This window comes from Ruditapes philippinarum, unplaced genomic scaffold (genome assembly GCF_026571515.1).
Source record: "Ruditapes philippinarum isolate M1 unplaced genomic scaffold, ASM2657151v2 ctg738_1_1_1_1, whole genome shotgun sequence".
Classification (NCBI taxonomy): domain Eukaryota; kingdom Metazoa; phylum Mollusca; class Bivalvia; order Venerida; family Veneridae; genus Ruditapes; species Ruditapes philippinarum.
Genome location: NW_026863645.1, coordinates 560,519 through 683,224, shown reverse-complemented (window position 1 = coordinate 683,224; position 122,706 = coordinate 560,519). Strand labels below are relative to the sequence as shown.

General features: G+C 32.8%; 8 protein-coding genes across 9 annotated transcripts; 6 read left to right on the top strand and 2 right to left on the bottom strand.

Annotated features, from left to right (window-relative positions):
• Positions 1 to 1,468: 1,468 nt before the first annotated feature.
• Positions 1,469 to 19,480, top strand: LOC132722798 (monocarboxylate transporter 12-like). Its single transcript, XM_060707361.1, has 6 exons — positions 1,469 to 1,557; positions 1,911 to 2,020; positions 13,807 to 13,950; positions 14,618 to 15,439; positions 16,895 to 16,945; positions 19,054 to 19,480. Exons 1-6 carry the CDS (start codon positions 1,469 to 1,471, stop codon positions 19,269 to 19,271), a joined length of 1,434 nt encoding a protein of 477 aa, XP_060563344.1. The 3' UTR covers positions 19,272 to 19,480.
• A 1,828-nt stretch (positions 19,481 to 21,308) lies between these two features.
• LOC132722791 (monocarboxylate transporter 12-like) lies at positions 21,309 to 29,127 on the top strand. The gene is made up of 5 exons (XM_060707354.1): positions 21,309 to 22,035; positions 25,824 to 25,967; positions 26,566 to 27,384; positions 27,971 to 28,021; positions 28,297 to 29,127. The coding sequence occupies exons 1-5, from the start codon at positions 21,828 to 21,830 to the stop codon at positions 28,530 to 28,532; spliced, it is 1,458 nt and encodes a 485-aa protein (XP_060563337.1). The 5' UTR covers positions 21,309 to 21,827; the 3' UTR covers positions 28,533 to 29,127.
• A 6,231-nt stretch (positions 29,128 to 35,358) lies between these two features.
• LOC132722797 (microfibril-associated glycoprotein 4-like) lies at positions 35,359 to 49,360 on the top strand. Its single transcript, XM_060707360.1, has 6 exons — positions 35,359 to 35,647; positions 36,231 to 36,449; positions 36,814 to 36,944; positions 37,338 to 37,434; positions 48,081 to 48,248; positions 48,704 to 49,360. The coding sequence occupies exons 1-6, from the start codon at positions 35,359 to 35,361 to the stop codon at positions 48,973 to 48,975; spliced, it is 1,176 nt and encodes a 391-aa protein (XP_060563343.1). The 3' UTR covers positions 48,976 to 49,360.
• On the top strand, positions 38,763 to 41,742 carry LOC132722816 (uncharacterized). The gene is made up of 2 exons (XM_060707387.1): positions 38,763 to 38,898; positions 39,656 to 41,742. Exon 2 carries the CDS (start codon positions 39,663 to 39,665, stop codon positions 41,424 to 41,426), a length of 1,764 nt encoding a protein of 587 aa, XP_060563370.1. The 5' UTR covers positions 38,763 to 38,898; positions 39,656 to 39,662; the 3' UTR covers positions 41,427 to 41,742.
• A 4,488-nt stretch (positions 49,361 to 53,848) lies between the features above and the next one.
• On the bottom strand, positions 53,849 to 66,452 carry LOC132722814 (emopamil-binding protein-like). Its single transcript, XM_060707386.1, has 6 exons — positions 66,328 to 66,452; positions 61,556 to 61,750; positions 60,483 to 60,552; positions 59,902 to 60,084; positions 58,222 to 58,373; positions 53,849 to 57,843 (listed from the first exon to the last, which is right to left on the bottom strand). Exons 2-6 carry the CDS (start codon positions 61,739 to 61,741, stop codon positions 57,733 to 57,735), a joined length of 702 nt encoding a protein of 233 aa, XP_060563369.1. The 5' UTR covers positions 61,742 to 61,750; positions 66,328 to 66,452; the 3' UTR covers positions 53,849 to 57,732.
• A 369-nt stretch (positions 66,453 to 66,821) lies between these two features.
• Positions 66,822 to 88,900, top strand: LOC132722813 (importin subunit alpha-4-like). 2 transcript variants are annotated; one of them, XM_060707385.1, is made up of 14 exons: positions 66,822 to 66,978; positions 67,591 to 67,635; positions 68,090 to 68,256; positions 74,930 to 75,025; positions 75,456 to 75,553; positions 76,130 to 76,216; positions 76,606 to 76,820; positions 80,896 to 81,027; positions 81,868 to 81,996; positions 83,127 to 83,231; positions 83,565 to 83,636; positions 86,253 to 86,415; positions 86,902 to 86,993; positions 87,519 to 88,900. In XM_060707385.1, exons 1-14 carry the CDS (start codon positions 66,913 to 66,915, stop codon positions 87,612 to 87,614), a joined length of 1,563 nt encoding a protein of 520 aa, XP_060563368.1. In that variant the 5' UTR covers positions 66,822 to 66,912; the 3' UTR covers positions 87,615 to 88,900. The 2 variants fall into 2 exon arrangements, with proteins under 2 accessions (XP_060563368.1, XP_060563367.1); XM_060707384.1 differs by having other exon boundaries at positions 83,565 to 83,645.
• Positions 88,901 to 96,938: 8,038 nt separating this feature from the next.
• Positions 96,939 to 100,029, bottom strand: LOC132722790 (uncharacterized). The gene is made up of 4 exons (XM_060707353.1): positions 99,890 to 100,029; positions 98,528 to 98,639; positions 97,667 to 97,771; positions 96,939 to 97,185 (listed from the first exon to the last, which is right to left on the bottom strand). The coding sequence occupies exons 1-4, from the start codon at positions 99,935 to 99,937 to the stop codon at positions 97,067 to 97,069; spliced, it is 384 nt and encodes a 127-aa protein (XP_060563336.1). The 5' UTR covers positions 99,938 to 100,029; the 3' UTR covers positions 96,939 to 97,066.
• A 6,341-nt stretch (positions 100,030 to 106,370) lies between these two features.
• Positions 106,371 to 122,241, top strand: LOC132722796 (degenerin-like protein asic-2). The gene is made up of 11 exons (XM_060707359.1): positions 106,371 to 106,555; positions 107,528 to 107,708; positions 111,219 to 111,276; positions 111,861 to 112,033; positions 112,651 to 112,792; positions 114,716 to 114,876; positions 117,911 to 117,988; positions 118,661 to 118,893; positions 119,994 to 120,128; positions 120,755 to 120,830; positions 121,148 to 122,241. The coding sequence occupies exons 1-11, from the start codon at positions 106,371 to 106,373 to the stop codon at positions 121,313 to 121,315; spliced, it is 1,590 nt and encodes a 529-aa protein (XP_060563342.1). The 3' UTR covers positions 121,316 to 122,241.
• The last annotated feature ends 465 nt before the right edge of the window (positions 122,242 to 122,706 follow it).

Below are 122,706 nucleotides of genomic sequence, written 5' to 3'. Positions count from 1 at the left end.
CAAAAAAAAGAAAAAATTTTCAGTTTATATCTGAGCATATTTCTTTTATTTTGTGTCCCGTTTTTTTTTTTGTTGTTTTTTATTTAAATGTGCATCACCTGATCTATGTTAGATATTCAAATTTTATTTTTATAAGTTTTTTGACCTCAGTGTAGTCTCTTCAAAGTGATAATGTTAGATATTGGGCGACTTAAATTGTTCTTTTCAAATAAAAAGACAATTTGGCGTCTTCCTTTAGGCTAAAGTTTAAAACGTATTTTGTAACTTTAATATCTTTTTAAACGTTGATTGATACATCTCCGATTATAATATACTATTTTTCATTCCTTTGGACATTAACAATGCTGACAACCCACTTTTCAATTTTATTTTTTTTTTTTCTAAATTTTTTTAAGGTTATGTTCTCTTAAATTTTTTAGTTTGACATAGCATCTGTATTAACTACATTCTTACCATGCTTTGTTCTTATTAATGACATTTTTTCAAGCATAAATCACATAAGCCATTGACTTTAATAATTATCCTACTTGTGTATAAGAATTTAAGAATACCTTTACAGTTTGCCTAATTATGGTTTGCATTTATATCCATGTTTACACTTATAAATGTCTATAGTAAACTTCAGTTTCTAAACTCCATAAACAATGTAAAATAAAAAAAAACATGCGTATGTTACTGTCCTAAGATGATAATTTGGTCTTAACGGTACATGGGAAAGTCGAAAAACGGGGTTATCTGGATTATTATCCGATATCGTAAAAGTAAACACTTACACATACTATATAGCATTATTCTTACAGAATTGTTTGTGTATTACCGTTATGGCTCTGTCGGTAGGTCGGAGTAATTGTAACTACGGTATTAGTGTTTTGTACTCATAGGTTCGAATCCCACTTAGAGTCATTTTATAACCACAGTTTTTTCTTCTTACTCTGTTTTTTCATCATTATTCTTTATTTATTTTTCGTTTTCCTTTTTGTTTTCTTCTTATAATATATATTTTATAGTATATATATATATTTTATAGTATATATATATATATATATATATTTTTTATTTCCATTCTATTTTCTTTTTGTATTTTTTTTTTTGATCGCAGTGTAATAAAATATTCGATATCAATGACATATTCATGTATGTATATGATAAAACCGGTCAAATTTGTTTTCTGAACAATTTGCTGTGCTGAAGTAAACAAAAAATATGTACCATGTTACCAGCAGTCGAACTTCTGTCTGTACGGGTAAAACACACTGCTGTCACGGTTGCTCTACCTACTGCGCTAACAAGTCATATGATAATATGTAGTTTTATTTTCATTTTTATAGGTTGTGGCATTGATCTGCCTAACCTATTTTTCGGATTGTTATTGGTCTTTGTTATGTAAACAAAGGCTCGAGTTATCATCCTAGGACAGTATATATATTTAGATATCTCGAATTAAGGTTGAGGCAGATCCTTAAGATAAATGTGTCAGTTCAAAGGTAAAATTTTACTAGATTCATTTCCAGATGAGGATGTTGATGTTGAAGCTGGGACACACACACTTGTGGCAAGGTATCAAAACCGTTGCAAAATACTTCTGAATAAAGCATCATTTTTAAGTTGTCGAGGAAATATACACTAAGCAATCACCAAAAATAAGACAAGCGGGATCTCATGGCGAAAAAACAGCATTCCGTTCGATAAATTGAATATCATGAAGTTTAATGATAATTCAATAAAATAAATGCCATATCTAGGTCGTTCCCTAATATTATGAGAAAATAAATGTCGTTTCTGTATTTATGTATATGACGGAAACTAAATGTTCCTCCTGTATTTGCAGAAATACGTGTTTTACCTATATTTGCTGAGAAAATCAAAGTGTTCACTGTAAATGATGAAAAAATATCTTTTCATATTTGCAGATATGACGTTTTACCTGTATTAGCGGAGGAAATCAAAGTGCCACTTGTTACTATATGCGGAAGCCGAATGATTGTAAACATTTTCATATGTGTTACTGAAGGCAGAATCCGTATATTCTCCAGGATTTGTTTTAATAGAAAAAATGGAAACACTAAAGAAAGCCCAAAACGACAAAATTGAAAATGTTACAGGCTCGGTTTGATTTAGCCTGTTCATGAACGGTACTGGAAAGTGAACGTTACGGTACTGTATGCGGATAACAATGATTAAATTATGTCACCATACCTAATTTTGTACAAATGTGTTTAGTTTAAACAATATTCATTCATCACTTATATTCATACATATATAAACAAAATACTCAAAACAGGATAGAGAAGGAGGTCAATGACTTTTGTAAATCTCTTTCCTGTACAAAAATGTAAAATGAATGATACCGCATGACAGTACCAACATAAAATCTAAGTGTATAACATGTAATTATATATTACATTTGTAATTTTATGTAAAAATGAATTAACATAAAGTATAAAAAAACAATAACAAAAAGAAAACAACAGAATATTAACATACATCAAATATAGAAAAAGAAACGATTTTTTTACTAACGTAATGATACTAGTTTTTCATTAATAAAAGAAAAAAAACAACAATTTGCTTTATACTTTCAACTTGGAAGCTATAAGCTTGTTGAAAAACTCTCGATTCTGTTCCTTGAACCAATCAATACGAAGCAAAGAGTGTAAAGTTTCTTGAATCTGAACCAACGCATTAACCCTGATAGGGTTTAGACCAACGCGGCCTGGAATCTACAAATTACACTTGAAGACAACATGGTTTTATGATGAAAAGTAAAATCAAGTCACCAATATACACACATATTCACATTTAATTTTTTGTTGTTTAGAAAATATACTCAATACCATTTACAATTTCTAATGATTATTTGTCAACATGTCCGTTATTGTTGGATCAAGGTTATCCCACGTTCGTGTGAATTCGTACGCCGTAATTTCACCATCCCATTAAATGCAATTCAAAAGTAAGTCAAATATGAAACATAAATTTACATGCTATCCCCAATCAATCAACATTGCATTAGCATTGTAAATAGTTTTAATTGAACACCGGACAATCTGTAACTTTCACATTTCGCTTTTTCACTTACATGCTTAAATCTTCGGACTTAACAAAATGTTTATTAATTCACAGCAATAGCAAATGCCTGTTTATAGCTACATGATATTTTTGCTCTTAAGGTCAAACTCGATGCACCTCCTTGACAATATCAATATTCTTCAGTCATTGTCAAAGTAATCAAAGGCCTTATTCCCTTCATCAAAATCTATTTTGCCGTCATTGTTTTCATCTCCTGCGTTAAAGAATGCCATGTGAGTTCAGGAGTGGTAGAAAGTCCATTATGTTGATAATTCGTCAGGTGTTAAAATACCATCAGCTTTAATATCAAAGATAACATTGAAATCACTTAGCTACATAATTATAATAATGTATAATGTGCATAATTTACAGATTGCATTAAGCAGACCAAAACGCTGCTATTGTTTACTTCTTTAAGTATAAGGTATAACAATTATCGGCCTATTGTTTGTGGAATGTATTATTGTTGCATGCGTTTATATAATAACAGTATTGCGCACAATAGTTGAAAAAAGAAACAAAAAAAGTTATTCATAAACAAATATTGCATTTATTAATACTTACAGTTTCGGTCTGTCATCTTGAACGCCATGTAACCTTCAACCCTAGATATTTTACATTTATGATTTGTGTCGTGTGTTGAATACCTAAGTGGATCTGTCCATGTTTGTTGGATGACACTTTGCGCTTTAAAATAAAAGAACAATGAAAAAAATGTCATTTGTTAGTCTTCGGCATCGGGAGTACATAGCTAAACTGTAATGATATCGAAACAATGTTTATGATAATAAATTACAATGTACAAAAAAACTCTCAATAATCTCAGTTGTACCTGTGTTTAGATATAACTTATATCAATCTGTACCTTTTTAAAAATAATTTCTACACCAATGTCTGTGTTTTGTGTTGAAATGTTTATAAATGGTAAATTATTCAGAATAAATAAATTTCCCAAAGACAATTGCGACCAAAGCATTAATCCTAAATTCGTAGAAGAGCATTTAAACTTACTCTTACTTTGCCATTCTATTTTATACTTGTAATAATGTAATCAAATTGTAATTGAAACATGAGATGTTATAATTATTAAAACCAATCCTTACCATATTTAAACAGTATCTTAGACGCAGTCCCTTAAACCTGTCACGACGTTTTACATTGGTATCAAGCTACAAATATTTCCCGTCAACATTTAGAAAAAAACTGTTGTCAAGTTAAAATATGCAAATAATAATGTTTTAGGTTTCATTTTATTATGAAGATGATTGATTAACAAAATGTCGGCTCTCAATGTATTGATAGGGTTGATATATATTTTTATGTTGCTATGAGACTTTCATGATATGATTTCATACATGTCAGTCTATTAAAAATGCACTACATTTGCTTTATTGTGAATTATTATTGCGGTATTTACCTGTACGTAAGATTTGTTTTGTGTACATATATTAAAACCGGCAGATATTGTTTTTATTTAATGAATCAATTATATTTTCCAATGCATATACTTTTTCTTTTACTATTTTAAATAACCTTAATTTTCCACCTTAATGATTAGTGTTCAATCACCTTCAGGATATTTGGCTTTATGACTGCAAAACTCTCTAATTTGTCTTATTTTTCTTTAATGTAGTTCCACATTTCTTCATCGAAAGTGACACATTCACTATTTTCTTTAAACTGGGTTCTATACGCCATTTGTCACCGAATGACAAAAAGGTGTCACATTAATTATTCTTTTACCACGCTTGTAACAACATGTCTTCGTATATTTCTCGTTTATATACTTACAACGATATTTCAACGTCGAATACTGTTCTCGTCGACATTTTGGTATGCACTTATTTCAATGTGGCCATACCACGTGACTTTTCGGGTACGGAACACGCCGATTTTTCATCCGATTCAAGTATGTTTTTTATTCACAACTTATTTATTACTCAACCGATTTTGATCAGATAAGGCGCAGAGTACCCGTAATTATATCAGTAATCCACGGTATATCAAAGTTCTGAAAACCCTTGAATGTTTTTTGATAACATTCGAGTACAGTTTTCTTTTCATAGCCTGGGCCGAGGGGAACGGTACTCACTCATTTGGCATAACAGGCGATTTCTATCAAGTCATATGTTTTTTGACACTATTTCATAGAAAAATACATGTTAAATCTGATATATTTACTATGTCCAATGTATCGAATGAATGCAGTGATGTTTTAGCATATTTTCATAAAGTGATTTTGAAATGATACGGAACACACTGTTATTTCAAAAGATACGGTACACACACAATTTCTGTCTTTGAAACAATTCAAAAATAAAATATTTAAAAAAATCAATTTAAATTATAATGTGAGTGATTTTTTTCATAGTTATACATTTTATCAATTTAAACGAGAACCCTGGGGCCTGTATTGCAAAGTATCATAATGCCTACAGTTTAATGTTAACAGGATTATTCAAAAAATATAAGAACATTTTGAGAGTACGTTGCGCAAAATTCGATTTTATATGTTGAGCAATTAATATTTGGCTATAAAATGTTAAAAGTTTCGGGAGGAATACGGAAGACATTCAAAATTTTGTTTTGTTTTGATTTTCATTTGAAACAATTAGGTATATTCTTTAGGATTATAAAACGAATTGTGAAATTCATGGACATCTGTTATGTGCGATTATTATTTCATTTAATTTGTTTGTTCGAATATATAAATTACTGTCTAAACGTAGAATGAATATATAAACAAACAAGAAGTTAGGAGTAAGTTGGAAATATATGTTCCTTGCAAAATGTTGTTTAAATAATCGAATTAGGAGAAAAAAACGCTGGTTTTGATGTAAGTGGATATTTTTTAAATCACGGAAAGTTTAAAGTTTTTTTCGGCCACATGATATTTGGTATGAATCAACTGCCAGGGTCCCAAACTAACTGCATGTATCTAGATTATCAAATTATCTACATATGGACAAATATATTTCACAGTTTTACGTGCAATCAAAATTAATAATTTGACAATTTGAAGAACGCATATAGGAACAAGGCCTGTTATATAACGTAACGTAGTTTAGACAATGTAACCTTGTTACATATACATGTAAGGATATACATGTTAGGAAATTTGGTAAAATTATGCCTATCTTGGACTTTCATTTCGAGATGCATTTAACACTTTAGTTCATGGATATGTGTGCTTGCGTGTTTGTGTTAAAAATTAAATGATATTTTAATAATACCCATTTTGTCAATCAAATGCTTTGGATTTTGGAGGCTGCGTTCTGTTTTATATACTTCATGAAGTAGGTACGAGACCACAAGTGACTTCGATGTTTCGATTTTTTATGTGAGAAAGTTTTCTTACTACCGGTCGTTTTACTCAGGTGCCCGTTCGTTCCTTTATTTATACCTAAAGGGGCACTTGTAAAACTCGAAAGTCGCCACATGATAATGTCAGTTTTATGAGCCGTGAAACCAAACCAAAAATGACCTAATTACATAAATTAAAAGTTACTTTTAAAGCTTCATGCCTTTAAACATTAAAAATTTATGCAATGGCGACTACATTTTTATTTGTTTGGGTCGTCATACCAAACAAATAGTGGTAGCGAAATTTCAGGCTCTGATATGCTTATTTTCAAAATAAGAAAGTAGTCCGAACTCCTGGAAGCGGTTACTTACCTTTATATGTACTCTTACGCTGAAATAATAAAGGGGAGGGTCACTGTGTTAAGATTGTCAAATGGCGGGCGCATTAATTTTTTTAAACCTTCTCGGGAGATAAAAGTAGTACCCGATTCGGATTGGTCAAAGATTTCAAATATTCTGTAATTCTTTACAGATATAATATAATATTAAGCCCCATGGTTATTTACATCAGTGTCAAACGAAATTAATAAGGGTTACAAACCCTAATTTAAAATGATATGGTTTTCTTCAGGCTGTTATCTTATAACTTCCCCATAGTCGAGGGGTTACACGCTCGTTTAGGAAGAGAGATGTCCTGAGTTCAAATCCAAGTTAAGGCAACTCATGTTTTTTTGTTTTTTTTAATTGTTTAAGCCAAATAAACAATGAATTACATATCAGTGTTGCAATAAGCCTTAATTATAGCCAATTTACTACAGTTATGACACTAGAAACAACACACAAAAACAAATTGGTTTACAATCTCACAGCCTGCACCTTTCTGACATTCTGAGACCCAAACATATTCAGCTCCTTCTGTGATTTGATTTAATTACACATGAGCATGATATTGCAAAATTGTACCTAATGACTTGCTTATTATTAACAAAATATAAATATATATAAATTGTTATCAAGCGATTTAGGTCATGACCTTGTTTTATTTTTTCAGGATGAAGCAAAAAGACATATCTTACTTCACTTAAACTGAAAGAAATAAAAAACAACAATAAACAACAATAAACACAGCATTATATAACAACATTTTCTTTCCATAGAGCGCAACTACCTGATTCTGTGAAGATCGAAGCGTTTAACATACCCTTATTGATTTTAAATAGGACAATTACATGGAGGTTGTAAATGTTAAGCGTGATCTCTTGAAGTATAGTGCACAAATACATAGAAACATTAAAAGTAAGCATTATGATACAGGTCCCTAGGTTCTCGTTTAAATTAATAAAATGTATAACTATGAAAAAATCACTCACATTATAATTGAAATTAAATTTTAATATATTTTATTTTAGAGTTATTACAAAGACAGACAGAAATTGTGTGTGTGTGTACCGTATCTTTTGAAATAACAGTGTGTTCCGTACCATTTCAACATAACTTTATGAAAATATGCTAAAACATCACTGCATTCACTCGATACATTGGACATAGTAAATATATCAGATTTAACATGTATTTTTCTATGAAATAGTGTCAAAAAACATATGACTTGCTAGAAATTGCTTGTTATGACAAATGAGTGAGTACCGTTCCCCTCGGCCCAGGCTATGAAAAGAAAACTGTACTCGAATGTTCTCAAAAACCATTCAAGGGTTTTCAGAATTTTGATATACCGTGGATAACTGATATAATTACGGGTACTCTGCGCCTTATCTGATCAAAATCGGTTGAGTAATAAATAAGTTGTGAATAAAAAACATACCTGAATCAGGTGAAAAATCGGCGTGTTCCGTACCCGAAAAGTCACGTGGTATGGCCAGATTGTATTTACTTTGTTTTCAGTGTTTCGGCTGTTTTGTCTTCATTTTACATCTTCAATAATCCTTCAAATTGAATAGATGGAGTAAAAGTGATAATTCGTCAGGCTAGATATTGAATAAAAATAGCATTATTTGGACAGCAACTTAGATATTGTAAAATATAAAAATAATGTTTAAATGTTAAATATTACCATGCTATTGTAAAAAGCGTGTACACGTTTTTCTTATTTTGGTTACGCTGCATGATCGAACACTAAGTCACGCATGTGTTATGCAATCATTGAAGAGTACAAATACCGACGCACCTTGCATACACAACAAAATTATGTTTAAGATACATTTGTATAACGAACTGATCAATTAACACTAAAACGTGAATTTGTGTTTTGTTTGAGACAAATATTAAAATTCAAATACAAAATACAAAACTTGGGTCAAACAATTATCGCCAGGTAAGCTTGCAATTATGGACCGGCTGGCACGGCTCTATACTTTTGGAAAAGGGTTATAACTATTGGTTCCAGAAGGCTTAGGATGAAATGACAATGAATAGAAACGTTCGCAGTAACATTATTTGAGCCGCGCCACTACAAAACCAACATAATGGGTTTGCGACCATCATGGATCCAGACCAGCCTGCGCATCCATGCAGTCTGATCAGGATCCATGCTGTTGGCTATCAGTTTCTCTACTTGTAATAGGGCTTGTAAGCGAACGGCATGGATCCTGATCACACTGCGCGGACGCGCAGGCTGGTCTGGATCCATGCTGGTCGCAAACGCATTACGTTGGTTTTGTCGTGACGCGGCTCATTTATTTATTATTGAAATAACCTGAAATATATAGCATGAACATGCCTCTTCTGGTGTGCCTCTTACTTCAAACCACGAAAGTAGAAATGTCCAATAGTAAGTGCAAATTTTTTCTCATATTTTCATTTAAAACTTATCTGTCTATAAACATAATTTATTATGACGCCCTAATCATAGAAATATTTGCTAATAGAATGGTTTCGGGAATTAATAGAAATTTACAATAAAATCGACATTGCAACCTGGATGCAAAAAAAATAAAAATAAAAGAAAGATGCAAATTTGTTTTTATCACAACATTTAATCACCGTTACTAACGTCAATTTTGACAAATATATTATTGGAAATTGATATGCTTATCAAATTCCTAAGGCTGTGTCAAAATACTTTGTAAATCCGTAAACCTGACAACATCTTTAATTATAAAGAGGGATGCTGCTTTATCCGGAACAGACTTGATTTAAATCGTTTCCTAAATATGCAAATTTATTAGTTTATCGTACGTATGAACGTTATATCGCCTTATATTTATTACTGTCAAGGCTTAAACTTACAGTTCACTTGATTTATCTATCAAGGACCGAGCATGAAGCTTATAAATTTGTTTCTATAAATATTTTAGACAAATGCATAAACAAAATGTTACATTTCCTGTCTGACACCGGCGGACAATGCATTCAATTTATCAAGTTTACATATGCATCTTAAAATATCCATTATTTATTTAAACATGTGTCGTTTATAACCAGCAAAGCCTGTGTAAAACTGGTTTTAGTAAACGCATTTCATAAGTAGTAAACATTTCAATATCTCGCTATCAACTTAACGTGTAATCAGGCAAGTCAAAGGGATGTGAATATCAAAATAATTCAGTATTTTTAGTGCATTTCAAAATATTTATTGTGAGGTTGTGAGGCACAATCGTTTTGCTTTTTTTTTAATTTAACAATACAAAGCTTTTGTATCCTGGTATAGCTGATAAGAATAAGCTAATTCTATTATAAAGAAGTCCTAAGAAGTGATTTTCATCTCTGATCTTTAACCAACCATTCACTTACGACGAACTTTTGAAAAAAATATTTATTTTGAACGAATGAAGCATAAGTTTTGCAACTCTCTAAATATCGGGCATATATATCTAAACATCGATGATGGTCAACCTCTGTTTCAGAAACAGTGTCGTCAGCATATAATAAACAGCTTGAAATATTCAAATTAATCAGAGTGTCATTAAGTTCATTATTATAACATCTAAAACCATTAACTAAATCACTGTTTAAGACAAAGTCCTTTAAATTGTTAAAGAAAATAATAAAGGTGAAAGATTTTCTCATTGACGCACTCTTTGTAGCAGTTGAAATAATCTGAATTTGGGCCAAATTTTGTTTTAAAAATGGTTCGTTTGCTTTGTTATTGACACTTAAAACCATTTTAAGAAATTTGCCATTTAAATAATATGTGACTAAACGTGATCATGGTCCTTTTCTCCAAGCAGTACCAAAGGCACGTTTAAGATCAATAGAAGCACACATTATTTCTTCAAACTTTTTCTAGTCAAATTTGTAAAGTATATAGGACACGCATATTATCTGCAGTAGAAAACAATTTTCAAACACAAGACATTTACATATGCGGCAATGTCAAATTAAAATAAAAACATTTTTTGCAAACGATTATTTGACATCATATTAAAACATTTATCCAGACAGATTGATAAATTGGTCAAGTAATGAAAACCACCAATATCCATAAAGAACGCCCAAAACGGCAAAATTTAAAATGTCGCAGGCTCGTGCATATTGTGAGATATTTGATTTAGAATATCTCTTTGTCTAATTATACATTGCACTAAAACATGCTTTAATGTCTTCACGATTTATAAACAACGTGAACAATTTTAAATCATGCGCATAATTTGTAAAGTTAGATAACTTAAATTACGGTTGAGGCAGATCTTTTGGGATATCGGGTTCAGTTCATAAGCAGATTGGCATATTAATATTTTAGAAGATTAATGTCAGTCAACGTGGATACTGTAGCTGTAGCAGCACAAACACTTTGTAAGGCATCAAATGAGTTTTGTTGTCATTTATAAGATCTTGGTATCGATAAAGCTTTGAAAACTTTGTCTATCTGTTTGGATTAACCAGTTTTTCAGCGTTTTTATCTATAAATGAATAAACGTTTTAAACCGTTTATTCTGGCTTGCATGCAATTGCCGACCGGATGTCTATCCTTTCAACATTTTCTATCTGTTTTGCTGAGTGTCGAGAACGTTTTCACTTTATTGACACGGATTCATTATTTGAACCGAGTTTATCCGGGCATTGTGTGACCACAGTTTTTTTTAGTGCAATTAAAGGAGTTCTATTCAGGTCCAAATGCTTAGAGCTTAAAATTCATACATTGATTAATTGGGACACTACAACTATAAATAAGAATAAAGAATAACAAGAAATATACTAAGAATAATTTTTAAAAAAGGATTTTTATTGCATCTCTTAGCTAGATTAAGTTAAAAACGTTTAAAAGTTTTTCATCTCAGGCCATTTAGGACAATGATAATTCTTGAACAACAGACTGAATAATTGATCTGAAATCTGGCACACAAGTTATTGCTACAGACTTACATCAAATACATCGCAACACGTGTCAATCCTTCCATGACAGTGAAGTCCTTATAACATGGCGTGTTGAATGTCTTGGTATTGTAAATTACTTTGGTTATAAATAAGGCCAAGCAAATACATGTTTTGTGCATGCCTTAAATTGCACGGCGTTATGTGAAGAACTCTTAAATTTATCAATAAGAATAAAAGAATTAAATAAGTACAACCACATGCTGCTGCGCTGCTGCTGCTGCTGTTGTTTTGTGTTGTTATCAAATAACATCATAAACACATTACTGTACCATCTACATGTTTTGACAGTGATGCTACAATACCGTCATATACTTATTATGTAAGCCTAAATAAATAGACATGTATATCCCATGCTCAAAATGAAATTATTATGAAAAATGACGTCTCTTCGGGTGACTTTCTTATGCTATGCACTGATGATGCCTTCTAGCCAAATCGACTGCAGTCAAAATTACCATAAGTTTCTTTTTGTGAGGTTTAAAAGTTTTTGTCACACTAATTATAAGGACTTAAGTAAAACCGACAAACATTTCCAAAGAGTGCTGGGTTTGTTTGTTGTTGCTTTTTTTATTTAAAAGGGGTATAAAATCTTGAAAAGGGGTGATCCCTCGGAATCATTAATCACAACAAAATTACGTTCATGTACATGAAAATTGCAGACTCGCGTTGATTGAGTTATAATGAAAAAGTGCAACATCCTCACACCCTCCCAGCACCGGATTGAGCTGTACTCAGTTTCCAATACTTAAAAGTGTGTGTTAGAATCAATTATCCCTAAGGACCACAATAATATAACAAGAGGTGAAGTAGGAATATTAATGTTGATGTGGCACTAGTGCTTTGAGGAGATTTAAGAAATATTTCGAGTTATGGAACCAGCTTGGGATAAAGACGTGGACTTTTAGAAGGTCTAGTTTTGGGACAAAGAGCTCGATGTTTCGAAAGATAATATTGCTCAAAAGGTTTAAAGACTCTTTGATATCTTATGTTCAAAACTGATAAAATATGTTTTTGAAAGCTTGCAATTTACTCTTGATAGCGAATATGAAAGCAATATGTAAAATGTTATTTTTCAATGACCAAAAACTGTTCAGCTTTGATAATATAATCTCGTTTAACTATCATGTTTTTTTTTTATTGATTGGCATGATGGATTTTTTTTTATTTGTCCTATCTAAAGTTCGGAACAATACCGGTATTACAACACAAAAATTGTATTATTTATTATTTCCGCATGTACATCGCCGAAATTTATAACTGCTATTATCATATTAATTGTTTATATTTCTGGCGCTTGTTAACTATCGCCTCAGGGTGTTTTCAATAACTTTGCTATAAGTATTATAAGGTGTACTTATACTGAATCTGGTTTAGGGTTACAATGCACTCGATTTTTATTGTTGACACTTTTTAATAGGTTTATAGGTCTAATGTACTTATGTACTTTTATCTATTTTACGATGAGCGTCTTACGTAAAATTATAACACATGAAATTTGTATGTCTGTACGCGTGGTTTATGTCTGTAATCGCTACTGAAAAGGTTTCTACTAGCAGATGGGCTTGGATTGTTTTAATAGCTGTGTGTTGTGGAAGGTTATTGGTTTCAACATCGATGTACATGTCAGGTGTTTTTTATGTTGCCCTGATTGGGCACTTCCGAGGGAGTGAGACAAAGACGTCTGTGATTGGATCCCTTCACAGTGGATTGTTGTGTCTTCTTGGTAAAAATTTCATCCGCTTGGCAACAACTGTAATCCTAGAAGTTTCTCATCATAAAAAAACACTTAATTTATGCTTTAGTAAAAATTTCACAAATAAGTCAAGAATTTGAGACAAAATAAAAAAAGTAGGGAAGCTACTGTTTGTATAAATGATTATTTTTTACGTTATGAATTTTGTCCGAGACCAAAAGTATTTGATGATAGAGTTTCTTATCTGTTTCTTCACAAATACTCGGCGATCTTGTGTTTTTACCTTACATTTTGTCGCGACTTTGTTGGCTTTAATTCTTAACGCATTGATAGTCTGCCAATTCCTGTTGATGTTAATTGACTGTGTGCAACAGTGTTGAAATATATATAATCTTTATCGTGTTTCTTAGGACCAATTGTTGCTATCCTGATCGACTTCACTAGTTGTCGAACGTCAATTGTATGTGGAAGCATTATATTGTCAGTGACCTTCCTTGTCAGTTCTTTCATTGATGATATTAACTATCTTATACTCACTCTGGGAATTTGTGGAGGTAAGTAGTGTTTGACTAATATTTTTTGCTTGTAAAGATTTGTTTGACTAGTATGTTTGCTTGTTGGGATCTGAAATGCATAAGGGTGTACATTTTTCTGCTGTGCATAAAGTCACACCAACACTGTCACCTTTACTGGCGTAGAAAGACCTTAGGTGTCCTTCGGTGCATTATTTTAGGAACGAGCGTGTCCATTTAAAAAAAACCCGACGTTCCGTTACCTAGTTGGATAGCCTTTTTATGCAATTACTCATTATCTATGTAGGCAAGTTGTTTGACGTCGGCAATCATACCAACTTTGTCTCATATTTGACATAACTACCTGCAAGATGCAAATAGGCTAATTTTGCACACAAGAAACTGCTGCAAATATGTTCAATTTAAACTTTAATCAAAAAGGTTTTGAAGCTAAAGTTTTGATTTAAATAACATAATTAAATGCCGATAGGCTTTATAAACAAAAAAGATGTAATTAAATTGAAATAACAACATATCTTTTGATTAACGTTTAAAATTCTGGAAACAAAGTGATCCATCGGAAGCATTAATCAAAACAAAATAACACTGTTTTTCTTGTGTGGTAATTGTTTAAAAGTCATTCTGTGTCAACCAGAATTAAAAACCTGATATCTATATATATTAATATAATTTTGCATGTCAATTATAGGTGCCGCAAACTCCATGATTTCAACTCCTTTCAGTATAGTTCTGGGTTACTATTTTGAAAAGCGCAGGAACCTTGTTATCGCCCTGTCAATTTCTGTTGTTGGCCTTGGAATGTTTATCGCTACCCCTTTGTCTGTATATCTGCTACAAAATGATGGCCTAAAGGGTACATTTATAATTGTTGGTGCATTTAATGCTCACATTTGTATTTGTGGTGTAATTTGTAGACCTTCAAATGAAGAAATTGCCATTCAGAAACAGAAGAAAAATATACCTGGAAGAGATTCAAATGGAGAAATCCAGCAACGAAGCGTCAAAGTTACCGATAAAATCAGCAATTGCTTTAAACGCATCAACACAAATCTCTTGAGAAATGTACCGTTCATGTTATTCTTGTTAAGTACGGCTACATGGAATTTCACGGAATCAGTATGTTTGCTGCATTTACCAAATTACATGTCTAGTAAAGGCCATTCGGAGGGCTCAATCAGTATCCTTATGATAATTTATGGAGTGAGTAATACAGTAGGACGATTCTTATCTGCATTAACTACTGAGACAGCAGCTGGTTTTGATACTTTGAAGGTTCATATAGTGACGTTAGCTTTAGCCGGTGTCGTGACCTTGACTTTTCGCCTATACAGTGACTTTGATAACGCCGTTTATGTTTATGCAGCATGTTCTGCTATATTTACTGGATTTCCAAATTCTGTTATGTCATCAATCACTATTCGTCTCGTCGGGTTGAAGGATTTTTCTACAGGGCATGGAATGGAGCTTTTCTTCTGTGGTATAGGCATCTTGACAGGACCACCTCTAGCAGGTAGACAGCTTCATTATATCTAATCATTTTTGCATACGAACCTATTTTTTTTATCTGCGATATGATATATTCTGAAAATGCTTAAAATCATGATACTTCTGAAAGCAAGAAGAAGGTTTAATAGGACATTCACGAATTACTAGTATTACAAATAAAAAGAAATATTGATGAAAATATCTTATAGACTGGTAAAGTATGGTTGACTTTGAAGTCATTTGAATTTAGAAAAATACATCAGGAATATTAAGCGATGGACAATGTCTTACCAGGAAAGTTTCAACATATTTAAGATTTTAAGCCATAATAATCAAATCAGAGTGATTGAAACAGAAAATGTGAAAAACTAGTCACCAACTTTGCGAGTTTGGAAATATTAATTTATATAATGCCGTTAATGCATTAAGTTGACGCAATAAGTAAATTAAACCGTACCGACACACACTTTGAAATTATAGGGACAACCAAAACAAGCTAGGGCGATAAACTTTTCAATTCAAATTCACACAAGGTTAATAAACATATAACTAAATGATGTATTTTCGTTGTCAATAAAAAACATTGTGCCTATACACCAAAACATTCTTTTAAATGTGTGGTCGTTTTTATTAATGCAAACTTGAGGGCATTTAATCTAAGTTAATATGACATTGATGACTAGACTAAGTATGCAAAACATGTCATTTATAGACAATTTAACACACATATATATCTATCTTTCTGATATTAATTATTATCTGAATGATATCAGTTCGTTTAACAGCAATTTGTAAGTTATAGTTACATATGATCAAACAAGTGTAGCATGCCCCGATGACCTTAAAGGGGGACACAGGCAAAATTTTCATTTCTTCGTTTTTGAATTTTTATTCATTCTTCTGTAAATGTCCTCAAAATAAATACACTAGGCAGTCCCAGGAACAAAACTTTTCTCCTCATGAAGAATAAAATTGATGTTTCCTAACTTGACCCACGTGAGCGTTAAGATTTCACAATAGTTGTCACAGAGAAATCTTAAAACGTTAAAAACGTGTCAAATGAATGACTTAGACTTGATTTAATAATACAATATCCACAGAATCTGTTATTGTAACTTCCAGGGTTTGTTTAAGTCACGTGACTTGTTTTAAAACTACTCGGTGATTCTGTCGGCGTCTAAATCGTTCAACATATATATATATATATTTACGCTTAAAACCAAAAATATATAGAATTTATACGAAAACAATCATGCTGGGACTTTAAAAAAATGTCATTTTATCGTGATTTAAGAACATATACAATTTGAATATATTTTGTCTTAATTTGCCTGAGTATCTCTTTAACTCAGGGTATCGTACACCACACCCATAGGATATCAGAATATCACAATTATTTGATAAATAAAGAGATCCAGCAAAAAGTTATAATTCAATATAATTCATCACGAAACATAATTTTATGAACAATGTTTTCCAGGTTATATATTTGAGATGACGAAATCATATGAGAACAGTTTTCTACTATCAGGTACGTCTCATTTCATATTTATGTAAGAATAGAAAAATATTTTATTACGCATAGAATCAAACTTCATTAGACAGAATAGACTTGCACCTTCAAGTACCATCATTGAAAAGGCTCAACAAATCGCTTGCCGCTTTGTGTAAGTGATTTGACATTCAAAAATTCACACCTATCACGATTAAAGTTGACCGTCAAGCAATCGACCTTTTCTCAGTACATGTATTGCCTTTTTGTTGTAATCATAAGGACTTGTTTTGTAATCGGATTTATTTTAGATGAAAAGGCTGAACTAAGTTAATGCTAAATTAAAGGATTTTTATATCGTAGATATAATTTACGAAATACATGTGGGCATTATACCTATGAATTAATAGTATTAATATACATAGATATAAAACGCTCGTCGTTAAGGTCGGTGAGCAATATATATATATATATATATATATATATATTATATATATATATATATATATATATATATATATATATATATATATATATATATATATATATATATATATATATATATATATATATATATATATATATATATACAATTTATATATATTTTATATATAGAGATATTTCGTTTGTTTTGCATGTAAGATTGAAATATAATTTCACTGAGTGAACACCAGATGCAATATTTTCACGAGTGGCGTAGCCACGAGTGAAAATATAATAGCTGGTGTTCACGAATGAAATATATTTCAATCTTATATGTAAAACAAATAAATTTTCTTTTTATTTCATGCTTTTTAAGTGATTTTAAGTATTTTATACTGATTTTGCCGCGTAACGTCGCGCATTCTCCTTTGTGACGTCATCACATCATGACGTCACATCATCAATTTTGAAATATAGTTCTGTTAAATTTCTCTAATTTTGTTACATTTATAACATGATGTATGGTGAAATCGACTTTCTTTTCCTAAAGAAGCAAAATTTACGTATGACGGCATTTATTTCTGCCTGTTATTCCATTTAGTTTAATTTTCTTTTCATCCGCATTCAGATATAGTCCGGCTACAGTGAAAATTATATTTTATAAATTTCACTAGTGGTTTATCAGAATATAATCATCTGATATAATACAATTAAACACTGGAAAGCATGCAATAAATATATATATATATATTAATATATATATTATATATATGTGTGTGTGTGTGTGTGTGCGTGCGTGCGTGCGTGCGTGCGTGCGTGCGTGCGTGCGTGCGTGCGTGCGTGCGTGCGTGTGTGTGTGTGTGTGTGTGTGTGTGTGTGTGTCATTTTTTCTTTTGAATTAACCGCCTCTGTGGTCGAGGGGTTAGAGTCGATGACTTCTAATCCAGTTACCTCTCTGGCGTGGGTTCGATCCCCGGGAGATGCTTTGGTAGTTTAGCGCGGAGGAAGGTAGTCTAGTACTGGTGTAACTCTCCAGGAACGATGGTTAGGAAACTACCCGCCTATATGACTGAAATACTGTTGGGAAAAGGCGTAAAATGAAACAAACAAACAAACAAACATTGAATTTTAATATGTAATTCAATGCACACTAAAGATCGGAAAATCATCATGATACTGCATAGAGTAAATTAAGCACAAGTTATTGGATTTTTGTAGCATTGTCCAGGAACATTCTTATAATACATAAAATTCATCTAATATGTAACAAATAAGACATTTTCTGTAATTATAAAGGATTGCTTCAGGTGTATACCATTTACCAATTTCTTAATATTTTGAAATGTGATAAAGATTCCCTAAACATTTCAGTATTTACCTTTGACAGACATGATTGCAAGTAAAAAAAGCTAGTTATTGTCGAGTTCCATTTTGAAACATAAAATATAAAGTGTATCACGTGAACAACAATCAACAGTTCTGTTGTCGTGCACATCATTTCTTTTTGTGTATGGATCATTTTTGTACTAATTCAATGCAACATAGCGATATTCTTCGTCATGTCATGTGAAAGAAGGAAACGGAAAAACGGCGACAATTCATGTCAATATTTTCGAAACTCTTTCAGATTTTAAAATGTTACAGAGCTTTCTATGAAATAGTTTCATAAATGTTTCAAGATATAAGAATGCCTGATCCTTCATATTATACTTTTTTAAACACAGGGTCGGTGATAATGGCTGGAAGCTTTCTAGCGATTCTATCATCTTTGTTGGCACCAGGAAAGGTTACTGGCGGTGTTGAGACAAACCTTGGTCCCGGCATGAAGATTGGTAGCTTAACCGATATTCGTAGTGTTGTAACTCCATCGGGCGAGGGATGCGCAGGTAGTCTGCCTGGGCAACAGGAACGTAAAAATGATATAATGGAGTCAGTGATGTAGATTTTATGACAGCCGCTACAAGTTTATTTACGTTTAAAGTGGTGATAATAGCGACTCTGTACAACTGTTTACAAAACGCCTTTTTATTTTCTTTGAAGTGATCATAATTTGGGGAGGGGATAAACAGATATGTCACCATGTCTGAAATATAAGTTTTTTACATTTTGTATTTTTTGTATTTTGTTTGTTTGTTTTTTTATTTTATTGCTTTTTTGGGGGGTAGGGGGTAAAATTACGTCTATCAATTCGAAGTGTTTATAAAAATAGATGAAAACTTTCACCTTGTTTCTGTTCCTTTTATAAACATTATAGTGGGAAAACCAATATCATTCTATTATAAAATGGCTGTACCGGATTTCAAATGACAAAAAATATCTATTGAAATGCAAAAAAATATAAATAAATTTATGTAGAAATAAAGTACCATTTTAAAGGTAAACGAAGTCCTTGCATGTTTATAATGCTTGGACTATTTTGCTTTTCAATTCACCTTTTACTAACAATCCGACGTGCACTTAATTCCTGCCTATAACACTCGCGGGAGGGGTTCGCAGTATCCACAGAGAGAGAGAGAGAGAGAGAGAGAGAGAGAGGGGGAGAGAGAGGGACAGAGAGAGAGGGACAGAGAGAGAGAGAGAGAGAGAGAGAGAGAGAGAGATCATGATTACAAAGAGGAGGAAATAAGGCCAGATTACAAAACCAAATAGCACGGTCAACGGCAATGTCAAACTAAAATGAATATGCTATAGAAAAGAAAAAGGTCATTGTCGAATTAACTCTTAATGTTATGGAATATATTAATCAACAAGAACATTGCATTGTAATTTACATAGTGAAAAAATAGTAAAACAAAGGCAATTAAGCATATGGAAAGAAAATATGACGCAACATGTTCTTCGATTTAACACAAGAATCTTTTGAATGTTTTAAAAACTAAACACAAGAATCTTTTGAAGCCTTAACACAAGACACAATAATCTTTTGAATTTTTGAAGATTTAATACAAGACTTTCGAATCTTTAGAAAATTTAACACAATAATCAAGAATCTTTTAAATCTACTTGCTTATCTTATCTATGCGGATTTCACCGTGTATTGATCTCTGTATTTGGTCGTCAAAGTCATGCTTCATGGCTCTTTGAATACTTCTTCCTGCCTTTGTTTTCTGATCTTTCTTATGAATTTGTCCACCTTTTATTTTGGAACGGTCCATGCAAGGTTTAAAGAATTTCAGTATTTCAATACCAACAGTATAGTGTCTGATAAGCCGTGACTTTTTTTCTTCTTCTTTTTTTTCAAAGTATAAATCTCTCCTTTCATTTTAATATTTTATATAGGATGGTAGGTTAACATTATGTATCCTATTTTACTTCTCAGCATGCCTTTTCATTTCTAATGCTCTTTCATAATGTATAACATTGATGACTGGTAAATTCTTTATGTACGTCCAAACGTATTGCAATTTTACACTTTGCTGGTTCTGTTTCAATTTCTCTGCTTTATTACTGAGGGTTATTCCGGATGTTCCGAAATACTATCAAACCATGACGGTTTGATCACGCAAACATTTAATTAATGAATACACATTTCAAAACTCCTTAAGGATAGTAAATACTGTTGATAAATAAAATACTATCTAAAATTGGATTTTTTTATTACGCCAAGCAATTCATTCAATTTTAATTCAGCATAGAGCAAAATTTATCAATAGCAATTGGAGTTTGTGTAGTAGGTAAACCTGTTTATATAGCTTGAATTGATTTTTTTGTAATGATGCAAATTGTCGTCTGCTTAACTGAAGTACATGTTATTCAATATGTATAGATATAAAGCCATACCCGTTCAATATTGTTTTTGTTTAGATGTTCAACTCAACAGTAATGCGAATATTAGATCTATCATAACAATAGCGTGGTTATGATTAGTGTAGAACAGCAATAAACTTTTATCATGTGAGTGACCTCTATTTTTTTTTAGTAATATGTTACTGATACGGCGTGTGAGTAGTGACCAGGTGACCCTATTTCAGTGAAAAGGTAATAATCTGAGGCTATAGACGGGTTATAAAGATCGTATTTCCATATGTGTACAGTATTACGGAAGGAGTATCTATTATCAACATTTATATTAAACTTTGTATTGAGTATATATGACATGTGTGTAACAGTAATTATGCGTCATGGTGTGTAATGTTACAAAGGAACGGCTCTGGACGGTGTTCATCCAAACAACAATATTAAGTTGGTTTACTCATTGAGTATACATATGTTTAACGTTGGATCAGTATTGGAATAGAAGAAGATAAATACATGTATAAACATTCGAACGTGTAAGTTTTATAATGTGAAAAAAATTCTATGTGTATCTTGGAAACAGTAAGCTTACCTTCATCAAAAGCCATAGTTATGTTAATTTAATTGAGAACATAAAGGGTTTTTATATAAGAGACGCCGGATTAATAAAAAAACTTTTACTAAAACAAAATAAAATAGCATCGCTGCATTGAGTAGATCTATATTTTTTCAACTAAAACGCGTAATTGTACATATTTGTCTTATGTCGTCTGCTGGAATGAAGAATAGGGACATAGATGGTGGATGGGCATGGTTAGTGCTGGTTGCTGTATATTGTGGTAAAATAGTTCTGTCTACTGCATTGTACATGTCAGGGGTGTTTTATGTGGCATTGGTTGACTTTTACCACGAAGATCCGGCAAAAACAGTGATCATAGGCTCCTTATATTCGGGATTGATGTGTCTATGTGGTAAGATTATAATTAAACTTATTTCCATTACCAATGCTGTTCAAGATTTGCACCACGTGATGTTTTTTATTAGAAATCGTTATGGATCCAATTTATCAATTTAGCCTCGTGTTTATTTACTACGGAAGAGCATTAGTACCAGGTGTATGTTTTTTATTAGCTCGAAATTTCGAGTTACTAACTCGAAATTTCGACTTACTTATCTCGAAATTTCGAGTTACTAACTCGAAATTTCGAGTAACTAACTCGAAATTTCGACTTACTTATCTCGAAATTTCGAGTTACTTACTCAAAATTTCGAATTACTAACTCGAAATTTCGACTTACTTACCCGAAATTTCGACTTATTAACTCGAAATTTCGACATACTAACTCGAAATATCGAGTTACTTATCTCGAAATTTCGACTTAGTAACTCGAAATTTCGACTTAGTAACACGAAATTTCGACTTAAAAAAACACAAGGCTTCCTTTAATTTGTACGTTCAGGCGTTCTTCAGACATTGTATTGTATCCCATCTGTTCGAACATATCTTTTCACTAATCATATTCTTCTCATCCATGTGAATAGAACGATCATATACTTCACGTGTGGGGCATCTGAGGAAAGTGTCGCGGCGAGGCCAAAATAAGGGCGTGATAAGGCCTTTGTCTGACTAAATTTCATGTCAAATCGGATGCTTTTATATTATTCCCAAAATACATAAAACAACAAGTTCCACTTTTATCAACTTTTATCAACACAATATGAATCAAAGTATTAGTAAATAATGAATAATGTTACTAAAACATTATTAGTATAGAGAAACGTGACAGACTAACTGGCGTACGTATACACGCCATTTAAAACTTATTTAACACATGATATTGCACAGTTTACAATAGGGTGGGTTTTGGACTTGTTGTTTCTCCACATGATGGTTGTGTGTGTGCTTAAGAAAAAGAAACATCCGATTAACACGGAAATGTGGAAAGTGTGATTTTACAACCCCCACCCCCTCCACAAAAAAGCGAAGGATATGTTTAGTATGTGTGGACAATTTGACTCTATTAAATTGTTCTCTTAAATAAATGTTAAAGGTGCTCTGTCAATGTGCAACAGCTACACACGAAAGAAAGTATCTTGAATTCAATCGTTGCTTTCACCGGCAACCAATGAAAGTGTGCAATGTAAGTCGAAATTTCGAGTTACTAAGTAAGTAAGTCGAAATTTCGAGTTAGTAACTTGAAATTTCGAGTTAGTAACTCGAAATTTCGAGTTAATAAAAAACATACACCTGGCACTCATGCTCTTCCGTAATTTACAGAGTGCAAAGAGTTCATATTTAATTCATGGTTGTATACAATTCTGATTCTACTGGACTCGTACACAGCTGCAAACCCTATATGAGATTCAACTAGCGTCTCGTCAAATATAGTTTTCACAGCTAAGGACTCTTCCAATTGAAATCAGTATTTTACTCAACACTTATTATGAATACTTCACGTTCGCAATGTCGCTGTGCATTGGATAACTGTGACGTAAATATTCTACTCAACGTTTGCTAAGCACCAAAAGCTTCCAGTAACGCAGTAATTAACCCAACATCACGGTATGTGCCCTGCAACCGACAGCTTTCTCTCCCCAATCACCCTGTTCCACCATCCCTACAGCTCTTCACATCTCTGCTTCTCTCAAACGCGTCTTACCATAGCTCTTGCCGGGTCAAAGTGTCCAGTGTAAGAAACTTCACCCTTTGAATGACCATAAATTGTAATATCAGTGTATGAGGACAATAACGTATCTCTGCCCCAACTAAAAACAAAACAATCTAAAAACGCAGGGTTCTTGCGTCCGGACCACGAGGCGACGCCTGCTCAATAAACATCTTGCATTTAGGTCGGGTGCCATATAAAAACATTGCTGACTCAAACTATGCAAACAATATAATTTAATTCTTTTTAATACGTAAGAAACTTTTGGTTGGTAGCAAAGTTGAGTTGTATATACATGTATGTAAATATATGTCCCGGTTTCGACCCTCATTAAGTATACAAAATATCATTCATCGATGTGGTCATTGACAGTATCTTCTAAACAACAGAGATATCCACCCTTTTCTTCTGATAATTTCAAAATATGTAACTGTTTATTTCAGTTTTACAACAGTGTAAGTTAAAGGCACATTATATGCCTCAGAAATGAATAAATAGAAAGGGCAAACATGAATTCTAAAACATTTTAAATAGTGGTTTTAGCGTTAGTTAGATACTGATTACCTAAATAACGTAGCAATAAATGTGAAAGAGTTTGCTATATAAGTTGCAAAATGTAAACAAAGTAGTGGTTTTGACTTTCATTCAAAACAATAATTCACCATAACTGTGCTAATTGCCAAACAGCAACAGATGAAAAAGATGGTTCATGGTTCAGGTATTTGGCCAATAAGTTACTTTTTAGAAACTATAGCAGAACAGCAAGCATTAAAAGATCTTCAGAAATAAAAATCAAATCATTTCTGAGGCAAACATTTCAGTTAATTTGTATCAGTATTTCACCTACACCTGCTAAATGGTTTTAGAAGGACTTGTCACAATCATTAAATTTTATGTAATAGTTAATAGAAAGAGCATCGAAACGAGTTGTGACATGCTATTATTGTATCATTCCTGTTGAAAATGTTTCCGAGTAAACGTATATACATTATACATGCACAGTGCGTTAACTAGAGTGGAGGTATTAGTTACCCGCACTCCAGGGTATGCCCGTTGATTAGCTCATTTTTGCTTGGGTTTACTTATTGTGAAGGAGAAAGGGAAAGCGATATATCATATTCAAATGCTCGTTCATTGGTTACTTTTTTTTCTGGGGTTTCATACTGTGACAACAGGGAACGTGTTTTTATGTTTGACTATGATTACAAAAGAGAAAGAGCATCAAAACACTCGGCAATCTGATTAATAGTCGGGGGCAGCAGCAGCAGCAGCAGCAGCAGCAGCAGTAGTAGTATATAACTGTTTGATCGCAATTTCATTTTTTGTAATAAAATCAGCAAAAACATGCGCACTTCAATTCTATCTAATGATGTCGTAAGCTACCTTTTTTTACAGCTATTTATAATAAGGCAGTTGTTTGAAGTAGTTTTCGCTGCCGCCAAAAAAAAAGAAGAAAAAGAAGAAGAAAACAAGATATGCAACCCTTGAAAATTTAAAGACGTTCAATGTCAAACTTTTGTCAGTGGAAATAATTCATTCAGAGGATTAACCTTTCGATTTTAGCAGTTGTACATATATAAATATCAATCTTATTTCATTGATTATCTTTGTTTATATAATTCGGAATGTTCGTTACCGCTGCCCCCCAAAAAAAATCTACACTGATATATACAAGGTGCGAAAAAAACTCAACTGCTATATATAATATTAGTTGAGTTTTTTCTTTACCTATATGAATCGATGAAAAAAAACTGCACTGTTATATATCAATGAGTATAATGGGTTAGTAAGAACAAAGAAAAGTTCGAAACCATGCGATAATAAAATATATCATAAACAATTTAAGCGCCTTGGTCAATAGCATATTTTGCCAGTGAATATCACTCATTATAATTGTATCGTTATCGCTATTATTAAGCATGTTTGTTTTACACACACAGCCATGTGAATTAAAGCGAATTGCTCTTTTCTATTTGTTAAATAAGCCATAGTTCTCTTTATCGTTTTCAATATAAATCGTTCAGCAATGAATCTTTGAAGTCATATTTACAAGGATTTCCTGCATGTATATGTCATATGTTTTATATTTTCAGGTCCGTTTGTTTCCATTTTGATCGAATCGTTCAGTTGTCGTACATCCATGGTGATAGGTGGTGTTCTTGTCTCGTTGTCATACTTCGTCAGTGCGTTCGTTGATGATATTAATTATCTTATAGTTACCATGGGGGTATGCGGAGGTAAGAATCAAATAAGTCATACATATTGGTTGTATCTCATAAATTGGCTAAAAAGAACAATTTGGAATTGATTTGTTCATCATCATCGTCATCATCATCTCTGCTACCATCATTACTAACATCATAATAATAATCATCATCGTCATCAATAACATCATCATCGTCATCAACAACAGTATCCCCACTACTACCATCATAATTATCATCATAATCATAATAATAATAATCTTCGTCATCATCATCGTCATCAATAACAGCATCATCATTATCATTATCTTTTTTGTTAATATCATCCTTATTGTTGCAGAATATTGTAATCAATCATGTATGAAAAAAATCAATAGTACGGATTAAATAAATATGCAATCTTTATGTCCGTAAACTTTATTTTGTGATTATGACTATTATTATTAAAATATTATTATGAACTTAAAACGTGACATGAAATATAAAAATATTTCACAGAAAAGTCATCAAAGCTAAAAAAAAAAGTCGAGTCTATTTCCCTATAATCATTGCATGAAAAAAAAGAGAAATGTATTGAAACATTTTTGCTAGACCTTTATAAATCTTAATAAGCTTTTCTCTCTTCTTTCAGGCATAGCAAACTCAATGGCGTCTGTTCCTTTGAGCGTTTCACTGGGGTACTACTTTAATGAGCGGAGGAATACAGTTATATCTCTATCTATGGCTGTTATTGGTCTCGGGATGTTTATCGCTTCGCCATTATCCTTGTATTTATTAAATAACTATGGGCTAAAAGGTACATTCATGATAATCGGTGCTTTTACATCTCATATTTGCATTTGCGGAATGATTTGTAAACCGTCATCTAGTGAATTAGCAATTCAAAAGGAAAGACAAATTGATCAGAATAAAAGAAAAATTCGAAGAGAAAGATCTAATTTACCTTTTCTTCTTAATAAATGTACAAGTATATTAAGCATATTTAATGTTAAGTTGTTCAAAAATGTATCATTTATGCTATTTTTATTAAGCACTGTTACGTGGAACATCATGCAATCTATTTGTTTAATGCATCTCCCGTATTACATTGTGACCAAAGGTTTTCCAGAAAGTTCGATAACTCTCATTATGACTGTTTTTGGTGTAAGTAACACTTCCGGTAGGTTCCTTTCCGCATTGACAGTCGGAGCAGGTGGTATCGATAGTCTTACTCTTCATGTAGGCATGCTTGGTGTAGCCGGTGTAGTGACCTTGACTTTTCCACTTTACAGCCATTTTGTTTCCGCCGGATATATTTACGCAGCAGTTGCTGGCTTCTACACCGGTGGCCCTAATTCCGTGATGACACCTATAACTTTGCGACTTGTAGGTGTGAAAGATATTTCATCGGCGCATGGTCTGGAAATTTGCTTCTGTGGTATAGGGATTTTGGTCGGACCTCCCATTGCAGGTGGGTACCAGTAATTGAAAGCATTTGGACTTAGATAACCTCTTGGCATGAGACAAGGCTTCCGTATCAAATTTGTCAACGATTTAAAATTACAAAATCGGAATGTTAGTTACCAAGAACATAAAATGATTTATGAAATAGTTTGAATTATTCAAATATGACTTGAAAATGACATTGGCTATCAAGATTTAACTGTAGTTATTTTGTTATTTATGTACAGATTTCATTCATACTTGGATCAAACACTACATATGACAAAAATGAAATTATAGTGATATGTTCCGTCCTTATCACGTTTTGTTTTCTTATGAGGCTAAAACGACATCTCACATACACTAACGTCACAGATTTTATTCGTATCTTCCGGCCTTGACGGTCAATTCCTACATCAAAACTCAAAAACCGGTGTTGAATATCCGCTTATCACCACTGAGACCGATATTATTACTTAAATATTAAACTTTGATTAAATACTGTACAAAATGCTTTCTTTCATCATCTTTCACTATACATGTATAGCTTGGGTGTGCCTTTTGGAATATAAAACGTGGAGCTGTGACTAGTGTCATATCATCTATATTTTCAGGTGTTTTGTATGAAGCCACTCATTCTTATGAGACCAGCTTCATGATGTCAGGTAAGTAAACAATATATTGTTAATTTACATTTTACCACACCTTTCAATTGATTAGTTACATACTTATTTAAATAAGTTTAATATATTTAGGTTTAGTTATGTATATCATTTCAGTTTTACCCGTCATCTATTTATTTCTGTGTTATATAAGTTTCATTTGCAATGTAAACAACGAACTATACAATAAAAAGTATTCCTTTTGTATTTTTCACGGAATAATATTTTTATTACAAGACAAGTTGATTTACATTTGTTTTGTTATTATTGTTCTACAGGAATAGTGGTTTTGGCGGGAAGTTTTCTGGGAATTTTGTCATCAATAAAAGCTCCTCCTTTACCTTCAGAGAACCTTCATAATGATATATCTATCACTAATCCAGACGACACTGAGATAGCAGAAGAGTTACATACTCTAGAAAACGATAAAGACACATTGCGCATAGAACCAGAAAAACATGAAGATCTTTGCGAAGAAGATACAAGTTTCATTAGAAATAGTAAACAGTTATAGATAAAAACAATTTTGTATATGTTTATTTAATCAGTATTTTGATAGAATTCCGGTATTTTTTTTCCAGTTTATATTCACTCCTTTACTGCTTTCAATGACATTATTCTCAGGTAACTCCTATCACGATGAATAGCTGAATAAACGTGTCCATCATTATTTTAATCTGGATATAAATAACTATTCATAACCGTTTAGGGCATTTCAACATATGACCTGACTGTTTATCGAACAGTACAGGCAGAGATGTGTCGATCATGGTTGCTCAGATCGCATATTTTATTTAAGTCGTTGCCCGCAGATAAAAAGTGAAAGATTTGCTTAACTTAAGTTTGGTGAGATATAACCAGGATGTACTGAATCTAACCAATAATGGTCATTAACATTCTCATTCGAGTATAAAAGTTGATCTAAACTGCACTTTAATTTTCATTAATCGCTCAAATACAAAACAGTGTGGAAACCTTACATTATCCTTTTTTTTTCATTTTTTTCATATTCTAAAATCATGTTAATACTGTCAAAATCATATTAACATACAACATTTTGTGACTAAATATAAAACATATCTACTTTAGATAGATACTTCAAAAGTTGGCTTATTCTTTTGGTTTTTGATTTTTGAAATGTTATATTTCATTCGTTTGTAAGCTCTCAAAATATAGATTGTTTATTTTACTGTATGAAAAATGAATATATATTGAAAAGAGAAAAGAATGCCAGTTTGACCATAAGTTTTGTTATAAGTACATTCCAAAAATAGATGATGAAGTGTTTCTCAATTACTACAGAAAAAACCAACAACAACACACAGACACACACATTGGCATTAGAAAAATAATGCATTTGAAAATCATGGTGCTTATTGCCACAAGTCTATGCTTGTAATGAAAATTCACATTTATAGTACTTTGTAGAGGTAAAGTATATATTTTATTTCAATTCAGTTCCGTATCTATTTCCTTTGCCCATTTCTCTTCATTTGGTTTTTAACGTTCCATACTTTTCAAGTTGAATAATGTATAAAAGTTTTATTTATCGTTTTGAATTTTTTAATTTTATTGAGAGCGTATATTTTCTGTCCATATATGATGTGTTAGTTTTCTCGAGGTATATTGTTTAAAAGCATATACCGGTAGTATATAAAATTATCATTATTTTCTATGCCGTGAGTGTTTTAAAATCATTAGAGCCGCGCCATGAAAAAACCAACATAATGGGTTTGCGACCAGCATGGATCCAGACCAGCGTGCGCATCCGCGCAGTCTGATCAGGATCTATGCTGTTCGCTGACAAACCCTTTTACAAGTAGAGAAACTGATAACGTTTATACTCGCAATTTGCTTTCATCATCTATCTTTCAACTTCACACCCTAGGGCAAATACTTTACAATTTCGTAAGTCATTCGTTTATTTGGTACTACCTTCCTCATTACAACTCATTACAAGTATATCATGTCTACTCTGTGGTCCAGGGCTTAGATTCGGTGACTGCTAATCCAGTTACCTCTTGGGCGTGGGTTCGATCCCCGGGAGATGCTTTGGTAGTTTTGCGCGGAGGAAGGTAGTCTAGTACTGGTGTAACTCTCCAGGAACGATGGTTAGGAAACTTCCCGCCTATCTGACTGAAATACTGTTGGAAAAATGTGTAAAATGAAACAAACAAAGAAGCTACATATGTAACCATTAGAAAACCTTGATGTTATCACTCATCGGTGGAAGCACTATTAACGTCCATTCCATACTACATATTGATAGGTTAGTCATTAAAATATCATGTATGTTACATTAATGTTTTTTAACAGTTTGAATATGTTAAATTTATTTTGTTCTTTGTTGAGGGCTTCATGGAATATTGTTATGATGCTCAAATTGGTTCTCAGGTAAATAAAGTTTTTATTATAATTATTATTGTAATAAGTTAAGTCTACCATATATTGCTTTGAATGCATATGATATACAAGTATGTATGAAGGAAAACTATATTTAAAATTTACATTTATTTATACCGTTGTTGATTTGACCAAGATCTTAACAACAGAGATCCCATAAGCTACCAATAGAAGAACCCTGAAAGACAGTATACACAATGATATTGATATAAACAATAAAAGCCCCAATGGACGTAGTCTCCATTAAATTCTCACAAGTGAAGAGGATCGGTGATCCGGTGAAAGCAGCAGAGCTGCACGGCCCGAAACCAACAGTGGTATTTTTTAATCATTTAAAGGTAGAGAAAGTATACGAAAAACAGGCAAGTCAGAAACAGATCATGAGCATATCCCCAGAGAAGTAGAAGATCTGAAAAAGAATTGTGTTATCCTGCTCGAAAACTATCTAAACAAGATCAAAAGGTTGTGTTTGTCAAAGATTGTCTTTATGTCAATAATAAACTGTTTGACTCTAAACATACATTTGGTAACAATAAATTTCTAGCAAAGCTGCACCCTTCGGGTACGACACAAATTACAAACAACCGCCACTTACTAACACTTCGGAAGGACCGACTAATATCCCTGTAACGGGATACGCTCATACCCAAGTCAACAATGGTTTTAAAAACACACATGATTATAAACCGCGCATACAAAACCGGAAGCGTTTGGACTTCAAGACCTTTGCATTGCACCACCTGTAACCGTCACCAATCAATTGCAGAATTATACTGCACCAACAAACAAAAACAGAAAGTTGGCTCCCCTATAGCTTTAGATTTATTCACTAAGCGTTCTTCCTCGAACACATGAGCCACAACAATTCATAGAAACTTTTCGGGAAAATTAATTCCGTTAGTGTTTTTAGTAAATGACGAAATGATGACTGAATCAGTTAGTGAGCATTTGCAAGTATACAATTACGCTGCCCGAGCGTCAAAAAGTGTAGGATAGATGTGGAGAGTCACGTGATCAATTCAGTGAATTACAGGCAGTAGATAGTGTATGTGAAATGTTCGAATACACGTGAAAAATTAACTATTTATATAACATTAACTGTTTACTACGGAATCCTGTTGGGGCCATTCATAACGTCGCAGTCGCGTTTGCATAGTCGACACTCGACAACGCGAAATAACATAGCGATATACCGATTACGAAGTAACACCCGACAATCGCAAACGACGGTGACAATCTCAAACGACAATGTCGCGATATCCACTTTAAAATGTCGCATATAAAAGCACGATATATCGCGATGTTACTTCGCGGTGTCGTCTAAGGGTCGTATCGCATTGTTGCTATGTCACTTTGCGTTGTCGCGATGTCACTTCGCGTTGCCGGATGTCGACCGTGCAAATGCGATGGCGGCAATTACAAACGACATGCCACTATCTCAAAAGACGCTCGCTAATGCGAAGCGACAGTTTAGATTATATCGTTCCCGGTCGTTCCCAAATCACTCATGACGTCTACCGCGGTTCTGTGGGATGTAAGTGAGACTGTAGCTTACGCCAGTTAGGTAAAATAATGGTGCCGCGTATTTATATTGAAATTAATTTTTTTTTTGTCAATTTAAAGCTATTAAATCGGTTTATCAAAGTTGCCAACTATCTTGACATCCTGACAGATGGAGTCAGTTACTTCATTTTTCAAAAAAAAAATCAACAACTTTGTATATATGGATATAATAAATAATATAGCAGGTACAAAAGCAGAGACATATATATTATCTAGATGTTATCTACATCTTTGACGAAAGTTAAAATAAAGAGAAATAAAGAATCCCAAGAGAACATACAAGACGACAAAATTGAAAATGTTTCAGGCTCGGTTTGATCGAGCCTGGTTAATGGACGGTAATGGAATGTACAAGTAACGGCCACGCACCCTAGCACCGGTTTAAGCAGTATTCAACATTTAACATGACCTGGTAAAATTTAGAATTTTGAAACATCCGCTAATGTGCTCATATGGCGGTTATCATGGAACATTCAATGTTACACGTTAGTGCTGTTCCTTTAAAAGCGGCATGTGGTTCCCAGGTAAAAAAATGCGCGGAACTAAATAAAATGGAATTTTGAATGGGGATGAGAGGTTATGAAGCATGGCTATATCACAATGCATTAAACCTTAAGGCAAAAGTTTAAGCAAATACTCTATTCCTTCCTTTATAACAATTATGTCTATCCATAATCACATAATATATTATAATGTCTGAAATGACATTTTTGTTCGTTCTTAACATAGTGTCAATAAAATGCTGCAGTAGGAAAAAGTATTTGCAAATAAAATGAGAGAATATGTAATGAATATTTTATTTGAAATTATCCTATCTAAATATTTCTATGAAAGATCAATGAATTAAGATTAAATATTTAGATACATCTGCTTAAATAATATCGTACCTGATTACGGTTTTAATCTAACCATCTGGTGTATAAGCAACTTATCTTAAAGTGAATAATACTACGTTTTATCATGATTTATCATGAAACATATGTGATGTGCAAATATACATATAATCATACATGTTTATCATACTACAAAGTTAAGCAATTCACAAATGCATTATATATAAGTGATTTCGCACATAAAACCCTAAAACATTTGTAAATGTTACCGTGTAAATTGATATAATTTTACAATTTATATGTTCCGCTACATCAATTTTAACTATCTTTGAATTTGTAAACTAAACTGATATTTTGTCAGAAACATCTTCCTTGAAGTCAACGAGAAATATAACAAGATCTTTGCCAGACGTTTTATTCATACTTAATACATGAATACAGTTATTTGTTACTTTTTCAAATACCATAACAACATTGAACTATCCAAGAAAAGCATTAAAATTTTATATAAACCAATTTATATAAGGTAAATTCTTAGTCACTTAAAATTAGTGGCATAATAGTTTCCTGTAAACGTCTGTACCGTATTATAAGAACAACCATAGTTCAAGATAGTGCAAGAATACACGTAACCACCATCTTCCAATAGAAACCGGGAACTGCATGGGCAAGGATTCTAGTAAATGATAGACTATGTACAATGTACGTCATGTAATAAATAAGGCGACAAATATCATTTCCTATTTGAATGCAAAATCTTTGAAAATGAGCCGAGCGATTCTTGAAACCTTATTATTATAGATGACCAAATGTAATCAAAACATCTGAACTAATGATTACTAATAATAAACAAGAACATCTAAAATTAGGTAAATTTGTTTAGTGCATAATAAGTACAATTTAAGTTATTTGTAATTAGAATAATAAACCGTGCAATATGAAATAAGTTTTTTTTTCTTTATTCCTATTATCAAAAGTCTCATTTTTTGTTTCGAGAGACCTAGTGGCACATATTTATGATTATAATATTTCGCATTTTGATTAGAGCACATTTTTTTATTTTTCCAAAAGAAAGGTAAGGTCTATACACACTAACCAATTCCACCTTTCGTTTCTTAAAATCGAGTGTCATTTTTCACTATTTAAAAAGTGTCATTTTTATCCACTGTATACAAAAGTAATATTCTTCTTCATTTTGTCTATGTTAAACATATTATTATGTCATTCATTATTAATTTCTGTCATTTCTTAATTCTAAATAGTATTATAACACACTATATGTTTAGCACTTTGGTATGACTGCTTCATGATTATATGTGTAATTTAGTTTTATACATATGTTTGATAAATATACAGAACAGTTTTGATTATCTACGTAGGTGATACTTGAAATTATACAAACGTAATATTTAATATCAAATTATTTACTGTTAAAATATTTTGTTATAATGACCTTTTCTTATGTTAATTCAATTTTCAATTTAATATTTTATCCGGCAAATACATAGAAACGCTCATCGCCAATAAAAAATATGTATATACAATGATAATAATTTGCTATTAGAGTCACATTGTACTTTTATTCACGTTTGTCACTTCATAATGTCACGTTTCTGCATGGAATGAGTGAAATAAATGTTGGTTTTTTTTTACTTTAACTACAAACCATGGTTCAATCATGTTTGGGTCTACTTCTGAACCGGAAGCGACGTTTCATCTATATACGGTATAAAACAACTTTTCGGTATGTTTTCACAAATCGCCGCATATGTACATATGTGTTAGTTATTTTACTTGGTGGCATGAATGTCGTGACAACAAGAGTACGTACAGAAATTCCTAAATAAGTTTCGCGCAGACTTTGCACAAGTTAGCCTGGGCTAAATAGAAGACACATACATGTACAATAGAGATATAAAGTAAACAGATACGCTGAATCATGTATAATACTGATTTAATCTCTTAAAGTTTGGAAAAATAGGTTCAATATTAAGAAACTTAAGGTTAAATTAAGTATGGATAGTGTATTTCCGATTTGTTTTCCGGTCACCGGAAAATTACACTAAGTAACATTAAAAAGCAACAGAAGTTATAAATGGAAAGGGTCTTACACCAATTTTTATATCTAAAGTTAAGAAGATCAAAGTATTACATAAAAATACAAAGAAAGAAAGAAAAAGAAAGTCAGAAAGTAAACCAGCATGTTATGAGTCATTTTGTGAATACATTGTTGTGAAAGATCATGCTTGTGTAAAGTATCTCAATTTAAAAGGTAATAATCTAATTATTATGATTTTTGAAAATGTGTGATAGATTCCTTTTCTTAACAGTGTAGAAAGTACTAATCAAAAGAACATTTACTTGTAGGTTAAAATGTTGGTATATGTATATATGAAAGCTGTGTTTTCGAAATTTGTACGTAGCCTGGCAGATTTATAGTGATCATCAATATCTCTAACCTTTTCCTATCGACACCACTTGGCTTAAATTAATCAGTTTCGTAAAAGGACTGCATGTCAAGTGTTGGCCGTTTGTATTAAAATGCAGGGAGCAAATAATGCAGGTGTTTATACGACGGTTGGTGATAGAGAATACCACGCGTATGATTCTCTTCAACTATCGGAAATCGGTCTATATAATGAGGTTACAGAGATACCAGGCAACGTAACAGTCCACAGCCAGACGACTGAAGGTAGTAAAGCATTACAGGTTATTCGTGAAGACTATGTCAGTAAACGACTGTTTGTTGGGGTAGTTGCTATTTTAACAGCATTACTGGTAATAACACTTACGGTTTTGGTTTACAATGTCGAGACGTCAAAACAAAAAGGTGAGTTACATTTAGCTATTCTCATGTATTTCTTACACAGTAATGAATAACGTAATTATAAATTAAAATTTATGAGCTTTCTTTATAAAAAATAAAATAGATTTAACATAACATTGATTGCATATTCAGTTTGCACTAGAATTGAAATGTAATTGTCTTTCCGATATTAGTCAATCAAAGAACTTGTATTTGGAATTTAAAAAATGAAAACTTTGGCGACAATAAGTAAACTTGGGAAAGAGAAAGAGATTGGCAACGGACAAAAGTCCTTCCGACAAAAAACCTTTTCCCGTCCAAAAATGACTGGTCAAACAAAAGCCCTCCCGTTGAAATGACAGGGCGGGCAAAAGCCCTCCCGATAAAATGCCAGAGCCAATAAAAGCTTTCCCGTGAAAATAATAGGGCATACAAACTTTCCGTGAAAATTCAAAAGTCCAACAACAGTCCTCTCATAAAAATAAGTGGATATTTTCTTCCCTCTATTCAATTGTTTCTTGTGAATATACAATTTTTTCTTTAAAAAAGACAACCTACATTGTACCATGCGTCAATTAGAAATTGCCAACAAATAATGTTTTTACAGAAAACTTGGAATATTCCAAGTGTGAGGTGAAGGCAAATGACACAGGATGTGGTAGCGTGCCAAATGTGACAAATGGACATCTAAGTCTTGTAAATTCTAGTCAAAGTACATACCCTACTACTGCCATTGTAACGTGTAATTTCGGGTATGAGCCATCTAAGTCAATAATTATATGTCAAGACAACGGCAAATGGGAAGCGGTTTATTGTAAAATGGAAGGTAAATCACCTAGAATAGTTTCAACTTTCCTCATTTAGTATTAAGTAACATTATTATTGAATACGAAGAAATATACATTATTATAAAATATTCTAATTGAAGCTTTTAAGAAAAAAAAGTGGTCATGGACGATTGTAGTTTCGATCTTCGTATGGAGGTTGTGAATTTATAATATCTTTATAAACAAGGGTGTTTGAAAATGTGTTAATAAATTTGTGTTATTATAGCTTTGCAGTATCAAATACTCAAGACAAGTTATAAGATTGTGTGCAAACGATCGTTTTTCAATAATACCTTCAAAAAGCAACTTTATCTATATATGCTTACAATTGTTTATACCACTCGAATCTTCTAAATGTTTCAGTAATTGATTGCAAGTATATTTTGGATGATACTCTCTTGGTACAAGATGGCATATATGAGATACCATTGTGGAGTTTTAACAGCTGGTTATCTGTTTATTGTGATATGAGCACAGACGGTGGAGGTTGGACGGTAAGTCTTCTTTGACCCTAATTGGCTTGTTGAATTTATCCTCTTTTTATTTGCATTTTATAACATATTTGGATAATACATGTGTATAATAAAATTATTATATCCAACTATGGTGCATAGTAGACTAGGCGTTAAGGCGTTCGGTAAAAAAAACGAGAATAAAGATCAAAAAGGCAAAGGCAACGCTCACAGGACGCAAACTTTCAAAGATAGGAAGGAAGATGTACCTGAACTCTTCACAGTCAGTATATAAAGGAATAGTGAACATACTTATGATGACTAGAAAGTAACACAGCTTATGGTTACAGTTCTTCCATTTTTAGCTAGATTTACGTACATTTGCGTTATTTTTGTCTTTTGTTTTAAAAACATATCGTACCGAAAACATTTCAGGTTATACAAAACAGGTTTGACGGTTCAGTGGACTTTTATCGGAACTTTTCTGAATATGAGAATGGTTTTGGTGATTTGAATGGTGAATTCTGGCTAGGTATGTATCCATTACCTGAATTACCTGAAAAGCGCATGTGAAGCGATGAGTTACTAGTATAGGCAACCATATTGTCAGTGCGCGTTACCATAAAAGTCATGTGATTCCATACCGTGGTATCTAGTATTGTTAAAGTTATGAAAATAACTGGCAATGACTTTTCTTGCATATCAGACTAGCGTTTCCATAAGTTAAACCATTTCGGAAATTTCATTGGCATGTTTGGGTGCCAGATAAGCTACTTGCTGTACAATTGCGACATTCTTATCTTCAGCACGTGCATGTAGCTATGTAAAAAACGCAGATCGCATTAAACTTGCTGAATAGCATGATATAAAACAATTCAAACATTGTAAGATTTGTCTAAAGTCTAAAAAAATTTCTATTGATGTTAAAATTGAATGTTCTTCTGTTTCTGTTTGTAGTTCTTTTATAGTATACATGTACCCCGTCTTCATGCACTTGCGTTTAATCCCACGCGAGAGGTTATATTCTTGCTGATTATTTCACCATTCAAAGTTCACAATAAGAAAAACGAAGTCACTGTATCATTTATTGTGAGTCTTTTGCAAACTTGTATCATTTATTGTTCGTCAGTCTATTGCAAGCACAAGCACCTGTTACTTCTCACAACTGTATTATTAATCACAAGCCTATTTAATTGGACTCAAATTAATTGTTGAGTGCATGGAGTAGATGCGTTTACCCACCGTGGTATTTAGAGATAAATACACGGACGAGTAGGGCCGGAAGATGATAATCGGCTAGCAAAATGAATAATGTAAACGACGGCTTCATTTTATGGTTATTCTAAATTTTGATTTACCCAAGTTTGTCACCTAATGGGAACATTAGGTTTTCTTTTCTTAGTTTTTGAAGTGACATACCGTTTCTCAGATTGTAAATCTGTTGCGTTATTGGATTAGTCAAGACTCAAGCTAGGTTCTGTTTTTCTCAGATCGATAGTTTCTTATTTATTTAACACATTTTGAATTGGTATAACTAGCATGACAAGCTTCTTCTTTGACAGCATCTTTGTCACCCATTTTACCACCAATGTTTTGTATACATAATGTATATAATATGCATAATCATATACAGAGACTACATTTAGTATTCACATATATCACTATTACATTAACTTATTTGGCATTAGGAATATTATAACGTCCTTTCCTTCTTGTTTGTTATCGTTGTTATCTTTTGTAATCTTTTTTTAAAGTAGATCGTTACATTACGTAGTAAACAAGATAATATATTTATCTTACCTTGAAATCCCCGATGTTGATAAGTTTATGTACTCAAATCGTTCATATGATATCAAGTTATCAAGCAATTCTCGTTCAGTCAAAGTTATTCAGTCGGGTTCACCAACAATAACGTCAGCTATACGCCTCTCTTTAGCCACATCTACTAGTGCAAAAGAAGGAAGTATAGATTTGGATGGAATAAGCATAATATAAGGTAATTAATTGTAATTTATTTCATTTGGTGTGGTCGCTGAGTGTAAATTATTTTTAAATTTTATTGTTTTTGTTGTTTCTTCTCGGCGAACATATTATAGCAAAAAATATTCGCCAAAGACGTACATTTACCGTTTCAATTAATTATTATTGTTATATGCAGTACGGCATCTACAGAGCAACACATTATCAGAGACAAAACTGTAGGTTGTTGTCGAGAGATTTTGCTCTAAATGAGCCGCGTCACGACAAAACCAAGGTAATTTGTTTGCGACTAGCATGGATACAGACCAGCCTGCGCATCCGTGCAGTTTTATCAGGATCCATGCTGTTCGCTATCAGTTTCTTTACTTGTTATAGGGTTTGTAAGCGAACAGCATGGATCCTGATCAGACTGCGCGGATCCGCAGACTGGTCTGGATCCATGCTGGTCGCAAACCCATTTTGTTGGTTTTGTCATGACACGGCTCACATAGGTTTAAGTCAGTAAAAGACATACCGGTAGTTCGGAAATATTTGATTATGTCATTGTAAAGGAGTTGTTGTTCTACAAAGGGTCGCTTTGAAGAGGTTACAATGTTAAAGGAAACATTTTAAGAACATTTTTATAACCTAACTGAAATGATAATATAGTATTTAGTTTAAGTCAATTAGGCAGATCATTTATTATCTTTCTTTCTTTCCAAACATCAATATTGATAAGTCATAACCTCCTTAATTTTTTTAATTATTTCTGAAACATTATTATTCTTTCAAAGGCTTACCATGGCTGTTCCAGGAAGAAAAGCAGATGGTAATTTGACCTCAATGTTCAGCGATGCCTCCGGAGAAGATTACGACATTTTCTGTAATCCTTGTGACCTGAATGACGTCAGGTGTCCAGCTTTCGGTTTCTGCACCAATTGCGATGAGCATCTGTGTCAGTCATGTTTTGATAAACACAAGCAGACGACATCCACCGGAAGTCATACCCTTCTCGATAGTCAAAGCATGCCGCTGACTGTTACTCCACTGAAGACAAACGCCACCCATGCTTTCCATTCAGGTCTCTCTGATGATTCCACAGTTTTTTGTTCTATCCACAAGAAAGAGCCCATTAGATTCTATTGTTACGATCATGAGGTACTTGTTTGCAGTCTTTGTATATCCCACATCCACGATGAAAAGTCTTGTAAGGTTAAGGCTATATCCCTGATCTCTAAGGATATTTTAGATAGCAGTGAATACACGGAATCCCTTCAAGCCATCAATGATTTGGTTGATAGATGTCTGAAAATTAGAAATGAAATCAAAGAAAATACTCTAATATCTGAGAAGTCATTAGAAACTGTCCTAAATGAAATACAACGATTTAAGGATGACTTAAATAGAAAATTAGATGATCTAGGAAAACAAATCGAAAATAAAGTCAAAAGGCAAAAAATTGATCATGAAGAACGGCTAAAAAGAGCAGAAGGTTTATGCGATGATATCGCAAAGTCGCTGAAACACGCGTCTGATGCAATGAAACATCACAAGGACATGAAACAAACGGATAAATTTTTCACGACTCTTAAAACTTCTCAACAACTGGTCAGGGTAAGTGAGAGAAAAATATCAGACCTAGTTTTGGCTGACCACACAGAGCAATACCACTTTAAACCAAATCGGGAGATAAAATCTTGTATCCGAAATGCCGTCACTCTCGGTACTGTTGATTATTTTTATCAAGAAAGAGATATTTGCGTTAAAACCTCACACGACGACGAGCGCTGTTGTGTAAGCGGGATGACACTAGTGTCTGATTCCAAACTAGTTATTCTTGATACAAATAACCATTCGATAAAATTGGTTGACCTTAGCGATAACTCTATATCCTACCAATTAAAAACTGGGGGAAATCTTAGTGATATAACTACGATCAGTGGTGATGAGGTTGCTGTTACTGTTTCTAATGAAAAAACTATTTTATTTCTGACGGTGTCTTCAAGTAAACTGTCCGTCAAAAACCGTTTCAAAGTAGATTGTGTTTGTGCTGAAATCACATACTCCAACAAGAAACTCGCAGTCACGTCTAACGACCCATATCCAACAGGATATTTCCAAATAATGGACCTTAAGGGAAAAGTGTCCTCAAAAGTTAAAATTGGCAATCCTCATTCAATTACTTCTGACGATCGGTACATTTATGTATACGACAGCAATAAGGATGCTGTAAATATTTACGACTGGCAAGGAAAATGTATAAGCACGAGCAGGTGTTCAGATGCAAGAAGTCTGACTTTGTTAGGTGACGGATCAATATATACTGTTTCCAGGAGAAACGGTACTTTAACACAAGTGTCCGGAGATTTCTCCGACAGAAACATTGTGATGAAAGATCTAGCGAGCCCTACAAAAATTTGCTGGAGTGACAAAAGTAGATTATTGTTCATAAACAGATTTACTTCAGATGAAAAATATGACAATGTTATCAAAGTCTACAAAAGATTCGTTTTCCATTTTGGGCCTGAGCCGGCCAGAGTACATGTACTTACAAAAAAGAAATAGCTTTAGAAATAGAAATAAAGGTAGAAAACTTATTAATAAGTTATTATGCATGGCATTTTAGACTGTGAGAAAGCAACAAAGTTGTCAATGAGAACGTAATAAACGAGAATGGTTTTTTGTCCATAAAGTATGTACTTTTGAGGTCTTGCTTCTATCCAACCTCGCCATGTGATTACCTATTTTTCATGTATATATTTTTTTTTTGTTTCACTGTTTTAAGCTTGATACTTATATACCGTTTTCTCCAGACTGACGGGTGATCGTCATTTTTTCAATAAACAACTTTCAAAATTGTGGTTCGGACAGGAGGCACTAAGTGAACAATGTTAATGGATAAAGTCACAGAAAGAAAGATTTCAGTCAAAATAAAACCGAGAAAAGGTCGCAAAAGAAAATATGTCCTGTATTTGATAAACATTAATATAAATTTGTGCAAAAAAATTTATGATTCATTCCATGAGTTACCTAGTAGTTCAGTACATATAATGTACAAGTAAAGATTAAAATATACAGTCTATGTAGCATATGTTTGTTTTATCATTCAAAGAAAAGGTAATCAAACTTCCTTTTTTTTTTTTGAACGCGGAGTTCAGAATTCAGACGTAACCTTAATTTTGTTTGCTAAGAAAGCATTTCAAAACGGATCAGGGGTCTTGTCATGCATCATGCCAAGGTTACTTATGTTTTTTTTTGTGATGTGTCTGGTAAAAGTTAAATATGATATTTAATCTGGTTAATATCAATGCGAAGCTAGGTTATCAGTACAAGCATATTCCTTAGGTACCTTTTAAAACAAAAACTTTGATTTTTTTTTACTTATAGCACAAATTAATATAGTTTGCCTGAAAACTCAACAACAATATTAACAAGAACTAAGAACTGCCAAGGTTCTGGCAAGGATACCCTCGCACGCCACTTTGTTTATAGGATATTAATGTTTAGTCTGTCAAAAATACATTATGCATAATATTGTTTGAACTGACTTAGCTAAAAAGATTTCAGCGAACGGGTTTTATAGTACTGCTAGACCTGTTCGCTGAAGCCAATCCCGTATCGAAATCAACCAGAACCGTGACATATTTCACCTATTCTCACAAGATAGGCCCAAGTTTGAAATTTGAGTGTCTCTTGACAAAAGTTAAAACATATACACTTACACAGTTGAGTTTTGTTATTTTTTCAACATAACATGGTTCCTTCTTTTAAATCATATTCACAATAGATGTCAGAAACTGGTATTTAGAAAAAGAAATGAACAAATAATATCAATTTAAAAGAAAAATATGTTGTCTCTGTAAAGGGTTACATGATTTAACACACAAGTGCTGCATCAATTTGTTAAAAACTGAACATATTTTTTTTAATTTTTGTTTCACGACATGTTGAAGTTTGAAAATTAAAAGAATTTCTGAGTGAAACTCTTTGCATTATTCGTTATAAAACAAAACTTTCTTGTCTCCAAATCCAATGTAATCTACGTTACTTAGTTTGCACACAAAAAATACATAGCAATAAACACATTAAAAAAGGTGTTTAAACAGATGAAAATACTACAAAACATAGTATTAAACGATACGCGATACAATGATTAACTCATTTCATAAAAAAAACATTACACCAGAAACACAATTTATATTTGTAAAAGTAATTTAAGAATGTAACTACGTTACTGCTATACTCAAATATTGTGACATAGATGCTCTTTATAGACTATTATCAATTAGATTAGACTTGTTAAACATTCAATATTTCTTTATTTTGTAAAAGTTGAATTGTTTTGTAAAAAAAATTCATGCTCATGACAAATAAAAATGTAATCTACGAAATGTAATCAAACGTTATACCACGGATTTTTTCAATTTCTTGCAAATAATTTGATTTTAATGTCCGAGATATGTTCAGCTGTTTCAAGGTTCCCGTTATATATACTTCTAGATCAATATACACATAGTTTGTTTCCCTTTATTTCAAATTTGCCACATATTCCGCCATTTGCATTTGCAATTTCCCCGCGTAGAAACACTATATTATACTGAGTTCCAGTTATCTTTAGGAAAGTAAACAGGTAAGTGATAAAAATGTTTTTTTTATTATAGTTTTAAGATTATAATTGAATTATACATCTTTAATTTTCAATGAAATTAATCTTGTACACATATAATTCAAACATTTATTGCATATATAGTTACGTAATGGCCCACTAAGTTTTTAACAAATCCTTTTTTTGGTGTCCATTTTTACTTACCAAAAAGATTTTGTTCATAAAGTTTTTTGTCATATCTGATTCTACACAGATACATGTATGTTATCTGTGTTATACCAGATCATCTAAGATTTTATAAAGGTGTAACAAATGTGATACCAATGTTGGTAACGTAGGTTACAAAAATATCAAACTTGTGAAATCTGCAACACCAATAAGTAGTTCTTCTCCAAATATTTGACATGTTCCTATATTGTAGATCATTATATGATTTAATTTAATGTAATAACTCTGTTTGTTCCTGGAGAAAAAACTGTAATTTAGGCATAAAATAAATGGTTTCTAAAAATGGTAACGTTGATTACAAATAAGTAACGTAGATTACTTTTCTTTGTTTGTTTCAAGCAAGAATGGGTATATCATATGCTGAAATACAGCGAGCCTTTGTGGGAGGAAAAATCAAACATAAAGAGTAAATAACTTGAAAAAAGAACGAAAAAGAACAAAATCCTACTGAGCTACAACAGTTAAAAGATAAAAAAGAGGGGGGGGGCCTTTAGCGACCAGAACATAGAATGTCAGAAAAAAATGTCCAGAAATTGACACAGAATGAAAGAGCTTGAGACTCAAATATAAGTTAATACATTAATTGGTCTGGTTGTGTTCAAGATGAAGACAGACTGATTGTCGATGATGTAAATAGTGTACGTTTAAGCACCCGGAAACACGAAAATAGTAGTTAGGCACATAGGTACCTTGGACTGATTGAAGAGATTGTCATAGTTGATGACGATTTTCTTGTTTCATACTAGCAAAACCGAAAATGTAAAGAGGTCAAAGCACCAACTTTCAATTGGCCAAACAATGCCGACAATATTTGTGTCAAGTTAGAAGACGGTTTTTCTGGCATAGATGAGTCATCCAAAGTTAGTTGTTATGTGCGCTCTTTCAGGTTAAAAGAGGAAGAGATAAGATAAATTTAAAGCGCGACATTCAGCTTTCATTTTTGTTCTAAAATGTTTTGTTTTTTTTTTCAAATTAAGTATTTCAGTAATTCAATCTTAGAAAAGTGCAACATATCACTGTAAGAACTACTTTAAAACAGTGTCTAAAGATCTATTTAATTTTTTAGAACGCCGGTGATTTTTGTTTCTAAAAATAGAAAATCGGAAAACGAATCACACGCTTTACTAATATTAAAATAGTTAGCGGACATATAGATTAAAGGAATCCAGGAGTTTAATTATTGATTCTGTAATTTATGATGGCAAATATAATTTTCCACCAATTTTTTTTTATTTGACTTTTATATAAACACAAGGCGCCTTTAAATAAAAGATTCAACTGCTTTGTTTCAAACAAAGCCGTTGTTTTTTTGTTTTTCTTTTTCTTTTTTAACTTTCAATAAACATCATGCCTAAAAATTAAAGATTTTCTGATGCGTTTGATCGGACTTTTCTATTTCAATTTAAGAAATAATTGATTTTCTTTTGCAATAGATCGGACATCAACATTTTATTGTTTGACGTGTTCAAACATATATAAAAATCCTTGAATATAAGGTAATCTACGTTACCATAACTGGTCAATTCTTTTACTTTGTTCATTTGTTATTTTTGGTCTGAAAGTAACAGCTTTAAACCAAGTCATAGACTTTGTTATAGTTTATAATTTTTATATATATGATAAAAAAGATAATGTCTTAATGGCATTCACGAGGTATTTTACGGACTTAAGCTATTAGTTTCTTAAAGAAATGATAAATGAATGTGTTTGAGCATAAACCTTTCATAAATTTATCTCAGTTGATGAACTTATTACTGATAATTACATCTAAGATTATTCAAAAGAAAAAAAATGAAACATAGCTGTCATTTTATCTTTAATCTTTGAGATTTTTTGCTGTTGCCCAGTTAAAGGTGCACACTTTGTAATTTACGTTACCATTTCCTAGTCGTGTTTATATCGGTGTATGCTGCATACAAAATATTTTTTTCAAAGTCAAATACTGTTGTATGCTAATATTTGGTGCTTATAATTCATAATAAAATCAACTAAATAAGTACAACAATGAGTTTGTTTATGTAGCTATTATTACTGATGATCATATTTTCCAGAAATATTCAACCCAACATAAATGAAAAAGTTAAAGCTTGGTGTACGGTTTTATGAAAACCTGTGCATAAAATATGTAATGTTACTTTGGCAAATTATTTATCGAAGTGACTATCTGTATCAAGTGCATTTATAGAATATATCAAAATATCTTTAATATGACCATTGGTTTATTTTTAGTTAAGGTAACGTAAATTACATTTTGCAAAAGTACTCGATTTGTTTCAGTGGCTGTTCTACAGATAATAATCGAGTTTGAGTGCTGTAACTTTCCCAATTTGTCAGACACATATCTCTTTAACCATCTATGTAATAAAACTTTGATAAAAAACAAGTTCATTTTTTAACATTTTGTCAATTTAAGTTGGGCCTATCTTGTGAGAATAGGTGATTTATGTCATGCTGTAATTCAATAATTTTGCGTGATCTGGACAGAAGCTATTTTAATACAGGTAGTTAGATATATTTGGGACACTTCAGTCTATATTTTTGAACACAGAATGTTAGATTTATTAAATAATGCCTCAAAGTTTATCAGTGGGTTCACATTACATAAAATTCGCCGCCATTGCTGCCTTAATTATCACGTGACTAGCGAGAATTTAGGTTCGGATACCTTTGCATGACATTTGGTGACCCGTGACCCAAATGCTATTTTTAATTGAAAACATGGCTTTTGCAAGTATGAATAACGGTGTATTTATTCAATAACAGACATTGTACCAAAAACAGGTTGGATTTATAATGTTTTGTGTGACGATTCATGAATTATGTGTTTGTTTTAATTTAAAATCGTACACTTACTAAAAATAGTGTATGGTCCGTTACTAAAAATAGATGCTAAAATTCCCAAAACTTAAAGTCCCCCGAGCTTTCATTTGAAAGCAGACTCCATATTGGTAAACATTCTCTACATATTTCCCTTACAAATAGTTGGGTACGCAATGTCATTGAAGTTTCATTTAAAAATAAAACATGAAATGATTCAAAATTGATTTGCTTATCAAATGGTATTTTTATTTGAGCCAAATTTGATTAATAAGGGTGATTTAAATAGGTTTTATGTACGGCACACGAACTGCCAAAATTCTGGTAGCCTTTGCAAAAAGGGTTGACCCATAACTTTACTGCCGCACAACGTCAAAATAAAAGCGACATATAAAATTATGGAAGCCAGAACTAGAACTGACTAAGTCTTTTTCACCTTAGAAGAAGTCGTTGTGAAACTTTCAATAATATCGCCGCAATAGTACTTAAGCCATGCTGACCCTGACATGGCAGAATTATCTTTTGCCATATTGAGCATATACATCGGTACCGTTGGCCTACTGGTTAAGTCGTCCGCCTTGTCGTCCGACTTCGGATCGGAAGGTCGAAGGTTCGAGCCCCACGTGGAGCGTTAATTAAAGGATGAATGTTAAACGTGGGACTCGTTCCGAAATGGCCACGTTATGAGCCGCTGGGTTAAAATGAATGGTTACCGATTTCTATCCGCCTTGCGCCTGGCATAGTGGTAGGAGTTAGGCGTTAAATGGAACTTGGTATGCAAGCGAAAGGTGTCTCATAAGTCAGAAATGGCTGGCCTTTCAGAAGGGGTGACACAATAAGACCTTCACCTTTTTTATATATCCGATTAATGACCTACGTTTCTTATTCGTATCCAACGTATCGGTGTAAAAATTATCATTCACAACAAAAATATACAACATTCTCTTAGTTACATATAAATCCCTACATGAGAATATTATTGCAGTTATGGCAAACACTGATGAGGCACCTCACACGCACACAAATCGTACAGTTCGATTTTAGAGAAGAAAAAGATATCCAAATGACCATAGCTTCTGCATAAGGAGATGTTTCCAATACATGCTAGAATAAACGGTTTACATAAATTTAAAGGAAATCCATTTTGTATTGTATTTTCATATTCGCAGGCAAATCGTTTCAAACCATCCCATTTTTTCAACAACAAAAATTTATTCAATGATACATAGCTACATGCTTACACAAACAGTTAACAAGACTTTAAAGGGAATTTATCTTGTATTGTAGGAACAATAGCATTTACAATCCTTGACAAAATGTTTGCCGGAGTACGATCTAAAATACCATTCATTATCAAAGTGCCTTCTTCATAGCATGTTCTAAATCGTAAATGTAGTATGTATTTCAATTAATTCTTTACTTGTAACAAAATAATTAATCTTCGTTTACTTCTATTTAATCTTATATAACACAGCCTTTCAATTATATACATTGTACGTGGAACCATTTAATCGTATTATTACCTCATGTATTCATCATAATATTGATAATACCCCAATTTTTATCAGGTCTGAAGCATATACAAAAGCTTGCTAGTAATGGTCGTACAGAAATTCGGCTCGAGATGACTCGAAATAGCAGTGAAGAAGGTTTTGAAACGTTTAAAGATTTCAAGCTAGTTGACGGGGACGAATATAGGCTTCATATCAATGAAGACTCCGCAACACGCTCTTCTGGTAAATATTTTATTATTTATATATAAATAAATGAAAGCATTTTATAAGCTTCAAGCATTTTTATTTTAGAAATATTTGCAGATAAATTGACAGTTGCAATACATCGTTTGGAATTGCAATTTTTGCAAAGGAAAGGTTTAACTAAAAGGTCTTACAAAATTATCAGTTAGGTATAAGCAGATAACTGTTTGATATACAAATAGTGGTTCCATGCTGTTCGCTATCAGTTTTTTTACTTGTTATAGGGCCTGTAAGCGAACAGTATGGATCCTGATCAGACTGCGCGGATGTGCAGGCTGGTCTGGATCCATGCTGGTCGCAAACCCATTATGTTGGTTATGTCATGACGCGGCTCATTTAATTCTGAATGAAGAACATTTTCTAGCATTTTTGCACATAAAGAAAGTGTATGTTGACACTGATATCAGAAACTGGCACTTTTTATGTCCTCTCAGGTATTTCAGCCAATGTATCCTTCGCATACAACAATGGTTCGCCGTTTTCGACGTATGACCGTGACATGGACAGATGGCTAGGTGAAAGTTGTGCGCAGCGTCGACACGGTGGCTGGTGGTACAACTATTGTACGTTTGTCAACCTTAACGGGAGATATTGTGATCCGGGGTCTCTATGTACAGCATCATCTGAAGGCCACAATCACCGAGGATTTGCTCTGTCAGAATCGCTACTAAACTCTCGTATGATGTTGAGGCGTATAGGAAAATAAATGTGTGGGATTTTTATCTGATTAACATACATAATTATGATTTTGCTCAGTTTGTTTTAAAGTTATAACAAATATTGCTATCATATTTCAAACAAACTACATAATGATGTTGCATAATGAAATTGAGTTTCACGAGAATATAAAGTTAAATGGCAATATAGGTGACACAGCCATAGGCACTTGGTTTCGGGATAGAAACCTTTTTGAGAGGTTTGTAGAACTCATATTTAATTGAATGTATTAAACGAGTTTTTATTTCTTCAACGTCGATTTCTCTTTTCTAAAACCGTCATTTTTCTAATGCTACTTATTTAACAGAGCATGTATAGTAGCAGTGTTCAAAGTTTAATGGGATGTAAAGTCATTTTCAATATTCTATCAATGCTATTAGTTTCATGATTTGTATTTCTAAAAAAAATTATGACAATGATTAAAAAAAAACACACTTTTTTGTTTTGCTTGATTTTACGTCGAACCGGCATTGAAAAGGTCATTACGGTGACATTCCAGCTTTCCTGGTCCAGTAAAGCTGGAATATCACCGAGTGGTGGAGGAAGGTTTCAGGCATCAACGGGCACATAAGAATAACCACCGACATTCCTTTAGCTAGTTAAGTAACTTCTACACATGAAAGAATCCAAAGTCCCTTTTAAGCTCTTAATATTAAATGCAGAAGAAAAACTGAAAGGTTTTTTTGCAAAAATACATAAAAAACAAGAATAAAGATCAACAAGGCAAAGGCAACGGTTACAGGATGCGGCCCCGAAACACTTAAAAAAAACTAGAGCGGACATAAGGGTGAAAGGAGTGGGACATTTTATGAGAAATAATATCAACTAAAACGGACCCTTAAGGGAATTAAAGGGATAAGGCTGTGAGGGTGAAAAGGTGGGGGCGGGGGTTAAAATGGGTGAGAGGGGATTGAGAAAATACTTACCGTCAACGGCAATCCAACAAGACAGACATCACAAAACATGTAACAAAACAGACATGAACAAGCAATTATCATGGTATTGCAAGCAATCCATAAGTCCCCTAACGGTTAGAATCCCAGCAACATTCTGATGGGCCATTGGCCATTCAATTTTACCAGTGAATGAATGACATGAATGAACTTAAATCTTTTGAGTTCTATAAGTTTGTCTGTATCACAGTAATGTGTTACGTTTCCCTGCCTAGTAAGGAAATTATGTTTATACAACCTTGTCATATTATTACGATGTGGAATTTTAAAGTAATTCCTATAAGGAATTAAGACGCTAAAGTGAAAAATACCAATTTCTCGAAAAAGTTCTAAAAAAGATCTAAGTTCATGGGAGACATAATTCTGGAAATAGTCTTGCTAGAGTATTCAACCTTCTCCAAAATGTTGAGTAATAATAAGAAACGTATAATATATATATATAAAGTTTGAAATAAATACATTAGGAATTAAAGAAGTTATTTAACAAAGAAAACATTTTTTTTTCATAAATATTCTAAGTGCAAGGGAGGTAATACTGATATTTTTTGTGCTACAGTTGTTAACCTTGTCACATATGAGGTGTTTGATGACCAGAAACCTATATTTAAAGTTTACAGTAAACACCTTAAGAATAAAGAACTTATAGTGAAAAAGGTGAAAAATTTAAATCAGAAATCTTGAAATACAGGCTATTTGTTGTAATAGCAACCAGAAATTTCAACATAGGAAGAATAGAAAAAGATATGCATAATCTCCAGAATTCCATCCATCCATATTTCAAGTTTCGTGAAAATATTTTCAGTACTTTTTTAGTTATCACGTGATCCAGTTTATGTTATAAATATGCCATATTTTCAGACTATTTGTTGCCATAGCAACCAGAATTTTCAATATAGGAAGAAAAAAAGACGTGCATAATTTCCATACTGCCATCTATCCATATATCAAGTTTCATAAAAAATATTTTCAATACTTTTTGCGTTATCGCAGGATCCAGTTTTGTGGACTGACGGACAGACGTACAGACAGACGGGCGGAGGGTTAACCTAAAGTCCCCTCAGGTTTGACCGGTAGGGGACCAAAAACACGCGAAAGAACACAGAGGGGTACCACCTAAGAACGGTCAGTGGTAGTTAAACCACTGGGAGTTAAAACCGGTTTTAGGCGCGCCAAACCTCACATTTAGCCCCAATATGTTCCTGATTGACATTAAAGTGTTAATAAAAATAATCCCCGCCAAGTGAAATTCTAACAATGGTCAGGGTTACATTAGACAAAATAAATAAAACACATACAAAATTATGTAAATATGTAGAAAAAACCACAGCCTAATGACCATTACCAAAGTACCCGATGCCTTAAAGGAAAGCAGAGCCACAAGAAAATCACCTACAAGGGCCCGACGAAGCAAGACAGAAGACAAACATTAAGACAATTCAGTCCCAAAGGGCTTTAAGAGCTGTCCATCATAGAGTCTCTCACTTAGTCCGTCAGAAATAATTAAGAGGAACGTACCGTCCAACTGTAAAAGGGTTGAACACCAAGCCCGTCACTTTTATTACATAAATATTTTAGAAAGGGAAAATATTTTGCAATTACAACCTTATCCTGTCTAATTTATGAAATAGTTTTTATCATTCAAATGTTTATTAGATATTATCATTACATAGGGACTTTTTTCGTCACTGTTAACATTTAAGTACCCTTCTGGAAGGGTTATTTTTTTCCCAAGGGGACATTATACATCTAATTAGCTACATGACAGGGACAATTTTGACCGTAAAGCCATGAATTCTACATTTATAATACAGGGCTGCCAACAAGAATAATTGAAATCAGAGGAACTATTCGCCGGGGAGCAGCGTCTTTGTGAGGGACCAGGGCGCCTCCGGGAGCTCTTGGGATTTTGTATTCTGAAGGACTGAAATCTATATTGCCTATAATTTCATACCAGATGTTAAATACCTGAAGGCATTGTAGTTTTTCAGCAGAAGTATCTACATTGTTTCATATACTAATCTACACAAAAAAAGTGACTCAATGATTGGCACACCAAAATAATAATCTATTAAAGTTATAGAGGTTCGCTAGGCTATTTATCTTACCAAATATAACAAAACTTTAGAACATATACTTTCAAAGAAGAAATTGAAGCATGTTTTCCTATATACATGTATGTCTTTGTAAACTAAGTAACATCCTGGGGTATGGCCAATTTTGGTATTGTGGGAATGATTTTTAGCTTTTTTAAAACTTTTGTAGAGGACCATAACCTTACTAACTATAAAGTGGAAGAGAATGAAATATTGTTTAAAGAAAGAAATTGTGGCTAACTTCATACAACAGAATACAGACATTTTGCTATCACATAAGCTTCCCACTGTGCACTTTGTGCTGAGGTGGGCTAAAAACAGACAGTGCTTAATATATTTCAAAACGAAATTTAACAAATATTTGTTAAACATAAAACAAACAGTTTAAGTTTTATCCTTTATTAGAAAAAGAAAATACAAAGATAACATTCCAATAAATCAGGAATATAAAGTATTGTAATGCAAACTATTGTTAAAAGGGACTCCACTGAAATAACAGGACTGGAGATGATTCTTGGAGATCAATGTTCAGTGTAGACTTAGGTCTAGACTAATAACTTTTGTTCAAAATTTCAGATCATTTGCTCACTCCGTTTTTCCAGAATAAGTACTCTACTTGTGAAAAACACCTAAAATTGAAAAGCCTTTCACTCAGGCTAAGAGAAGCACATCAATATGATTCTTAATTCATTTCTGAGTATGTTTCTTAAATATCTTTTACAAATCTTTCTTTTTCAAGTGCCCCAGCAGATTTATGTTAGGAATTCATATTTTATGTTTTTGGACCCCAGTGGAGTTCCTTTAATATATTAAATAAAAGCAAATTAACATTATTTTAATTTTGCATATACAATAGTGGGTTAGTTATTCCTTTTTCTATTATATGTCTATTACTACACCTTTCATATTTTTCAAATATGACAAATTCTAAATTTTAAGCATTAATAATGTTAAACATTTGAAGTAAACTTTTACAAAGTCTAATAAAAAATCTATATAACTAAAGTGTCACAGTTGGCTCATTATAAAATATATACATTCTTCTCATTGCTGCCATTTTGAGCAAATGTATAATGATAGGAAACACGGACATTGGACATTCATGTTTATCGGACATTCATGCTTATTATTACTGCATCTCCTTGTGAAAGAATGAAAAAATAAAGCCTTATAAATCTCATATATCTTAACAAGTTACCAAACAAGGATTTGCAACACCTCGATTAAGGGAATTTTTACATGAAGCAAAAAATCATGCTATTTCAAAAGATTGAGGTATGGATCTGGACTTCCAGCTGTGCATGACATGTCTTATTATTGTAAACATTTGTACCCAGAAATTTCATTGTTTCATTAATAATTATTCTCACTCACTGTCATGGTAATGCTTACACAAAAACTACTTCAGTTCTAAATACTTATATATTTTTAAAGAAATACATTTATATACTTCAACTTATACATTAAAATTTATTCAGTTCTCATTTTTCTACATTTTGTCACATAAATCAATAATTTAATAATGCTTTAGACAGATCAAACATGATTGTTAATGGATTTAGAGTATGTTAGATGTTAAACAACTGAAGAAAGTAGCACCTTACATGAAATAATGTGTCTTTAAGGTAGCAAAATGTAAACAAAGTAGTATATTCACTTCCATACAAAATACTAAATTACTGTAATTTTACAAATTGCCAAAGAGCTAAAGGAGCAACAAGATAGTTCATCTATATGAGTAACGATTGGAAATCATAGCATGATACCTAAAGTAAAATGTTTTTTGTTGTTGTTTTTTTTTTAAAATAAAAATATTAGCATTTCTGAAGCTTAATGGGCCTTTAAGCTGTTATTTCATTACATAGTTTACAAATATTTCATTTTTTGACAAATATGTTTACATTCTTGATGTGTGTATATCTAAAACATGATACTTAAAGTACAAACCAAACAAATGTTTACTTTACAATCTCTTTCAATAAAAATGTCAATGTAAATATCACAAAAAAATGTTACAACCAGAGAATCACAATTCAAAACCTACAACCTTGCTCAACATGGTATAAATGTATTCAGATCAAAAATAAAAAGATATTAAATGTTATAAAAGATATTAAATGTTATAAAGCTATATCTTATGGGGTTTTTTTATAGGAATTATAGAAATTTTAACAGTAAATGATAATCCAAAATGCTGGAACATAAAATTCCTTTTTATTTCACATACATACATATTGTAGGTAAAGAAAATAAAATGTTCTGAAATAAAATAATAATTGCTGCTATTTAATTATGAAAGGTTTTAAGTTTTAACTGTTTTCTAGTGTTTAGCAAAGGTTTTGTTCATGCACCACCCACTTTCAAAGAAATAAAGAAACTTACTTCTTTCATGATAAAAAATATTTTTGAAGTATTCTTCTTTCAAAACCAAAATATTGATTTTTGGAATCAGAGATATAGCTTTATACATTTTATCAAACAATAATTATGCACCATTCATAATCAATCTGCTTTACTCTAATGATATAAATCTGGAGAAGGTATGATCCCTCGGAAGAATTACCACAACAAAATAACATGAAAATTGCAGACTCGGTTTGATCGAGTTTGATTGAGTTCGTACATGATAAACTCTACTAAATCTATTTATATGACTATTCTTAACACAGAACCATTTAATAGTTAATTACCTGGTAAATGGATTTAGTTTTATATATTTAGCAACCAGTAGTATAAAGAATGATCTCACTAAATAAATGTGATGAAAGAGATTATCATGGCTTTGTTTTTGGCAGTGAAAAAATCAGTATAATAGGTAATGTCAAAAGTTAAAATTGCATATTCAACACATCTTGTGTTAAAACTAGGAAAGATTCAAATATTGTAAGTGCACCAATATATGTAAAACTAAATATATGGGAAGAAAATGAGGGTTTTGCTGTAAAAAATTAATAAACTAATATCAATAAAGTGGTAAAATAATACAAATGCACCAAACTAATAAAATATATGAACTTCATTTCTGAATTCTTAAGATAAATGAATACAGTTGTCTCTTTGCCTCAGACAGTTAACAGCCCATAACAACATGGCGAGAATGTTTGGCCAAAGCCTCACATGGATATTGTATAATAGCAATTTCACTAAACTCAGCACCTAATTTTTCCTCCAATTCCCTTCCCTACCTAGTGAAAAGTTAAGATATACTGGGATACTACATATTACCGGACAAAATATGATGTTTTTTCGATGTAACTTTTATTTAAAACAATAAAAAAGAATGAAATTTTACCCAAATAATTGTGGGTTCTTAATATACGTAAACATTCCTTTATCAAGCATAAAATTAAACATTTAACCGAAGAAATGTGTCTTTAAAGTAGGGCATTAAAAGAGGAAAAAAATCGTGTAGACAACTCAATTTACCGGACATTGTGTTTCAAAATTTTTTGAAGTCTTGAAAATGGAATTAAGCAAGGAAACTACAACTATTGAAAGGCAATGTTAAGATACTGGAAAAACACAGTATGTCACTAAAATAGACACTGCAGCCATGCTTGTTACGAAGAGGCCAATATAGGGGTGTGATTGAAATTAACACTATTAACTCAATTAACGTATTGATACTTCAAGATCCTTAAATGTATGACACATTTTGATATTCAAATGGAATTTTGTTGTTTCTCGATACAGTTTCCTTTTGGTCATCATGTAGTATGTTGCAAAAGCCATAAAGTATATTTTTTGTACATTTCATGTAGAGTTTCCTCCCATGGGCGTAACCCGTTTCCTTATATGTTTTTTAATTTGCATTCTTTGTAAAAGACAACAACGAGATATTGTTTGAACGAAATTTAAAATTACTTTTTATCATTATTAGAATATGTTACGATTGTCTCCTGAGGTAACATTGAGAAGAATTAAAAGTAAAACCTATCTAAAATAACTCATTGAGGGCCTCAATATTCGGGAATGCGCAGAACAGATTATTCCCCCGCATGACCAGGTCATGGAATAACTAGTAAACAAAAGGGTATGTAAATAAATAAAGAACTGAATCAACAATATTTGCCTGAGAGTGATTTTGTTGTTATTTACTTTGAAATAGAAAGTATGTGTACGATTCAGACCAGATGATTTTTGAATCGAAGCAAAAAATAAAGCCTAATTTGACAGGAATAAACTGGTAAACATGTAGGATCCCAGTATCGGTTAGGACATGATTTAAATGAGATTGTAATTGATTTGAAAGCATGAATTTTCAAACAAAAATGTATCTACATTAAACAATACTATGTCAAAAACTGTGATGATAAACTCGACACAAAAAAACATATTAATGATCATCAAGCCTTAATCTTAAACTTAAATTTGGCACCATTTAAGCTGGAACAAATAATTCCTGAGCCAGATAAGACACTAAAATATCTGAGTGACCTGAGTGACTTGATTACCTGAAAATGATTAACAATTTTAAGTTTCATACCACACTTGAAATAAAGGTAAGGCAATAACTTGACAATCAGTAAAAATAACTAAACAATAAACTAAAGAAAAATGGTTCTCGTATTATTATCAACCCTAAACATGCTGACAATGGACTTTTCGAGCTTCCTTTATTTTTTTGGAACAGTCCATTACTAATCCTGATTGTATCAAAATGAAAATTTTAAGTTGCTCAGGCAACAGTATTGAACCTGGTCAGACAGCATGGATGTACATACTGGCTTGGTTCTGTACTGACAGAAAAACCACTTTCAGTTTCAGAAGGGTAAGGGTCAAGATCAATTTACTTTAAACTAAAAGTATAACACTATATAAATAAAATAGACAAGCTATCAAAGTAACATTTAGATATAAAACATACAAAACAATGCATAGTTGTTTTTTTTTAACTAGGAATGCCTCTAGATTGGGTGTCATTAATTGGTTTACAACATTTCAATGCTGCAACCATTAAATAATGAAAAAATAATGATTAAAAATTTACTTAATTCATATTAAATCCTTCACCCCACCCATTCTTTATAAGCAATGCAATTTGAAACAATCCATAGGTAATCTTAAAAAATACAAAAATTGAGTCAAAATAGTAAAGACAGAGCACACAGATATGCTTGCCTAACTATAGATAAAACTTAATCAACAGACTGTGATAATAAGATTGACTCAGCCCCACTACACATTGTTTTGTGTCAAAAAAAAAAAAATTTTAAATTGCCCAAAACAAAATTGTTTTTTGTATCATTAAAAATGAATTTTTTTCTATATAAATGAGGATTTCATACAAATAATTTCTTTCTCAAAAGTGTTTCATACATTCCCTTAATATAAATATTCTGTCCAACAAATCTTCATGTACATACAGTTCCAAATATATTACAGTTATGACCCCAATGTATATAAATCGACACAAATCTTGAGGCATGCCCCCTTTAAAACAAAGCATAACTAAACTAGATATTAGCATTAACCTTTAACCATTATATCCCTACACACTAATATTTAAACATAAAAACAAATCACACATATCACTGTGAGGAGTATTTTTCTTGCCTACAAACCTTTACACGTTTTCTAATAATAACTGTAAAAAATCTCAAAAATATAACTAAAAATTCACAGCCAGGACAAAGTAACATTTAAAGCTGCATAAGGATATGTTATATAATATGTAATATATAATATGATAAAATGTATTCAATCTTTTTTGGAAGCCTTTGCCTTGGACCTTGTTTCATATGTTCTCACTGTATTCGTTGTTGTTGTTATTGTTTCACTAATTATGTCCCCTTGTCCTCCCAAAAGAATCTAGAAATAAAAATTGTGGTAATATAACCAAAACATAAAACTGTATAATAATTTTTTTAAGTCAATAAATAGGAAGATGTCATGTCAAATCCTTATCACTAAAAATTATCTATCTTGTAAGCAAGTAAGTGGGAATGTGGAATGGGTTTATACACATCTTGAAGGCAACAAAGAGTTTTTACATATTTACATATCCATTACATTGATATGACTTAAAAAGTCCCAAGGATAGCTTGACACAATAAAATATTAAAAAATAGATTATACGCACACTGCCCATCCACTTTGAACATAACTTTCTTTTCTTTCTTAACTTTTGCAAGGATTTCAATCAGATATTCAAATAACTTACCTTCATCAGATATTCAAATAACTTACCTTCATCTCAGCCCAGGACTGCCACAGTAACAGTAAAGGTATCACCACCCACAGCATGTTGAAGAAAACTAAATACACCCATAGATAAAGCCAATTATCTGTGTGCAGGTACTTGCTACCTGTCAACCACTCCGGACAAAATGTCATCCATCCTAATAAAGTAAATAAAACAGATAACATTAGTCTTAACCTGCAGCAAAGGAATGTAATTAGGCTTAGTGTTGGCCATCACTCACCAGTATAGAACCAGGTCAGCCTGCATGTCTGACCAAGCTTATTACTGCTGGTAGCTCAGCTTTTTTTTTTGATGTTGAATATTCTTTAAAAGCTTGAATTGACCGTTTATATCTATTTCCATTCTAACATAATTTTAATAATATTATCTAATAAAAAAGAGAACTGATAAATCTATATGTTGAACTAAATTGTGTGTAAAAGTAATTTTCCTGAAGTAATTTGGTTTATTGATGTCATATCTGGGGTCATGTGACGTGTAAATATTCCATTTTAATTTATTTTTAATCCTGTGCATAATTATATCGTGTAATAATGCACTTGATTGCCCTATCTATAAGATTTATGATTATTAGAGTTATGATTAATATAAAAGTAAACTGAGGTTCTTCCAATGTAGAGTGATAGATAAAGGAGTGGCTAAAATAGTCAATAACAAGGACTAAGAAATGTTGTTTTCTTTTCAGAAGTAATACAAAATGTAAACTATCATGACAGTAAACAAGAGCTGTCGGTAGGACAACAACGCTCGACTATTCTCAGCGCTTGTTAGTAAAAAAAAATGCTTGATAGAGTTACCTCCTCCTATTTACAGCTTGGGGTCATGATGGTGAACAAGTGTGCAAAGTTTCAAAGCCATATGTCAATGGACTTTGAAAATATTTGAACTATTACAAAAACTTTAACGTAAATTCTAAGTCGAAAAAGGGGCATAATTCTGTCAAAATGCTTGATAGAGTTACCTCCTCCTGTTTCCAGGTTGGGGTAATGATGGTGAACAAGTGTGCAAAGTTTCAAAGCCATATGTCAATGGACTTTGAAAATATTTGAACTATTACAAAAACTTTAACGTAAATTCTAAGTCGAAAAAGGGGCATAATTCTGTCAAAATGCTTGATAGAGTTACCTCCTCCTATTTACAGGTTGGGGTCATGATGGTGAACAAGTGTGTAAAGTTTCAAAGCCATATGTCAATGGACTTTGAAAATATTTGAACTATTACAAAAACTTTAACGTAAATTCTAAGTCGAAAAAGGGGCATAATTCTGTCAAAATGCTTGATAGAGTTACCTCCTCCTGTTTACAGGTTGGGGTCATGATGTTGAACAAGTGTGCAAAGTTTCAAAGCCATATGTCAATGGACTTTGAAAATATTTGAACTATTACAAAAACTTTAACGTAAATTCTAAGTCGAAAAAGGGGCATAATTCTGTCAAAATGCTTGATAGAGTTACCTCCTCCTGTCTAGAGGTTGGGGTCATGATGGTGAACAAGTGTGCAAAGTTTCAAAGCCATATGTCTATGGACTTTGAAAATATTTGAACTATTACAAAAACTTTAACATAAGTGGTTACGCCGACGCCGACGCTCGGGTGACTGCAATAGCTCTACTTATTCTTATCGAATAGTCGAGCTAAAAAGCATTGCAATATAAAAGAAACTTACCACCATATAGTTCACAGACACATACACTTATCTGCAGGAAGTGTCTGTAATACCGTCCTTCTATAATGGCATATATCAACATTATAGCAAACAGGGTAACTATGGTTACCGTGAGAATTTCCAGGGAAACAATGGTTGGATCAGATATACCCCAGCGTTCATCCGCCTTTGCATACTCCTTCCCTGAAACAAGAATATCTGTATAAATACCAATGACCATAATTTATGATAATGTGATTTTTTTTATGGATATTTTTTTTTTGCAATTTAAATCTTAAACCTAACAATATTTTGGTGTTGTTTTTTTCTTTGTCTAACGTTTATGTTCTGGAAAACAAAACAAAAATGTGAAAGAAATATTCAGCCCAAAAGTGATGGAATGCATCCTTTACTGTATTAGTAACGCAGTAGAATTATAGTTGTAATTAGTGAAAAATAAGTCATTAATCGCACATAATATGTTAAATATTACTTGAATCTTGACACTTTTTAATTTTCCTTACATCTTAGTACATTTTTCTCAAGTTTGATTTTATTGAAATATTTTGACACATCTGGAGGCATGTAGCTTTAATACTTACATGTCATGGCAGCAAAATGGTCACTGTCCTGTACAGTACTGACCAGGGAGATCACTACAAATGACCCCTCCTGAAAAAATGAAATTGATATTATACAATCAGTTCCTCATAGTTCACTAACTACCTAAATGTTTTTGATGATGATGGCTTACAAAATCTAACAGTAACATGTCATGCTTTCACTTCCTTGTAGTCTGAAAAAAATCTTTACTGCTAAACACTTTTGTAAACAATGCTAATGGAAAGGTTAAAAGTCAATTCAGAGCATGTTCTTCACAAAAGTATAGCGGGCAGTGGGCACCAGGATAAAAACACAGAAGTTTTACAAGCTACCTTGATATTTTCCTGACAGGATTTATACCCTCAGCATGCAGTGAATAAGGGGCAAGCAGTATAATATAGGACAAGCTAATGCTTGTGCATGTTAATAATTATATTAGTACAATAATTGAATAACTGAAAAATATCTGGATAAAATTTAATTGCTTAATTCATTATATCTAATATAAGTTAAAGAAAATAAATGTAATAACATGCATATAGTTAAAGGTCACAAGATACAAGATGTGCTTTTGTTTGTTTTTGTTTTTTATTTCTGATCTATAAATTTAAAGAAAAAGTATAATGTTTTTCATTTGTACTTCAATCACCTCAGGCTCTAACTTGATTTTATTCTCTCAAATTTTAAATAGAATACAACACTGATAGTTACTGGAACACTATGTTTCTGCCTACATGTATGTAACATACTTATATTAAATTCTGTCACTTTAACCATTTGCTTTACACTATAGGCTTCAGGAAAAACTGCTGAAAAATTTTACATGTGGAACATTAAAAAACCGCTTTCTGATACATTGTATAAAATTTGAAAGTATAGAAACTCCACTTACACTGATATTGCTTATAACTATAAGTGTTTCTGTGGTCCAAACTCTTGTGGAATTAGCTGCCTCACTGATGTAATGATATCTTGATATAAGGATACAAACTTCGACTGTCCCCTAAATATTATTTTAAGTGGAGTTTTCTGTATTGAAATGTTAAAAGGATTTCTGAATACAAATACTCACTAATGTGATATGTATAAGAACATCATACACCAGCCAAATTAGTACCCAGTAGTCAATCTGTGACACCTTTCCTCTAAACACAGTGGCAAACAACCATCCAGTCACTGCATATACTGCTGTCAACAGTAGGGAAATAGTTGACTCTGCAGACAACAAAGTGTCAACCTCTTCTGTCTTATTGTACATGATTAAAAACTGAAAAAATTAAGTGTAAAATAGTTCGAGCCATAAATCAACCCTCAAGATTGACTCACCGACACTGTATTATTGTTCTAATTATTCAAAAAGATATCTTTAACTTAGACTTAAATACAAAGGCAATAATAATACAGACACTCAGGCAGAAGGGGGGGGGGGAGGAGAGAGAGGGGGATTAGATTTATTTCTGATAGGGGTTAATATTGCCAGAATACAATAAAAATGTAAATACTGACTTGAAATAGGTAAATATCATTACAACTAGGCCATCAAGATTATCCTATGTACTCAATGTAATAGAAAGAGCATGAAAACAGGAGGCTATCTGATTTGTACAAGGGGGCATAGACCCCCCCCCCCCAGTATAAATCAGATTTCAGGCAGTGATTTTCCTGCTTCTATAACAGACTCTGATAAAAAGCCTCTTCCCAATTGAAATTTTCTTTAAAATCATGCAGTTTTCCCAAAAATCTGAACTTAAACTTGCATTTTTACTGCCCAAATTAGCAATTTTTTCCCAAAATCAAGAGGCTAAGGCCTCTTCCCAATTATGTAAGAAAAGTCACTGGGGTGCCAGAGTGTTTTGATGTTCTTTCTCTTTTGTATCATAGGCAAAAATAAAAACATGTTCCCTCTTGTCACAATATGAAATGCCAGAAAAAAGTAACCAATGAACCCGCATCTGAATATGATATTTCTATTGCTATCCCTGATATTTCTATCACTCCCTTTCTCTGTCGTCAAAGTAACCAGGCTGTTTAAAATGCTTCATCGGGCTTATGACATAAAAAATAATATTTCTAGAAAAGTAATAAAGATATTTCTGTTAAGTTTTGTTTGTTTATTGAGCATAATAAATGACATAAACAGAAAGAAAAAATATTTGGGTACAGTCACTTTTGTAAGAATTATTTCCCTATTTTTATGGTTTAATAACAGATAATTTTTGAAATCCTTTAAAATTATGTCACATATATACAAAGTAGCCCGGGGTTCTATGATATCATGGTACTTAACGTTTAATTATCGGAAAATATTTAAATACAAATATCATCATGAATGAATGAGATTTTTCTTCCATCTTATAATTGAACCTTTTCCAGAACTGTTACAGTTTGTAAAGAAATTATTTCAAAAGAACCAATCAAAATGACATTTTTTAGAATATTTTCAATGTCTGCCATTTTGGGTAATTTCAGAGGAGGTTACTACGGTATCAAGGTAATCCCCAAAAAAGCATGTATTGAAGGATAGATGGGTCAAAACTTTCAAGTTAAGATGTGAAAAACTTCCAACAGTTAACTTGCTATAAAATTAAAACTATATGAACAGATTGTATGTCAGTATATGTGTTTATCACATATTTTAATTGACTGTGTAAAAACCATTAAGGAAATAGGTAGTCAAATATGAAGGTTTTATAGAAAAGTTTTCTTGCCACAAAAACATTCATTATTCACCAAATTTAATTTATTGGCAGATGAAAATGAATCTAGTGTGCAAGTTTTACAAATATTAGCATCATCATGTGTTGCTTTTACTAGCAGTCACAGAAAATTTAAATACCTTGATATCATAGAACCCTTGATATCATAGGAACCGAGTATATAAAACAAAATAGGTTCAATAACTTCTATCCCGAAACAACCAATTTTCAATCACAACCTTAATTCAAACACATTCTTAATTCTGTGGCGCTGATGTCATGTCTGACTAAAGTACATAAAGTCACTTGTTGTATTAACTTAAACACTTGCAGGAATGCCATACTTGATTAATTGTCAGATGTTATCAGAAAAACAATAAGAAATCGTTTATTTTATGTGACACAATATAAATTGCCCAACTTTAACTATCTCAAAATAGTCATTTGTTTAAAATAGTGGTAAAAATTGTTCCAATCAAGTTAATTTTTTTATAAAGTATTGGCTACAGAGTTTTACCATTTACCTCAGTCTTCGGTGTATTTAAAACACTTATTTATATGATGTACCTCTAAATATTCATCAGACTTTACGTAGGGGTCCTTATTGATAAAATCTTAAATTGTAATCAAGTTTTTTTCAGGTGATGATTGTAAAATTAATCTTTGTAAGCGATACCATTTGGCAGATCTAGACAAGTTTCCATATTTGGTAATATTATAAAGTGGGGAAAGTACAATGGCTGTAATAATTGGATACATTTATCATTTCGCACCTCAAATAGCATACTGAGAAGTGCCACCTTAAACTGCCCCTTTTATACACATTTACAGTAGTCATACCATACATTGTACTGTACATATGTTATAACATTAAGTGTAAGTTTTTTAAAATCCTGAAAAAACTGTTGAATATCATTGAATAGACTGTTGTGAAAATTGCTACAATGTTTAGTAGCCCTGATTTATCTTGAACGAATTCTTTAGTGGTGATTACCCTGCTGTTTGAATTTAGGTTAAAATAGGTAGACAGACGTTTCACTATTGAGACGGTTCACACCAAGACGGTTCACACCAAGACGTTTCACTCCCAAATGGGAGTGAAACGTCTTGAAGACATTTCACTCCCATTTTAAACCAAAGTTATTTTGATGCGTATGATATACTACAATAGACCTTAATTGTACTAAAAATGAAAGTTTGTATGTCATAATTGTTAAAGTTTAATTTTTTATTTTTTTACTTGATTAGAGAGATCTTTGATCTGATATCTTTTCAGATATTTATTCTTATTTAGGGAACGATATCATATATGACCGGATATAATTGTATGAAAGTTGCAGTTCTTTAAATATGTTGATGATAATAATTTATAAGTGATTATCTTTGCATTAGGTATATTTTAATATCAATAAGTAAAAAAAAAATCTGTAGATAATCTTACATAATATATTAGATATGATTATCTGATTAAATATTATTTTACTTTTGTTACAATTTATAACCAAAACTTATGGAGGAGTTTCTGTTTCCATGACTTTCGGGTTTTAATTGGCTGAACATTGTCTAAAAATATTTCAATGGTCCGATAAACAACTAATTAATAACTGTTGATGCTAGAGTGCAATGTTTATACAACTAATTTAAAATAGTGATGTCAAACTGTTAATTGGTGGTCTCAGTGTTTATACAACTAATTAGGTGATGAGAATACTGTTAACACCACAATTACCTAAGTTTGTTTAATGGCTACTGTTCAATAAATTGATAAAGAAATAATTTAAAAGAATGATTAATTTTATGCACATTTTCTGCATTTCATTGATAAATATATTTACCAAAAAACTAATAAATATATTTTATATATTGATATTATTTAATTACTGTACTGGTAGTGGTTTCAATATTCAAACTAGTACTTACAATGTGTCTTTGTTCATGAAAATTTTCATTTTGTTATTCTATTATCTTTCTTGATTTATTATATAAATAGAATTTTCTCATGTTAATTGTTACTCTTATAATAAAAACGATATTTCAGACATTTGTCTTTCATTTATACCTCTTATCATTCAATCCATATTTAAATGAGTATAATGATAATCTTCTAATAATTCATCATAATTATGTCCTCATTGAAACATTTTTACTCCTAATAATTAACAGGAATTCTTCAAAACACTGTTTAAACAGAACACAATTCACTTTTCTGAGCTGATACTATACTGTATCTATATAGATCATAATTATTTACACATTCTGTTATATTTTAGAAAAATTATGCTTTTATAATCATTCTTTAAATTCATAAATTCTTCTTAACAATACTCTCAAATTCAAAAAAATGAATCATTAAATTGAATTCCCCTTCATAATGAAAATAAATTTTCTTAATAAAAACATCTAAAAAATGGGAGTGAAACGTCCATACAATTGCCAAAATGGGAGTGAAACGTCTAGGTGTGAACCGTCTTGGGAGTGAAACGTCTGACATTCGTTAAAATATTCCTGGGAGTGACCTGAGTGGGTCATATCGTTTTTATTGTTTTTCTAAGAAAGATTAAGACATATTGGAAATGTACCAAGCTTAAAATGAATAAATGTTGATAGATGCATTAATATCTAAAATAAATTTAAAGCATAATTTTACCTTCCATTTATTATTGGCTTAAATCAACTAAACTGATTGAATATTGGTTGTTCCGGGATAATTCATTGCACCAAACCCTGTTAGTCAAAATATATTGACGTGCCAAAGCTTGATTCTGAGATATTTTCGTTCTGGGGCAGAATCTCGCTTTAGAGGCGAGATATTGCCCAGACACGAAAATAGCACAATATCTCGTCGCGCAGTACAATTAGTTGGACTACAAACCCTGTCAGCATACATTTTATTCAGTTTTCAGAGAAAACTTCAAAGTATAATGTCAGTTCAGTGTCAAAGAATTGTCAAAATGTAAATGCCAGAAACAGAATATTTAATCAAGAACATTTATTTGGGGTCGAAGTTAAATGGTGCGAAACATAAATTATTATGCCAAGTTCGAAAATTGAACCGGAATAAATTTCATGACAGACTATAAAATTGCCTTGAAATTAAAAGATAATTTTCAGTTTATGCGCTTAAATTATTTTCCCCAGACATATATACCTCTATACACTGCAAGCCTGTTCCACCGAAAAATAATGGTACGGGAATTATTGGAACGAATTTTACAAATAGCCGTATGTTCGAATAAGTATTGTAGAGTCTATATTTTTTAATACAATCAATAAAAGAATGTATTGGAGCCCACAATAATATGAATATATTTTTTTATTATATCTTGCATTTAAAATACCCATTAAAAAAGAAATTTGCAAAATAATCGAAACTAATTATAGATTCTATAAACTGACTCAATATTTTGTAAATCTTAAATGAATTTTGATTGGCTGAGTGTATTTACCGGAATAAATCTATATTAATCATAAATGTTTTTTGAAGTATGAGGCAGAAAGATTTATTTCTGATGTCATTAAAAACAATATTTATCTGAATTGTTTGTACCTTCCCGTTATGCTATTTACTCAGCAGGACTGTTTTAACAGAAATGGTTTCGTTTTGGCGGGAAAATCAGCATCCAATCAGAAAGCAGCTTCCAAATACAGAGTTTCATTGACAAGCTGGTCAGACATTTTGGGAAAAGTCGTGGTTTCTATAAAAGAACAAAAAAAAGTACTTAAAATACGGAAGATGACGACAGAATTAGCTTTAAAAGAACGCGGCCATTTGTACAAAAACAAAGGAAAAGATGCTGATGTAAGAGATAAAACCGATTTTTCTATATAGTGAAACGAAAGTTCCCAAAAATTATCCTGAAGGTCTAAAACGTAAAAAGACACCTCGTGTAATTTGATTAAAAGGATGTCTTAAATTTTAATATTCTGAAATTTCAAAACTTCTCAAATAGAAAAATTCTAAAGATATAAACGTAAAATCACTGTAAGCTCGTGTTCGAATTTCAAAAAAAATAATTCAGCTTTTAAAAACTCGAAATGCACAATTTTCCTTGTCTATTGTAAGTTGCACTGAATTATAATATTGAAGTAGGTGCTACTTGTGACGCTTAAAGCTGTTCTGAATTAGATACGAACGTAAACTTTTCAATACAAAACGGGTTTTTCCCAGACCACATAGGCTATATCCAGGATTAGACCCCAAGATCTAAACCAGGATTATATACATAATATAAGGTTCATTCCGTGTTTTTAGTGTATTATATACAAGTTTTACTTCTGAAATATTCATAGGGGTCTAATCCAGGAGATTGTCTAACCTTTCGAGTCAGCTTATAAAATAAGTCAAAACAATTCCCTGAATGGTATCTGATTTACTATAATATGAATGTATTAATCTGTTCATATTTTTCAGGAAATGCGTAGAAGAAGAACTGAGGTTACAGTTGAACTTCGCAAGGTATATTAATTTTTAAAAGTGAAATCTAAATTCAGTTCGACTGAAAAAGTGAAAAGGAAATTTTGAATACACTTAGAACATTCATTTAGAAAAATAATCCAAGGGCAGCATTCTAAATCATAATTGAATTTGAGAGGGATTACTTTTCCAGGCTTATTAGAATAGATACTGATAAATTTTGTTTTTGATTAAAAGTTCAGTTTACATAGAAGCTTTGTTTATTTGCATGGTTTAAATTGTCGCTGTTGTAATTATTGCTGTAAAGCTTTATTATTGAAACATTGGTATACATACATTTTCATTCTTTTTGATTGCTGACTAATTTTAATTATAGAATGTTATTTGTGAGAAGAAACATTTGTAACAGTATTGTTGATGTATCAATATTTTCTCTTGTGTATTGAATTGAGTTCACATGATACAGAATGATTAATGAGATTGTTTTCATTCACAGAACAAAAGAGAGGAGCACATGTTAAAACGCAGAAATGTTCCATTAACTGCCGACAGTACTGACAGTGACGATAGTGAGCGACCCTCGACCCAGTCTTTGCAAGATATTGTCCAGAATGCATACAGCTCTGAACCAGCAGTGCAACTGAATGCTGTTCAGGCAGCTAGGTAAGTCATTAGTGATGTATAACTTCTTGTTGGTTTTACTCTGGTGACATTTCACGTTTGATGTAATGCTTCACAATCAGTAAAAGTTAAACTGTAAAGTCACAATATGAATTCACTTCAAGAAATGTCTTTTTCATAACATGCATCCAGTGCTCTAACTAAAGCATTTAATACTTTGACAATAGCAAAGACTTAGTCAGCTGTGGTTAAGTTCATGTTTTAGCAGAGCTCCAGATAGCATGCGTATAAGCGTAGAATACGCATAGAAAATCTAAAATACGAATCACTTTCAAAATTCGTGCGTCAATGTTACGCACAACAAAATGAAAATACGCTTGTGTGTCAAAATTTAAGCGTAAAAGTATAGAAGTGTAAACATTTGATATTCAGAAACAGGATGTTTTGAGCATAAAAATACAATATATTTCCATTTTATTGCATTGAAAACTAAAAGTGCTGTTGTCAACATCGCATGTTAAAAACGAAAATAGCAGGAAGTACAGAAGGGAGGTAACTCCCGTAGATCAACCTGTGAAATTATTGACAGACAATCATCGTAGGAGTAGCAACCCCAGCTGATTTTTGAACAATTTTAAAATGTTATTTTATAATGACAGTTGTATAGGTCTTAATTAGAGCTTTTCAGAAATGCTTCCCTTTTTAAAATATCTTTAAAAATAAAAAAGTTATGACAATTTGAAATTTTGCTAAAACCGCAATTTTCTTGAAAATTTCCACTATATAATATGAAAATAAATATCTCGCGAACGCGGCACCGCGGAATGAAAATATGTCTTTTTACAAACAGTAAAATTGCCATAACTTTTTTATTTTTTATGATATCTTAATGAAATTTGGAACATAGCTAGATCACACAGGAACCCATTTAATGGTGTATTTATAACTACCATGTTTTACCATTCCTTTACAAAAGACAGCCACAACAATTGAGTCATATACAAACTTTTAATAATCGAAAAACACATCATTTATAAATATATACATGTATCACACATAATGAAATAGCAGGTGTTAGTTAATCATATATAATCAAGGATACATTGAAAACATTGACCAATTACTGTTATTTACATCAAAACATATAATGTTTATAATAAATACAATAAACATAAACAGCCTTTGTACTAAATGATAATATGTACCACACAGAATACAAATCAAAATTCAAATTTTGATTGATGAACATAAAAAATACACTGAAATCTATACTGTCATATTTACTTGCTGAAAAAAATGCATATCATTTGATTTTGAAATATATACACTTAATTACTATTTACACAATTATTAATAATATATACAATTTCCACAATGTACTTGTTGGAGTCAATAAACAGTTCAACACATTCATACAGTTCGACATTAGAAATATACATCAGAATACTTCTTGTAAATTGTGTCAATATTTTGCCAGTCTGTAATATGCCATAACCGGCCAGAATTTAAACAGTCTGGCATAAAACCAGCTGCTATCATGAACTCCTTATTCACAGTCTGTACATCTTCGCGGCAAGGCCAACTGAAGTGTCCGGGTTTTTTACTTGGCGACATGAAACGAACAATGTATTCATCCTTGCCAGTTACTTTCACTATAATACCAGGATACCATGCATCCTGGTATGCTATTGCAACATATTCATTTCACTGACACAGATTGTAACAGAGGATCTAATTGTACTAAGATGTTGTATAAATCATTTGAATTGTGTCCCAATGTTACTAAGTAATGACTGATTTCAATAACTATACCATTTAACAATGGTTGGGCAGGTTTAGTTATGTGTCCCTGTTGTAAATCAGATTTAGTTATATTGTGAAGCTCACAAAATGGACCAGGGTATTTGTCAGCCATGCTGAATCTGAAAATAAAAAAAAAATAAAATAATGATAATGATTTTTTATATTTATATGTTAAATTTTTAAAATGGCTGTGCATTTAATGACATTAAAATTCAGATATATTTCTCTATAATTCTAAGTGTATAAATAGTTCAAACAGGCATACATAATTTTGTAACTTATGAATAAAAGCTTAATTAACCAGGTTTTCCGAAGGAAAAAACTGGTTATTAGATTGAGGTATGTCGGCGGGCGGGCGGATGGGCGGACGGGCGGGCGGGCGTAAACAATTTCTTCTGTGCGCAACTCCTCCTACATTTTTCAACGGATTTTGACCAATCTTTCACAGAAGCTTTGTCATCAAGTGCCCTGGCGCATATTGTTGGGGTTTTGCGATTAGATAATATTTGACCTAATTATGGCCCTTTGTTTTTTTTCCTTATATAGAATATATAGTGAACAATTTCTTCTGTGCGCAACTCCTCCTACATTTCTCAACGGATTTTGACCAAACTTTCACAGAAGCTTTGTCATCAAGTGCCCTGGCACATATTGTCAGGGTTTTGCGATTAGATAATATTTGACCTAATTATGGCCCTTTGTTTTTTTTACTTATATAGAATATATAGTGAACAATTTCTTCTGTGCGCAACTCCTCCTACATTTCTCAACGGATTTTGACCAAACTTTCTCAGAAGCTTTGTCGTCAAGTGCCCTGACACATATTGTCAGGGTTTTGCAATTGGTATATATTGGACCTAATTATGGCCCTTTGTTTTTTTCATTATAGAGAATATTATAGTGAACAATTTCTTCTGTGCGCAACTCCTCCTACATTTCTCAACGGATTTTGACCAAACTTTCTTAGAAGCTTTGTTATCAAGTGCCTGGCACATATTGTCGGGGTTTTGTGATTGGATAATATTTTACCGAATTATGGCCCTTTGTGTATTTTTTCCTTATACAGAATATAATAGTGAACAATTTCTACAGTGCGCAACTTCTCCTACATTTCTCAACGGATTTTGACCAAACTTTCACAAAAGCTTTGTCATCAAGTGCCATAGCACATATTGTCGGGTTTTGTGATTAGATAATTTTTTACCTAATTATGGCCCTTTGTTTTTTTTCCTTATACAGAATATATATAGTGAACACTTCTTCTCTGTGCAATTCTGTGCGCAACTCCTACAATTCTCTAGGGATTTTGACAAAACTCTCGCAGAAGCTTTGTCATCAACTCTTGCTGCATGTTGTCAGGGTTATGAGATTTGATAATGTTTGACCTAATTATTGCCATTTATTTTTTTCCCTTATATAGAAATATATTGTTTTTGTTCCATATATAGAATATAAAGTGAACAAATTCTTATTTGCACACCTATTCCTACAAACTATTTTGACAAACTTTCACAGAAGCTTTCTCATCAAGAGTCCTTGTGCATATCATCGGGGTTTTGTCATTTTGGGTGGGCGGGCGGGTGTTCACTTTAAAACAAATGCCCCTGCATGACGAAGCTTCTGTGAAATATTTTGCTGAAAACCTGGTTGCATCGCATTGCGATGTTCCTTGTTAAATCTATTAAATCAATATTAAACTCCAAAAGATTAACAACAGGTAATTGATTATTGATTTGTAACATATTAAACTTAAGTAATTAAATGTAAGCCTTCTACATAATTTATGCCGAAAAAGTACGAATCGGAAAGGGACGAAACTACCCGATAAAAAAATTGGTCTGGCGAGGTTTAAATGACCAAAACACAAATAAAAAACATTTTAATTGTAAATATTTTATAAACAATTATCAAATAAATCAAATTCTACAATTTTAATGGTGTTTTCGCTAAAAACAGAGCAGAATTATCGGCGAACTAGATAAAAAAATTCGATCTTTCGTACACTCCGTGGCCCGGCGTAAAGGAAAGACAAATTATCGCCCGATTTCAATAAAATAACTTAAATAAAAATACTTTTACTCACCAAACATATTTCTCTATCAATAACAATATCTTTTTTATTTGTTTGAGTTACGAAAATGTTAATTTTCCAACTTTATTGGTTATTTTTCTTTACGATGTCGGTAAACAAGCGAAATCAAAATGGCCGCTCGTAGGTCAGAGTGCGTGACCTCGGGAAGTTTCAAAAACTGCATTTTTCGTCAGCACATGCGACCGGGTAATTTTCATTTCCGAAAGCTGATTTTGGTATCAAAATAAAATTTAGAACTTAAATTTTATGAATATCTATGTTGCATTTGAAAAAAAAAATGTATTAAATGAGAAAAAATGCTTTAACTTCGAGGGACTATAACTTTGCGTAGAAACATGATACCAGGCTTCGCGAAACTGCTGAAAAATTTGCCTGACATTAGGTCAGACAAACTTTCAATTCTTGTCTGACCGAAAGAACTTTTGTCTGACCGAATTTTTCCCCCCAAATATATGTATATGGTAATACCTTGGTGTTTTTTTTTAAAGACATCACTTTTAAAGATTTGCAACACAATTTTATTCCCTTAAATAAAACATTAGTTTATCCAGATTGATGGACTCACAGGCGCTAGTCACTAGAGCTGTCATTGATTCAGTGCAAAGCATATCAACGATATATCGATATCAAGTGACTAAAATCAACGATACTACGATATATCGATAATATCCTATACTCACTTGTCTGTCATTCACTTTCATACCTGTTTCAATGATTTCAGTCAAAAACATGTTCTGTACAGTGTCTTGTCCACTGCATGATTTTTTCCAGACAATATTTTTTGTCACCATTGCTATGAAATAATTCCACTATATAACAAAAGCATAACATTAGATATAAATAACTGCTTCTGTATATATTTTGGGTGAATTTTATAATTTCTAGACATTTAATTTATTAGTCAAAAGTATCGATTTTTTAAAATGTGTATCGATTATTGATCGGCAGAAAAATATCAACGATACATCGATATTGTCGATATCGATGACAGCTCTACTAGTCACATAATCAAATATTTTACATAACCAGTCTATATATGTATATAAAAATATATACTATATAGCCCATATAAAACTTTAAAAAGTTTGTTTCAAGCACCTGTGGATGGACTCTGTTTGGAAATCAAAACATTCATGATCAAAGCGGCCATTTTTCCATTTACCCACAAATTTTCTCGGCGGGCGCCTGGACTCGTATTCCTTTTGTTTCGCTTTTTTTTCTTCATTGGATAGTTTACGATTTTTGCCAGCGTAATAATGTAGTAACACCGACATTTTGGTTATTGACAGTCGTATGTATCGGACAATTATAATGAAACGGCGAATCAAAACTCGTTTTACATTTTTTTATTCAAGGGAGAAAACTCGGTCTTGATCGGTCTTGGATATATCCCGGTATCCGTACCGGACATAAGGTCCGGAACCCCGAAAAAAAATATCGGACCGGCCTGATTTTTGCCGGACATGTCCGACGGTCCGGCAACTTTCGCGAAGCCTGTGATACGAATATGCAACAAACGGTAAATTGCCCAGAAACCACTTTTTATGATTGGATAATATAAAATCATTAATATTCATAGCTTTTAAACCCCTCGCACTAGCTATCAAAGCTGATGCCTATCACGCGCCAGTGGCATGTTTATTGTTTATTCCAATCTGCCCCCAATTAACAGCGCACTGCTGATAAACAAGATCATAAATCAGATAACATGGGATTAAAACAACAAAGAAAATATGCAAATTAAAGGCAATTTTATTAGCTTTCAAACTGTTTTTATTTCATCTTGATCAGATAATTAGTTATTTATTAGTGAGAAAAAGTATCCAACTGGTACCAGATTCTTGTGTATTTCCAGGCTAATTAGTAGGCTTATCAGTGATAAGCTGGGGTTGCTAGTAGGAGTTAACATAGTATTAAGTTTGTTTAGGCATCTATTGACATGCTTATGTCTCAATATAAACAAAAATATATTTTAATTTCTTTCACATTTGTTGTTGGAACAAAATAACATGTTTTTCACCTGCAGTTTTGTACTCAATATTTTCGTACCCAGACTACAGTTACGGACAATTTTCTCTCAGACCAATACTTTTTTTAAGGAAAGATAAAAAATCTTGTTTATTTTTCTTTGATTTTTAATTTCAACTATAATTGTTCAAACTGAAGCACATGATAAGCTACATGCCTACAGAAATAAAGAAAGAAAAATATTGACTCCTAGAAAATATATTAATTTTAGGGCTTCCACTAGTGGAAGTTTGGGAGTCATTTACTCCTTCATTTTGGCAGTGACTTCCAATATCAGAGATTTTGAAATCTTTGACTTCCAAATTTTGAAAATGGAAGCCCTGATAATTTTGCAGTGTATCTTGAACTTGAGTTCCAGTATACTCTGGAAGTCTGACTTTAAAAAAAGAAAATAAACAAACAAACAAAAACAATAAGTTTAATTTGTTTATAAAAATGCAAAATGCTTTTTTGACAGATTTTACCCCTTAAGTTTTTCAGATTTTACAATTTACCCCTCACTCTAAATTTTGAGGGGTAAAAGCCCTTGGCCAAAAAAATTATCTGGAGCTCTGTTTTAGCAAATAACTTCATGTTTAAATCATCATACAGGGATATATGTCAGCACTTATAACTAAATGATTATAAACAAGATACAATATCTTTATGTTAAAACTATTTTGCTTCTTACTTTCTCAAATCTTCATCCAGTATGAATTTTTGTGTGTTTACTTTGTGAGACTTACACACAAAATACTTAAGGCTTACATTTGCATTTACCTTCAATTACATTTAAATTTAAATTTCTTTCAGAAAATTATTGTCCAGTGACAGGAATCCACCTATTGATGACCTGATTGCATCTGGTATACTACCCATACTTGTAGATTGCTTGACGAAAGAAGACGAGTAAGTAATTTAAGTAGGAGTGAAACAAATTGCTATTATGAGCTGACAATTTGATTCCGGATTAGTCATGGCCATATTCTGATTCAATTCTTTGTCACCATTTTGACTAAAGTATCTCCTTTCTGATAATTATTAAACAAACATATTTAAGCAAACCTTTCTTTCATTGGTTGGGCAACCTTTCTTTCATTGGTTGGGCATTCTCACAGATCCAAACAAAATGTGTGATATGTAAACACTAATACTTGATGTTTAAAAATGGAAGACATACTGTAAATTGTAAAAGCTCTTTGGTGATGAATGTAGCTAAATGTTGAAAATCAGCAGATTAAGGGGTTCTATGAATAATTTTAAAATGTATAAAAATTTCTGCAGATAAAGACAAAAATGCATGTTAAAATGGGGTTATGGAAGTTATTTTATATTCCAGTGACCCATCAAGGCCATCACTACAGTTTGAAGCAGCATGGGCATTAACAAATATAGCATCTGGCACATCAGCACAAACAAGGGCAGTTGTTGAAGCAGGTTTGTTTTGTTTGACTCATAAGTACTAGGCACTTTTTTGAATATCTGTTATAAGCATCATTTGTTGTTTCGTTTTGGTTCAAATCTCAGAGAATTCAGATTCTTTTATGTGAATGAATTAGCTTACAGAAGCTTGTACAAAAGAATGCTTCTGAAATCTGTATATGACTGAAACAACATCAGTATTACTTTTAAATCCAACAAAAATAATAGAAAGTATCATGTAAAGAAACAGGTCAGAATTTCATTTGTGTCATAAATAATGCACAGAGGGGCACCTAAGCTCTTCCTTCAGTAAAACTGGAAATTTGCCATATAAGCTATACTGAGTTGGTGCAACATAAAAAAAAGATAATAAAAAAATGAAAAGTTATTGCCTATTCTACATCTAAGGTTTAAGGTCTGCTGTGCTTGTTTGCCATAGAAAATGACCCAATTGATGACTTTAAAATTGTACTATTATATATTTAGTTATAGGTTTACTTTTTGCAAATCCAACTCACATGAATAACACAGTTTAAGATTGTCAAATATTTTGATATTTATGTTATATAAGCTTAATGTGATATTTTTCAGGTGCTGTGCCTCATTTTCTAAGACTTTTACAGTCTGACCAGCAGAATGTTCAAGAACAGGCAGTTTGGGCTCTTGGTAATATTATAGGTAAGTTGAACTGTGTGAAACTGTATGTTAATGAGTAAGACTATTACCAGGTTTTCATACATGTGGGGGAAAAAACTATGTATCCTTTTGTAAGGCTTTTTTTTTTGCTGTTTCAAAGTAATTTGTGCTATGGTCAAAGTGTTGTAAAATATATGTAAGGCTGAACAAACTGAATATTCTAGTTATCATTAGTTTCTTTTTATATAAGAGAAGAGGGTAAATCATAGAAATAAAGCAATTTTGTAATTTCTGAAAATAAGTATTTTTAGACTGTTGCGCTTAAAGGTTAAGTAAGAACATAACTGAAATGTTCTCATTATTATGCATCTTCCTAGAGTATTGGATAGGAAATGTTATGTTATGTTACAAGTAACTGTTTCCGTTTTCAGGTGATGGGCCTCAGTGCAGAGACTATGTTATCAGTCTGGGAGCTGTGAAACCTTTGCTGGAATTTATCAACCCTAATATACCACTCCCATTCTTACGTAACGTGGCTTGGGTAATTGTAAACTTGTGTCGGAACAAGGATCCCCCACCACCTGTTGATACCATACAAGAAATTCTACCCGCGCTTTGTGTGCTTATTCACCATCAAGATATAAATGTAAGTACTCTTTGTTTTGTTTTTTAGCTCACCTGTCACAAAGTGACAGGGTGAGCTTTTGTGATCGCTTTTCGTCCGGCGTCCGTCCGTCCGGCGTCCGTCCTTAAACTTTTGCTTTAAATGACATCTCCTCATAAACCACTGAGCCAATTTCATCCAAACTTCACAGGAATGTTCCTTTGGTGGTCACCTTTAAAAATTGTTCAAAGAATTTAATTCCATGCAGAACTCTGGTTGCCATGGCAACCGAAAGAAAAATCTTTAAATATCTTCTTTTAAACAACCCTAAGAGCTAGAGCTTAGATATTTGGCATGAAACATCTTCTAGTGAGTTTTTACCAAGTGTGTTCAAATAAAAGCCCTGGGGTCAAAATTGGCCCCGCCACAGGGGGTCATTGATTTTCCCTATATGCAGGGCTTCCACTAGGAATTTTTTTTAGGAAGTCAGGACTTCCTTTCAAGGAATTTTGGAAGTCATGAGGTAAATTTCTGGAAGTCAGTTGTTCTTACGCGTATAATTTTCATGTTTCAATGTTTGATTTATAGTATGGGATGATACAAGTAAAAGCAATTATTTTAATCACAAGATTCTGAAAATGTCATTCCTTTAAATGTTTTATTATACATATTTAAAAAGTTCAAAGTATCTTTACATGATTGTTGGGTAAATATTTTCAATAGAAGTAAGAACATTACCTGAAAAGGACTGTATTGTTGTTATTTAAGGACAGTGGTAACCGTGTAGAACCCTTCAGTGATAACATTCAAATAATTGCTCATTGGTATAACAGAAAAAATAATATTTCCAGAAAACTTTTAATTCTTTAATCAATCATGGTACAAGTAGATTCTGAAATGTGTATGATGGGTTCTTCTTTTTCTACCTCTGGATCAGTACCATACAGCTGTGATCAGCCTGCACAGCATTTTTGTGGTCCTTGGATTCATTGTGTTTTAAAAGGGTGGATCTCTGTAGATTTCCTGAAATAAAAAAAAAACATGACATCCTTTAGCATTGTTATATTTCTTATTTGTAAAATAAAAATTGTTGTTTAAATATCTCTTGTGTTTAAAATTATTTACTACAGTACCGAACACAATTTCAGTGTATCAAATGAATCATAACACATTAACAACCGAAAATGGTTAAATTTAATCAGGCTTATAAATTGAAAGTTTTATGAAAGTAATTTCGAACACCGTTCTTGACCAAATTAATTTTTTAATTACGTTTTTGAGATACGCCAAATTGCAGAAGTGAGCATTGAGACATTTTGAGAGTGGGTAGGGAAAAAGATTTATAAATGTAACTTTGCTTCTCATAATAATTTCGTAATTAGCGAGTGAAAAAAAAATCAAATCAAATCAACATCGATAGAATGTGTGAAAATAAAACGTCTTTAACTTCAAAAAGGAAAAAAAATCAAAAGACAAAAACACGCTTCGCCGACTCGGCAAACTTTCTCATTCAAAACTTACCGATGCACACAATAAAGAATAAATCATTTTTATCTAATTTAAGTAATTAAAAACAGATACCTACCACAGTTTACGTCAATTAACCATCCATTATCCGTACAAAACAAACAATTAATCCAATCACTTTGTTTTCACGCTTATCAAGGTCATAAATCAACACTCGCTAATTCGTCACGCGCCAGGTGCATTCGCATAATTTCCCCCATCGCTGTCATGTCAACCATTCAATTCAGGGGGCGGAGTTAAATAAATAATCCAATCGTACGCCAGGAAAGTGAGAAAATGGTCGTGGCGTACGTCACGGCTTACGATTTACGCCGTATTCCTAAATTTTTGGAAGTCAGCGGTACGTCATTGATCTTAATTTTCGGCGTACAGATACGATTTTCGGGCGTAATTTACGGCCGTACGCCCGTTAACGGAAGCCCTGCCTATATGCATATAGTAAAAACTTATAATATCTTCTTTTAAAGAACCCAAAGAGCTAGAGCTAAGATATTTGGCATGAAACATCTTCTAGTGAGTGTCTACCAAGTTTGTTCAAATAAAAGCCCTGGGGTCAAAATTGGCCCCGCCCTGGGGGTCATTGATTTTCCCTATATGCATATAGTAAAAACTTAAAAAATCCTCATTTAAAGAACCCTAAGAGCTAGAGCTAAGATATTAAGCATGAAACATCTTCTAGTGAGTGTCTACCAAGTTTGTTCAAATAAAAGCCCTGGGGTCAAAATTGGCCCCGCCCAAGGGGGTCATTGATTTTCCCTATATGCATATAGTAAAAACTTAAAAAATCTTCTTTTAAAGAACCATAAGAGCTAGAGCTTAGATATTTGGCATGAAACATCTTCTAGTGAATGTCTACCAAGTTTGTTCAAATAAAAGCCCTGGGGTCAAAATTGACCCCGCCCCAGGGGGTCTTAGATTTTCCCTATATGCATATAGTAAAAACTTTAAAAATCTTCTTTTAAAGAACCCAAAGAGCTAGAGCTAAGATATTTAGCATGAAACATCTTCTAATGAGTGTCTACCAAGTTTGTTCAAATAAAAGCCCTGGGGTCAAAATTGGCCCCGCCCCAGGGGGTCATTGATTTTCCCTATATGCATATAGTAAAAACTTATAAAATCTTCTTTTAAAGAACCCAAAGAGCTAGAGCTAAGATATTTGGCATGAAACATCTTCTAGTGAGTGTCTACCAAGTTTGTTCAAATAAAAGCCCTGGGGTCAAAATTGGCCCCGCCCTGGGGGTCATTGATTTTCCCTATATGCATATAGTAAAAACTTAAAAAATCCTCATTTAAAGAACCCAAAGAGCTAGAGCTAAGATATTAAGCATGAAACATCTTCTAGTGAGTGTCTACCAAGTTTGTTCAAATAAAAGCCCTGGGGTCAAAATTGGCCCCGCCCCAGGGGGTCATTGATTTTCCCTATATGCATATAGTAAAAACTTAAAAAATCTTCTTTTAAAGAACCATAAGAGCTAGAGCTTAGATATTTGGCATGAAACATCTTCTAGTGAATGTCTACCAAGTTTGTTCAAATAAAAGCCCTGGGGTCAAAATTGACCCGCCCCAGGGGTCTTAGATTTTCCCTATATGCATATAGTAAAAACTTTAAAAAATCTTTCTTTTAAAGAACCCAAAGAGCTAGAGCTAAGATATTCAGCATGAAACATCTTCTAATGAGTGTCTACCAAGTTTGTTCAAATAAAAGCCCTGGGGTCAAAATTGGCCCCGCCCCAGGGGGTCATTGATTTTCCATATATGCATATAGTAAAAACTTAAAAAAATCTTCTTTTAAAGAACTCAAAGAGCTAGAGCTAAGATATTTAGCATGAAACATGTTCTAATTGGTGTCTACCAACTATGTTCAAATAAAAGCCCTGGGATCAAAACTGGCCCCGCCCGGGGGGGGGGGGGTGGGGGTCATTGATTTTCCTTATATGTGTATAGCAAACTCTTAAAAATCTTCTTTGAAAAAACCCAAATAGCTAGAGTTTAGATATTAAGCATGAAACATCTTTAAGTAAATATCTACAAAGTTTGTTCAAATAAAAGCCCGGGGGTCAAAACTGGCCCTGCCCCAGGGGTGTCATTGTTTTTAACTAGCATGAAACATCTTCTTATGGGTGTCTACCAAGTCTGTTCTAATAAATAAAAGCCCTTGGGTAAAAATTGGCCCGGGGGGGGGGGCCTATATACAGGTGAGCGACCTCAGGGCCATCATGGCCCTCTTGTTTAATAAAAATGTGTGAATTTTATCATCTGACTTTAAAGTCTAGTTCTTCTTATGTAGAACTTAGAGTGACAAACTCTGGTTCTTTGATTTTCTAATGGAGTTATTTTAAGCCAACCAATCAAACCATTTGTTACAGAGCTGCATTTGGCATAAAAATTTCGTAGTTAGAAAAATGTGTACCTTGAATGGGACTCGAACCTGGGACCCTCTGAATACCGTTTCGCAGCTCTTATCGACTGAACTATCCAGTAGCTTATACAATCTCCCCTAATAAGTGAGCACCTCTTAACCATGACAATAATATTAGTGTCTAAAGCAAGTAATCTACCTATATATCAATGAATAATTATCTTATTTCAGATTCTTGTCGACACTGTATGGGCACTGTCTTACCTTACTGACGGTGGCAATGAGCAAATACAAATGGTGATAGACTCTGGTGTTGTACCTTTCTTAGTGCCTCTTTTAAGTCATGTTGATGTAAAAGTTCAGGTAAGTGTCGCAATAAGGTGGTTTCCTATTATGATGTTGACTGGACTTTATTTAGGATAATAAACTAGTTAGCTTGTTTGAAAAAAAAGGTGATGTATTGTTTTTTTTTATTTAGAATAATAGAAGGGCTGTCAATGATGGAAAATTTTGTATCGATATATCAAGAGACAAATATCAATGATATATCGATATATTGACTTTGACAGTAGATACAATAAAAAACATTTATATATGTGTTATAAATTGGGATCTAGGTGTTATGCATACATGTATTACACATTACAAATACTACAAAATAACAGAAAGTTTTCTTTTCTATGTTATTCTTGTCATTGACATTTGAAAACGTTTAAATTTCAAGTTAACCAAGAAAACTAGCAAAAAGTGACTTCTCCTATAAGCCAAAATATAGAGGTATATTAACTAACAGAAAATATTTTTTTAGCGTGTATCGTTATGTGAAAATGTGTATTGATATTGTATCGGATGATGAATATCAATGATATATCGATATCGTGATAATCAATGACAGCCCTAAATAATAGTAATAAATTTAGATTGAGACGCTTAGACATTTTATGAGAGTTTGAAAACTGTAGATAAATTAAAGATATTTTTCACTGCATTGTTTCTAATACTTGATTTGAAAAAAACGTATCTGTTAAGCTTCTTTTTCTAAATATATTTTTTTTTCTTTCAAAACAAAAGTTTTGTAAATTTAATGATTTTGCATTTGCTTGAAATCAATCTTGTACACAAGATGTATAATGTTGATGTAGTGAGATTAATCCTTTGCCAGATTTGAGACATGTAAATCAAAGTAAACATTTACTTCTTCAGACAGCGGCATTAAGAGCTGTGGGGAATATAGTAACAGGCACAGACGAACAGACGCAAACAGTCCTAGCATGTGACGCACTTTCACATTTCCCTTCTCTTCTTACACATTCAAAAGAAAAAATAAATAAGGTAAGCTCGATTTCCAGACTTGTTTATGATTAGTTCTATGTGGTTGTGTAGGAAGTTTCAAGCTTAGAGACATTTTTCGTATCTTTAACCAACTACAACTAAGCAATGAGTTTTAACAATGAGTGTTAAGTATTCTAGCTTAAAGAAACAAATGCTGGAACTCTGGTAGCAAGAGGCCCTTAGATAAATAGTCTGACATTTTAACCACTTAGCCATGTCGCCACCAATACATACTTTAAATTTTGCAATGACATTCAAGACTAAGAATTCAATTATTTACCTAAATTGTAACCAAGTTGAAAGATAAGCCACTTTGAAAAGGCTTAATTAATCCAGGAAAGAGTTCTTAGGATCTCAATTTCACCATTTTAGTTTGTCAGTATTGTAAGAGTTCATGTGGCATTAAAAACTGACACAAAAGAAAAGATTAACACATTTGCTAAAATTTGTAGGAAATGATGAAATGGGGTATCAAGAAGACTTGTCCTTTGTCTTGTGATATGAGTGTGTGTATGCAAGTGTTTTTATATTTGTGTTATAAATAATTTGTATGTGAGGATGTGTGTTTGTTGTATTTGTGTCTTTTCTGTGTTTAAACCATGATGTTCAAGCCTGAAAGGCCACGGTATTATGGCTTTTTGATAGAGAATGAAGTGCAATTGAGGCTCTCCATGGGGGCTGATGATGAAAAAAATGGAAGTCTTGGGCATCATGGTTATAGTCTTCTGTGTAAAACCCCATGCAGGCTCTCACCTAGTGATTGAGCCTCATTTCTGATCTTGCATCATGTTGATATGACATGATAATTCTTGGATTGAGCCCAATGATTGCAGTGATGTTATTATATAAAAAGGTGTTATTTTCCTCAAAATAGTACGAGTATTCAGGATAAAATCAAAATGTAATAATAGATAGTATAAATTAAGAAAAAAATATGTTAACAAAACTAATCTATTCGCACAATTTTGATATATTTATTGTATATAATTAAGATACTGTTGTACAGCATAAAATGTAAAACATTTATCTCAATGGAAGGGAAAGTTTAAAATGAGATCCTTATTTGACATATTTACACTTCAACTATATTTATAATATACCTAATGGTAAATGTTTGATGTGTAATACAGGAGGCAGTGTGGTTCTTGTCCAATATCACAGCCGGCAACATGACGCAGGTTCAAGCTGTGATAGACGCAGGTCTTATACCAATGATAATTCATCATCTCTCAAAGGTAAATACTCGAATATTTCTTCAACTACTTTCCAGACGAAGAAAGGTTGTGAATTTCCAAAACTTTGCAAAATCCTGTGCTGCTTGAATGTGGTTTGCACTGTTCAGTGTTCCGGTCAGTACAGATTTTGAATGGTCTTGTCCAGTTTGAAAAATTAAAGGACAAGTTAGATTGTTAGCTGGTAGGGGTTAAAGATGGCTAGATCAAAAGGTGATTACTAACACAAAACACTGTCTGTACGTAAACATTTAAATGAAAATCAAACATGAAGTTGATATGTTGTTTTTTCTTTTTATAGAAACTGAATTATCATATTTTATTTACTTATTACAGGGAGATTTTCAGACCCAAAAGGAAGCAGCATGGGCAATAAGTAATTTAACAATAAGCGGGAAAACAGAACAGGTGAGTAAGGTACTATATTCTCTCTAAAACTATCTCACAACAAGCATTGCTCTTGGTTAGTTTATCTTTGCTCTCTAATATGATTAAGTTGGATAGGTGGTTTGTTTTAAAATAAGTGGCTTTGCTTAAATGTGAACAAAGCACTTTCAAGGTGACAATATGATATGTAAGGGCCCTTATGTAAATAACATAAAACCTATTGACTTTCCCTAAGTAAAGTTTAAGGTGTTGAATTTACCATGAGAAATACAGGGGTTGCCTTTGACACAGTTAGTTGTGTTTATACAATTTTAAACATAATAGATGAAAGTTAGAGAGTTAATGGTGTATGTATAGTTAGAAATTTAAATTGATTATTTAGTCTTGGAGTTAAATTTCTTACTTGCCCATTGGGTCATCAGAATAAATTCAACATTCCGAAAGCCAGCTTGGCTTTTTAAACAATGTTCTAGTAGCATCTTTTTAATGTTTATAAAGCTTTGGAGAGTACTAATTTCTCATGTTGGGAATCTAGTGGCAGTGGTTCAGGTTGTTGACTTCAACACTGTGGTTTCGAATCTTGACATGGGACTTTGGATTCTTTCATGTAAAAAAGCTATCCAGGTAGCCTATGGAACGTCATTGGTTCTACTGAGGAGCCATTTGTGCCTGAAATAAATTGCTCCATCTGTAGAAAAGGTGGAAAGTCGCCATATGACCTTTACTGTATTGGTGTGATGTTTACACCAACCAAAGAAAACAAGAAGAAATTTACTTCATAGCCTAGGCTTCTTGTGTTTGTGTTAATATTTTGTTACCAGAAATTAATTTATTTGATTCTACATATGCTTCTCATTAAAGATAGATTATTTGATGACATATCATGAAATTGGGATTATACTTTACTAAATAATAATTAAAATGAAAATTGTATTTGATTCAGTATTGGTAAAATATTCCATGAGCAATGAATGATTTGGTTTCAATGTTATACTTTTTCCTTTTCGATTATTTGCTGCTTTCTACATATTTTCACCTCTCTTCCTGACAGTTTACATCTTTACACTATTTTGCTTGTTTATAAAAGGCACATTATTCCTTAAAAAACAATTTTTTTTTTCTCGAGAAAGAGAAAGGCGGTAAAACAAAGTAGTGTTTTGACTTAAGTGCAAAATACTAAATCACTGTGCTGATATTACTATATGCCAAAAAGTAACAAAGCAAAAGAGGGTCTTCAACAGTACATCAAACATAAAAAAGATTTGAGAATTCAAACTTTTAAATTAAAAAAAAAACATTTCTGGAGAATAATGTGCTATTAATGTTAATTGTTGCTTTTTGTCTTTCTTTGTTTAGTTACTGCCTGTATTAAAGTTTTACTGTTTTGCGTTGACATTTTCAACTTTTATTTTATTGATTATACATACCTTTGTAAATAAAATTGCACAATTAAAAAAAATGGTAAATTTTAAATATTTGTACTTAAAAATAGTTTTAAATTGGATGTAAAAACGAATTTGATAAATGATGAATTAAAAGTATAAATAAAAGACCATCTTTAATTAAGGCAATGGATGATGTTGAAATTTGGAAAACTCAGCAAGACAATGTTCTTCTATATTATTAGTTAACCATAATGCTGTCAAGTGTTTTGTATTGAACTTGTTGTATTATCCCTTGTCCTGTAACCCATTACCTGCTGGAACCAAAGTTGATTATTCTTCGTGATCAGTATAGAGTCATATCAGCCTGCACATCCATACAATCTGACCAGGCTCTATACTGTTTGCTGATCAACTTCCTATTTTCATCTTATTATACCCTAAATTGACAATGAGCAGTTCCAAATATGGAAGCATTGTCTTTTCTAGGAGAGGGGATGGGGGCTGAGGCAGGGGGAACCTTTTACATAGAGAAAGAAGGAAAAAGATCAACAAATGTAATAAATTCTCACTTTTCGATAAAAATCACCCCTGTTTTTCGAATCCTAGAATTAACACTGATTGAAGATGGACGAGTCCATTGAACACTTTCAGTAGGTTAAAGGTCTATACAGTCTGCCCAGGCTCTACACTGCTGGCTGATAAACTTTGTATTTTGATCTTGTTTTACCCTAAATTGGCAGTGAACAGTTCCAAATATGGAAGATGGGCAAGTCCATTGTTCACATTCAGTAGGTAAAAGGTCAAAGGTTATTCAATATCCAAAAGTAAAAATTGAACAGCGGACAGTAAAATGTCTGTGTTAGACTACACAGTGATGCAGATCGTGTTTACTTAATGCAGGAAGCATAGTCAAGTCATTACTTTAACTGGCATTAAAAAAATGAGCCGCGTCACAAAAAATCAACAGAGTCAGTGCGTTTGTGACCAGCATGGATCCAGACCAGCCTGCGCATCCGCGCAGTCTGATCTAGATCCATGCTGTTCACTTACCAACTCTATTACAAGTGGAGAAACTGATAAGCATGGATTCTGATTAGACTGCGCGGATGGGCAGGCTGGTCTGGATCCATGCTGGTCGCAAACGCACTATGTTGGTTTTGTCGTGATGCAGCTCAAATATTGAATGGACTGTCAACAGATAAGCTGTGCAATAAAATCAGCATATTTATCATACTAATTGTCATTTTTACAGGTGGAATACGTTGTACAGTGTGGAGTAATACAGCCATTCTGTAACTTGTTAAGTGTGAAGGACACACAGGTGGTAAATGTAGTGTTAGATGGTATCAACAATATTCTAAAGATGGCTGGAGATGAGTCTAACAGTATAGGTCAACTTATTGAAGAATGTGGAGGTAACTTGTTGCTAATTGTATAAATGCATAGATCCTTGATTAGTCTAATTTTAATTACTAGTATCACATTAGCGGATATAATAAGAATTTCACCATATATTTGTTAACAAAAGAGCACATGTCAATGTTTGTCGTTAAATCAATTGTTATTCAAATATAATATAAAAGGTCATAGTAGGGATCTATCAATTATAGTAAACAAAACTAGTTCAGTTATTATTGTGATTTTGTCTCAAAGAGAAGATTTATGTGTAACATGCCCAAAAGTGTGGCTTGTCTAAGTATAGGTTTGAACATTTCTTTCAAAGCTGTCCAGCTAGCATTTAGAAGCCCCCCAGACAAGATTTAGAAATTGCTTTGATTATTTTCATTAAGAAAAAAAAACTTCAGAATAATGTTTGTTTGTTTTTGTTTTTTTTTGTTTTTTTTTCCAATTACTTGAATTCTGGTTACTTGGAGACGAAGTAATACGTCTTTTTCTTTCAGGCTTGGATAAAATAGAAAATTTACAAAATCACGAAAACGAAGAAATCTATAATCTAGCCTACCAAATTATAGATCAGTATTTCTCAGCAGATGTGAGTATATATATTAAGTTATTATTGCCTTTTTGGATCATGCTTCATGAAAAAAAAATATGCAAGGGTGATCAAGAAAATCCTTTAGTGCAGAAGTTGCCATCCCAAAAAACATATTCCTTCACCATATATTTTAGAAAATTACTGATTTTCAATTTTAGAAGGTCTTGTATAAAACTGCATTATTGTAAATGTTTTTGTCTGTTGTTAACTGTGAAATTACTTACTTGAAAAATACCATAAATGAAAATGTTTAAATCATTCAGTGACTTGTAAGCCCAATGTGGTCAGGTGTTGTAAAAATAAATATATATCCTCATTATGTATGTACATCATACATGAAACAATGTCACTTTAATAAAATTTACTTATCTTGAAAAGATTTCAGGTAAGCATATAATACATTTTTTCAAGAGATGGAAAAAAAGGTAAACTCACATACTGAGCGTAACCTTTTTGATTTGAGAAAATAAAGGTATTGTAGGTATTCTAAACATATTTTATCTAGACATTCACTGTTTACAGACTGAAGAAGATCCCTCGTTAATGCCAGAGGTGAGTACAGAAGGTTACCAGTTTGATCCGGCACAGTCTATACCAAAGGAAGGTTTTAATTTCTGACTAGAGGACAGTCACGATGTAGGCAATGTGGTAGAAATTTCTAGTGACTCACTTCAGAATCCTGCAGCCATATGTGATACACTGGTTAACCAGTCCATTCTTTTACCAGATGGTGACAGCTCTAATCAATTATCTGTGAAAGACGATATTTGTAGCAACGCTTCCACTTGCGGATCGGAACGCTCTGCAAATCATTTAAACAGTTGTAGCTCTTCGGAAACTCGCTCCAGTAGCGTCGACATTAATCAAATCATGGACGAAAATGAAAATTTCGAGAATGTTCCATCATCGGCAAGAGTTTTCTGGGGTGAAAGGTCAGGCGAGCAGTCATCTGATGGCAGCCACGTCAGAAGTTTACAGAATAGTGAACAGCCAGAAGCTGACCATTTAGATCACGCGTATATCCGAGGAAACTTTTCCAATGATCCAGACCTACTGACCTGGTATTGTCTAGGCACATGCTAATTTTGTGCACTAATGTCCGAAAGAAGAGTTAAAATCATAATTGGGATTTTTAATAATACCTGATAGTTGTTGGCCAAGTTTCCCCTAGCTAAAGGATTTCATGCATTGAATATAAAGAATTGCTTAAAAATCCACTTTTCTTAGAGTTGATGAATATGAAAAGATGTCGTATAATATTATTTTATTTGGTCGGCAACTGGATAACGCCATCCTGTAGGACTGTTCATAAGCAAATTTCCTCGAACCCCAGTCATACTTGCATGTATGCTTTTCTAAATCAGTTATAGATCTCTATATATGTATATGTCTTTGAAATAAAGTATCACATTTCATGGCTATTTGATAAGAAATATCGCAATTTATCTAACAGTTAAATTTGTGTGTACAACAACAGTCATCATGTGAAATAAAATTTATCTTTTATAGGTACATGATTATTTTATTTTTACTTACATGTGGACATTGGTATAAACAGCTTTCCTGAAGGTTTTTTGCGATATGAACATTTTGGAGCTGTTAAGTTTATTGTTTTAAAATCAGTTTGAAAATTTATTTTTTAACAAAACGCAATTTATTTTTTTTTCAGTTTAATTTTTTAAAAAGAATGATCTAAAAGAGGTTACTTTTCTGAAATGTAAGAGAGATAACTTTGGGGAGGAACGAGAGAAATGGTGTGAAGATATTTCAGAAATCCTTAGCGTATTTTTTTTTTCTAGGAGAAAACATTTCTTCATGGTGGGAGAAAAGGTGAGATAGTACAGTAAGATAGAGGGAGGGAGAGTGAGGGGAGAGGAAAATCAGTATTATATTTGTCAGGCAGAGTTTGTCGTATACTTCTTTGTTAGTTTAATGACATTTTTAAAGGCAATGATTAATTTTAGAGAATGTATTGGACTTCTTTAGTGGCCACCAGAATCTCAGAACTTGAGAAGTTAAACATTCCTAACAAAGTAACATTCAAGTCTTAAATCTGAAAGAAAATATTAAAACGAGAAAAGATCATGGTTTAATTTCATACTTGCTCATTGATTTGTCTGTAAAACTCAAGATATATTTACTTGTATGGATAACTACACAAGTGGCGATTTTATTCCACTTTTGTATGGTAATAATCTTACTGAGGAATCTAGTGTTCCTTTATCAGGCTTGCCACTGTATTAATCTTGGAAAGTTGCTTTAACTACGCTCAGGTGTTCCTGAAAATGATACTGATTTTAATAGGGAGAGTTGTTGTTCTTGATCTTTAAAGGTCGTTCATTATTATGATATTTGCTAATGATATCAAAAGTAATTCATGTTTTCATATGCAAATGAATTGAGTCGCGTCACGACAAAACCAACATAGTTGTTTTGCGACCAGCATGGATCCAGACGGAGGCACAGGCTGATCAGGATCCATGCTGTTCGCTTACCAACTCTATCACAAGTAAAGAAACTGATAGCGAACAGCATGGATCCTGATCAGAGTGCGCGGATGCGCAGGCTGGTCTGGATCCATGCTGGTCGCAAACGCATTATGTTGGTTTTGTCTTGACACGGCTCGTATAAATTATTGCGGGCTGAATTGGATATATGTTACCAAACGATTCAGTTATGCTTTTTGTCCAAAGGTATATCTATAGAGCACTGAAACAGTTGTGCTTTTATGGCCCATTCCAATTAAGCTCAAATATTTTGAGTCGGTGGTTTTATGTGTTCAGTGTAATACATGTAGATAGGTTACTGTATATTTAATATTGTTTTAATTCCTTATATCTCTTCTTTTAATTTCTGTTTTTGACCAAACAAAAAACTAAAATTCCAATGCCTTGAGTTAATTAAATGTGATGTGCCCATAAAGAAAATAACAATTTTTTTTATGATGTACATATTTCATCTATTTAGATTTTCATTTCTGTTATTTTGTAATGTAATGCTTTTCAAAAACAGGAGTGAAGGGCATGAAAAAACTTAACTGAACAAAAAGTGCTATGTTTATTTTCTTTTGAATATTTCTCAAGTTATTTAATACTCAGAAGGAAGGGTCTCTCATTTTTAGCAAAGTAATATGGAATTTTTCAAATTCTTTTCATTTTTTTTAATGATTAAACCAAGTAACAAGTTCTTGAAAAGTTCTTAACCACAGTACTTTGATCTCTGTGTGAGAGAGAGAAAAGGGGAGAGAGTAAGGGAGCTAATTTTGGGGTATTTTACGAGAGTTACTGTGAGTTTAAGACGTGTTTTCTTATTTAATAGCCTTTGATCCACAAAAGATTGCTAGGCTAGGTCTGTAAAGAGTTTTTCTTGTTTCTTTTTTTAGATTTTAACGATGAAACAGCGTGGGACGACGGTTAATGTAAAATGGGGTGCGTGATTTAGCAGATTATTATTTGTACCATTGCTTCTTCTTATTGAATATTAATTGCGCCTTAGTATGACAAATCAGTATTCTGTTTTATCATAGATTAAATTTATACACTAAAGTTCCATGAAGTTTATATCTCATTTTTGTTCACTGGTAGCGGTTACATATACCAGGTGCATTTGTGTGATGAGCTATAAAATATCAGTACACAGTATAATCATCATTGTAGAAGACAATTTCTGTTTCATTGTAGACAATATTGTGCTTTAAGAAAAAAGAATGGCTAGTTTCAAATGAGATATATGATTTATTCCTGTGAAGATGACGTTTAACATATGTGTTTTTTTCATAGGCAAAAACATTGAATGAACTTTTGTTAAGCGTTTGTTTTATTCCATCACTGATAAAGAATTTTGCCATATCTGTTCTACTAATGTTTGAGTCGCTGCTTTATACTTTAGCATTATGTTCCACATGATGCTGTCAATTAATTACATGTATAAGCTGTAAATACACATATTTTTTTTGGTTTTGTAAATACATGAATAAAGGAATGTAAATTGTTGTATTGATATGTATAGGCCTTTTTAATCTGATGAAATTTTACTTGACACATGATTTTCGTTCATGTGAATCAAATTCATGTTTTCGAAATATCGGATTAACGGATGTAAGGCAGGTTGGGAGGGAGTGGGGATGGGGGTAAAAATCACAATTTTTGATGGGTTAAATAAATAATAATGATGACAGGAAGAAGTCTTGTTAAGCAATATTGTTTTAGTTCTAACATTTTTAAATTTGCTTGATTTTGTTGAAAACTAGAGGAGTTATTTAAAACGCTGTTTTGAGTCTGCTTCCTGAAATTTTACACGAGAAAACATGATCATAGCCCAAGTAGGGCTCAAACCCAAGATCTCAGTTTTGAGAGGCAAACTTTCATTGTCTGTTAACATGTTTTATACTATGTCGCATACATGCAATTCCTGTTTTAAATTGAGAGGTTTTTTTAAAGAACCTCTGATTTGTGCAGATTCTCAGCTGTACCAACTCTTGACATTGGTTTGTTTATAGAAACTTCAATGCAGCAAGCTTCTTAGGGATTTTTTTGTTGTAACTTTTTTGTCAGTTTGTCAAACACTATTGAAAGATTGTCTAAATTTGCGTTGGAAAAGACAGTGTTTTAGTGCAATGTAAAAAAAAAATTGTTGCAAGTACAGTTCTGTTATGCTTTACATCCAAATCCCTGATATTCAAAGCAATTGAACATTATTTTTTTTATGTACATGAGTATTTATAAATAGTAGGGACAATTTACATGTTTTCATTTCTCATTTGTGTATAAAAATGAAACACCTATGGGAATTAATTAAAGTTTAAAGATTCATTTTTTTAAAGTGTATTTATATATTTCTATTTTCAAACATCTGCATGGTCTTTTAAGTTGAGAGGAGAAATTTGTCTTTCCCAGTTAGTGTTGAAAGTTATCTAGTATCATTTTACATTAATTACATGATTTTGAAAGAAAAGAAAGAATAAATAATTAAAAACTGTTGTTTTTTGTATGGTGGGCTCTTCTCAACAGCTATTACCATAAGGGTTCAGGAATTTATCAAGTGATATGAGCCATGTCGCGACAAAACCAACATAATGGGTTTGCGACCAGCATGGATCCAGACCAGCCTTCGCATCAGCGCAGTCTGATCAGGATCCACAAACCCTATAACAAGTAGAGAAACTGATAGCGAACAGCATGGATCCTGATCAGACTGCGTGGATGCGCAGGCTGGTCTGGATCCATGCTGGTCGCAAACGCATTATGTTGGTTTCGTCATGACACGGCTCATATATTTCTTGGGTTACAAATGACAATTGAAAACAATGTGATATTGATGCCTAGCTACATATTTATTTATACCTTGTGACTGTGATTTGTTTAAAATTAATTAATTAAAAAAATCAAATAGTCTCTAATAGACGGGTATTATCAAGTTAGGAAGGCCATTAATAAATTTGTTATTATCATGATTTTTAAAAAAGCATTTTGCATTGTATTTATTTCTTGAATGATGAAGTGTGTTAACATAAATATGTATGTATGCCTGTTTTTTAGGTTGGATACCTGAGGCAGTGCAAATCAAATGGTTTAAATAAAAATCAAGCTTGTTAAATTAAGAAGAAATTTTTCAATTATTCTTTTGATGAAAATTACTAAAGATTTGATTATTTTTTTCTTTTGCCTTAAATTACAAAATATAAATTTGATATTTTGAACAGGTGTAGTGGGGAGGGGGTGTAGGTAGGTAAAAAGTACTTATCATTGTTAAAGTAGTGACATTGGCTAATAAGAAAAAAGGACTTAAAATTGTTTGGCAGTGACATGTGTTTACTTTCATATGTATAAAGTTACATAATGATGGAATTAGTGTATAATTGTATAACTTTAAATACAACACAATAAAGAAATGAAATGTATATTTTACTCTTATATTTATAGATTGCAACACTATTAAAGTGGTTTCAAGCAAAAATCAACTTTGCTTATTAAAAAATCGAGTCAAAAGATAAGTTAAGATTCTTTTGTCAGGTGTATGATTACTTTTATATAATTTGAATGAAGACAATAGGCCATACACTAATTGTCAGATTAAGAAAATGTTGTCAGGATAGTGAGTCACATGAATGGAGCAAGTGATATACAGAGATCTAGATCTCTTCCAGATAATAAACAACTTACTTACTGCATTATTTGCAGGTTTCAGCACTGCTACTATAAAGCTGTTTGTGTTGCATTATTAATGTCCTTTTAATGGACACTACTTTAGCATTACGTTTAAATCTAGGCACCAGTACGATGCAGGGTATAATTTCTGTTCCAGCAGCTTTAGGGTTAAAAGAAAGAGCATGAAATGAGGAATAACTGAGTATGTTAAGAGTGTTCATATGAAATTTGTGTTTTTGCTAGGAAGCTGTGAGCTTTTGTAAATTTTAACAGCCATCAATATTCAGTCAATGTTGATGAAGCATTTTGTCTTCAGGTTTTATGGGTTAAAAGTAAAAGCATTGGGAAAAGATGGATTTATTTATTTATGAGTTTTACTGATTTCTTTTCTCAAAATAACTAATGTGATACCTTGATAAACTTTAAAGTCGGTGGGATTTCTCCATGATGCCACAAGTGACAAGTCTAATAATGTGATGCTTATGGCAGTATGTTCTGCAGTTCTTGTATGTTTGTAAAAATTCCTTAGAATTAATAGGTTTTTTGTGATTGAGTCATTTTAGTGAAGCTCTAAGGGAATCTGGGTTTTAGGATTTTATTTTTGGCTATAAAAAAATGGTGTCATAATTAATTAGTATAAAAAAAAACTGAAATTAAAATCTTAAAAGGGAATAAAAATATAGAATTCTCAATTGCTATTGGTCAGTATCAGAATTAGCCAATCAAATGCTAGAGTTTTTAGACTGGTTTAAATAATAGTACTTGTTATATTTTAACAAGATTTTTTTGCTTTTAGAAGGCTATGATGTTCTTAATGAATTAGATATTAGAGTTGTGTCTTATTAAATCGCCAGTTAATAGATATGCCATGCTGCATTGCTAAAGGGTTTTTAACAATAACTAGAAAATAGGCGCTACTAAGGATAAGTAAAGTACTAACCTGTGATTATATTAGGTTATTATAAACTTTATCAAGGTAGATTGTCAACCTTATAATCACACCTATCATTTATGTATTGTTGATATTTTTTTGCTATGTTCATTTTTAAAAGAGAAAAACAAGGTTAAATATTGCTCAAAATTGCGTATTTTCTAAAGTTCATTCAAAATAATTCAACGTGCTAAGGTGAATTTCAAGGAAAAGTACATGTAGTAAGAAAAAAAATATCTTCTTAGTAAAATATTTTTGAAATTTCAGACCACTGCATATTAACAAATTTCAGGACCTCTGGTGGAAAAACCACAACATTTTGATTTTATTTAATAATAATTAAGGAAATCTATATTTTGACAGGTCAAGTTTTCTGCAAACGTTTTAAACAGTAAATTTTAAATATCTTTTGTATGCATTTTAGCTTTATTTACCTTGATCTATGATATTTTTAGAAATATGTTAAGTCTTTCATTTTGTTTTCCTTCTGAAACTGTTCAGAACAACAATGTATTTTTTTGAAGATAAATGTAGTTGACTAAAATGTCCAAAACTTGTGTCAATTAATGCATGGATTTTAGACATGCCGAACTACAAATGAATAAAGCAATGAAAAAATTGTGTTATAAAAAAAGGAATGAATAAAATAAGAAGAGGTCGCCAAAAATTGTTTTTGGGGACTTCTTCAAAAATCATTTCAAAATGATCTGATTGTTTTGTTTTCTATGACACATTGCATTGTCAGTTTTCCTCTGTCTGTTGAAATAATGGACAGATTATCCAGTTTGAAGATCTATAATTGAGCCGCGTCACGACAAAACCAACATAATGGGTTTGCTACCAGCACGGATCCAGACCAGCCTGCGCATCCGTGCAGTCTGATCAGGATCCATGCTGTTCGCTATCAGTTTCTTTACTTGTTATAGGGTGTGTAAGCGAACAGCATGGATCCTGATCAGACTGTGGATGCGCAGGCTGGTCTGGATCCATGCTGGTCGCAAACCCATTATGTTGGTTTTTTATGGCGCGGCGCAATTTAACTTCATATACATAGTATTTATAGGTTCATGCTCTGTCAATCGAAGATGGGTTTATTTGAAGGCAGATTGTGCCTCAAAAACGAATAAATCTTTCTTTACAAAGGAAGATATTTGAGAGTTTAAAACTTTTGAATTGGTTTGAGATCAAGTCAGATGCTTATCCCCTGAAGAAAATAGCACTTACTGTGAAATTATTCGTCATGAAGCAGTGAAATGGAAGCAAGATTGTATTGTGACATCCATAGTGATACAAAATAATGAATCATCGTAACTGCATGGGTGCAAGTTTTTAGTCATATCCCTGAAGCTCAAGTTTTTCGAGACAAATTTCATCATGTTTTACTATTATTTTATTTTATGGTTATGAATAAAGGTTTTCAGGTTTTTCCAAATTTTCAACTTGCACCGATGTAACTGTACTAATTGCCAGAAAGGCACAAAAGCAATGTATGGTTTGGTAAAGTAACATTTTGGAAACTGTAACGGTATACCAAAATGTGAAGCTTTTGGGAATTAGAAATAAAAGTATTTCTGGGACATGGTGGACCTTTATATTTTGAAGTTCCTAGTGAGATGTGATGAAGGCGCAGCATGGTCTGTACTTTGAGATGTGGTATTATTACTTTGACATTTTAACCTCTATCTATCCGCTTTCTTTCACATGTTCATGGAATACATTGGTAAATTAGCTTTCATTTGGCTTATTTAGTTCATTATACATGTTTGAAGTGCACAATAATGATGGTGATACCAAACATATAAGTAATAGAAAGAGCATCGAAACACGAGGCTATCTGATTGATTTGTACGAGGGGGCGTAGACACCCCCCCCCCCGTATTAATCAGATTGCCAAGTGTATTGATGTTCTTTCTCTTTTGTATCATAGTCAAACATAAAAACACATTCCTTGTTGTCACAATATGAAACTCCGGAGAAAAGTAACCAATGTACGAGCATCTGAATATGATATTTCTGTCGCTTTCCCTTTCTCTGCCGTCACAATATGTAAACCCCAGCAAAAATGAGCCAATCAATAGGCATGCTCTGGAGTGCGGGTAACTAATACATGCACTCCAGTTAACGCACAGTGCATGTATAATGTATACGATTTAACTCGGACACATTTTCAACATAAAGGTCCCCAAACTATGATACATCTCTATTTACTTCGCTAAGAGAAGGAATACCTGGCTAATCACTGGTTGGAAGTACTACACTGATGCACTTTATCATGAGACATAATTAGGAAAGTAATCTCTTAGCGTTCCTAGCATCATATCCGGACATGATGTACAATATTGTAAAACGTACATAAATTATATTCTTAGACTGCCATATTGAAGATAAGATCCATATTATTCAATAGTAATGTACTAACGTTAGTTTGTAGCTAACTTCTCCGGATTAGTATTAATTGCCTGTTATTAAATTATTATTTTTTACATTAATTGATAAAGACGTGCATAAAGAAAACACAAAGACTGTTCGAATCTATGTAACAAAAGCGACAACGGATAAAACTACAAGAATTGTGGGGGGGGGGGGGCGTCCGTGGCCGAGTGGTTAAGGTCGTTGACTTCAAACAACTTGCCCCCTCACCGCTATGGGTTCGACAGGGACTTTGGATTCTTTCATGTGAGGAATTTATCCAGCTAGCTTACGGAACGTCGGTGGTTCTATTCAGATGCCAGTTTGTGCCTGAAATAATGCACGGAAGGGCACCTGAGGTCTTCCTCCACCAGTAAAGCTGGAAAGTCGCAATATGACCTATACTGTGTCGATGTGACGTTAAACCCAAAACAAACAAACAAACAAACAAAACCAGAATTGTGGCTAATTTTATGTGTACGTAATCTTGTATGAGTCAAATAAAATACAACCTGTAGCACATATATAGGGAAAGAAAGATGACCTGTTTGTTTTGTTAATCCATTACTTTATTTTCAAACTGTTTATTTCTTTTTAATAAGCCTATGAAAAGGTGTTTTGAGAGCATCACGTAACGTGTCAAATTTCTCCTCTAGAGGTCTTATATCGATGACGTCATCACCAGGTAGACGTTCAAGGCCATCTGTAAAACAATAATGACAGGAGATGATATAAAGTTGAAATGAGATCGTTTCGTTAATTCAACAGAGTAGTTTGGGGATAGATTGCACTGATGATTCGATAAATGCCATTATCTACACGTAACCTAGACTCATTCAGCCACGCGACGATAATGGCTCATCTAGAGGTGGTATCCATGAACGCTATTCAATCCAGTATTTTAATGTTAATGTTTTATGTTAAAAATTTCAACACTTCAACGAGTATATTAACACATAATGCATAATGAATGATAAAATATTCAATTTTGATTATCTTAGCTTTGACATCCATAAGCACAGAATTTGATGTCCATAGTTATTTTGTCTGTTACATTGAACATTGAATTACACAAACGGTATAGAATAATGAATAATAAAATGTTTAACCCAGACTCAAGAATACGAGAGTATGACTGATACAGAATTCTTATTCGTATGATTGTCCGATGAAAACCAACTTACCGGCCAGTTCACTTTCCATACACACACCGTATCCCGGGGCACTACGGACCTTAGGGTTCAAGAAACATTTCGGATGCGGGAACCCTTGACTCACGTCTGATGCTCCTGAATAACAATAACAATAATCAGAAATAAATGAGCCACGTCATGACAAAACCAACATAATGGGTTTGCGACCAGCATGGATCCAGACCAGCCTGCGCATCCGCGCAGTCTGATCAGGATCCATGCTGTTCGCTATCAGTTTCTCTACTTGTAATAGGGTTTGTAAGCGAACAGCATGGATCCTGATCAGACTGCGCGGATGCTGGTCGCAAACCCATAAGGTTGGTTTTGTCATGACGCGGCTCATTAATAAAGTTGGCCGCGGATGATAACCTGGACAAAAAAGATATAATAAAAGCCGACTAGAGATTTTGTTTTTCAAGAGAAGTTACTAGATTTGTATGTTTATCAATCTTTGTATGAAAATGATCGTTCCTTTAAAATAGTTAACACTAATGCAAACCACAATAATATTGTGTAGGCTTCTTGGAAAATTGACAATAACCAGCCGTTGAAAACAATTTCTTGCATTTAAAGTGATTGCTATCCGGTATATATATGTATGTACGTAATGGAAGTACAGGCTATGCCCGGGAAACCAAAGTGGGAACATAAGGAAATAGAAATAGTGACTACGGACAAAATGGAACTGAAGTACGGGCTACGGAACCGTATTATTATTAATGAATATCTAGTTCCACATGTAGGACCTAAATCGTCTACGGTCTCAAGTAAATGTCCATTGGCAAGCGATAATGGTCAACTTCGGATTCAAAACTGGGTAAGTTTATTATAAAAAAAGCAAATCAAATTCACCATAGAAGAAACAATCGTTATCTTTATTACACGGAACATCTCGTCTGCAATCCTTCTCGTAACACAAACTTCTGCCTTCATAATCGTTACAGTCTTTCGAGATGTCACAGGCCTGAAAATAATCATATAATAAAATCATATAAAGTGTATATGAATCACAATTTTTTCCTAGAAGTATCACCGAGAAGAAGGCGCTGTCTTCGTACTTGTTCGTACGTCTGTCTGTAATACAGACGTCTTACTGTCCTGAAGTTGACAGTCTATTGGCAAGCGATTATGGACAACTTCGGATTCGCCTACAATCGTAAAAACATGACGACAATCGTGAAACAATCTTATGCCTTCTTGTAGTCATAAGCGGGTATTTTAGGCTACGGCAACAACTTTCTGTGCGACCATAAAATCTTTGACACGCAAAAGAATTCCCGATGGACCCTTATGGTGATTCCTTTTCGTACTAGTTTGCCTTTGTAAAGCTACTGTTAAGGCATATTGTCAAGTCTTTTATTCGATGATCATGTACTTTATCGGGATTTTTTCCTTCGCCATGATTATACAAAAGAAACAAGAAGATCCCCGACTGTCAGGACAAAGTGAAATCCTCGCAATGCCATTTTCCTGTCATCATATACCGGAGTAAATGTCTGTTAATCACATGTGCAAATATTCAAAACAATCAAATTCCCTAAACATTTTTGTCATACGCGTTTTGAAACGGAATAAAAATGGAATGAAATTTTATAAAGTACTGTGACCAGCCACACGACATTTAACAGAAGCTTTGCGTTTCTTTTAATCAGACGTATTAATACGTTTTTCTGATTGTAAAAATTAATGGTGTCTCCTAGAATTCAACAATAAAATGCCTTTATAGTGTTAAAATGCAATGGGCGTTACAGAAAGTTTATAACTTTTTAAGCACAAAATGAAAATTCAAGTAGAAAATGAGTTAAATGATAAAAGAAATATGTGAAAACTGTGCATTTGTGACGAGTTAGAATTTTAATTTCATGTGAATTTGACATGAGCACGTATATAGGATATTGAATTAGTGTAGGTTCAATGCTGAATTTATTGAAGGAGTTGAATAAATTTTTATTATGCAATCCTATATTTAAATAAATACCGAAATGCACCTACACTTATACAATGTCATATCTATCACATACATAAGAACAGTTTGCAGTAAAAAAAAGAATCATTTCTCTTTGACGCGCTAATAGTGTAACGCAATCTTTTGTGTTACGTGAATTACGTTGCGTCAAAAAACCATAGCCGTGTAATACCATTTTTCGGAGTCTCAAAAATGGTACTAGTACTTCTAATTCTATCAATATATAAATGAAATGTGAAAATACTTACCGAACATATTCCAATAACTAACACCAATACTAAAGCTTTGACAGTCATTTTGTCACGAATGTCCCTGTTCAATATGACAGATTACAACTACTGTGGTATATTTATAACAAAATTTACTTGCAAGTTAAGCAGCTATGTGAGGCCATTTTGAGGGTTTTGAAATTAGATATTTTAAAACTTGTCGTTTTAAACGATATGAAGTATTTTAGGATATTTTATCAAAATTATTATCTATATGTTAACTTTAGATAAACTGGCATTGTAAAAACATAAATATATAAATAAAAAGTTAAAGCATGGCATTATGTGAAAGTGTTTCACGCTACCAAATTGCCAAGGTTGCACTTAAGGGATAATCTTCCGCCGCCATCACCAACAACGACAACCCCTAAAAACAAAAACATTTAGAATATTTGGAGGGATGGGGGAAACTTTTTGTCACTTATATTCTTCCCTCTTAAATTACCACTGAATTTTTATTTGTCTGGGCACGCAATCGGGGAGGAAAAATCCTAAAACGGGGACTATAGATGAATAGTAAGAAAATAAGTTCACTTCTAAGAGTGGACTCATGTGTATTTTTTGTTTGTTAGTTAAAAAACAGTGATAATTTTTCGTTTACAAAAACAAACTTTTCTCACATTGATAGTGTTGCAAGTTTCTTCCTGCAGGGCCTCGATTATTCCTCGGGCCAATTTCCTAAAATGGTCACACTATTAAATCAAATATTGTTATGAATTGTTAGGTATTTACCAGAATTATTCAAATTAGATGACCAATTATTTGACATTATGTCTCACGAGGAACACAGTTTGTAAAAATATTGGTTCGCAGAGTGTCTCGACAATTTACTGATACGGAAATAGTCGCAAAAGGTCAATAGGAATTAATGTCATTTAACAGCCCAGAGTAAATGTTACAAAAACCCGCCCAAGTTATTCCCACGAATGCATGTATTGTTTTAATTAACCTTGGCCTATTAAAATGTACATGCATTATTTTTCTAATTTAAATTAGAGCACTATTTACGATTCCATCGCACGTCTCTCCATTTTAGCTGTTTCACTGTTTTTTGTTTTTTTTTCGTTTTTTTTTCTTTCATTTTTTTTTCTGATCAGCGTCTAACTATGGCCTGTATGAATAGACATACAATGTATATGGTATAAAATTCCAACAACGTTATGGTATGGCATCTTCGTTAGCCTCCCCTGTTCTTTCATACAACAGGTTACTTGAAAGTCACCAATGGTCATTAAGTTGTCTTAATTCATTGAGTGTCAATAAAATGTGTGACTATGTATTCAACCGCCAACGTATCGAGAGGTTAAACCCCTCTTCATTTTCCAAAAAAATATATATATATTAATCTGTTTTTCTTACTAAATTATGCCTACATATCAACACATACAATTTTAGATAACATAGTGTAAGAAAAAAAAGATGAATATGTGATTTATGAAATAAATAGCTAACTCCTTGGTAAAGAGGGGTTCAACCCCTCGAAACGTTTGAGGCTGATAAACTTTGTACGTGTCATCAATTGATTCCAGAATAGTTTCCAGTAAACTATGGAAATATGTTCCGACCGCTGACAATGCTTACATAAAAATTGGCAACACTTAATTGTTCTGCTTACAATAACGTTTACAATGACAATAGAAAAACGACCCTAAGATATTACTGCTATAGTTGTTGAATAATTAATATTGAACACAAACACAATCTGTATTAATGATTTTTCATGAAACACCGAGATGGATATGCACAGCAACATTAAAAGATAATGACATTTTTACGTTTAAATAAATCTTATGATGAACATGTTATATAGATGGCAATTAGGGGGCGTCCGTGGCCGAGTAGTTTAGGTTGTTGACTTCAAACCACTTGCCGCTCACCACTGTGGTTGAACTCCCGACAGCTATGCAGCTAGCTTAAGGAACGTCGGTTGACTTGGTGTTTCTACTCATAGGTCGACTAATAACAAATACTGTGTTGGTGCACAAAATGGCAATTAATAATATCTTATGTAATTTAAGTTGGCAGATACTTGTGTAAAACATACTAGTGCTGATTGACATTCGTAATGTATTTATCGATCGGTATATATAATGCCGAAAAACTTATAAATTATGGAGCCAAACATGACTTTACCAAACCAAACAGTACACCTAACCTATCTATATAAAAATAAATAAAACAAAACTTAAGCAAGCTAAACGAAATATTGCTTCATATTCAGTGCTACTTTCTTCAGTTTGTTCACTATCTAACAAGCTCTAAAGAAACAATAATTAAACCATAATTAAACATATGTTTCACCTTTCTAAAGGATTTTTAATTGTACTGCTTTAAGACTACAACCAACAAAAATAAATTAAATTCAACTAACTGTATACTTAACCAAACTGAACTTATTCCTAAACTGAACTTGCCTAATCTAAACTCATCTTAACTAAACTAAACCCGGGTGAACTAGATTAAAGCCAAATAATTAAAAATGAATTATAAATTCATGCCACTTGTGCATATGTACTAATTGTTTCGAAAGTCCCTCTGGGAATGTGGTAACGTAACTGTCAGTGGCAACAATAATCCCTCATTAGTGTCAATAATTAATTAAATGAATGAGGGTATAATTCTTCTCTAAATTGCTGTATAAATGATAAATGATATCATTTGTCTCGTGGTATAATTGCTCTTTTATGTATTTCTCACACTTTAAATGTATTTTTTGTATTTATGAATTTTTTCGCTACGTTAATTTGACATTCACTACAATAATTGCATTTTGAAAATGAAACCTTTCATATTTTTTTCTATTTTTTTTTGTATTATAAGTAGTTTAGTGGCGAATTCAAAAATAGAAATAAAAATATATTTTGACGCGTTGGATTTCTTGTAAAATGACAGTTTCCATGGTAACCGTATATCTCAAAACTGTCAAAATAGCCAAACTGTGTTACATGAAATAGAATAGCTTTCATATCGCTATATTAACTTGTGTATCACTATGTTAACTTGAAAACCTCTTTATTAACTTGTATATCGCTATATTAATTTGTATATCGCTATATTAACTTGTATATCGCTACATTAACTTGTATATCGCTATATCAACTTGAATATCTCTACATTAACTTTCATATCGCTATATTAACTTCTGTATCACTATATTAACTTGAAAACCTCTTTATTAACTTGTATATCGCTATATTAATTTGTATATCTCTACATTAACTTGTATATTGCTATATTAACTTGAAAACCTCTTTATTAACTTGTATATCGCTACATTAACTTGTATATAGCTATATTAACTTGAATATCTCTACATTAACTTTCATATCGCTATATTAACTTGTATGTTGCTATATTAACTTGTATATCGCTATATCAACTTGAATACTACATTAACGTTCATATCGCTATATTAACTTCTGTATCACTATGTTAACTTGAAAACCTCTTTATTAATTTGTATATCGCTATATTTACTTGTATATCAATATATTAACTTGTATATCGCTATATTAACTTGTATATCGCTATATTGATTTGTATATCTCTACATTAACTTGTATATCGCTACATTAACTTGTATATTGCTACATTAACTTTAATATCGCGATATTAACTTGTATATCTCTATAATAACTTGTATATTGCTACATTAACTTGTACGACTTATATCTCTACATTAATTTGTATATCTCTAACTTGTTAACCGAATAAAATATCTTGTAATTGGTTAAGTAAAATGGAGCCAGTTGGAATATGAAGAGTCATTATTGGTCAAATTAACCTTACCGCTGATCAGTAAACGGTCGGTTATCTCAATGAAGGCTGAGTTAAAGTCGGCAGGTTGTTGTCGGGGTCGGAATGGTTTAATTAGGATCTGATTGGTAGTCCGGTTGCTGTCACACAGTGAATGTAATGATTGTTTCGATGTATTAGTGCGACTTATGGTGTAAAATTGTTAATATGTGCATGAGCTTTTTCTTCGATACAATGTTGATGCAGTTATAAATCAAACTGTTTGTAGGTAAAGGCTAATTTGAGTTTGTTTACATTTATACAAGACAATTGTCTTTTATGTAATGAAATCAGATTTTGTGAAAGGGCGACAGCAACTTCTCGAGCCTTTTATAGTTGTTTATAATAAAAGCCGATCATTCCGATCGGTATGAGGGTGCTTGATTATTAATTAGTCGCGATATGTACAATGAATAGCGAACTGGAGAATTTCGCAATGCAAACATTTTCAAATTAAATAACCTTTTCCGTCAATAAATCGCGCTGTTCAAGGTATTTTTATTTATCATTTTGTAGTACAAAGTGGATTATTATGGTATGTTATTCCGAAAGCTGTAAATAGAATGATGAGTTGATGACCTAAATATTCCGAAAATCTATTTATAGAGGGATGTACTTCTGTCGTTAATTCCCGGTCCCTCCTGGTCTATTTTGACGACCGGTGAATAGTACCACACGTTTATTGTCCGGTCTCTCCCGGTTTTGGAGTAGAAGTTTGATATCGTTACAGAACAGAACAAATATTTTACAGATAAATAAGCTTTTTTTTCAAAATGAATGTTTGTCACTTAGTTTGGTTACAATAATTAATAAACATAGATCAACTCTCAAAATTATTGCTTATTATTATACATAATCATACAATTCGAAAAAAAACCAACAACACAAATCGCATGTTTTATTTTATCTATATGAGATAAAAACAATAAATATGAACAATAATTGAGAAAAAATGTACATTTTTATGGCATTAATATGACACTATCAACTTTGAAACATTTTATTTAATTTGTTATTCGTGTTTAGTAAAGATGCCGAGGAATTATTCAAAGTTACAAATCAGATTTTATGAATTATTCAATTGATTGATAATTTAAGAAATGATAAAGAAAAATACAAATGTACATGTATATGGTTTAAGAATAAACAATATTATATATTGAAAGATTAACCACAATTTACTGACTTTTTCCAGTTAAGTTTTGACTTATAATCGTCGGTCATTATGACAATTGAATTCTTAAAATAATAGTAAACGTAAAAACTCAGTATTAAAATAGCGCATAAAACACAGAAAAGAAAAGAAAACAATATTCATAAAATCTGTATTTTTTTTTATTAAAAAAGATATTACAATTAGTGTATAATAAACATTTATGCTCAACATGGTAATATAACAAGTGTCATATTGTTACTAAGTGTGAACAGATACTTTAAGAGGGGGTCTTCGCTAATAGCGATAACATAATAAGGGACAATTACACAAGTGTGGTGTTGATCATGCGTTACTCATATGGATTATAAATGATTGTATACATGTATATCCGTTGCTATTAATAATCACGATCATAAAGAAATAACAAGTAATATTCTAATTTCTAGCATGCCAATCAAATTTATAAATAATGAACAATGTCTTTCGTTCGTTCATTCATAAGTGATATACAATTCTGGTAAAAACCAATGAACCATTGAACAGTTTATCATCATATATCTACTAGTTCATCTGCACCTGCTGCATTTCTTGCTTGGACGCCCTTTGATGCTTTGCATCAATGCTTTTCTTGTAGCTGTACTGTAACGCATAGACGTTTTTAAGTTGGCGCCAAAATAGCAAGGAATATATATTCAACTTGCAGTGCGGAAAAATATAGAAAGGCGTTCAACCATCAGTCTGTCCTGCACGGTAGGGTTTCCCCCTTCGTAATTTGCTAGGAACAACATTGTAATTGGCTATCGTTCAGTTGTGTACATATCACGGATGACTGCACAAATAACGACTTTATGATGGAACAACACTACCCGTATTGTTATACAGTTTCAAATGACAAATAACCATAAGCTGTATGCATTATTAATTGGTATGTAAACAATTATTATTACAAGCTGTTGATTTAAAATTGAAAGCAAAAGAGATCATCGAAAGTTCGCATCATTGACCATGCCTGTAATTGATTTCTCGGTCCGCTTGATTTTATCTAAATTCCCTTAAGGAATGCTTAGAATCACATTCCTCGATAAGTCAAAACTTAATCGAACGAGTTGTTGATTCAATGGATGTTGGGCATATATGAGGTCGTTACTAGAGCCTGATGAAATAAGAGTGGAGTCCACGTTGCGTAAATTTCATCGTATTGCATTTTCTTTTTTTAGATACAACATTGACAAACAGTCGTTTGTGTTTCTCAAATAACTTCCATTAATAAACATAAGTATATTTAAATAATTATCATACATAACGTTTGTGAAGGCAATAGTGAATTCATTTAGTGATTTTCTAAAAAGAAAAAAATAGGATATTGTTTTATCTTGTAATAAATGTGTCTTACACAAGACATTGTGGCGATTTTATATAACAAAACACGTTTTTAGTATAATTACACAGTAGGATAAACCACGGATTTATATTACATAAATCCGTGGATAAACAAAACAGCCTTTTACAATGGCGGGTGAAAATGGACGAAAAGCCGTTCTGGCTGACTACATGGATTATGCGACTGTGCATGGAATAGGGCGTTCCAAAAACTCCCCGTATTTGGTGTTCAAGCTATTTTGGGTATTAGCTCTTCTTGCTTCTCTAGGAATGATTATATGGCAAGTTCGTGACTTATACGTAAAGTATGATAGGTAAGTTACATTTGACATTGTATGTGACGCGAGATGGCAGTCATGAACTATAAATAGAAATAACTTGAGATGGATGAAACTTTTGTCAAAAATGACATGCATTTTTCCTACTGTTTTTCTTTTCTTGTTTAATGTTGCACCTAAGGAATATTTTAGGTAAAAATCAATTCAAACAAAAAGTTAATATTAACCCAGACAGCCCATATTGTAGTTATATCAAAAGGGTCAACTCATACGATTCTGAAGAATCGCCTAAAAATTAGGCGGATAACTGCAATATGGACCGTCTGGGTAAACGAAAGTCTGGCATCTTTGTCAATGCTTGACCTCATAAATGTTTTTGTCCGTTGCTATGGAACGTTTTCTACCAGACTTACAGGCATCTTTAATTAACTCGCTGTTGCCATAAATACGAGTATTACAAATACCATGGTAAACATTTTCAGATCAATTCGAAGTTTTGCTTGAGCTTTTATGTAAGCCTGTATTTCGGCACTTTCAACTAAATTTTTACCAGCCATAATTTATATGAGGTTACCCCTGTAAGTTATTTTTAAATATTTTTATAATATTATTTTAAAAATTCGTTATCGTTCGAATGCAGACATGATTTTAAAATCATTTGAAAGCAGATGCTTTGAAACATTAGCATAGTTTACACAAATACAAGAATCACGAGCTAAATTAGAAAATATGATTCATATTGCATGACGAATTCACCCACACCATCATACTATTTATTAAATTTATTAACAACTCTGTGTTTTCTCATACACTGTATCTATACCAAAACGTCTTATACACTATATATAACTGGATCGACGAATTCATTATGAAGATTTGATAGATAATAAAACAAAAATAAAGCTTAAATATTATAGGAAATACCAACAAGATGTATTTAACGATAAATTATTTTAGAAATATCAACAAGTATTATCTTTGGTAAATCTATATTTCTATATGTTGCAGCCATCCAGTAAGTACGTCAATAGAAGTGAAAACAGCCAAAAGATTGAAATTCCCGCCAATTACTATATGTAACACAAATCCAGCCCAGTACTCGTTAGTTGAACCAGGGTCAACATTAGATGACGTCATACAAGAGGCTTCCAAAAAATATTCTATTGACCTGAATATTTACAACAGCACGGTACGTATTCTATAAACATGCCATGATTATTATGTTAATACTCATTCTTCGTTCATCTTAACACGTATGAAATATCTGCTTGTTTGGAGACCACGATTTCGATCAGTTGCAAAGAATATATAATCTTAATTTTCATAGAATAAGATTATGACTGACAACAGACGGGCAGACACAAATAGACATATGTTCTCACAAGGCTAAACTATCAGATACAGACATATACACAGCTAGGCTAGGTAGACGAACATAGAAACAGCCAGGCAGACAGGTAGTCTTACATAGAGACAATTAGGTAGTTCTACATAGAAACAGTCAGGTTGACAAACATAGAAAAAGCAAGGTAGAAATACAGAAAGACAGCAAGGTAGGTAAACATAAAGACATACGGTTAACGGACAAAATGACAGACAAACGGCAAACAGAAGGGCATGCAACACTTTGCAAGACATATAGTCAGACACCCAGGATGACAAAAAGATAGCCAGATAGACATACATAAAGACAGTCAAGTAGATAAACATACAGACAGCCATGTGGATCAACAGAAAGGTATCCAGTTAGATACACATGGAGACCGCCAGGTAGACAAACAGAAAGGCAGCCAGGTAGACAAGTATACAGACAGTCGAGAAGTCAAACATTAAGAAAACCAGGTAGATACACATAAAGAAAGCCGGGTAGACAAACAGAAATGATCCTAGGTAGACAAACATAGAGACAGCGGTAATTAAACATAGGGACATCCAGCTAGATAAATATAAAAATAGTCAGGTAGACAAACAGAAAGACAGTCATGTAGACAAACAGAAATGTACCTAGGTAGACAAACATAGAGTCTGCCAGGTTAACAAACAGAAAGGCAGCCAAGTAGAGAAAGACAACCAGGTAGGCAAACATGGAGACTTATGATTAGCTTACGAACGGATAGAAAGACGGCAGACGGACAATGATTTGCAAGACAAACTGACAATAATATTAATAGTACTATTGTGGCAACATTCTATATTGTGTCATTTTTGTAAGCAATGAATTTTATTATTTTTCTTTGCATAAGGTAACATTTCACAGTTACTCTGAATACATCTTTTGTGATCCACAAGGAGCTCTTATCGGCAACAACAACTACGAACGATGCATTTCTTAGTTCTCAATTCGAAAGGATCCCTATAGTTCTCAATTCGAAAGGATCCCTATAGGGTGTGAGACTGGATAAGTTTCTTGTAACATAAGCATAAGACAGATAGCAAAAAATAATATTTATGTTTCGTCTCTTAGAAACTATACAACTATACAACAGGGAACGAATGTTCCTGGACACGCAACGTCTGCTCTTCTTATATTACATAACTAGGCCCAGTTAAATAATATCTGTCTCGGTTAAATCTCATCAATTATACATGGTAATATCAATTCAAATCTTGATAACCCTAGATCAACGGAAGCTATAATTATACCATCGATCAATTATTATCAAAAGCAAGACAATTAACTTTTCAATGCTTTTAATTCTGATCTATCGGTATAAATTCCAGCAAACGTTCCCAGAGGGGCACACTTTTATTGAAAGTTATTTAAACGTATTGGATAAGTTATATAACTTTAAAAGGAGTCATGCTACACTTTGACTTAATTTACACCTTTTATCAATATTATCAATATCGTTTAAAATGACGAAGTCAGAATTTGAATTGATGTTTATTTAATGTGGTGAATACCATTAATATCTATATTACCACCTGAAGGACAGTTGACTTAACCGTTACCCTGCCGGAACTGAAAGTAGGCCAGTCTTTGCCACCAGCATAGAAACAGTCAAACAGCTCTGTATAGAAATTACTATTTAACCTTGATATTTCTATACTCAGTTTACTAACCGATTGAACGTAAATTGCAGGGATCCTTTCTAAGAGAGCACTTATATATATGTACTTTCAGAAGAATGCTCTAGGCATTGTGACATCATTTTAAGTACATTACAGGCCGGGCCTGGAAGAGGATACACATTATGAGGAAACTGAAGTTTCAGCTTGACCGTAGATCTCTTGAAGTGATATATTTAACTTTCATCCGACCAATTTTGGAATACGCCGTGACTGCTGTTGTCAATCTTAACTGCACACAATATGAGAAACTTGAGCTTGACAAGATTCAAACTGAAGCGTAGCGTATTGTGTGCGGTGCTACAAAACTTGTATCATTAGATAAACTCCTTGGAATCCTTAGAATCTTGAATAAATAATCATATGCTTATCTTACTTTATAAAATGAAAAATGGCTGAACACCAGATTATACTTGTGTTCTTTACTTCGACATACTGTAGGAGATACTTCAAGGTACATTGTACAATGAACACAATGCCATGAATATTCAGTCTATACGAACACTAACAAGTCTTTATCAAAATGATTTTCTGCCAACTGCCCTGATCATATGCAACGCCCTTCAAAGTGAAGTACAACATTTACGTTCATTGCCCTCTTTCAAATCCCATTTGAGACGAAGCAGCTCTAGTTGTCCGATTTATTTCTATGAAGGCGATAGAAAATGGCAGATCTATCATGCTCGATTTCGTACTGAATGTAGTTCTCTAAATCAGCATCTATTTATGAAAAAAATATTTCTCCATCTCATCATTTCTTTGTCAGTGTGGCACAGTGGAAAGTAATTACCACTTTTTCTTTGAATATTTACGTTATGTTAGGGCCTGCATTTTTAACACTATATCTGCCATTTGTTCAACACAACTATCCAACCTTTATTAAATGGTGACCCAAACATTAGCGATGATGCAGAAAATTGTTTGAAGCCGTTCATACCTACATCCGAGATTCTCTTGAGCATATTCACATCAAATCAAATCACGCTTCGAACTATCCAAATGATCTCATTTTAGTATTTTTTTCTTTTTCAGATTTCTGAAAGTTTTTGCCTTACTACACATATGCTACATTCTTGGTTTATTCCTCGTCGGTGGTTCTACTCAGGTGCCCCTTCGTGCCTTAAATAATGCACGGAAGGGCACCTGAGGTCTTCTCCACCAGTAAAGCTGGAACGTCGTGATATGACCTATACTGTGTCGATGTGACGTAAAAACAAAAACAAACAAACAATTCCTCTTTAATTCTATTTAACATGATATTAAATGCGGTCTTGTATTATCATTTTTTTAATTTGTATATACATTGTAGTCTACTTTAGTTTATAACTAAATTATAACTAAATGTAAGAAGCAATCTTAACTTTAATTACTTATAAAATCAGCAATTTATATATACTGTCATATTGTAATTTGTGCATTGTACATCTATAAGGAGAACTTGAAGTTATTTGAAATAAATTATGTTTAAACTAGAAAGAGCACTTAAAGATACGTTATTCGTAGTTGTAACTGTAAAGAGCTCATTTATAATCACTCTTTTCAGCGGATAGTGCTCCATATAATGCGAGTATAGGAAATTACAAAGTTTTAATAGTCTTAATAATGTTGTTTATTTCTTTCACTTTTTCAGGACATGTATAACTATAATTTCTCAGCGTTTGATGAACAGAATAAAAACTCTTCTCTTGGTAAGTGTTCACACACAAGATGTTTTTGATAGCCCAAGAATACCTATTTGATTTATTTCAACAAACAACTTATTTTAGACATAATCTACATAATTTTTATGATATTCCAATATAAAATAATTTTCATGTTAATCTTGCTTGTTCCTTTGATTTTTGTGTATGATTAATATTATACAGTGCTTAAATACTACTACGTCTATGCGTCAATACTGGATTTTTTTATCTATAAACATGGTATATTTAAGGCAATCCAATGTTCGATCCAATTTGACCTCACTTTCCCAAAGAATAAAAAACATCCTCAACAGCTTTTGTTCATTTTTTCAACTTCTGAGAGGTTGACTGTTTTGACATTGTTTCTAAAATGAAGTTACAACTTGTTTAATCATACATGTGATTTTTTTACCACGTTTAAGGTTTTTTTTTTAATTCTCGTATTCTTCAAACTAAAATGTGATATGCTTTCTCGCCACGTACCTTTTTCCCAAAAATTGTTGGTAAAAGGGCCCTGAAGTATTGTAAAAAATGAAAGAAAATTCTTAAAGAACAATAATAATGAAAAGACTTAAATTTTTTCTTTCCAGAAAATGACATAATGTGGATAACTGCTGAACAGTTCCGGATGAAAATGGCCACACTTGATGATTTTACACTTGAAAATATATCCCAGCCATTACCTGAATTCTTCCTACTCTGTAACTTTGCGGGAAAACCCGGGGCGACTAGTAGTGGTGCGCAATTTTTAATTGAAAAGATTGTGAATTTATATAAAAATATTTTTTTTCCCACACCTTTAAAAGTTTCAATGTAAATTTATATAAGATTTGGTGGGTGGTATTGGTAGTTTTCACTCCGGATCAAAGTAGTACATTTACCAGAGCCAGTTGGCCCCACGGAAGTCAGCGTTTACTAGTATAGTTGCCCCCATTTGCAAGGAACTGAAACTTCTGTACAGCAAGGGCGGGGGTACAGTGTGAATGACGTGATGTTTCATGTAAATCACCAGCCCGGGGAAATCGAACCGGGTCCCCCGTTCACGCCCTAAGCTTCCCCTTTTGGAAACCCCGGACACTGCAGTAGTTTCCCAGGTTGTCTTTTTTTTTCCATAAAAATGAGTTTTGGGCGTTCCTTTAGAGCCATCATTTTTTCGCATCGGCGACCAGTAACTAAGTGATGCGCTGAAACAACCAGACGAACTGATACTGCGATGCGTTTCGTCGCTCCGGTGTTCTTGGCTTGTTTTAGGTCTCTGATAAAAAGAAACGATAGCCCCCGACGGAACAACGTATGAATCAGATTCTGATAATATTAGAATGTTTAATTTTCTATATGTAAGCCTATGATGTCATCAATGCACATGTTTTATATTAAAAGCTTCATACTGCTAGTTTATGTTACAGAGAAGCAATCACGCAAATCCGGTCGTACACATACGGTTTGTGTTACAAGTTCGAACCCGAGTACATACCCGAGCTTTCACCCCATGGTGAGGTGGCGGACGCTGGTCCAAAATATTGTAAGTACTATGAAATGTGTGCACGCCCGTTTAACTCACAACGAGTGAAAAATGTCCATCGGTAAAAATGTTGTGAGCAACTTCCGTTCCTCGTTGTGAGCACTCATCTATGACGTGTGACACGATAAAAAAGGGTGGTTTTTCATAATTTTGAAGTTTCAGCTTTATGTAAAATTTCGGAATGGTTAGCTAGGTTGTGTTTTCCAGTTGACATGAAAAGATTTGTTGGTCCTTTGTGGAAGTCGTGCGACGCAGTCCTTGGGTAGTGGAAAACTGGAGCAACTTCCCCGAAAAAATTTTACTTTGGGAAAACGTGTTTTTGGTGAGGTTTTTGTGCTTCAAACCTTTAAAAAAGATGCCACAAGTTTAGCGAAAATTTTTAAAGAAATCTTCTTTAGAAACAAAGATATCCCCTTTTTGTTTAATCTTGTTGGGCATAAAACCCTCTTTGTGAGCAAACAAGCGCGTGCGTGTTGGTTTTTATTTTATTCGTGGTAAAAAGGGGGGTCCGTGGCTGAGTGGTTAGGTCGTTGATTAAAACCCACTTCCCCCTACCTCTTGGGTTTTGAGATCCCGACAGGGGACTTTGGATTCTTTATTGTGAGTAAGCTATCCAGCTAGCTTACGGAACGGTCCGTGGTTCCTACTCAGGTACCCGTTCGTGCCTGAAATAATGCACGGAAGGCACCTGAGGTCTTCCTCCACCAGTAAAGCTGGAACGTTAAGCGATATGACCGGGTGGTCAATTATGTATATTACTTTTGTATTCCATTACTAACAAGGTAGTATGTTTTGATATCTTCATTGGATTTCTAATTTCGTTAGATAGTTGAATGCAACATATATCTTGATTCTAAAGGCGTTTTAAACATAAATATGCATAAAGATACATGTTCATATTTGGAGATTTTAATCGGTCATTAATGCACCAGTTTAATTGGTTGACCAGTTAACCAGTTCACCAAGGCATTCGTATTTCCTTGAATATCTGGAATTTTGACAAGAATTTACAACAAAAGCCCGCATTCTGTGGCAGAAATTCCACAATATGACTCCACAATGCTTCACGAGTTGGAGCATAACTTCACTCGCTAAGCTGGAGCGAAGATAAAATCACCGCATGACCTGGTAGTGTGAGACTAGTTGGTAGTTAAACAAGAGGGCCAAGATTGCCGTAGATCGCTCACCTGACCAATCGAACTTATCCGAGCAATTACCTAGACGTGTGATGATGATTGAGGCAAAAATGTGACCACAAATGTGGACGGACAACAGACGACGGACGACGGACATTCAACGATCCTAAAAGCTCACCCTGAGTTAGCTCAGGTTAGCTAAAAAGTTGGCTTATTTCTCAAATGCCACCCCCCACTGTCCCGAGGGTCGGGACCGAGTCACCGAGGTAACATTTTACTGGTGTATAAACTATAATTATATTTATGGAAATGTGAATGCTTGTGCCAAATGCCACAATTAAACACAATTAATCTTTCACAATGGTACACACACGCTAAGTTGTAACACAAACTTTCTTTTAAACAGTTTGATACATATGGTGGCTGATTTGGAACACTCTTGGGTGTCGTGTTATCGCTAGCGACCGCACGACAAAGCGCCAATCGGCGCGATGTCGGACTTTCGTCTTGTCGTCCTGTCGCTAACGATGCACTCCAAACGGCGCGTTGTTGTGCGGCGTCTTGTTGTGGTGTCACAATGTCGCTCGGCTCAAATCGAGGATTGGCTATTTGTTTACAAATAAGCCGCACGACAACGCGCCGCACGTGAACGCGCCGTTTGGCGTGTTTCACTAGCGACAAGACGACAAGGTGATAACGATACAGGTTTTGTTGTCGCCGCGCAGTGTACTAAATCAGCCACCATAAATACGTGATTTAACTTAACGTTGCATTGTTATTTTGCAAGCATTGGAAATACTTTTGAATGTTGACCAATCCGAGAGTATTCCATTTGTGACGTCATCAGCGGGTGTCGTGATCGGGTCAGACTCACGCAGCCAGATTTTTCACGAAAATAACGGAGTTTTCGTGCCAACAGGGTTTGAAACAAACATTGCTTTGTCACTCGTAAGTATAATTGATCCATCTTTTTATCTTAACTTTATTTCTACACAGAGTATAAATATTCAAAAAATGGCAAAAAGGGAACTCCTCACCTTAGAATAGGTATTGCTTTTGCCATTATGATCATATAAAAAAGGTATCTGCTATTTTTCTAATGTTTTATTCATTATATGATTCAAATCATGTTCCAGGCAATAAATCTCGACAGTACGTTATTTTTTAAGGCTACACCCTCGTAATATAATTCCTAGCATCCGAACTCCAAACAGTGATTGGCGTCCGCGCCGAAGCGCGACGCTCCAATGTGACTCCACCACGTGACTCCACCAATGGAATGAGAAAGGGCGACAGCAACTTCTCGAGCCTTTTAGTCGGCCATAATAAAAGCCGATCATTCCGATCGGTATGAGGGCGCTTGATTATTAATTAAAAATGAAATGTCGCGATAAGTACAATGAATAGCGAACTGGAGAATTTCGCAATGCAAACTTTCAAATGAAATAACCTTTTCCGTCTCTTCGTTTTTTTTTATTTATCATTTTGTACTACACAGTGGGTTATTATGGTATGTTATTTTATTTTGGGATAAAATCACTGTTTGGGATACATTATTTCTTAAATGTTGCTCTTGGGAAAGATACACACGAAAAACATTGAAAGTTACGTTCCGTCGGAATGGGTTAACATTAAAACAATATACAGCTTATGGTTATTATTCAAATATATACGAAAAATGAGGGAATACATTTATACCTTAAACATTTAATTCACTGCAATGACACGCACTGTTACGTAAACACATGTTATGGTAATTTGGTTGAGTAATTGTGGTATAAGAGGTAAATTGTTGCGCTTAATGAAGTACATGTATGTATACATTGCAAAGTGAAATCCTATGCTGTAGGTCTGGGAGGTAATTTCGTCAATTTTAATGTTCCCTCTTTTTAGATGATTTTGAATTATCTTAGGAAAGAGATGGTAAATAGCGGTTTGTCTATAAATATAGTTTTGATTTTGTTACAATTTGCTGATGATACGGTCATTTAGGAGAAAACCAAATGAAATGAATAGAAGTTTGTCTTTATTGAATGATTATTGTAAAGATTCTAAGATTTAAAATATCGATAAAACCAAATTTGTTGTTTTAGAAAACGCAGAGGCTTAAAAGACAATGACTTTTTTTATTATGAATGCAAACATTTAGATATTGACGATTGCTTCAATTATCTAGGAATAATATTTAGTTATACTGGTAGTTTTATTTTAAATCAAGAACATTTGATTGCCAAAGCTCCTAAAGCTCTAAATGTACTATATTGATTAAATGTAATAGATATCAGTTAAAACCTTTAGTTTTATGTCAGCTTTTAATATTACTCTTGTACGTTGGTTCTTTTTTAAATTACGCTGCCGAAATCTTGGGCTTTACTAAATCAAGGGAAATTGAAGGAATTATCCTTAAATTTTGTTAAAAGATATTAAATGTATATGTTAATTCATGTAATGTTGCTGTATATGGTGAACTTGCACGTTATCCTTTATATATTATAAGATAATATTTCGTTTAAACTGCTTTAGACAAATTATTCTTAAAAAAGGTACATAACATTGATTTTGAAGACGGTAATAATGATAAGAAAGAATTTATTATCAAATGTTGTTATGTAATCATGGTTTTAATGATATTTGGGGTTTTTCCAGATTCAGTAAAATATAAAATGAATAAAACTGTAAGAAATGAAAGATTTTGTATATATTGTAATCTACATTACGAAGAAGATGAATACCATTTAATTTTAATTGGTCCTTGTTATATTCATATAAGGAAAATATATAAAAAGATACTATTAGGTCTATACTAGACCTAGTATAGTTAACATTCATTGGTACGCTGAAATCAGACAATTGCAGTATTGTTTTAAATTGATCCTTGTTTGTATTTTAAAGAGATGCGATGTCTCATAGAAATACCTTAGATATAGTAGATATAACTTTAATAATTCATCCTCTATATTGAGTTGAAAGGGACATGTTTTGATCTGATCTTGCGATTAATGTTTATATGTATTGTAAAATTGTTTATATTTGTTTGACGATGTATAATTGTACATGCCAAAAATAAAGTATCTATTCTGTTCTGTTCTGTTCTGTTATTTCCTACCATGATTTAGAATATCAATCTCCCACGCAGTGATCTCTGCCACGATATAATGTTTTTTGCAGTTTTGGTATTTATTCAAAAAAGTAAACACGGTTTTGCTTATGTTTCAAGACCGCTAGAGTGTTAGATGTTAACTTAAATAAAAAATAATTTTGGAAACATAAATATTATGAAAATGAGTCTTACTATCGCCCCGTTTATTTCCAAAACGGCCGCTTTCGAAAGGAAATCATTCAAGTAATTAACAAGCTGTTAAACTTAACCTGCAATTTCGTGAAAATAATATCACAATGCACATGCTTTTTACATAAAGTTATTAAATACAAATATAACAACACATTTGTTTACTTGATTTTTACGAATCAAAATAAAACTAATTAACACAACATGAAATTAACTGCTAATAACAACAGCGCCTTCCATAGGCAAAAATAAAAAGTATTCCATAATAGACGACGCCGCTCACCGGCGTCGCCAATAATTGCGATTCTACACTAATTTTAACAAAAATGTTGTTTTCTCATCAATCATTTCGACAGACTTGACACCAAAGCTCAAGTTATAAAAGCAATGTTTATTACATAAAAAACAATTGTTCGCTTATCCGCAATCTTGAAACAATCATGTGATAAGACCATCATCACGTGATTTGTGTCACTGTCCATAGCGTGACCGTAGCGCGGCTGTAGCGCGACCGTAGCAAACCGGTGTGCAGAGTTTGTCATAATATAGTCAAGAGATTATGAACTTACGTGGTGGTAAAAACATCAGAATAGTCAAAACAGAAATTTTTTGTGTTGACCAAACACTGCTTTATCGAAAATCTTGCTGGCTTTACCTATTTATATGACCTATACCGCTTTGCTTATTTTTCAGGTTGACACAGAGAGGGTAACTGGTTATGATAAAACCCCACGATGCGACCAATCAAACGACTTCGAAAGCTCCCTTTTGGTATACACTTGGGCATAATACCAGTTTAACACCCCCGGGTGTTTTTCTTTTTATTAGAAAAATCCTGGGGTCATTTAACGATATAAATATCTGTGTCGTCATACTTGTTCTATGTTTTAGAACATGAGGGTTGCCTTATCATTTAAGTTCAATATTTTTTTCAATTTTCATCAAATTTTTTTAAATGCAAAAAAGATAGTATTACTCACATTGGTGTACGTATTGCATTATAAAACTGTAGTTTGTTACATCGATTTTCATTGGACAACCGTCATGCTTAAATAATCTATAGACACGGCTACTGTATTGTTATAGAGTATGTTCCATGTATCATCATATGAAAGGGTTATGATGTTTTAAAATCTTTATGTAGATTATTACAGGTTTTACGGTCGTAGATCCATATAAAAAGGGTCAGCATTATTTAATACGAATCGTTATCAGCTAACAAAGTTAACGTTTAATTGGCCCATATGACCAATAAGCAGAGTTAAGGGTCTGACCCCCAAATTTTTATGGCCCAGTTACAATGTTAGTTTTTGATGCATGTATGTGGCAGTACATACATGCAACACATATCTCAATTGAAAATCCATCTTGAAACGAACGTGCAGTTATTAGTTACCGAAGACTGTCAATTGTGTCACGTAATTACTTTTTTTTTTATCACAGGACTGTTTCAAATCTTGTAAACTACGAGATATCGTGAACAGTTGCGGCTGTTACCTGCATTTCTTCAACATTGGTTCTATAAATAAATCTGTCAGCTTAAACAACACGTTTGATGATCTGTTTGGCTACTCACCATGTTACACCAAACAACATTATAAATGTATCCAAGAACTTGAAGCGACCTATATACTACAACCAACGGATGATTGTGACGAATGTTTACCACCATGCAGGTACGTACACTATTTTACCATGCAGGTACGTACTCTATTCTACCATGTAGGTACGTACTCTATTCCACCATGCAGATACGAACATTATTCCATCACGCAGGTACGTACTCTATTCCACAATGCAGGTACGTGCACTATTCCAAAATACAGGCACGTGCACTATTCCACAGTGCAGGTACGTACTCTATTCCTCCATGCAGGTACATACTCAATTCAACCATGCAAGTACGTACTCTATTCCACCATGCATATACGAACATTATTCCGTCACGCAGGTACGTACACTATTCCACCACGCAGGTACGTACATTATTCCACAACGCAGGTACGTACACTATTCCACCATGCAGGTACGCACACTATTCCACCATGCAGGTACGAATACTATTCCATAATGCAAGTACGTACACTATTACTCAATGCAGGTACGTACACTATTCCACAACGCAAGTACGTACTGTATTCCACCACACAGGTACGTGGTCTTTTCCAAAATGCAGGTACGTTCACAATTTCATCTTACAGGTACGTGCTTTATTCCCCCATGCACTAACGTACTTTATTCCAACACGCAGATACGTACTCTATTTCACCACGCAGGTACGTACACTATTCCACCATGCAGGTACATTCATTAGTCCACCATGCAAGTACGTATTCTATTCCGCTCCGGAGGTACGTTCACTATTCCGCTTTGCATGTACATACACTAGTCCATACTGCAGGCACGTACTCTGTACGAACCATGCAGGTACGTACATTTTTCACCAGTTAGAAAAATACAACAAGGTTAATCTTATCAATAAGAGCTATTAAAGAAATTGAATATTGAAGCAGAGTTGTGGCATAGTTGTGGGTGTAGAAAGAATAGAATGCATTATTTCTGAGATGAGTCAAGTTATTTTTCTTCATAATTTTGAATTCATTGTAATAATATATATCACTGATTATTTTAAAAGACCATACGCTGTACAAATATGGCACAAAGAAGGAGATGATGTGTTGCCCAGGACTCATCATGTTAATGTTAATCATGTTAATCTTTAGCGTTATCATTTATATATTTTTGAAAAACGATTTCCATCCGTTTATATTTTCAGCGAAATTTATTATGAAAGCCATGTTTCACAGTCAACATGGCCCGGGACAAATTTTATTCCTATACTCAGGAAAATCTTCAATTCAAAACTAAAAGATCAAATGGCGTCATCCGAAGTAAATCGTGATTATGTCAGGTAAACACTTTAATAAATGGTGGTTATGTCAGGTAAACACTTACTTAAAGCAAGATTATGTTTCGCAAACACTCACATAAAATATCGGGCAAACACTTATTTAAAAAGTATATTCAGGCCACGGACATATCTTATTCATTAATTCAATTCAATAGATAAACCTCATCAGTAAATCGTGATTATGTCAGGTAAATACTCATAAATGTGATATGTCAGGTAAATACTCACTTATATCGTGATCATGTCAGGTAAATACTCACTTAAATCGTGATCATGTCAGGTAAATACTCACTTAAATCGTGATCATGTCAGGTAAATACTCACTTAAATCGTGATCATGTCAGGTAAATACTCTTTTAAATCGTGATAATGTCCTTCTTTTTTCCTTTTTTCCTTCCTTCCTTCCTTCCTTTCTTCCTTCCTTCCTTTCTTCCTCTTTCCTTCCTTGCTCCTTTGCTTGATTGCTTACTACAATCATTCATTCGTCGGTCGTTAATTTTTTATGACATTCAAAAAATGCATTCGTTAAAAATTAACTCATTTTATTTACTTTAGCAAGCACCAAGTATTGCTTTTTATAAAGATGAAGAAGATAAATCATATGGAATTCATTGAACTAATTTCAGGGACAACCTTGCACTGGTGAGAATCTATCTGTCATCGCTGTCCTACCAGGTCATCAAGGAAGAATATGCTTATTCGGTAAATAATAAAACTTGTCGTCAAATTCTATTTACTTTTAACTTATAAAAATATAAAAAAATGTTTCTTTTTCAGTAACAGTTGTTGTTATTGATAAACATTTTTGCTACTTACTTAGTATACAGTAGGTTTAGTAAGACTTCGTGAATAGCCACTTTCCAATTAGGAGATAGTTTAATTACTGCAGTGAAGTCTGCTATGGTATTGTTTGTATTAATCGCAGCTCCTCGGTCCTTTCTTTTGACTTTTAAATGCGTTGGTTTTTTTATGTTGTTTTTCTGGGTTTTTTTTAATTAGAACTTCTTTATTACATACAGGAAGTTGACTTTATCAGTGACATTGGTGGACAGCTTGGATTGTGGGCGGGGTTTTCTGTTCTGTCCTTGTGCGAGATTTTAGAGTTAATTTTCTTACTATGTGCAAGTGGAATGAAAAGGGAGAACACCAATCCGGACAACACTGTTACACCTCTAGAGAAAAAATAAAATTATTGTTAGAAACATTTTATGTAAAAGCTGTGATAAAGAATGTCTTATATATGTATTGTACAATTCTTTAATGTATTAGATAGTTACATTTTTATGAATTTTCGTCTTTAGGGCTATATTTGACATGGTGAGTACTTCCTCAGATTTGTTATCTGGAAGGTATAGATGCACAAATCACAGCGGACCAGTGGTTCAGTCTGAACTAGTTATCTGTTTTACTCGGAGTAAAAATATTGAAATATAGTGTGGTAGAAATGTATATGGTTCTTAAAAATGATACATTGTTGTATTTTGCTTTGTTTGTTACATACTTTATAAATGTACTATCATTTCCAATGTGCCTTAAATATAAAATTCATTACATTGCCCTTGAAAATTGTGCATGAATTCACATTTTATATAATTGTTTATATGAGTGATTCTGTTTGAAAACTTAAAAGATAAGATGAATGCGTACATTTATGTCTTATAATAACTGCGATAACGAAACTGTTCTCCAACATTAGATCTTTTTATTAAACTTTGTGGCTTAAGCTCAATTATCTAAGTACAAAATAAGGCATTACAGTTATGATTAGTAACTTTTAAACAACAGCGGGCCATAACATGAATGAACATTTTATTTCTCTAACAGTAAATAACATAATTCTGCTCATTTTTACATAAGGAGTTTGTTTTTAAAATTTTCGTTTGGACAGGAGAAATTTGTTTTTAAAATTGTATCTCATACACGAATTACCTTAAATTAAAATTGATTTACTATTATATTTATATATTTAAATTTTTGTTTGTTCGTAAAAAAGATTTTAGATTTTTGTATACATGTTTTTTTTTTTCTTTTTTAACTAATGTTATCCTTTTTATTATTGTTCAATGAGAACGTTATATTGTAGTAAATATACATGTTTCGCTTTTTATGTAAACTTAACTGCCTTCTATAAATAAAGATTTTATTATAATCATTATTGCATATGTATTTTAATTTTATTATCATCATTATCATTAACAAAATATTCACAAACCGCTGGGAGTGTCAAATTAAAGAAAGGGGGAGCGGTAGTAAATAAGTCTGCCTTTCAATACATGGAACGATGGTTCGAGCCCTGATTTGGTCATGACCATGTTCTCTAATATTAGTATACAACAATAATGGCTAATTCCTGGATGCGGACCGAGAGAGTTAAACGACTTATTGATAGATCCCTACTCTGACTTTTTTATTTGAATAACAATACATTTAACCACAAACGTCGACATGTGTTCATGTGCTTTCACAATTATGTTGTGGCGTCATATTCGGGCTGAAACAAATATGCTTAAATGAAACTGAAAATGAACAAATTTTAATGTACATGTATTTCTAAATTATATCAAAATAGTGTATAGTT

Coding starts and splice junctions, on each gene's coding strand:
- LOC132722798 (XM_060707361.1), top strand. CDS start 1,469: ATGTGTCAGTTCAAAGGTAAAATTTTACTAGATTCATTTCCAGATGAG. Junction 1,558..1,910: donor ACACACACACTTGTGGCAAG/GTATCAAAACCG, acceptor TCATATTTGCAG/ATATGACGTTTTACCTGTAT. Junction 13,951..14,617: donor CACTCTGGGAATTTGTGGAG/GTAAGTAGTGTT, acceptor TGTCAATTATAG/GTGCCGCAAACTCCATGATT.
- LOC132722791 (XM_060707354.1), top strand. CDS start 21,828: ATGTCGTCTGCTGGAATGAAGAATAGGGACATAGATGGTGGATGGGCA. Junction 25,968..26,565: donor TACCATGGGGGTATGCGGAG/GTAAGAATCAAA, acceptor CTCTTCTTTCAG/GCATAGCAAACTCAATGGCG. Junction 28,022..28,296: donor GACCAGCTTCATGATGTCAG/GTAAGTAAACAA, acceptor ATTGTTCTACAG/GAATAGTGGTTTTGGCGGGA.
- LOC132722797 (XM_060707360.1), top strand. CDS start 35,359: ATGCAGGGAGCAAATAATGCAGGTGTTTATACGACGGTTGGTGATAGA. Junction 36,450..36,813: donor GGTTTATTGTAAAATGGAAG/GTAAATCACCTA, acceptor TAAATGTTTCAG/TAATTGATTGCAAGTATATT. Junction 37,435..48,080: donor GAATGGTGAATTCTGGCTAG/GTATGTATCCAT, acceptor AATTTTTATCAG/GTCTGAAGCATATACAAAAG.
- LOC132722816 (XM_060707387.1), top strand. CDS start 39,663: ATGGCTGTTCCAGGAAGAAAAGCAGATGGTAATTTGACCTCAATGTTC.
- LOC132722814 (XM_060707386.1), bottom strand. CDS start 61,741: ATGTACAATAAGACAGAAGAGGTTGACACTTTGTTGTCTGCAGAGTCA. Junction 60,553..61,555: donor TTCTTATACATATCACATTA/GTGAGTATTTGT, acceptor TCATTTTTTCAG/GAGGGGTCATTTGTAGTGAT. Junction 57,844..58,221: donor AGTCCTGGGCTGAGATGAAG/GTAAGTTATTTG, acceptor TTTTATTTCTAG/ATTCTTTTGGGAGGACAAGG.
- LOC132722813 (XM_060707384.1), top strand. CDS start 66,913: ATGACGACAGAATTAGCTTTAAAAGAACGCGGCCATTTGTACAAAAAC. Junction 67,636..68,089: donor TTACAGTTGAACTTCGCAAG/GTATATTAATTT, acceptor TTTCATTCACAG/AACAAAAGAGAGGAGCACAT. Junction 75,026..75,455: donor TGCTTGACGAAAGAAGACGA/GTAAGTAATTTA, acceptor TTTATATTCCAG/TGACCCATCAAGGCCATCAC.
- LOC132722790 (XM_060707353.1), bottom strand. CDS start 99,937: ATGACTGTCAAAGCTTTAGTATTGGTGTTAGTTATTGGAATATGTTCG. Junction 98,640..99,889: donor TAGTTATTGGAATATGTTCG/GTAAGTATTTTC, acceptor GATTATTTTCAG/GCCTGTGACATCTCGAAAGA. Junction 97,772..98,527: donor TAACGATTGTTTCTTCTATG/GTGAATTTGATT, acceptor ATTGTTATTCAG/GAGCATCAGACGTGAGTCAA.
- LOC132722796 (XM_060707359.1), top strand. CDS start 106,371: ATGGCGGGTGAAAATGGACGAAAAGCCGTTCTGGCTGACTACATGGAT. Junction 106,556..107,527: donor TTATACGTAAAGTATGATAG/GTAAGTTACATT, acceptor TATATGTTGCAG/CCATCCAGTAAGTACGTCAA. Junction 112,034..112,650: donor AATTTTTAATTGAAAAGATT/GTGAATTTATAT, acceptor TTATATTAAAAG/CTTCATACTGCTAGTTTATG.